This window comes from Cylas formicarius, unplaced genomic scaffold, assembly GCF_029955315.1.
Source record: "Cylas formicarius isolate icCylForm1 unplaced genomic scaffold, icCylForm1.1 PGA_scaffold_4__25_contigs__length_36172078, whole genome shotgun sequence".
Taxonomy (NCBI): domain Eukaryota; kingdom Metazoa; phylum Arthropoda; class Insecta; order Coleoptera; family Brentidae; genus Cylas; species Cylas formicarius.
Genome location: NW_026844334.1, coordinates 10,994,741 through 11,138,919, shown reverse-complemented (window position 1 = coordinate 11,138,919; position 144,179 = coordinate 10,994,741). Strand labels below are relative to the sequence as shown.

The 144,179-nt window shown below is 36.5% G+C and overlaps 2 protein-coding genes across 2 annotated transcripts in view; both read left to right on the top strand.

Annotated features, from left to right (window-relative positions):
• The window catches only part of LOC132701098 (transducin-like enhancer protein 4), a 272,931-nt gene extending 217,968 nt beyond the window's left edge, over positions 1–54,963 (top strand). Inside the window, exons 8-13 of the mRNA XM_060668779.1 lie at positions 35,755–35,856; positions 45,765–46,104; positions 46,159–46,342; positions 46,774–47,023; positions 50,447–51,070; positions 53,752–54,963. Of these exons, the coding sequence (XP_060524762.1) occupies positions 35,755–35,856; positions 45,765–46,104; positions 46,159–46,342; positions 46,774–47,023; positions 50,447–51,070; positions 53,752–53,859 (1,608 nt within the window). The 3' untranslated portion in view covers positions 53,860–54,963. The remainder of the gene's footprint in view (positions 1–35,754; positions 35,857–45,764; positions 46,105–46,158; positions 46,343–46,773; positions 47,024–50,446; positions 51,071–53,751) is intronic.
• Positions 54,964–65,712: 10,749 nt separating this feature from the next.
• Positions 65,713–140,653, top strand: LOC132700662 (RNA-binding protein MEX3B). The gene is made up of 2 exons (XM_060668137.1): positions 65,713–66,430; positions 133,355–140,653. The coding sequence occupies exons 1-2, from the start codon at positions 66,157–66,159 to the stop codon at positions 134,359–134,361; spliced, it is 1,281 nt and encodes a 426-aa protein (XP_060524120.1). The 5' UTR covers positions 65,713–66,156; the 3' UTR covers positions 134,362–140,653.
• Positions 140,654–144,179: the final 3,526 nt, after the last annotated feature.

Genomic DNA, 144,179 nt, shown 5'->3' with positions numbered 1-144,179 from the left:
TATATTGGCGTTCATAATTTAAAGTGTTGTTTTCTTTATATAGATCAGGAAGTCATTCCTATGGGGACTGCAATAGGATGGGTGCAAGTTCGATGAGTTAAAAATATTTGCACGGTTGAGGCTAGAGTGACACCTGAACATAATGTTAGCAAAAAACGAGAGCTTTATTTTCTGATAGACGAAACGTGGCACGATTTATAATATTGTTTTTGTGTTGCTTCCATTATTATTATGTAAAGTACACTAAGGACAAATTTAAACTCTCGTAGATTAAATGCAAACGCACTTTAGATGAGCCAAAAATAAACGTAAATAATATAATTCCCGACCTATAACCTGAGAATAACACTATAATATGTCGCGGTATCGATCCAAAAGCAGCGGTATGACGTCACGATCAGGCCTTCGCGTTTAGTTTCTTTTAAAAGGAATAGCCGGATGTCACAACTTGAATTATTTATTGCAACGTAAATATTAAGTTCCCTGTTCACACAAAGTGAAAGTTTTAAACCAGCCCAACGAATTTTCATAAATCGATTCGCAGCAATCTGACGGTGCAAGTTGAAAGACTTTTTGACTTGAAGTTGTAAACTTGATATAGCGATGTAGGGTCGTACGATTTACATATTCTTGCATTTTTTTACTAATAATTTACCTACAAATTCACCATTTATCGCACATGATAGTACCGAAATTGCATTCACTTAACTTGATTAATTTTACCTACTAAAAAATAATTAAAATAAAGACTTTTATGCTTTAACATTGTTGTTAAGCAGATAGTCTCAGTATAATCAAAATTATTGGTGAGCAAAGGCAGAATCTGTTCGTTGCAAAAATTTTACGTTGTTCCGAAAAATAACCACTGTTTGCGACAAAAAGCTTTGAACTCATCCATGACGTAGTCCTGAAAGATATAGGCGGTTATGTGACCCTGACTCACAATTTTCAATCGGCAACATTGAATTTATTTTACTCCCAGGTTGAGGGTAAGTGATGTTAAGGTGGTTGCAGAATGGGTACCGAAAGCCACCAGTCCTGAATAATGTTCGATTATAAAAACACTCTAACAAGATTCGTTACAAGGCTTCGCCCCGCTTCCACAGTTTCGGTTAGTTATGGGAAAACTCAGTCGTGTATGATACTTTATTACGACTACTGAAGATCGTTCATTCAAATCCATACATCTCCACTTTTTACATACAGAGGGGAACCAGAAAAATTTATCCACTTTTTTTTGCAAACTAGTTGTCGGAGTGGTCTCATTTTTGGTGAAAATGAAGCTTAAAGTCTAACTTAAGATATTAAAAATGATGCCACCGAACTACAGCACGAACTACTCACTGCAAAGTGTTCAGTTGGATTTTTGCACATATTTGTACGATGGATTCTCGAAGTTCATCCATCTTTAACTCTTCTGGACTTTTATGTGTGGGGGAACACTAAAGGACGTCGGACGGAGAATACATCGTACAACACGCATGTGCAAATATCCAACTGAATACGTTGCAGTCAATCGTTCGTGCTGCATCTGTGGATTTGAATGGTGATCATTTCGAACCTCTATCTTTTATTTGGACTTTAAGCTACACTTTCACCAAAAATGAGACAACTCCGTCAATTAGTTTGCAAGTTATGTACTTTTTAATAGTCCCTAAGAGTGCGCTCTCGTTACATAAAAATCATCAAAATCCACCTAAATTTGCATGCAAATAGAGTTTTGGTTTGTTTTGGTTAATCAAAATTTTTTTATGTGTTGCTCAAAATTTATTTATAAGGACATGTCTGGTTTAGAAATAAATGTTTCTGATCTGTCTGTCACGAACTGTGTTTGTATGTCCTCCATTCATGCTGCAATCTTGAATAACGCAGTCTTCAGATGACAACCTCAGTTGCTACATCATAGACATTACGGTGACGGTGTTAGAGTAGTTCACCACCGTGAAACCAAATGTGTCAATATCTTAGACGACTATATTAACCAACAATACGGCTATTGAAATGGAAAATTTTCGACGTCATTAAATCAATACCAAGTGCAGTTGCGTTTAATTATAGAATACTGTCTACGGTGTGCGAACCAGCCAATCTGGTAGGCGCGTATATTTAATTTACGCATATAAAACTGTTTAGCTACGACGAGCGTTGTCGATCGATGCGATAACTCTAAATTATCGATAACCTTTTAGGAGCCGTTAAACCGCGCGGGCACCGAGTCCCGGGAACGCTTTAATATTATGTAATCTATTAAAGCGGAACGTAAAAAGTGTATTAATTTCGGGGCATATAGAGTTTACGACGAAACCTATATATCCGTCGTAAATTTCCACGACCCGACATCAATTTTACTAAGGCCGATAAAACGAAATAAGCAAACGGCAATAACACGGGGCTCTATCACGAGAGACGTCGTAAAAGTTTACGGGTGCCTAAAGTCACGGACGTTATGCAGAATATGACGGTACGGTTGCTATATTTACGCTAATTGGCTGGTCGATTTTGTTTTGTATATTTATATTGTTGCAACATCAACCGTCGGGGTTTATAGCGTCGAGTTTTGTCGAGGATTATGATGGTAACTCCAACGGTAACGTATGAATGACATGAAAAAAAAACTTATCAAGTCATACAGCCTAAGTAGCAAAAATAAAACCTCAATCTGTGGCCAACTTAGTACACATTGCTTTCTCTATGTCTCTCTGGTTCGCTCTAGACTGGAGTATGCATCTGTGGTATATAGATAACATCGGGGCCGTTCAAAAAGTTTTTTTAAGATATTTGGCTTCAAAGGCACATAACAATATCTATAAAGGGTATCACATCAACTATAGTATTATAACTAAGGCTCTGATATGATATACTTTTCAAACCAGAAGATTCCAGAGTGATTTATTTTTTTTCTTTAAGATTTTGAATGGCAAAAAACATTGACAAAAATCTACATATGTATAATTACAACACAGAAAGCGCTAAACATTTTTAAAATTGGTAAAAAAGTCATCAAATGACGTTTAGAGGCAATAGATTAAAGAATTTAGGTCCGTAACGGTTCTTATAATTTCTAGTCTTTGCAATTCTTGAGTAGTTAATCAGCATATCATTTCTGCTTGTGGTGAGATGGTGGCAAACATTAATATGAAGGGGATATTGATCCTGATTGCTTTTAGTATAATTTTAATTTAATAACATGGAACAGTTAATATTTGGAGATCTTTAAACTTTGCTCTTACGTCATCCCTATAATTCAACTGCGTCATCGCAATGATGGTTCGTCTCTGTATCGTATCTGTATCTGTATGTTCCGCATACCTCACCATCGCGCAAATTATGGAATTTATTAACCCCTTACTAGAATGCTAAAAGCGTGCAGCTGGTGCAACTGGCTGAAGCTATTGTTATAATTTGTTCTTGCTTGTTTCTAGGTGTCTTTCTATCTATTTGCATTTAATGAATGTAAAAGTTTTGTAAATTGGTTAAACCGAAAATAAATAAATAAATAAATAAATAGGAATACAACTCGTGTCCTCTACTTTGCAATGCCTATTATTAACGTTTTTTAGGGACTCATGAGATGCCCTGTAAAATAATAACTAGTTTCATTCAAAAAACTATTTTATTTTAAATTTTTCGATAAAATCAACTCTAACGGAGATAGATATAAAAGAATACCCCAGTAGTGAATGATCGGATATGATTAACATATATGTAACATATATTGACATATATTAACATATATACGGAAACGCTTCCTTTCTGAATTTTTTTTTATCATAATTTTCAAATTACTTGTAGACTCCTTTCAAGCAGAAAAACAGATTTTTTAATGCGAAATATGTTTTAAAACATTTACTAGTCACGTCCGCACCTGATTTGGATGTAAGCAAAAAAATGGTGCTGCTTCTTTTTTCTAAAATAAATTTTTAAAATCCCCATTTGATCTGAAACAAATTTGATTTCTTGACTATTCTCCAAACGATACACCATTTTCAAGTAAAAAAGATAAAAAACCATTTGGTGAATGGCGAAATCGCTAAAATTTTGATTAAAATCTTAAGAGTTTTTAGTGCTTTATCCTAATTTTGACCATGATCGAAATATTTTTTTTTTAATTTTTCTTTTACTTGAAAACGACGCAAAGGTTCAAATTTGTTCCAAATTGAATGAGGTTTTTCGAATATAATTTTTATTTTAGGAGAAAGCACCATATTTTTTCTAAAAAAATACTCCATACAAATCTAGCACCGATTTCGGAAGACCCATTAGAAAAACTAAAATATGCTCTCAAAGAGTATTGGATACGATAACGTAGGAGTTCTGACTAAAACCTACCAGTGACACTGTTGCAATTAAGTTTTTTTTTTCCTTATACTTAATAAAGGGACGAGCGACGATAATCCTTCGCCGCGAACGTCTCTAAATCTAATTTTCCCAACGGTGTTCGTTCCGTTCCGGCCGCCGCTCCACCCGTGCTCCTTTCTACCGCTAAATCGCTTAATAAATCCGTGTCTTACGAAGCACAACTTCCGCAGCATATTAAGTTCGGCTCCCAATTTAATTTGATGTAATAACTGCGGCGAGAGAACACCAAAGCTGACACTATCGGAACCGATGGAGCGCCTCGCGTCGAGACTGTAATCTTCTCGAATGGTCTTGACGGTAGCGAAGAGCATCGTAGAGGGAGTAGGGAGGTGGAGGAAGAGGGTTCTTAATCTTGTAGACGAACTTCGGTCTCGGCTACACGTCCCGGTCGCTGTTAGTCATCCCCGTTATAATTTTCCCCTTCTCGGAGACGGATTCCCGTCGCAATTGACTTAAAATATATTTCGCACGTCGATTGTCCGCGTTTCAATTTCCTCCTTATCGAGTGCCGGCTTTGGTGGCGGCGGCGGCGGGCAGGGGATTGCTTAATTTATCGAGTGCCCGGACGATAAATCGACGTCGTTCGGATTCTTCCGCGACGATAATCGGCTGATATAAAAGGTGGGGAGCGGATGACGAAATTGAAAATTTCGATCGATGTTAGGGAGTATCCGTTGCGTTCATAAGAGCCCGGATTGCATCCCATACCGACTTTTTTTCTCAATTGTTCAGAGGAAAGTGCTTGGAGTTGTTTCGGTTGTATTTCAAAACTATTTAAATAAATAAATAAAAATAAATAATGAATGTTTATTTCTTTTAAAAATTGGAATAATTCTACTATATTCGTAATTTTTTAACAGTTCTAAATCTAAAATCAAAAGTAAACAAAATATAAGTCTCTCCTCGTATATCTGTTGGAGCTGAGTGTATTTTCAAATCCATCTCCCGAAAGCATCTTTGGTTATGTTGTTTGACATTTCGCTAGATTTGCATAGTATGTTTAATGAATAATTTTTCAAAGAAACTTCCACAGGCTACTGTAATACTTTTTGCAAAACTCCTGCGTCGATTTTTGTTGAGTTGAACTTGCTATCGTTTCGGCAATCAACCAGTTGGCTTCTTCCGAGCTTGACTGAAACTGGCTAGCATTTTGGTTGGTTAGTTATCGGTTATTGGTGTAACCACGTTTTTACCGGTGGTTAACTAAGAGTTGATGTTTTAGCAAATTTTTAGTATTCCGTGGTCTGATACGTACCAATATTGAATCTAGCCTATCCCAGATGTCATTCCCTTTTCGACTTTGATTTTATCTTTGATCTGACGATAACAGGAGAAGTTCTGTCAAGAAGACGCTGTTGGAAATCTTAAATTTTCCAATGTGGAATTTGCCCATCCGGATTTATTGAGTTTTTCTTGGGCAGTTTTAGTCAGCGATCTATCTGGCTGATTATTATGACAGAACCTCCAAAACCCCAAACAACATCGTGGGTGAGACGTTAAACAATTCTTTATGCTAGTTTTTTTATTTTCTTCTGCCTTGTTCCTCCTTTCGTCCGGGTCGATGTTCCCCGATTTCAACACATGGGTGTTGGCGACTACATGTTACAATCTTGATATCGTTATTTTGAAGTTAATTTTCGAGTCTTTTTATTGAAATATTGCCGCAAAAATCGCATCAGACAAAACAAGAATTGCTAAAAAAAATATTGGTCTACTTTTATTCGATTTGCTAACGCTCTGTATCTGCTTTTTATATATTTTTTTTTGTAAAAATACTTGAAGAATCGCTGACTTAGAGTTATTAGTGTCTTGTACGCCTGAATATGCGTAACGTATATACAAATATCAGTGCCGCCGATTTTTCGTAACATACACTCATCGGAAATGTTTAAATTGAAATCGAAAATGACGGCAAACAATATGGCCTGCGGTTCCTACATCTTTGCAAACTACCGCAGTTTGTTTAATTACCAGTGAAAATATGCTTTTAGAGACTGATTAAATTTAATTAAGCAAGATCCGCAAGTATTTCTAATAACACATGACGATTTATTTTTGTGTTCGTGTTCATCAGCAAATTTTTCTTTAGATTATTTCTTGTTTACTTTAACTGTTGTGTACTATTGTGGCTTATTCTCAGTTTTTTTTCTTTTTCGCAAAGCCCAGATGTTTACCATTATTTTTATTACATTAGTGCGCTCATAACTTTAGTTACAAAAAACTTGGAAGACTAAAGATATCCGACAAACACGAGAAATCTAGCGACCCCGTTATGTTGGTAAGCTATTTAAGCTATTTATTTCCTTTGTTACGCATCTTTTGGGAATATATAATCGAAGATCGATGCAAGCTCGCAGCTGCAAAGGAAACAATAAAATCGGTAGGAATGTAGCCAATTTCACATTTTGATTCGTAAGAGACTTAGGAAACTATTTCATGTAATTGTTAGTTAGCAGTAGTTTCCGATATAGTAGGGTGCACGTTTGTTACGTATCAAAAATAACATACTTTTTGTTCGTAGCACGTCACTATTCCCCGCTTGTTCAAAACTCAACATTTATTTGGCCTCATTACACTCAATATCGTTCCCCATAAGGGATCAAAACGCGGAGGAATCAATATCACAAGTCGTAACACGTAGAGATAATAAACCGCGAAAAAGGCGAGGGTAAAAAGTACTTCTCCCTCCTCTAACCCTCCAGATCATGGTAAAAACCCTCAATATGTCGCCGTTCCCCCGCCCTCGTATCGATCGACCGTTCCACAGCGAAATCGTCGTAAAAATGTTATGAAAGCCGTACGAATATGTTTAGGACTTGGGGATGGGGCGGTTAGTGTCGGATACGCCAAGGGTTAAAAGTGTACAAGGGATGACAGGGTAAACAAACCGCACGGGTATAAACGTAAGGGTGGGACCCGACAATCGGACGATAGATAATTTAAACTTGGGCGATTTAGTTAACGGTCCGATGATTAAAATCCCCCAATTCGGTTACGTCGATATAATATACGAGGATCGATCATCAATGGCTATGAAAAAATAAGAAAGTTAAATTTGGTTACGCTTTTTAATATATACGAGGAGGATCAAACTCAAATTGAACAAATACCAATACGTCGATACCAATATACAAGGAGTGATGACTTTTTTGTAAAAAAAAACACAGAAAATTAACTTACTCGCGGCAGTTGTGAAAGTTTGGGAGAAATTGAAGTGAGTAAAAATGTGATATAAAAGAATGAATGAAACAAATGAAAATTAAAATAGTATTGTAGCATTATTTAACTAAAAAGAAATAGGTCCAACGCTGGATTTTGAACCCTAGTTAATTGATATTTTTTGTTCCAATAGTGAAGTCTTTTTCCGTTACTTCACTTTTTTTACTATATAACTATATAATTTTTTTTACATATAAGCAACGATGTCGATGCAACATGTATTATATTTATAGGATAATAGGTGCTTATTACTATTATTTTTACTTCTGTTAAATGTTTTTTTTCTGTTAATTTTTATATAATTAAAAAAATAAATAAAAATATTTTCACTGTAACACAAAAGCACTTCCTCCATGAAAGACGTAAAATTTTGACTTCGAGTGCATTTTTCGACGTCCCGTGTGTATCACGACGGCGCGACGTAACGAGTCCTTTATTCGTCACCACAACTCGCCGTAGGGGGGCGGCGGGGTGCGGGTAGGGCGAAAACGAAAAGGGCGAACGTGCGGGGTTGTTTAATGTTGTAATCTAGATCCGAAAGGGTACGATTGCACGTGTCTATTGTCGTTTCTGACGTTGCGCGGAAAGGGGGATATTACGGACCGTCAGTTATCTTACGTCGTTATCCACTCCGCAACACTAATTTGTTATCGGTGCAATTTTAGACGGTTCAATGATGGAGGGGAGCTTTTCGAGTTGTTTCCAGGACTTCGTTTATCAATTAAGGGTAAGGGAAGGACAAAGAAGATCGTAATTGTTATCGAGCCGACGGTCACTTGAATACAGGCAATTTTGTTCTGTCCTAAGTTGATACTTCGATTTTTCAAACTATGTTTGACCAAAGTCTTGCTTGCGAAAATATGCGTGCTAGTTTCTCCACTTAATTAGTAATTCGACTTATTTGGCTACTCGCACAATGTGACACAGGTCTACAAAATTAAACTTTTTGACAGATGTTTTATTTTAAAAACAGATTTCATATAATTTTGGTTTTAAATATTTTATGCATTTGTTTGTATCACGTAAGATTTTTTTGCAAATATTACAAGAAAAAAAAAGATATTTCTAAAATGTATCTTTGTATTCAGTAAAAAAGTGAAGTCCTAGTTAATCGGTATGCTCCATTTGCCTTGGTAGCGCCGTTAAATTTCCTTAATGTCCTGGTGAAACCTCTCTCCCTGTTCTTCGCTAACTGCTCCAAGATTTTGAGGAAAATTTGTGAAAACAGAATATACACTTTCAAACTTATATTACAACCTAGACGATGAAAGTGTTGTAACATATTTTGAACAATATTTTTTCAGTTTTCGTCCTTGGAGTTCCCAAGAAACTTACCAATTATTTCTTTAAATGAAACCTAGGCTTTTGTTGACATTAGTCATTGTGTTTTGAAAATCTTTGTCTTTGCACAGGCTGCCCAATAAAAATACCTTCCTTTTGGGTTTTTTTGGAAAAAGTTGTGTGATAACTATGGGAACAAAACTGTTTGCCGTTTCGTGTATCATTTTTGCGAGAGCGGTAGGGTTAAGATTTTGAGAATAATTTCGCTATATGCACTATTTCATTTTTTTCATATTTTCATAAACGCAACGGAGCTGGCAACGCAAACTAGAACGCTAGGTGCTAAAGTGCCTTTAGTCCGATTTTGCGATTTTTTCATCATTTTTGAAAATTTAAGATGAAGATCACTATTCCGTTTGTTTTGAATACTTATTTTGAACTGTGGTGTTAACTATCTTCCATTCCCGGACGGGTTTGCTTAAAAATTGAACTGAGGTGGCTTTTACTCGATGAAAATCCATTTATCAAAATAAATAAGAACTAAAAGTTCAGATTTTCACGAAATTATATATTTTGACATGACAATTGTTTCGACAACACCAACCGTGTCTTTATCAAATGATTCCTACCAATCTTTGTCCTCACCGTTCTACTCTTTTCGTCATATAAAGCTCGAGGAGATGATCTTTGTTTATACGAAAAACTGATCATTGCAATAAATTAATAAATTCTGCAGAGCGTGTTGCGCGCATATATATACATATATAGGCAAACGCGCGCAATCAATGTCGGGCGTATATAATTATTCCGAAACCAATAACCAATAATTAATACTTAACGTTAATGCAATATCGACGTATTTTACCAATTTTCATTTAATATGACTTTGTTAACATTTAATGATTAAACCGGAGGGTTGCCGCAAATAATTTCACCCTAATATACACGCGCGCACGCACACACTCACACACAAACATACACACACACGCGCGCACACGTACGGTAAATAAATGCGCGTAAATAAACTTTCGGATAAATTGAACTAATATTATTTATACCGATGGGAGAACCGAACGAACTGATTTACCCTGATGATTGTAATTTCGAAATTTTGTGTACAAGTACGCCCGCGACGATGTAATTTGCTCGAAATAACATGTTGACGGGTAAACTAACCAAAACAAAAATAATACGTTTTAATTATTTTCTTAAGTATTATTTTTAACATTTTTGAAAAAATGTTGACTACATCTTTGGCCACGTTTTCAAATTATTGATTACAACTGATTTTGTTGACATTATTTTGTTTACATCGACAACTAGCAATTATTTTTCATTGCTTTATATATAATTATTTGAAACACATCCGCAAAAAAAATTCCTGGCGCGTTCGTGGAAAAAATGGTGATATTCAACACAATTTTAAGATAAAGATGTATAATTTTCTTTTATATGTAAAAATTGTCGAAAAATCGGTCGTCACTGGAATTTTTAACTTTTGTAGCTGTTGGTTTTTAGTTAGATTTTTATTTTTAATTAGCATTGTGTTAGTCGCGAAAATCTGGTTTTCTTTTTTTTCTCGCGGAAACGAAACTAAATACGAAAGTACGCAAAGAATCAACAAAGTTGATAAATTCTTTAGAAAATATTAACCAAGATGATGGAAGGAAAGGAAACCTCCACACGGTGTCACTAAACCTAACCAGTGTTATATAGTTATTTCTTCAAGATATTACAAAACAAATTTGTCACATTAGTTTGTTTTGGCACCAAAGGAGTTTATCAACGTGTTAGAGCATATTATTTATTCTTTTCATACGACCATTAGTTTTTAAAATCCACCGAAAATATTAGATTAATGAAGCTGATATCTTAAAGTGACATTCCTATAATCAGTGAATAATTGCGTTATTTTTGGTAAAGAATAGAAAATATAATTACAGAATATTTTCTTTTTAATTTCGAAACAAAATTCACACCCCTTGCCAATAAGGTTATGAAACCCTGTATAAAAACCAATAAAAAACTCATTTAGTAACAAATTTAGATATATTTTAATTCGGTGATGCTTGAAAAGTTTTTTCTAATACAAGCCCTGAATCCTTCTGGTTGTTTAGTCACTCTGTATATATTTATGAATTAAAACAATAAAATAATTGCTTCTCCGCGTAGTTTACCGAAATTATTCAACCACCACGTTGGCCAACCGTCGAAAAATGCGTTCTACGTTATAAATATATTTTCGAGCAATAAATTCATTTATTTGTTTCATATTAACGTGCCTGATGTAATTCCGCTTTTGTTTAATTATAATGCGTCGCGATGTTTTATTGGGGCGATATTTTTATACGCTTTTCGCAGTTAATGGAACTGTTTTGTTTTAACTCGGTCGAAAATGTATGGCCGTTATTTATTTTTAAACGTATATTTTGTTTTTATTTAATTCCGGGCGGGCACATACGCGGACGCGCTACATTTCAATGCTCGGATTATTGTTATTAAATTTCCGAAAGTCTTTTTTTTATATGGTTTATAAATTTTACAATTTTTCGCCGGACTGTATACGGCGAGCTTTTATTTAAACAAGAACAATAACTAGTTGGACTGTTGAAATAAATAAAAAACATAAATTTCCAGGGAAATTGATCTGAACAACATTACAACAGGTAAATTAACATAATCCTCAAAATTAGTCAACTTACTTCTAATAAAAAATATCTTTGAATTCTTTTTTTTTTAATTTTTATAGTTCGAAACTAAACTCATGTTGTAATTACAATGCAGAACAACTGCTTTCGATTTGTTGTTTAAAAATAAACAGGGATTTTAAAAATGATACTTATTCTAGAACAAATCCGTGGAATGTATGCCAATATTAGCAGGTCTGGCGTTTTTCTGAAACGAGCATTAAATTTAAATTTTGATTTCGAGCGTAGTTCTTTATCATCCCATTGTCAGCTAACCAAAGCTAAATAGAACTTTTTGATGCGTTTTTTACCTATATTGAATTACAGTTGAAATTCAATACAAAAACTTGCTGCTACTCATCTACAGTTGCCAAAATGATAATTGATAAATAAAATCTGGACAGAAACGAAAAATTATTAAAGATTTTAGCATTTAGCACCTAGTATTTAAAATGGAAGGCTGTTAGGACATGTTTTCTTCTTAAAATGAACACAAAAATCACCTGAAATATTAAGGAAATTCTCAAACTTCCTTATTTTGAAGAAAAAATGCATTTTTTTGATTTTCTGGTGCATTTTTTTTAAATGAAAAAATTCTATGCCTGTGTGTTTACAGTCTGAGAGAAAACCTAATCCGAACACAACCTAGTTATACTAAACACATTCTATATAATACCACGAAGACGAATACTTGGAAATCACCCAGAGGTAACAGAAAGGACGTCATCATAACAAATCAGATCGCTTATATCCTGATAAATCACAGACACAGAAATACTAGTGTGAAAACATCTCCCGGCGCCTATGTACAATCCGATCACAACCCAGTAATAGGAGACTCTAGAACTAAAATAATAAAGATGCCATGTAAAATACGACATCAAAAAATTCAAAGACAATAACATACGAATCAGGTAACACAAGTCTTTAATGAGAAGTGCACCCAGATAAAGGAAGTTTTTAACAACCTGAATCAGCAACTCCAGGCACTAGACAGAACTATGGAAAATGTAAAAAAAAAACTACTCAAAAACGAAGAAAGAAGAAAACACAAAAACGACATTACCAAATACCAACAACTCAACAGACTAATACAAAGAAAGATCAGTGAAGCGAAACATAAAGATATAGAACGAAAATGTCAAGAAATTGAAGAGCTACAAAGTAAATTTGATGAATTCAATGTACACAAAAAAGTTATAGAAATAACTGGAATGTATAAGGAACAACCGTAAGTAAGCTATTCAACGAAAGCGGAGAATTGATTTGTGACCGAAAAGACATTAAAGAAACATGGGAAAAATATGTAAAAATTCTATTCCACGATAGCATATTAGACTCACCAACGTCCCAAGCAGAAACTGGATCCAAAATACTAACTGATGAAACTAGGGCCGTCATTAAGTCCTTGAATGAAGTAAAAGCTCCAGCGCCAGGCGGAATACAATCAGAATTTTTCATACTTTTTGATGACATATCTGTAGAACTAGAGAGAACATCCCAAGAGAATGGCTTATCTCTGAATTCATAATGATACCAAAAAAACGGGGAGCCAAAACAGGCGGAGACTACAGATTAATCAACTTGATGATTCACTCGCTGAAATTATTTCTTCAGATAATTCACTGAAGAATATACAGGATATGCGAAGAAAGAGTGGCGGAAACGCAGTTTGGCTTTATGAAAGGAGTTGGTACAAGAGACGCTTTGTTTAGTCTGCAAGTGCTGTTCCAGCGATGCCATGATGTGAACTGTGACGTATATGTTTGCTTTATCGATTATGTGAAAGCGTTTGATAAGGTACAATACGAAAGGATGATGCAACTATTGAAAAATACTGGAATGGATAACAAGGATATTAGAATCATAGGAAACTTATACTGAAATCAAAGAGCTATCATAAAGTCTGATACAGATAAGCAAATCAATGACATTACTATACAACGTGGCGTTAGACAAGGATGTATTCTTTCTCCTTTGATCTTCAACTTGTACTCGCAGGAAATATTCGCTACAGCATTGGCTACAGTTAACTTATTAACAACATTCGATATGCAGACGACACTGCTGTATTCGTTGATAGCTTGGATGGCTTGTAAGAGTTAATGAACAAGATAAACGACGCCAGTGACCAATATGGCCTAAGCATGAACATAAGGAAAACTAAGTTCATGATAATAACTTAAAAAATATACAAAACTGTCAACTGTTCATTAGAGAGACATCAGTGGAACGCGTTCCTAAGTTCACTTATCTGGGAACGACAATTAATGGGATCACTCTCAAAGATTAGGTGCAGAATAGAGAAAGTAATGCAAGCCTTTATCAAAATGTCAAAGCTTTTTAAAAGCTACAATCTAGACCTGAACATTAAAATCAGACTCCTAAGGTGCTATGTTTTCTCATTACTCCTCTACGGGATGCAGTCGTGGGCACTGACCGAGGCAACACAAAAAAGGCTGGAAGCATTTGAAATGTGGCTGTATCGAAGAATTCTGAGGATCTCATGAATTGAAATGCACATTCGATACTCCTGCTGTAAATTGGACCGATTAAGGAATTAGGAAGGAAGTACTTCTGATGATTTCCTTTCCTTATCTTTATCCTGGCATATCTCTCCACCATTGCCGGGGTTCTCTTTTTCCATGCGTCGCCGGAAAGTGTTCTGGTCCAATCATACACGTTAATGAGCCTTCGTGGGCTACTTCGTCGGTGCTTGCACTTTTTAAATATTAAATAATTTTGTAAATTTTTTTCTATTGTTTGACGAACGAAATAAATATCATTTATATTTCTCCCCCTTCCCCTCTTCCTCCCTCACACGGTGATCAGCGATCGCCGACAAGTATAATTAGAAGCTCGCATTAAAGAGGGCTCAATAGGGTGGAAGAGACACCGGCAGAGTCGATATTAATTATTCAGTGACCTCAAATTGAAAACTGATTTGCGCGGCGCTGTTGGGGTTGTGTTTATGTGGCGCGGCCCGATCTCTTAATCTCCCTCAATTACCCACGGCGTATTCGGCTTTCCCTTTCGCCCTTGTTTCGCACCCCCATCGGCGGGACCGGGCGTTGGGGGGAAGCGCGTCTCCCGTTCGACCCCATCTCCCCCCGTGGCCCCAATTAAAAGTCGTTCTCTCCGCCGGCTTACAAATATGCTGCAGCCAGATTTAATTTTTAATTTATTCATAGCTTAGGTCGGGTAAGCTTTTTTAATGAGAATATTTTAGCCGAGCGCTTAGCCGGGGCTCCCCCTTTTATTTTATATATATATATTTTTTAATGAAATATCGCGGCGCTACGGGGGCGGATAATTTTTTAAAAGCGCTTGTTTACGGACCTCCTTTTTTTCATCGTTATTTTCGAAGCGGTTGAGTTTGGCGGCGTTTCATTTGCCGAAGTGGCTTTTTGATTAGTTGCATTCGAAGGGTGTCGGCCATTAAAATTGGTGAAATGCTGTCACATAATTTTATCGTATGTGGTACTTAATGAAAATTATTTCAATATTGACCTATTTTGTGAGTCCAGCACAATTACTGATTAGAGTGAAAATTCTTGTATAACAACACTTACGATCCGGTTATGGAAAGTGCTCGTTTAAAGAAGTTTAAAAGGACTTATTGAAATTATAATAATTTTTGAAAATTTTAGCACAACGCTCCATTATTATATTCATATATACTAATACCTTCCCTTTTCAAAATTCTTTCTTATGATTTATTCTAGATCTAGGTTCCAGAATCGTTTCTCTATACAGGGATCTCGGCTCCCATTATACCTACAGCAAAGGTTAAATGGCAAAAGTTTTAGAAGAACCTTAGTGCTTTTCATAACCGAAATCAAATTTAACATCGGTCAATTGGTTTGGGAAATATCGGCGAAAAACCTAAAAGTAGTAAATCGAAAACTGTTAAATTGACAGCTGTTTTGTTATCTCGCAACCAGCCTTAATTTTAATTTTTCTTAGGCTTGGCTTATTGAATTTTTCGATTTTTGGATAGAGCTTAAAATTTTCAGTTCAGTGATATCTCACAAGTGCATAAAAGATTTTATCATAATTTGTAAAGTTGAATCTTAATTATGTTATAAGTAGGTCATGATTTTAAAAATGCATAATCGCATTGAATTTTCACTAGAACATGAACGAAAATGGACGACTCAACAAATCAGATGTTTTGTGTAAATTACCGACTGTGTGAAAAAGTCAAAAAAGAAATTCGCGACAGAAATAATTTACAACTAATGGAATGTAAAATCTAATTACATAATTACACAGATTTGCAAAATGGCGTCCATTTGCATCGAGACCTTAGCAATTGGTGACTGTTTCTAGTGCAAACCCTAGTAATGTTTCTTGAAAAATTCATAGACCTCGTTTTTTGTGTGATTCCACGAGAAAAGTCAGAGGATCTATGAGGCCAAGGTATCGGACGATTTAATTCTTTCGTCAAACTGCTCGCTTAAGAAGTTAAGAAGAGAAAGTGTGCGACTTATTAAAATACAACTTTGAGAAACGTCAAAGTCAGAGCCCTTCTAAGATGGAAAAGAGGTGAAAAATAAATAATGGTCCGCTTATAAGATAACCTTTGATAAAAAAAAATGTGCACTTACACACTGAACTGGAAAAAAATCGTAAAAAATCGAAATTCCATAAGAAAAATGAAAATTAAGGCGGATTGCGAGGAGATAACAAAAGAAGATTGACGCATGTCATGCGCAACATCTTACTCATCTTAAAAACTTGTCTCAATAATGTACCATTTTGACAGCTGTCTATTTACAGTTTTGAATTGACTGGCGACAAACCGAAATTCGCTATTTTCGCCGATATTTCCCAAACAAATTGACCGAACTTAAATCTGAAGTCGATTTTCAGTTTCCTCTAAAACTTTCCCCATTTAACCTTTGCTGTGGATATAATAGAAACGGAGATCCTTGTATAGAGAAGCGAATCTGGGACCCATAGTATAATATACAACAATGCTTGTAATTTTTTCTTTATCCAATGAATTAACAACTTTAGAGACCTATCGGTATATATAGTAGCAGGTAGTTTGTAAATATTACATTTGATAAAGACACGGTGTTGTTGAAACAATTTGTCATGTCAAAATATATAATTTCGTGAAAATCTGAACTTTTAGTTCTTATTTATTTTGATAAATGGATTTTCATCAAGTAAAAGCCACTTCAGTTCAAAGACAAGAAACACTACCGAGATATCCCTCGATGCACCCGTCCTTGTATCTAGTTTTGGCTGTCTAAAGAAATATTTCCAAGTTTATAGCTTCCTAGATACTAAAAATGAGCGAGCAAAGATTTTTCGTCATTAATTCTTAAACTTACCATTATTTAGTCAACACAAACAATTTCTACCAAAATCCGAGTATCAAATATAACGATTCAAAGATAGCATGTCCTTCTTGGTCCTCTTACTTTGAACCTTTCGCTGACAAAGAAGGTACTTGCTCTCATTATCTGCAATGCCACATTCGTTTTTTTACCCATTCAAATTTTCGTATTCATTTTTTCTTTAAAATAACCGGCTCATAAATAAATAATTTTGTCGACACGTAAAGGTATCACGCCGCATTTTGTCTCTTATCTGTCTCGTAAAACATTGGCAAGGGCGAAAAAGAAGATGACGTAAAATACAATGTGTAACTTTCAAAGGAAAATACGTCTTACGCCGGAATAGCGTTTTAAGATCATATTATGTGACAAAACATCGTAAAATGTTCGGCGCGACTCTCCTCGCTGCCGCCACGCTACGAAATATTGGATTACGGCCAAAGAAGCGCTGAACAGACACCCGGGGGAAAACTGCATCGTCTCCCGGGGTGTTCGTGCAATCGACGGCAGGTGGCGGTTAAAAAAAAAAAAAAACAAAAAAAAATAGTTCCTCTTTCTTTATCTGTTTCTCTTGGCGTTGCGAAAAATCCAGCATTTTTGATGTCGTCCAGTTCTTCGCAACAGTGTTTAGGATCTAACTACTACTACTACAAGAAAAACCCAAGAAACGCGTTCTCAGTGATAAATCTGGACCTCCCATCAAATTAAAAAAATCAGTGGAGTACTTTTTACCCGCAGATAGAAAACGACCATTTTGTTGTTACTAAAGGGTTAAGAAGTAGATATTCTACTACTACTACTTTATTGATTTTTATTCTTCTTGCCATGCTATCTTTTCATTGAAGGTTTTCGATCACATCTCTATATGCGGCTCTGTCTACTATAACCCTTGTGTTTCGAAGCCAGAACTTTTTTATATGGTCCGTGGCAAGGAATATTTGCCGTTGTACAGGATGTGTCTTATATGTAAACTGTTTTGAGTGTCCTAATAATGGTTAGAAGCTTTCGTTGGTGTGTTGGTGTGTGGGTGTCAGAACTTCATAATTCAATGTGTTAAGAGTTTCTTTAATATACAACATACAATAATACAACTTTGTTAAAATCGGAAAAGTCATTTAGATACACTTAAATAATAGAGATTCCACTAGAGGAGCTTACCACTTCTTACTAAGTCGGTACATCAATGAGGTTCAGACAAAACGGAATTTTTCAGGCTTTCTAAAATATATATGGGTTGGTTGTGTTGGTTGGTTTTGTGTTAGTTTTGACCCTTCTTTTCTTCTTCAAAAGGCAGGTAAACCACATACTAAAAGGGCACTTAATTTTCTCGTTTCCATTTTAGTAATAGATGATAGTTGATGGGCAACATAACAATCATCCAAATATAAGTCATATTGACCGGTTTGAGTCGTTAAATTAAGAAGTGAAGCGTAGCTCCACCATGGCAAAGGTTGAAAGACTGACTAAGGTCTGGAAAGACTGCCGAATTTCGAGAGCCATCAAAAACCGGATAGTCAACTGTCTGGTACTACCATTATTGACGTATGGCTGCGAATCGTGGACTTAATATTACCAACAGGCTTTCCAGTAAAATCCGACTAAAACAAATAATATATTTTGTACACATAATGAGTCCGCACAATATCGAAAGACTCATAATTCAAGGTAAAGTGGAAGGACGTAGATCACGTGTCCGCTCTTCCACTAGGTAGATAGACCAGATCATGCACGATGTAACCGAAATGACAAAAGACAGAAGCGCATGGAGAAAAATTATGTTATGTTACGCTAATCTTTACACTCCCTGGTGTCTGGACTGAAGAGAGAGATTTCAGTAATATGTTTTTTGCCTGGAGCTCTAGGTTGAGTATTTTTCGAGCTATGGCCGGTACCTGCCCTTAATGAAACAGCCTGTACGATCACATCACGGGCTTCCCTGAAAATTACAAAGAATTTAACTACGAATTCGGGAAAAATATAAGTTAGTTAACGCTCGTAACGACACAACGACCCTGGGATCGATGTGACGAATCCAGCAATAATTTCGCTGAGCACTCGTTCTCGCTCGAATATTTTCCTTGAGCGTAAAAATTCCCGTTAAACGTACATATATATATTTAACAATTATCGTTCGCGTCCCTTTCGGGATAAACTAATTAACGGAACCGTCAAACGAACAAAGCGCCACCGGGTTAAAACGAGCAAAACCCATTAAAACGTTCGCAGTCTTTTTGTTCGTGGGTGGTGGGGGTAGTGCGCTATCCGTCCGAAGGGGCGGGGGGGACGTTAAAAGCGACGACGGCAAAAAATCGACGTCGTAAAATTTCGACATGCGCGCCTGACTATTCCCTACGCGTGATTTATAGGGATGAAACCCGTAGCAACGTTTGTTTTCTTTTTTCAATCGCCCACCGACAAGGATTTTCTTTAAATTACAGGATAAAAAATTCTAATTCATAAACGGTATTATCAATGTAGAGTAATGTAGACCATATTCTCTAGCAACGTGTTTCCAAAGTTCTCGTTGGATTTCATTTTATCCTTAATGAAAATCTTTAACAAAACTTTTCTTCAGTAGGTATCCTATTTTGGAGATGTATATATGTATATATGCGATGTTTTTTTAACTTTTAATTTGACTAATAAATTAATTAAAGCATTTTAGTATTGCATTGTTTGCTAATCGGCCTAAAATAACAATTTTTTGTATTTTAAAACCGCGGAATTTATATAAATTCATGATTAAAACCCAAAGCACTGCTTAAAAATAGTAATTTCAGCAAAAATTAAATTAAAAAACACAATTTTTAAAACGATTTTTGTGCATATTTTCACTGATTTATAAGTAATATGTATTACATTTTTATTACTCTATCTATATTCTATAATGGAATATGTGATACCACTACTTCCCATCTATAGGGGTTTAAGTATAATATTATTTTTTTATTAATTTACAAACGGGTAATTTTTTCCTTGTTTTGTTAACATTTTGTAGCACTAACAACATATTTCTTTAATGAGTAGAACATACAACTTTTAAAAATCGATTCCATTTAACTAATTATTTTCTTCTTATTTAATAAAATCAATCAATATTTTATTGATTGAATTTTGTTGATTACCGACACACTGTAGATATGAAGTTAATCATTGAAAAGAATATATCAGTTACTATTTTTAAAAGCTGTCAAACTGTAGTGCGAACCAGCGGTCTTCAAATGGTTGCTCAAATTTTTTCTCACTTTAGCCCGTATATTATTGACATTTGGTTTCAAATCACTGGAAATCTTGGGTACGGGTGAAATTGTGGATAAATTGATATATAATATTTAAAAAAATAACTATGATCAGAATTTGTCCCAAAATATGGAGTATATCTTTTATTTAGTCCAACTCGTGTGTTCACCTTGTAAAGCATAAAACTTCTGGATAAACACTTTACTTAAGTATAAGTACACAATTTTTACGTATTTAATGTATCTACAATACACGGTCAAATTTCACCGAACAGAAATAAAAGGCGTATGATATAACAAAATATTTAGTATCTAATTTGACGAAAATTCCTCTTGTCAAATTTGTTTTTTCTCTCGAGAGCGATGCAAATCTCCGGAGCCGGTCCTGCGCGTCGTCGCCGCCTCCGCAATAAACACAATGAAAAAGGTTTTAACATAAAACACATCGGTCGTAGGGGAGAGAAGAGAGTGAACGTCGACGGGGGAGGCTTTTACTTAATTTCCTTAATGAGAGTGGCGGCGGCTGCGAAACGAACGTCGTACGCGAATTCTGCCTTAAAGAAGATCCCGTTTGGGGGCCGGGGGTGGGTTTTTATGCGGCGCGCGCTCGGGTCGCCCTCCGAATGAAAATAAAGGGCGATATTAAGCGGGGCCGACATTTCTACAAGGGACGACCCGGAGACGGGATACCTAAATGGATTAGACGGGGGGACAAGGAGAATGAAAAAATATTACGCAACTACCGATGATAAAAAGGTGCCGCTTTAATCTTAACGAAGGCCGTACGAAGGGGTGAACAAAGCGAGGGAAGAGATTTATTTGTTGAAATTCCCTGTCCTAATGGTACCCGGAGGAAAAAAAAATTGGTTATCTATTACATCGGCCTGTGCGCAAGTTACTATAGTCGAAATGACGTACTATTGGATGTTGAATTAGATTTGATTAAAGGTTCATTTGCACGGACAATTATTTTGGACAAACTATTGGTAATGCGCGGTCTTAAAATAATTTCAGTTTACTAACTAAAAACCATTTGGAAAATAGGTATAGGCTGCTACTACACGCCCTAAAATCTAATAATCTGTGCGAACATTGCTTAAGTCAGTCGCAGAAACGGCGTAATACTCGTCGATTATACTGCGTTCGCACGAAATAAATATCTCCCTATAAATATACAAAAGCATAGAAGAGCAAACTATGCGCTATACGTATTACTAATAATTTATATAACTTCTATCATGCATGTCTGATAATTATTTATATTTCCGCGATGTACGGTTTTATTTTATGACTGACTCCCTCTAGGAGCGGTGCTCGGTTTTGTAGAACACAGTCCCAATTTCGGAGTCTCTTGGTACCCAGGCACATAATAATTGTATCTAGACATTTGGTGAAATATTAAAATATAAACAAACTACCGTAATTTTGATAATTAAAAAAATATGTATGTTAAATTATTTTCTAGTATCTATACTAATGTGAAATAGACAATGATCTGTTAGATTAATTTTAATTAATTTTATTTTGTCTTTTTCTGTCAAAAGGTCAAAGTTTAAAAATCGGTCATTTTTAGGACTTGGAAGTCAGCATTCCGAGCTGTGAATTGGAATTCCAATTTCAAGATATAGGTCGGAATTTACTACTGGAAAAATATTTACAAGATTACCCTTCTACGCTTTAATTAATTAATTAATTAATTAATTTTAGATTTAATTAAATGGGTAACCGCAATGTGTCCAGAAAAATAGTTAATAGTGGCCTTACTGGTATGACTCGGAGCTGACGAAAAAAAGTTAATTAAGCTAACCAACCCGTTTTAGATGGTGCAAAAGTATGTCCTCGTTATGCAGTCGGTTTTTTTTTAATTGCGATCGAACGAAAAAAAAAACGACCCCATCTGCATATTTTCATCCCCGAGCCCGAATGAATGAAGCGGCAAAAGCATTCAAACCGGGACGTATAATAACGAAGGACGTTATTGTTTGTAGTGTCATCGTCGTCGTCGTCGGCGGCGGCAGCGGCGACGGCGGCGGCAGCGGTTCAATCTCTCGAGGAAATAAAACCGCCGCAAATCTCCCAAGCCTGGGGGCGTCGAGGTCGGATTGTCGTTTTCTCCCTCCTCCCCGCCACTCTTTCTCTCTCCTTCTGCCGCGCTTCTTTTCCTACTTTTTTTTTTCGATGGCGACCCGTTCGCGTTATCGCGCCACATAAAAGCGGAAACAAGTGCTATTTTATTTACGAAAAAGTTTCTGGGGACCGGTTCGTTTAGTCGTCCTTTGTGGCGTCTAATTTGTCGAGAGATTCTTCCGACGATAAAGTTTTTTTTTTTTTAAGTTTGCGTGGTTATTTTTCAGTGAAAAGTTTTACTGCGACACACAGGGGTTGAAGTTTATGGCCGTAAACATATAAATACAGTTACTTAAAGCCTCTGATGGATTAGTTGATGCGTGGCGAAACTTTTGTTACGAATCTGTAATTTCGTTACCTGTCGATTTCCCCCGGTGGACGGTGGACGTAGAAGTTTGGAAATTCCACTACTGATAATGATTAGGCTAACAATAATGATGCAGATATGTATATATCATAATAGCTATAACTGATTAGAAAAAAGGAAGCATTTCTTCGAATACGGTTTCTCATGTCAAGATCCGAAGGTCTTTTTTAATTTTATTTTTAGAATTGACAGTGTATGAATTTTCAGCATCAAAAAACAATAAGTAAACCATCTCAGTTCTGAGACCCCGTATATAAAAACTCAATCCATAGCTAGATTGCCGTATTTTATATCACGATTACACACTTTGGAATTCTTGAAAAAAAAATGCTCACCATATCTGACTGACTGAAGTTTGAATTAATTTCATTTAATGAATTAAATATTAAAATGCATAGACCTTTCGGTAAAAAATTGTTAATATAAAAAAAAATAATCCTTGTTTTCAACATTATTTGTCAACGAAATGGATATTTTAACTATCACTGTCTAACCTAATGATAAGAAAAGTGGGGAAGGAAACTTCTAATGCGGGAAAAACTCCCTTCGCAATACACGTCCTTCTTTTTTTTCTTGTTATATCTTTTTTTTTCAATAAAACTCGCCCCTTATTCTCGTGTCACGTATATATATAACCGAATCGTCTCGAGTTTCAACAACTTTTATCAGGCCAATAAATAAACACGAAACGGGAATTTCCTCTCCCCCGACGACGCCCCGTAATCGGTTCGCCTAGGGTCGCCCTCTCGAGTTTTCCGAGGGTTATTGTTCTGAATCATCCCTCGTCACTGTCCCGAAATGTTTATAACGTAAATATACCGCGTAATCGACAATATGTTGCTTTTAATGGGGTTCATGCGCACCCCCGTTGATATCTTTGCGGGGCTCAAACTCCCCTTAGTTTCCGATTTTAGATTGCAATTTGTGGTCTAAGTAACGTGGTTGATTCAGTAAATGTGTGTCGGTCCTCGATTTGAAGTTTTAAGAAACCTGCCACGTCAGTACTGGACCATGAAGAAAAAGTGTCAGTTTCAGTTTCAAAGGGCTACGGGCTTAACCACCCGTAATTTACGCTCTTTCCAAAATTGTTTTACGTTGTTATGTTTATGTTGTTCTTTGTTAGGCAAGTATTGGGGTCTATAATCTCGTTTTTTTCTTTCTTCTAAATCATTTTAGATAGACGCATGATAGAAACTGTCCAGCACAATGCTGGTGGGGCTAAAATCTGGGTTCACCACTCCGTCGGAAATTTCGTGCGGCAGCATCTTCGGGGAAATCATAGCCACAGTTTTTGTGAAGGAAAATGAGTTCTAGAGTCGCTCCTTTAACTGTGTTATTCCGTGAATGCAACTCAGATGTAGTATACGAAGTAACGTCATCCTCATAAAAAATTACAGACTTTTCAAATCTTTTAATAATAATAGTAATAGTAATAATAATAATAATAGTTGAATAAACCATTCTTTTATTTTCTTGTAATATTCATTGTATAATTTTGAATCGCTTCAGCTACCACGCCAATAATTTGTGTTACTTAGTAGGAAAAGCATGCCCCACTTATAGTCTTTTCTTGCCTGGTTACCCGCAGTTTTTGCTTTAAGATCGTGTCGAATAATCGTGCTCGAATAGAGGTAAGCTGTGCTTGCGTTTGTAATAATCATTCATAATATTGACAAAAAATAATTGGCTAACATCAAAGATCTTTGCCATTTGATAGTTCTTCTTTAGGATAAATCAGCGGTTTATTATATATAACTTCAAGAATCCACTTTTGGGTAATTTCAATTTTTCTGTAGTAGTTATTAGTCAAACCACCCCACCCCAAGAGACCGTATGTGTGATGCGGCTCAACCAATGCCCTATACAACATTTTTGAGTGTGTAATATCACAAAGTTCCATGACATTCTTAAATATTGTGAAAAGGGATATTAATTTTTTAGTAAGTCTATCAGTGCAGGTACCAAAGTATTTAACATAATCGATAAACTTATTCGGTTTAGTCTCGATTCGAAGTTTTGTGAAATTTGGTAAGATACGCGAATCACAGGAGAATGAGAAGAAAATTAGCTCCTTATAGGAAAAGTAATTGTGCAACAATTTAAAGCCATTTTCCACTTTTTTTTTTTTGAGCACAGTCCATGATGCATCCGTATAGAAAATCTGCAAAACTCAAAATATTCCAATTTAAGTTTACACGAAAACATATCGTTAATGTACAAAACAACGAGAATTGAACCCAATACAATTTCCTGTGGAACTCCATATTAAACCTTTTTTTCACAACTGAAATCGAGATTCACTACTTTCGGTGTGTTTAAACGCCGATAGCCTTAAAACCAAATGTGTTGTCTCAAGAAACTATATTGAAAAATTCCAAAATTCAAGAAATGAATGTAATTCATTAAATTATTCCAACTTTGTTTTATTGTAACCCAAAATTCTCTTTGAAACGTTACGCTGAACGCCATGATCTTATAGAATTTAAAGTAACGCTAGATGTATAATAACAGTTTATTGGATATCTAGCGTATTATTGCTTTACATAGGCGTGCGAATAAAATTATACGCACGCCTATGTACGACCCCCTAAATTGGCGCGCACGGCATGTAATTTCATTTTTTCTATCGGGCACTCCAGGGAAACATTATAACACCAAACCGCAATCAAATCACCCAATTACCGCTGCTAGAATAATAGTCGGGCGCTGCAAAAATTTTAATAAATCCCATTGGACGGCGGCGGCGGCGAGCCTTTCCGATAATATAGATAAAAAGGCCGGAATAATTTGACAAACAAAACGGGGAAACCGCAAATACATCTGTGGCAAGCGTTGGTCGGGGGGGTGCGGGGTGGTCAGACGTTTTCCGATACACCGTTAAACTCCACTTGCCATTTTCCGTCCCTCTACCCCCGCCCTTTTCGCATTGTTTGCTGACGGATCGTGATATAAACGCCGACCGCACCGAATCAAAACCCCTTCATGTGGTTTCGACTAATCCATTTTGCCTTTGCGTAGCTTTATTAATGGCGTTGCCGACGATTGGAGGGATGCCAGATATAGAAATTAACATAATCCCCGGTCCTCCCCCACACACACACACACACAGCTACTTAAGGATTCAAACATGGTCGTGCGTTCGAAATTTCCCCAACTTTGGACTACCCGTTTTCCTATCATCACTAGTAAAGATGAAATGAAAAGACATAGGTTCATAAAAAAAACAATGATTTGATGACAAAAGATAAAAACATTCTCCACAAAAGTGGTGATGCAATGTTACAAATCTCATTAAATTATTAATTATTATAGCGGCTGTAAATGTAGTAAATAAATGACCTTTCATACTATGCCATGCAAGGGTTGATATATTTGTTGTGCAAATTATGGGCATAATGAGCATACATTTTATTTTTTATATAAATGAAATCGACATTTGGGGGGAAATTACTATTTCAAACATTCTTTTGACTAATGTGTTTTTGAGTGGCTGAAATAGGGTATTTACATTTCTAAATAATTTCCAAACAAAAACACATACATCTCATATTAAAATAAGTTTTAAGATTTTTAAAATAAGTTTTCAGTAACTTTTGACCCTAAACCTCATCATGCTCTTCAAATAGTGTGACGGCTTAACTCTATATTCGATTGTGTTCCATCACGGATATTTTATTCGTAGACATTTTATGTAAACACGAAAGTATAATATACTCTTCTAATTCCGGAATTGACTTTCGAGATCGCAAAGTTTACATCACGGTCTTGGCGTTATCTCCTCGTTTCGGACACCGACTGCAGAAGTTTGTGTGGGGTTAGAAACCGAGCTTTCCGCAACCAAAATTGCTTGCATCCTGAATACCTTTATTAAGGGGCCGCACTCGCCCTCTGTTACGGGCGTTCTCTTAATTGACGAAGGAAAACCGTGGTCGTCCAAATTTACGGTCTAAGTAACGGATAACTTTACTGGGCGCGGACAGATAATTCGTTAACGACCCTATTAAGGCTAGTACAAACCAGTCAACAACATCTCAACGGAAAATCCTATTGCCGAGAGGAAAATAAATCAATGCATAAGATAGTAAAATTGCTATGATTATACATAAAAGGTGTTCTAAGAAAAGTGTTGCTATTTTATAGCAGTAAGAGTATAGATGAAATTGTCGCATTGATCCAAGGTTATAGTTTACATGCTCGGCGCTATGGAGAAGAGCTACATGCGTTTATTTCAATCCTAGGAAGATAGAAAAATAAAGTTATTGGCCAAATTCTCTGTTAAATGTCTTTCGTTAAATAAAGAATCAATTGGAAACGTCTCTAATTTTGTTTGATTCACAAAGCACTTAAACCAAATATGTTTATGTTTTTTTACAAAATTTCTGAATTCCTCCTGCGTCGGTTTTTGCTGACTCGAACTTGCTAACGTTTCGCCAATCGTCCTGTTGGCTTCTTCAGGACTTGACTGAAACTGGCTCGCATTTTACTGTGTACCTGCTTATATATTGTTTGAGTGGGGCGGAGTTAAATGAGGGGCATAAACACCGTCTCGAATGACTGATTCCCATATTGGTGCCAAGGTAAAGGCCTGAGTCGCGGTTAAGATTATTAGGTGGTTTATAGATTTCAATTGTTTCTCGGATTTTTCGTCGGTTCAAGAATTGATTACATGCAAGAATTGTATTTTTATAGAATAAAATTTTATGTCCGGTTTCGTGATCGTGTTTGGCAAGTGCTGATGACTTTAATTGTCTTAGTCTTAAGCCTCTTTTATGTTCTTTGAACCTAGCTGATATTTTTCGTCCGATCTTTTCAATGTATTCTTTGCCGCATATGTATGGAATGCTGTAAACTCCGGCCATCCCAAATGGAATTTTGACTATGACGGATCGAAGATGTTGGGAGATTTTTGGACAAGTGATTTTGGCGTTATATTTCTATAAAACTTTTGATATGTGGTCAGTGATGTTTTAAATGTAAGGAAGGACAACAGTGGCAAGTGTTGGATTGTTTTGGGACTCACTGCTATGGGAAGGTTGTGGTCAAGTGTATTTTGTGACAAACAATATATAAACAGATGTAGAGTAAAATGCTAGACGCCAACAGGATGATTGGCGAAACGTTAGCAAGTTCGACTCAGCAAAAACCTACGCGGGAGAAATCCAGAAGTTTTGTAAAAATTATTACAGTAACTTGTGGAAGTTTCTTTGGAAAAATATGTTTATGTTAATTGAATGTGATTTCTACGTGACCAAACAATATGGGACGCTGTTGGCTTGTTCTGCGATTTCGTCAAATAAAAAAAAAACTGATTTCGAAAAGTTCAGTCTGTCTAACGAAAATATAAACGACATAATTGAATCTTACAGGTAACCGTGAACAAATTTCTTTGAGTTTAAGGCAACTCTCCGCCCAACCCTTTGGTGCGGAGAAGATTTTACTTTGTTTAATATATTAACGCTTGGTCCAATGTGTTTTTAAATTCATATTTTGTTGAAGATAATATTTCTTCTAGTGAGTCTTTTCGTAAATTACCTTAAGTGTGATTCCCACCTTACAACTTTATATAACGATAATTTACATCTGGCTTGGTGTACCCTATTCCGGACCAAAAGTGCGGATCAATTTATCCCGGTTAAATTTTAAATTATGTACGAATCCCTTCCTGTCGTCGAAGGAAAAAAGGACGCGCAATAAAGCGTCCCGCGTGTTGCATTGCCACGTATTTATCCCCCTTCCCATTGTTCTCCCTCGGAACCGTCGTCTGGTATGTACATTTTTAATCCATCTAAATCGGAAACGCGCCGCCATAAGGTCTTCGCGTGTGAATTTTCCAAGATAAGGCTGGCATATAAAACACGTCGGTCCCGAATGTGCGGCGAGAAAGAAAAGATATAGCTTCATTCCACGGAAATGCAGCGGACGACAATCGACGCTGGGGGACGCGAATATTTAATAAAGAAAGGCCGGGCAAGAAGCGTCGTCGGCGTGCGAAAGAAACAATATAAAAGGTCTTTCTTCTCTTCTTCCCAAAGAGAAATTAATCTGCAGATTGGTTCGTGTCGACGAAGGTCAACGCACGCCACCCAAGTAGCCACAGCGCCGAGAGACGTTTAATTTTCCGATCCAATGAACATAATTAGACACTGTGAACTTCACGGACCACGGATTTTGAATCAACAATAATATTTGCGTAGATACTCGTAAGCCACTGCTTTACTTTAACCCTACATAGTGCTGATTACAATTATAGAGGTCTTTGTCATTTTTAACCGTCTCCCTTGATTGGCCAGTGCTAATCCCTGTTCGCCTTAAACAACTAAAACTGTATTGGTAACTGTAGATAATGAATAGGCTTCTCTCACTATCTTATCTTGGCGACCAGCTACTTCTTTAGGTACATTGATAATTCGCAGACTTATCTTGCCAGATTGCCATTGCTCAAAGCATTGTCGCATGCCCTCACCAGATTTGACATTCACGCTGCTTCTTCAGCTTCATTGATGTTAAACACATTCATGTAATGTGCTCTGGTGAGATACTTTTTAGCTAAGGAGTGCTTAAAGAGATTTTGTGCGCAGTCTGTGGGACTTGTAGGAACACATGCTGCTGTAACAGTTTCAGTCATTCAACAGCTGCTGTAGATGAAATCCAGAAGTGTACTTACTGGAACTATTTAATTCTGCTTGTTTCGATACTCCTTTTTCGAAATTTAATTCCGCCTTATACCAATCAAAACAGTTGTATACTACACCGATGTCTATTTATTTTATATTCACTTTGCTTCGAAATTCTATGCCTATTTATAGGATATACCTTAATAAAATGTCGTGACGTGAGAAGCAAGTGCAGACGACAGCTTTCATTTTTCAAAATACGTAGTCGGAACGAGTTGAAGCTTTTGTTTGCGCAACAAAAGCGACTGCGCGCTGTCGAACAAATCCGCTGCTCGAACAAATACCTCCAATATAACGTACTCGACTTGATCCTCAAATTCGTGTACGCCGTTCGACATGACGTATTAATTAGAGGATTATAGTTCCGCGATAATTTAAAAACTTGAAGGCTTTAACGTGGATTTGGGACCGAAGCGGGGCCCGCTTGTGCGGCTCTTTATTCCCCCGGAGGATTTCGCAGAGTTAAATCCGAAACGACGATGATGAGGTAGACAGGCAATACACTCGCGACAGCACGACGTCGTGGACATGTGTTAGATGGGTTATATACGGAGTGCTGGAATTTTCAGAAACAACGGTGCTGCTTTGGCAGACATTTGAAGCTGTTTTTTCTATCTATTTATCTACCTCCCAAAATGCCTAAGTATCTCGTTTCACCGCCTCCGAGATCCTGTAGTTTACAAATAAAAAAACGCTATCAGATGTTAAAGACTTTTCAAAAGCGGCTTTACCTTTAACAACATAATTTCAAAGGCTTATAAAATGTTGGGCTTTGAAAACTGTTCAAAAAAGTTATGTTTAACTGACTTTTGACTATGTCCGACATTAAAACCCTTTCTTGGAAGTATCGAAGTGTTAAGTGATTTCTTTTTTACAAACTGAGTTAATGGTAAACCACCCATTGGATACCTAACTTTAACATGCACAGAGGTGGAAATAGTGAATAGAATTTTGAGACCCCCAGAGCCATCTTTTAAATGTAGTAAGTACTAGAAAATTATTTCTATATTTCTACCAAAAGTTTATTTTTCCAATAATGAAAATTGTTTATTTTTTATTTACAACATTTGTGCGCTAGACCAACGATATATGTTTAATTTTGAAAGTGTAAGTTAGTGATTAAAAATGTGATTTGCAAAAACTATTTGTTTGATTATAAAAACATATTGAAAATGTCGGATCCAGTTATGGGAATCGCACCGTAACGGTTTCGCTCCGGAATAATGTAATCGAGAGCTTTCCACGTTATACACGTACAGTTACATGACGGCATCCGTCAGCTACTACTACTACTACTAGGCACGCATATATAGTTGTCAAACCGGCCGTAGCTCGTCGATGCGACACCGGCTTCGACTAAATTATTATCATTGGAGGAGGTGCGCGTACGTGTCAACGGAGAGCGGGAATTTACCTGATGATGTAAATTGCAACGACAGCGCCGTCGAAGTTATTGGGATGGATCGCGCCCCATCGCCGACGTCTGTTGTTAACGACGCGCTCCGAACCCATTACGTATTCACTCGGTTTTAAAACCCAGTGATTTATGAACTCGCGAATCAGATACAGACGTATGTATGTAGGTAAACGATCTTTTCCCGGGTATCTGCTCTCTCGAAAATGAAGAAACCAACTGATAAGATACGTTTTCTTGGTTGCTTTTTGTTGTAGTGTAATCCATGTAGATCCTTTTTATCGGATGGATTTGATTATTGAATTTTCAATGATTTACATACTTCACGCTGTTGCGTTATAAACCAATCCAACATCAATTCCAAACACTCCGAAAATCGCCAATGAAATTTAGGCAAATGTAAAGGAAGCAGGTTATTTGTAAAATTTAGTGGTACAGGGAGGGCATAGATTGCGCACTTCTGGAAATTAAAAAGTGTAGATCCGACATCAAATGTTTAATTTACCTACATAAAACTTTGATACCAGTAAAAAATGCCGGACAAAAGCACTTTCAAACAAAAGAAAGCCATTACCAATTACCAATTCGGCAGAGGAAGCTTTAAATGCCTTTATATAAATTTGTTTTATCTCGTTTTGGAGAGAATAGCAAGTCTTTGTCTCTCTTTTTTGATTTGAGTAAAGCTTTTGATGTGATAGGTATAGAATTAATGCTCAATAAATTCTATAAATACAGGATGCGCGGAATTAGAAATCTTACCTCACTGGAAGAGAACAAAAACCAATTTAAAAAATAATGATATCTCGTTTAGTTTATCCAGTTATCAGTAGAATACCTCAAGGAAGCACACTGGGACCGCTTTTATTCATAATTATCTTTGATAATCTCAAATACTAGTTTACTTTTGACTTAACTTTTTGCAATGAAAATGGAGGACTTGCTTTAAATGACTCGACAGATTTAAATAAGAGTATTCTTGTTAAATTAAATAATAAAATGGTTAAACAATCCAGAGTTGTGAAATATCTGTGAGTCTTTATTAACAAGTGGATGCAGTACTTTAAGAAACCGTTAGTTTATGCATTTTGGTATTGGTATCTAAGAGGGGCACTTAGGCTACCAGATGGACCCGTTGTGTCCTCAGACCGCGCTAGAGGGCGTCCGGAATGCCGCCCCTCTTATAGAAGGCCAGCAACTCTTTTACCGTGTGAGTCCGGATCGATCATGGCCGTTCCGAAGACTCCAAATCTTGCCCATGTCAAAACAGGGCACTTGGTGAGCAGATGATACGGGGTCGGGGTCTCCTTCCCTTCCGTGCACCACCTGCACTCCGTATCGTCTTCAATGCTTAGCAAGCAAAGCCTAAGTCTGCAATGTACTGTATAGGCCCCTGTTAGCGCTCTACACTCCCTTCTGGATAGTCCAAGCAGCTCCCTGGTCTGAGGGAGGGCGGGCCCATTTATCGTAAGCCTCGCCTGCCTCATTCCCGGAGCAACCATCCAGCCCACCACGGCCCGTTCTCCTACCCAGACTACGAGAGCCCCCCGCCTCACGCACAGGGCGATACCCAAGCTGGGCTCTGGTCCCATATGCCTGTGCGAGGAGTCCTCCCTGGCTAAAGGGTCCGCTGCCTCATTGCCCCGGATCCCGGTGTGACCCGGGACGCAGACCAACGTGATATTCCTCACCTCGCCCACTTTGCTCAGTACCCCTTTTCATTTCTTTATGAACAAGGACCGCGTGCGCACTGACTTTAGCGCCATCAGTACAGCCCTACAGTTTATGCGTATGTTCTGTGGTAATTGATATATAAGGTTGATGTTTAGCTTCTGTTATTTGACTATTATGGCTACTTGTCATATGCCATCAGAGCACAAAAGAGAATTCTGAGAATTGTTTTATTTAAGCCATATACATACTCTTGCAAAACATTATTTCCTAAATTAAATCTATTAACGTTCCCGTCTCTATATATTTTAGCTTTGATTATGCAAATAAAAAATAATACATCAGATTACTCTGAGACCAGAAACAGTCAATATGATTTTATGGTCAATTTAAATTTGATGTTGCATAGCCACAGGCTGGCTAATTTAGTAAATAGTCCGATAGTTCTACCAGTTAAACTCTATTATAAACTTCCCTCTGAGATTAACAAAATTACAAAAAAAATGCCTTTAAAAGTGTAATTAAACATAATTTAACCATTATTTTTATGCTTATAGATGAATATCTAGATTGCAACGCCCCTCCGAGCGTATGCCTTAACTAGGTAAATAATTTTAACACATTTTCCTACACCTTGTTAAAAGTCAATGGAAATAAAAAATTTGTCTTGTCTTGACCATAATTTACTCTGAGAGATTTATTCCAAACTGCTTGCTGTTGTCTGCAAAGAATATAAGCTCGGATCATCACGAAGATACAAAATAACATAGTAATTAATCTTAACACACTTATTTTGATAATTTGTATATATTCGGAGTATTTTCTATTAATAATAAAATAATAAAAAAATATTGTTAAAAAAAATTACAAAATGAAATAGAGAAACGCAGAATTAAAAAACTAAATAAAGAAAAATAATAATACCAGAAGAAAAAGTAACACAAGTAAAGGAAACATTGACCAACCTTACACTTAATCCGAAGAAACTTATAAAAATCGACTATAAGTATTATTATTATTTCAAGGTCAAATACAAAAAAAATTACAAAAAAAACTTTTATTGAGGAAAACAATACCTAACGAAAAAATTGATATTTTGATGGGCGAAATCCGTGGTTTGGATTTGCCTTGTGTGGATTTTAAAAGAATTTATAGAAAGGTTTTCGAGTGAAGTATGAAAGACATGTTTGGAATAGAGCGAATTTATTTTTTCTATTAGTAAACGTAATATTATATTTAATCTTTATATTTTTAAGATACCTTAAAAGTCCGTCCCTGATGCTCTGTCCTACAATACCGACTCATTAGATGTTTTATTGCCTTCGGCAGGTTATTCCGATAATTGCTGTCAAAATCCAAAACGATGTACAAATCAGCCTTAGCTGGAGACGTAGAAGGGCACCAGATACCGAGAGTAATAAACAATAGTATAAAATTTTACGATTGCGACAATATTTGATCGCGATAACGTCCCAAGATGACCACAAGATCGTCCTTCGGCCATTTTCCTGATCCCATTTATTTCCTTGTCGTAAAACGAGCTAGCACAAAGTGCTAATTAATTGAAGAGGAAAACGTCAAAACCGCTCACGCCGCTCCCGGACCTAATAACGGGGGCGAGGAATGTGCCGTTAATAATCCAACAAATGGGGCGGCATTCGCCGCGCGATGAAGGCGGCGAAATAGGTCAGGGGGAGAGACCGCGCCGCCACCCACTCTCGGCACTTTTACGGTTTACGAGGGGCCGTATCGTACAGTGTTCCGAGCAATTTCGCCGACACACCGTGGCCCCCCGCCCCGCCGCCCGCGCCGACGACGGCGGAGCTTTTATTTCCTCCGGGGAATTTGTCCAAGTCCGGAAACGGCCGGAAAATAAAACTACCAACGGCGAAAACGAAACACGTATTTTGTCGCCCCCAAACGTCCGAATCTACGACGAGCAAATAATGAAAAAAAAAGTGACTTCGATTGCGACGACGCGAATCGGCATGGGCATATGCCATTTGAAGAAAAAAATTCCACAAAAACCTATGTTGTTCCATCAAACTTTTAACAATAAACACGCGTTTCCACTACGCTCCTGGGATACTGAAATAAACCTGTCCTAGTTTTAGCTCTAAACGCTCTAGCTCCAAAAGTTCCTCTTAACACTGTCTGTAGTTCTAAAAGCTCTCCGTCCAAAAGCTCCTCTAAAAGTATTAGCTATAAAAATCTATTCTAAATGGCCTAGCTCTAAAAAATTCGTCTAAAGTGGACCCCGACGCTGACATCTTAAATTTTAGTTATTTACTTCGTAATCGACCCCAAGCGAATTAAAATTCTTGCAAAGATTTATGCTTACCAAACGATTCGACTTTCATTTTAGGGTTATCGCACTTGCACTCGTTTGATCTCAACCCGGAGTTAAATAAAAACATCTAATTTTTTATTCGACATCGACATAAAAAAAAATCTGTATAAAAGTAATCTGTGCAATCCAAAAACGATGGCATGTATAATCTAATGGTGTACGGTTTCGCGAGACAACTAGGAATTCGCGAATTCAAACATTTTCTTCTTTCCTTTTAAAATCTCCTACATTCTTTCATACATATGTATATACTCTTAACTTGCCAATAACGAAACGAGTTATAAAATACTCTGAGCGTATTTATCGAATATACATGCAGCGTGCGAGACGAGACGCCTTTTTAAAAATTGCGCCTGAAAATCGACCCGGCCCCCCTCACAGGTAGGGGTTGGGGGGCTTTTAGCGGGATCTCCGCGCGACATTCAACTGTCACCTGCGACGCTAGCGAGCGTAAATACCTCCGAAATATATGGCCGCTGCATCGCATACGAAACGCGTCCATCGTCTGACTCTGTAAATTACGTGTTCGACCCAGTATTGCCAATATTCAGTTTTGCATACAAAACGGAGGGAGAGGGGGAGAGAAAGAGAGAAAGAGGGGCACAGGAATCGTGTTCTTGTATCGTTTTTTTTTCTTTCCGTCGTGTGATTTACGTATACCAAGCACCTACCCGGAACGTGTTTATTACGTTATAAACATGAGCTCAGAAGTGGGATTTATCGCGCCCCCCTCTTAATGGTCCGCGTAAAGGCTAAAGTTGGTACGGGTTAATATTTCACTAGCTACGTCATGTGAAATACGACGGCCGTAAACTTAATCCTTTACGGGTACACGCCAATTTGGAAATAGGCGGTTGCGAACCCATATGGGGTTAAGGTTAAATCTAACGTCGAATACGAACGCCACGTTGCCTAGACCAATCATGTTTTATGAATAGGGGAGTCTCTGAGTTATTTCCGGACACAAAACTGTCTAATAAACGTAGACGTGTAATTTATTCCGTCTTTTCCCTTGCAGAGAAGTTCAATTTCGCCGGCGGAACGAGAGAAATACAGACCGAGGACGCCCCAAGAACCCGAATTAAAGAAACCGAAAAAAGAGGAGAAGGATCTAGGTCACGTAAGTATTAAAGTACGTAATTTATAATTATATCTCTCTCTACGTTCGTGTACAGGAGATCTAGTTATAATTTGACATCCCATTGAGCAAATCAAAAGCTTGAAGCTTTGAACGGCCAGTACAAGAAATTAAAACAAAGAATAACAAGTTCAGGTTTTTAAAAAAAAACTTTTAGATCTGAAATTCATATTTTTACATAAAAAAATATGAAAAAGTTCGTGTGTCCCAAAACGCATGGTTTCTAACAAATGGGGTATTAAATAAAACCATGTATTCTGTAATTAATGTGGTTTGGATCAATTTTGGTCCATTGCATTGTCATTGTCAATTGTCTAACTGAGCAACATTGAACTAAACATATTCAGGACACCCAGTAAGCCCTTAATGGTTACAGTTCGCGCATTTTTCTACGAAACTTTAACATTTTGACCTATTAAAGAGATTTGCGAAATATCCATCCATCCAGTTTCCTAACCGATCAACCTAAACTGACTGCTTTGACAGTTTTAAGTATCAATTATTGTGTATCCTTTGCATATGTCTTTGCATTGAATCATTGTCCCAAACAAGGTACTCAAATAAAATTCATGGCGTATTGCAAAAATAAAAATTGCATCTTTTTGATTTTCGGTATTTTAGAATAACCGAACTTAGTTCCATTAAAACTGAAATTAACCGAAAATTTAGAGCAAACATCAGTTTTAATAACAATGACTTTGACGATTTGACGATTCTAAAGCCTGGATGTTCATAACGCTTCCAAAAGACAAAAGTACAATCCTTATTTATATAAATGGTTACTGCTAAAGGAAAGTTGAGGGGTGATGTTTTGAATATTTATTTTTTTTAGCCAAACTTTCAGAAATAAAATTTTATTCCTTCGGTTTTTTTCGTCCTCAAGATACAAATTAAAAAACTTAAAAAAATAATAAAACAGGACGTGCAAAAGTAATTAATAAAAAACGATTTGTTCCTTAAACCTCGACACCCTATCTTAAAAACGAAGCAATTTGGCACATAGGCTTATATGTATATTTTTTTGCTGATAAATGGCTTTAAAATCGTTATACCGGATTCTGAAGTATCTTGTATTTGAGTTACAAAAAAATTCGTCCACGCATTTTGTCTAAAATAGTGTATTAGTAGGATTGAAGGGCCCTTTACGTTGGATTGACTTTAAAATTCGCCATTTAAATATTTTTCATCGGCATTTTCGTTCCGTACAAATTGATCGGTTCGCCGAAAAAAAAAAGTGATCGTAAATCAGGCCTGACCGGGCAAAACAGTTTTTGTTCGGCTCGACCGCAATAATTATACTTTTACGTTCGTCTCGTTTGTTTTTTTCTGCGTTGGCAATGAAATACGGCGGCGAGGCGTAAGCAATTTCATTTCAGGAAACCGGAAAATAAACAACGGAAAATTTAATGGCGTTCCGCGGAGTTTGCGTTTCAGTTAGAGAGAGCGCCGGCTGCCTACGTTTTATGAATAATAAAAAATGACGTTCTCCCGGCTCTTTTTTCTTTTTTTTTCTCGCCCGGGTGAATAGTCGTAAAAACGTTCAGATCATAAGCATGCGACGTGTTGACATCGATTTTGGCTCACGGGTCGTTGGTCCTTTCTGTTTTTTTTTTTTTGCTCGTCACTGGGGTTATTACTCCGTCCAAATTTAATTTTGATATCTCGATGGAAGTGAATGCATTGGAAGTGCTGTATAATGTAACTAAACACATTTTTGTTTCAAAAATATACCCAATCGACTAGAGAATCGTCATTCACAAAATAGAAAAAAAAATCATAGTGCGTAGTTTCGGACATACATTCAATATTTCAAAAAAAAAAGCGGCTTGGGCGAAAATTCTAGCTTCATGATTGTAGTTAATGTGGAACTAAGATTACTGTTGGCAGAAGATCAAAAAAATTTCTTCCATAATTTTTATTTTAAAATCGCAAAAGATACCTCCTGGAACGGCACTGGACTGTGCAATTTTAATCTATTTGAAGCCAAATTTGTCGTTAGCCATTATAAAAGACTTAAAATTTCATCTATCTAGATCACTAATAATGCTACATCAAAAACAAAATTCGTTGTACCTCGTCAATTGGAAAATTCACCCTGTTGCCAAGTGTTAAAATCTGCTTTTTAACAATAAAGCATTACTGAAATCATGTTATAAGATCAATAATATAATAATTGATTTTGAAAATCTACATTCTTTTCGTCACCTAGATACCTTTTGCTTACTTCGGTAGTTTTACACTTTTTATTACTGACTTGCTAGGAACGAAATATCGCGTTGCATTATCAAATATCAACTAACCAAAAATAAGCAGTTTAATCGCTAGTTATACACGATGGACTTGTACGTACAAAACCCACTAACTGACGAAATAGTAAAATCTAATTTAACAAAAAACTATGTTCGGGAAAATAAAGGAAATTGTCAATTAGTAATAGTATATTATGCAACAAGTGCGGTAAACAGCATTTGACTCACGAGTTTGTTTGACACTAGCGGAGCGAGTTTTTAATAAATGAGTGAGTTAAAAAGTTTACCGAACGTGTTGCATACTAGATTTTTGTCATTTTCGCAAAACAACACGAATACATTCACTGACATGCCTGTCAGAATTGACAAACGACAAAATTCAAAGCGTGGGAAATATCTCGGAAAACATTCGATTGCTCCCAAATCCGTGCGGTAAAATCCCGGAAATGTCCGAAGTGGCTCGCATTCGTGGGAAACGAAACTGACATGGTAAAGTGACGCACTCTATATCGGTGGGTAATTAGGAATTTTACAGACGGAAGTAGAAAAATATATTTTTGTTTCACTAAGTGGTAAGAATTTAGCTGTGTAATGTAGACCATACCTAGCTCGCATACTCCAACAAATACAAAACACAGTGGGAGAGAAATCCGCACTAAATGTAGATATAAAATCTAAGCTTCTAGAATGCCCGCGTATAGCGAGAACATTTTATGCGATTATTGAATGAGACTTTGCCGTCCAATAAAACTCCAAGATCAGCAGGTTTACATACTTCCTTGCAGAGGCGTAGAATTTACTTATAAATAGAAGATTAAAAATTTTGTGTGGATGACGATACATACTTTTATTCGGATTTTTTTTGTCATTTTCAAAGGGAATGAAACAATTTAATATATTTCTGGGCTGTTGTTGACATCTCTCGTTCGTGTGCCGATTTTAAAATTCGTCGATTGAATTCGCCGTGACGTGACTTATAATCTCGATGGATTTCAAATCGCGTTAGCGTCTGCTTCTAAAACCAAGATTTCTTTATATTTGTCACGTGAGCACAAGGAAATCGTATCGATCGCCAAGTCGGCAAATGGAACAAACCGAATGCAAAAAGGCAAGAACCAAAGATCGGTACCATATCCTACTCTCTCTTCTGAATCCATCAGATTCGGAGAATCCATCAACCTCTATCGTTTATTATACAGACTGATTCATTAATAATTGGAAATATTTTAACTGGGTACAAAAGATTAAGATTTACCACAGAATCACTCATATAAAATGAGTAATGAAAATTGTTGCTTTTATTTAAATTGTGAGAAAATGGTTCTTATTAGATCCACAATACATTTTTAAATGTTGTTCATTCGTTGGAGGAAATTGTAATAAATAACATTATGCTTTTCGGTTAATTAAAGTTAAATTTAATAAAATAAAATAAAATATTAAAAAGTTTCATTTTCAATTTCACTTGACTTCACACTACTCAAAATATATGTGTCGTTTTATCTTTAACTTGAATTATCTCGAAAGATACTGATTCTATTGATATTTGGAGAGGATCGACGCGCTTCTGGTAGTAACCAAAAGCTTTTGTTTAGCATAATCTAGTAAACTACTAAACTTCCCGCCGAGAATACCCACGGATGCGTCAAATAGTTTCTTTAAAGGTGATTCTGCAGTTAAAATATTTCGAATTATTAATGAATCACGCAAAATATGTGTTGTTAAGATGGAAGTTTAGATTTTATTCAGATTTGATTAAACCCTTCAGAAGTGTGAGCCAAGAATTTTTGTTTCCCTCTTGGTCAGTATCTGTTTGGTTCACGTCTGTTTGCGGATTTCATCCGATTGTTAACCTTTAACGATTGACTGACTGACTGACTACCGCTCCCACAGCAGAGGCTCGTAAAGTAGAACCGTGCCCGTAAAAGTTCGTCCGAAACGTTTTACAATCTTGTAAACTACGGCTTAAACCGAATAGCTTTTTACAACTTACTAACTGGAATTCTGAGCGCGGATTTTACGACCGCGTGAAATCTCGACAGACGCCGAACTGAGTGAATAAATTTCTATAGTCACCCCAAAATTATACCTCTCAGATAGATACTTTATTGCTAATGACACATAAAATAAACCTGGCCAATTTAAGTGCGCATATAAATGTCGACATCATCTGGGATCTTGTGCGTTCAGATCGTTGGTTGACAGTAAGAATGATCGGAGAAGAGTTAACTTTGACTCATTAACTGAACCATTTGAACAATGATTTGGGGATGAGAAAAATCTGTACCAAAAGGCCATCAGGAGATGTCAAATCTTGGTTGTTCAAGTACGACGCAGAATCCAAACGTCTGAGCATAGAGTGGCACATTTCAACCTCTCCAAGGTCCAAAAAAGCAATAATCGTCGGTTGACAGTGAGAATGATCGGGGAAGAGTCGAATTTGACTCACTAACTCAATAATTTGACTAATGATTTGGCGATGAGAAAACACTTCCCCAAAATAGCTCCCAAAATTCTTTCGCAAGATCAAAAGAACATCAGGAAGAAAAGATGATTTGACCTTTTGAATTGCATTGAAAATGACCCCTATTTTCTGATGACAAGTCTTTGGTACTCAAGTACGACCCAGAAACCAAGCGTCAGAGTATAGAGTGGCACACTTCTACCTCTCCAAGGCCAAAAAAAACAACCACGAGGAAATCAAACATCAAATGCATGCTGATTTGTTTCTTTCATCTCCACGAAGCATTTCTTTATCAAAGGCAAACGGTCATTCGCCAGAAAAACTTTCCTCCAGCGCTGTGGAGTTTCAGAAAGAAATTATTTTGAGGGTGACAATTGAATCTATTAGAAAAATAAATAAAAAATCATTACCTAATTTACAAACCCATTTAATATGAACATGGCCATTATTTGTCAATTTGGCAGTTTTTACTTTGGATATGGCAAATTATGGCCCAAATCCCGTTAAATGTTTAAAGACAAACGAACTAAGTGTGAGGAGATCGCTGTTTAGAAAGAAAATCGTTCAAAGTGCAGTTTAGGCAGACAGGCCCCTCCATGGCTACTATGTTATAGTTACTAAATGCTACCACTAATATTTACTATAGTTACTAAATGTTAGCACGACCACTCAGTATTGTTAATCCGAATAGATAATTGGGATTGACTAATCCGCTTTTAATGGTCTCTTATTATTACTGACGCGGCCATCCAATTATGGCGGCGCAAAATTATCAACAAAACGTTCATCGTTTTGCAATAATGACGAAACACCTCTTTCAGATTCGGCAATGCGATCGTCGTCGCTCGTGCGTGGAAATAATTTTATTCCGGAATAATAAAAACCTACAATAATTTAATAACAATTGCTTTTCACGGATAGAAATCGAAGGATTGCGGCTTATTACCGTCACCTGTGACAAATTGGTGGTCGGCGAGCCATTCACGGCGATTTTGCGGCCGCACCGCGATGCCGATACAAAAAGTCCAGCGGCGGTAGCGGTCTTATTAATAACTAACGTGTCTAACGGACCGAAAAAATAAAAGAATACAAAGGAGCAACCGAAAACGGCCATTACGATTCCGGGGCCCCCTCCGGTGGGAATCGGCCGCGATTTTAAACGATCCGGAACAGAGACGTAGCAATTTTCGGTCGGAGTTATTAAGCTTTTTTGTTGGACGAGGTTCTTTTGTTAATAAATCCGGAGATTTCTCGGTCGGTCCTGGTCGATCATTCTTCTTGCTTAACGTTTTTTTTTTTTTTAATACATATTAACGACAGAGCATAATCTTCCTGATCTATACGCAAACATTCACGACATCATTTCAAATTATCACTTGCGAAATGAAATCAATTGATAAACTTAGAGCTCTGTTTCACCTACGAGGGTCGTGTAATAAGTCCTTAGAAAAAAGTAAAAAAAAAAATTCAACAATTTTTTTCTACATAATGCTTTTGTCTAAGCTTACTAAGATTACTTCTTCGTGAGACCACCAAATCATTTGTTCAAGTCTTGAAACAATAAATAGTCACTGGCTGCCAAATCTGGTAAGATCTTTTCATTAATCTGCTATTATCGTTGTTTCCTTTTCCAAGTAATGAATGTATATGATTCTGCGAGCACCCCAAAAGGCCGTGACCACAACCTTACCATCCGAGCTTATTACCGTCTTCGCCCTTTATGGAGCCCGTTCGCATAAAAAACCATTGTTTTGGCCGGTCTTTTATCTCCGGAATGTAGTAATGTATCCATTAAGAAATTGCGACGAAAAAGTGCTAAAACAGCAACACGATTTGCGGTTATTCTCTTTCATATCCATTTTTTTGTGCAAAATTGAAGCCACTGTACCTTGTGGTAAGCATGTGGCGTCAACTATTTCACGTACTTTGATTCGTCGATCACTACTCGTATGTACGACCATGTTTAAACTCATTCACTGATATGTGCCTTGAATTTCGTCCAACTCAGCTTTGATTTTTTTCGGGGCCAAACCAAAATTATTAAAGAATATTAGCGTATTATGCGGTTTATATACTTTTTGAACGCCCTATATAGAGTGTGCCCAATATAAGATGATGTACATAAAATTGAATTGAGGGGATCGAGGTCAGTAAAAGTTTCATACATACCTTTAGATGTTCTTTACTTCTTTACCGCACAAAGAAAAACCAAGAAAATATACAGAATTTTACAATAAAATTAGAATAAGTGCAGGCATCTTCTCAACACTGCTTCACAGAACTGTCTTAACATTTGCAGAATGATACTGTTAACAGCTTCTGTAAGTGATTCTCTTAATTCGCCATAGGAACTACTGTATACTTGATTTTTGAGGTGACCTCATACAAAAAAATCAAGTGGATCTGACTTGTCCCAGGTTGCCTATCCACCTGTTGGGAAATTAATCATTTAAAAAGCTCGTAATAATCTGTGCATTGTGTTGCAGTGCGACGTCTTGATAGAAAAACATTCGTCGCAGAGCCGCTAGTGAACAGTTCATTAGATCTTCTGTTAGATTTGTTTATACAATGTTTAAATATCTCTTTCAATTTTGTGGTTATCCGAAATACGAAACCAAATGTTAAATCCCCACTTCACTTGAAAATACAGTGTTCTTACGGTTAAAGAATCCACAATTAGTAAATCGGAACTCATCGGACAAAAGAACTTAAAAAAAAAAGTATCTTGACAAATTAACAACAATTAAACTAGCTGACTAGTTAGCAATGCTACTATGATCGCCATCTCTTGGATTTTATCAAGTAAAGATCCACGTATCCACAAGTCCGGCGTAATGTTGCACAGATCTGGAACCCTATAAATGGTTCCGATCGTAAAGCGACTGCGAACCTCTACGTAGCTCTGGAACTGCGTGCGTGTTGGGCGAGACTGGGGTAGTGTTTTCTCTCTGAAAGGGGTCACCATCGCCTGGATGGTCCAATGCTACACACTCCCATTTTTTTTGTCCCATCTCCATCAACTTCAGCCCAAACGTATAAAGTACCTTATTTTGTGAGCGATTTTGTACTTCTCGTCTTCAAGTTCCAGATTGTGACTTACTCCCTAGTTTAAGTATCTGATACTTTCTTACAATGTCCTTCATTTATTGTTTTCCGTTATTGTGCTCGAGGTTATAGTTTGCTGTGTAATGTCGTACGGTGCTGCAGGTTGGTACTTGGAGGATCGGGAGTCTACGCCACTGCATTAATATTTCGCATTATTTACATTTCGCCGATGCCGAAACGTGAAGGGAGGGCAGGCAATAAAAAGGTCGTAGTATTCATCTGTGTAATATATCTGACTGCACACGTGTAAAAGGACGAGACGTCGGGCCCGGTACATGCAACTGACTTGGCGATCGGATCGGATAAAGTTATGTACGCGCGCGAGCGAGACCACGTCTGCGACCGCCGCGTATGTACCGTATAGGTACTTCGAAAAAGTAGCCTTTGGAAAACGCTGCCTGATGATAAATAAACGTTTCGTGCTTCATGTGGCGCGCGCGCATAAAAACGTCGCTCGTTCCCCGAATTGACATTCGAATCGGATACTCCGAACTTGGCGGGAATTGTTATGATTATTCATTCGTGGCGGCAGGGGCGGCTGTTGCGTATGTGCTACAGTGCTGCAGTGCTGCAGAACTCCCAAGAAATTAGGAACTTACAATCGCTGAACGTGTGTTTTTCTTTTCGTGTATTTTTTAAATTCGTATTCACTGAGAACTGCGGAGGTAGTCTTTAATAATATTTATATGAAGATATTTTTTAAATATTCATACGAAGAAAACGTTATGCAGAGAAATTTAATAAAGACAATTTACTCAAAAAGTCAGTGGATTTGTGGCGATAAAGTTTGGACGGAAATCCAGAGCTTTCAAGTTTTTTTAAATAAAGACGTGTGAAAATTCTAAAAGCTACATTCATAATTGTAAGGAATTTGAGTTATTAGAAATAACCAATATTCGGGCTGAACAAGATCAAACCAATACAGGCTTGAAGTATGTCAAACAAATAATTGTGGACATTAACATTTCTTCGATTTTCGTTAGTTTTTTGCAAGAATTGCAGAACACCTTCAAACTTTTTTCACAAGCCGCTACTGGAAGGCCGTGTCGGTGGTGGAAAGCACGAATGTCGGACACCATTATTTTTCAATCAGCGATGTCTAACTTTTTTTGGGAAACCGTCACCCCATGTACGTCAGATACTATATTGTTTTCATTAAGAAAATAAAACACTAAAAATAATAAATAAATGAGATTCACAGTGGCAATACCTTGACAACAAATAATATCGAGCAATCTTTAGAAAAATTATCAGTAAGGCTCATGGCTCAATATGTCAAGGAAAGAAACTGGAATATTTGCATTTTACCAGTCACTGACCCAATTTTTTAGAGTCCTCAAATACCGTCATTATTTGAAACGTCCGATTATTTTTGATTTATTTCTTTAAAACTATTTCCCAACGTCAGAACTTCACACTAAATGGCTATTTTACCGATTGTTTTTTCTTATTATATTATGACTTATTTCCAAGTACAACTGCAGTGCGTTGGTCTTTTTCATACTGCCTTCTGATAGCTCTCGACCAGATCCAGATTAATATTTGTTCGCACTCATTTGAATTTTGATAGGTGAACGCTGCAAATCAAATCAAAAGGGTTAGAACGGTTGAGAAACTGTGATAACTTTCACTTAATTTAGCCAGTTCATTATATTACAACACACGACCATTCAATGAAAAGATATATCGAATACTTATAAGACCTAAACTGGAATATGCGCACAGTGTGTGAAATCCAAAGAAGAGTTGCAAGGCTAATCTTATGACACTCAAACAATCGAAAAAGAAGGGCTACTGTACTGAATCAAAAGCGAATCTTAGTAGACACAAAACTTGTAAAGAAGAAGAAACTGCCTCTGTGCCAAATAAAAGTATCTTCAAAAATCGGTTAGATAGTGAAATGGGGCAGTTGTTGAATGAATCATTAAAGGGCTGATTGTAACGAACTTTGAAACGCTAGGTGGCATCCAACATTAAGAAAAGTCAAAAATGAATATCCTTGTTTTATACTGCTTGTAAAAGTAACGTATTTATAACAGTTTTAATTAAAGACGTGTTTCTAAATCTTGCAGCATAGCGACGGCGAGAAGAGCGACCAAGACTTGGTGGTGGACGACGCGTCCGAAGACCCCGTATCGCCACCAAATGGAACGAGTTCGCCTAGAGAGAACGGCATCGACAAACTACCAAAAAAAGAGCACCCCGGACCCCATAGCCCGAGATCGGGTACATCGAGTAACGCGTCCACGCCGTCGACCAAGAAACTCGACGGGGAAAAACCGACGACGCCGATATCCAAGTCCGTTACGCCGACATCGGCTGCGGGATCGTCTTCGGGAAGTGGTGGACTCAAGCCGGTCGTTAAGCCGCCCACTTTGGGCCAGTATCCGCCATATTTGGCAATGGCCAATGGTAAGTTTGCGGACAGGACCGTTGACGAATGTAACATTTTGTTGTCATTTTTAGGTGGTCCGCACGACTTGCAGGCGGCTGCTGCCGCCGCCGGCGCCGGCTACGGAGGCCTTCACAACAATCTCCCGCCAGCCTTGAATAATTATCCTCGTCCGCCCCTTCAGGTGGGCTACGATCCTCACACGCAGATGCGAGCACCCGTCGTGCCCGCCCTTGGTGGCATTCCCGGTGGAAAACCGTAAGTTTCCTCTTTTCTGTTAAAAGGTTAAAAGGTTTTTACGTCATTTCTACATTCGTCACCGGCGTGCGAGACAGTCCCTTTCTATAGTTCTCTATTTTCTGTAGAATCTACACGGATTAGGTACCAAATTTGCGAAAGCAAATTAAACAATAAATTGGTGGTATCCCACAGTAGCCATACGTTTAATAACTCAGGGGTCCGCCGTTTATCATTTTATTTTTTCCCTGGATAATGAAGGCTGCGTAAAATTCCCTTTTTGACACCTAAGCGATATCGGTACTTAGACTTCTTGATTTCTGCAGTCAATGGCGCATCGGTATACAGAAACGCTCGCATCGCAAGGCATCGATTTGATAATAGAAGCAGGACTATTAAAGTTGTAGTGTGGTATCTCAAAGGTCAGATATAACCCGTTAACTCCATTTTAGGGCCTACTCATTCCACGTGAGCGCCGATGGACAAATGCAGCCAGTGCCTTTCCCGCCGGACGCCCTCGTGGGCCCGGGAATCCCTCGTCACGCGAGACAGATAAACACCCTCAGCCACGGGGAGGTTGTTTGCGCGGTGACGATTTCTAATCCGACGAAGTACGTGTACACGGGCGGCAAGGGCTGCGTCAAAGTTTGGGATATAAGCCAGCCGGGATCGAAGTCTCCCGTCTCCCAGCTCGATTGTTTGGTGAGTGGCTAATGGAAACGTTTGGAGAGATTTTAAGTCCGATATTCCTCGCGTTTACGTTAATCGTCTCTTTAGACACATAAAACTATTTCAACGATCTGGTATCATCTGTCTCAGTCTTCATCGTGTTGGCTTTCGACGGACCCTCCCAATTAACTATGTCATTACTTATTGTTATTGTTATAAAAATTTATTCTTACAAGACAGGGGTGGGCTATTTATATCTCCTTCTTTATGATATATTTCTTGACTGTTGACCACTTGTGGCAGTGTCGAATAACCGTTTTTACTGTGCGTTTCGAAAAAGTTATTTTAATATGTATAAAACTTTAATTAGCAGAGGACTTATTCAACAAGAAGCTTTAAAAGAAACCTGTCTACTTACAAAAATGCCAATATCGTCGATATTATTAATGGTGGTGAATTAACGAAAAGAAATAAATGTAGTGATTTTCAAGCTCACCGTGTAGACAATAGTGATCAGGACCTAATAAGAGGGAAAATATATTATCTTTATCAAAGCGAGGTTGTTCCTACCTTGGATAAACTGAAAAAAAAGCTAGAAGAAGATATAAGCCGTACCACTCTTCATAGAGTTGTTTGTCAAATGGGATTTAAGTACCGCAAAATAGGCAAAAGGCAAGTAGTAATGGAATCACACAGGTTACGTACTTGGAGATATAATTAAGAAATTAAAATATATAGATTAAACAGATCCATAGTTTACCTTGATGGAACCTGGTACGATACACATGAAAATGTATTCAAAGGATGAGTTGATTCTACTCAGACGAAAGCACCATCCCATCACTATACACGCTGGGTCGGAAGACGAATTTAAATATTGGATTATCGTCAAGATACAAATGCCGAACTAACAGTGTAATGGTCATCGATAACAACAACAGACGTCCGCTACGCAAAGCACCAGCCTCATCAAGTTGAAAAATTGAAATCCAGGAATATTTGTTAGACAATGATATTTATTTTGAATTTAGTTACAAAAAAGCGCAACGTTTGGAATTAAAAAACATTTTTATTCTACGTCCTCCTCCATATCATTGCATTTGTAGAACCAAGTAAAATCGAAGGTCAAAGTAGAAAGTAATGGGTGTTTTTTTTCGATGTGTAGAACTTTAAGTTGGCATTACTGTTCAAGATGGCGACCGATTTAACAGCTGTCAAGTAATTTATTCTCAGTTTGGTTTGGCAATTCATCAAACGATCATCAAGTAAGGCGTAGATTCGTCGAATGGACCCAAAACGAGATTGCCTTTGTTTCCGATTTTCATAAGCGAATTTTGTTTAGCGATGAAGCGCACTTCTGGTCGAATGGCTACGTCAACAAACAAAACTGCCGCATTTGGATTGAAGCTAATCCTCAAATGTATGTCGAAACACCGTTACATCCAGAAAAACTTACTGTTTGGTCCGTACTTCTTCAAAAACGATGATAGCCAGAACGTTACAGTCCATGGTGATCGGTATAGACCTATGATTCCTGAATTGAATAACCATGATGTCCAGGGGATGTGGTTTCAACAAGACGGCGTAACATGTCAAACAGCTCGTGTCACAATCAATTTATTGAAAAACTCGTTGGGTGACCGCCTAATTTCACGTTTTGGACCTGTGAATTGGGCTCCAAGATCTTGTGATTTAACACCGCTAGATTACTTTCTGTGGGGCTATGTAAAGTCATTGGTCTATGCGGATAAGCCACAAACGCTTGACCATTTGGAAGACAACATTCGCCGTGTTATTGCCGATATACGACCACAAATGTTGGAAAAAGTCATCGAAAATTGGACTTCCAGATTGGACTACATCCGCGCCAGCCGTGGCGGTCATATGCCAGAAATCAAATTTAAAACGTAATGCCACAAGATTATCTTTCGGATAAATAAAATTCATGTCAATCGAATAATCCATCGTTGTTTTATTGCAACTTAAAGTTCTATACATCGAAAAAAAACACCCTATATTACTTCTACTTTATGTCCCAATGTTGCAAATATATAAAAAAATGTAATTAATAACATACCAATTGAGAGCTAGAAAAATTCAGTACAGCACATTCTAAAAATTGAAGATTATTACATTTCTATCCAAAACAATTCCTATTATAGTAAATCTCATTAACGACTATGATAGTGAAACAGAATTAGATTTAGATATTTACAATAAAAATGTAATTATGTATATACATTCCTAGATATGAATTTATTTATTGTATATATTTATTGTCAGTGTTTTTTTTTAGTGTAATTAAATAAGATTATGCCCATCTAGATAAACAAAAAAAATTATTATCAAAACCTTTGTGAGTCCGTCCCTAGTGTTCTGTCCTTTAATACCTACCTTAGCCGAGATTTATTGCCATCGGCGGGTGACTTCCATAATCCTCACGATGACGATTGAGACAGACTATAATACTCTACAATAACTAGCCATGTATTCTTCTTCTTTAAGTCTATTTGTTAAATGTTGACGACCACATCTAATATTTGGAGCACTTGACATTTGTTTTCACCCATTTTCCTTTTTCCTCCAGAATGAAATGTAATATGCTATATCTTTGTGGTAGGTCGTTCTTTTTCTTAATCTTAAACTACAGTCTGTATGTCCACATTTCGAACGCTTCTATTTTATTAATAGTGTTTATCTTCAGCGTCAAAGCCTTGCACCCCATATGTTAGTAGAGATCACACATAAATAACTTTTTATATAACGCATCTGCAGTAACAGGGTTTAGGTCATTTCCATATATTATATATTAATTTATATTAATATATAATACTAATTGTTCACTTGCGCGACTTAGATACACATTTTTTGAAGTTCTTCAACATCGTAGGTTGGATATTGGCGCAGCTCTTTTACGTCCATTCATTGCTCTTCAAAAGTTTCTTCATATCTTGGTTCTGAGTATAAACTGAATAATAGTAGAGACAATACGTCCTTGTCAGACGCCTGCTCTTATTTCAGTACGTTCTGAGATGATGTTTTATTGTGATATTTGGTGCCGATATAAACTCTAAGTATTTTCTAATTTTGTCTTTCTCTATAAATTGTTTATTTTTAACATTTTGAGCCTTCTTTCCATGATCCATAATAAGTAAGTTCAAGTTTTTGTTTTAACGTGGCAAAATCTGGCCCGATTTTGAAAAAGAATATTTTTAGACCTTAAGTTAAAATATTAACATTGACAGCGTTTTATTGCTCGACACGTCATAACGTCGCGTGTTATACCATTCAGACAATATTTATAACTAGATTTTAAGCCAAACTGCCTACGATAATGACGTATGACCGCAAACGAGCCAAGGCTAGCTTTAAATAATTATAATGGAATTTCCACCGGGCTATTTAGAAGATTTTAAACTTAGGTATTTGGTATGCAGGTTATTTTCTCTTTCGCAGCAACGGGACAACTATATTCGATCGGTCAAACTGCTACCAGACGGCAGAACGCTGATAGTGGGTGGAGAAGCCAGCAATCTTTCTATATGGGACTTGGCGAGCCCAACGCCTCGTATAAAGGCGGAGCTAACATCGAGCGCCCCCGCGTGTTACGCCCTAGCCATCAGTCCCGACTCGAAAGTGTGCTTCAGCTGCTGCTCGGACGGTCACATAGCGGTCTGGGACCTCAATAACCAAACGTTAGTTAGACAATTCCAAGGACACACGGACGGTGCTTCGTGCATAGACATATCTGCGGACGGCACCAAGCTATGGACGGGCGGGCTGGACAATACCGTCCGCAGTTGGGATCTGAGAGAAGGCAGGCAGCTACAGCAGCACGACTTCAGCTCGCAAATATTCTCGCTGGGGTACTGTCCGACGGGCGAGTGGTTAGCCGTCGGCATGGAGAACTCCAACGTTGAGGTGCTCCACGCCAACAAACCGGATAAATACCAGCTACACCTGCACGAGAGCTGCGTCCTTAGTTTGCGATTCGCCGCGTGTGGTAAATGGTTCGTCTCTACTGGCAAGGACAATTTATTGAATGCCTGGAGGACACCATACGGTGCCAGCATATTCCAAGTAAGTTGGCCTTGATTCGCCCAATATATATGATATTACCCACTTACGAGGTTATTTAGGCTTCTCAAGAGCTTTACCTTTGTCCAAGATTATATGAGGGTCACTTGAAATGTTTCCGACCTAACCATGGTACAAGACATTTTTTCTCAATTTTTTTTATTTTTCTACATAGTCTCCTTGTAACTTTATACTTTTCTCCCATCTCTCTAACCCGTCCAAATAGTAGCCAGCGTTTTTCTCGGCCAAATAATTGTTCACGAAAATCTTCGTCCACCGAGCGCAGTTTTCAGATAAGGGAACAAAAAGAAGTCGCTTGGGGCTAGATCTGGTGAGTAAGGCGGATGATCAAGCAGGTCAAACCTCAATTCGTGGATTTTCGCCATGGCAACCGGTATGAGGCGGCGGCATGTTGTCTTGATTAAACAGTTTTTTTTTTGCAAATGTAGCGCTTTTTCTGTAATGGTATTTCCTTTTTTTAAGGTAATCGATTAAGATGACTGCAAAAACAATCCAATCCCAAAAAACAATCTTTCCCAGCCGAAAAAAACAGTTTTTTTTTTCGCGGTCCACTGTTTTAGCTGTATTTTTGATTCGAGCGTATAATGGTGTATCGCAAGTGTCATCTAGAGTAATTAATCGGCGCCAAAGCACGGATTTATTGCACCTAAACTGCGTTAAACGTTCATTCGAATACGTTGTTGGTCTTAAGTGAGTAAACGCGGCACCCAATACCTAAATCTTGATTTAAAATGTGACAAACACGTTCTTCCGACATTTTCATAACCTCCGCTATCACATCATCATTAAACATCGTTTAATGAACTATAGCAATCTTATCGTCTGTAGTTTCGGTTTTTGGACGTGCCGAACGTTCATCATCTCCTAAGTTCCTACGACCACCTTTAAATTCAGCTGTGCAAATTTTCACTGTGGTAAATGACGGTGGAGAGTCCCCATACATAGAGTCTAACTCAATTTTAATTTGTGTAGGCGTATTGCCTTTCAAAAACAGACATTTTATAACCACTCTATACTCAATTTTTTTCATTTTCACGAAAACACTCACATCGACTCACTCAAACGACTCTCAATTAAAAAGAACTCGTCCAAAACGGCTGAAACTTTAGTAAGTAACTATTAAGCGGTGCACAACTGCAATCACTAGGCTTTTAGAATCTAGTGCCGCCATCTTCAGGGTAACGTCGGAAACTTATCAAGTGACTCTCGTATGTAATGTAGACCGAACATATTATATAGTATACAATCAGGGTATGTCTTATGTATATTAGTTATGTAAGGCCTAAAATGAACAAAATGTTCTAAAGAAACTGATCAAAATGACAACCCTACTTTATTTTATCTAGTTAGAATTTCAACAGTTGCCAAATTCAAAATACTTAATTCGAGCAAACATTAGATATTAAAACATTTGTCTAAAACAAAATATACATATATCCTTATCGTGGAAAGACTTAATAATATATAATAATATGTAACAAATATTAAACAGAAATAAATGTATATAATTCTTTGTATAATAAACAACGATTATTATAGTGATAAAAAGTGTAACACTAAAATGTCTAAAACAACAAGCAAACTTCCAACAGAATAATAACATTGATAAATATAACTTTCCTCAAGTATCTTTTACCACCTTCACATTAAATTTTCCATAAATATATCCTACCCCCTGTTCTATATTTTACGTCGCACAACATTGTCATTTGTTGCAAACTTTGTAAACTATGCTACATCCGAAACCAAAAAAAACCAAGTCATCAAGGAGAATATTGCCCAGTTGTGTCAAAAATCTGAAAATCTCATTCTTTTAACAATAAATCATAATTTACATGCATATAGCTCTACATATCTATTGCTAGTTTTGACACTTTTTATATGACTATCTTGCGAAGAACTATCTATCCCATCATTTTCAAATATCCACATCTCATCAGTAAAATGAAATTGCCTTATCTTGCTTGTACGATCTTAGAAGTTTATTTTCTTACGAGCAACTTTTGGCAGCTCCTATTTTCGCGTTCTGGCTCATAGTATCAAATTAACAAAGGTAACATGTCCCTTCCACCTGCTATTTAACTCTTGCCACTTTAGTGTCACATTCGCCAGTTTAACTCGTTACTTATATAATATACAGACCTAAAATATGTGGAAAATAACCATAGAACAAAATAGCAAACCAATTAATTGTAATACTTATTCTCATCGACACTGTAATTTCAGGCGTCTGGTAACCAACACGATAAAGTAAAATATTTTAAAAATTGAACTGAGGTGGCTTTTACTTGATGAAAATCCATTTATCAAAATAAATAAGACACGGTGTTGTCGAAACAATTGTCATGTCATAATATATAATTTCGTGAAAATCTGAACTTTTAGTTCTTATTTATTTGGAAAATATTTTAAAATGGTATATACTTGTTCATTTACTTGACAACAATAGACCACACAATAATTTGTTTTGATGATATGCATCGGATTTTGTTTTGGGCGACGTATACATCAGTAGTAAAATTAAATATCAGTCAAATGCACCCTTAAAATGGTTCTTGATGAAAAAAAGCATATATCATATTATATAGGATATATATTGTTTACGCTAACGTAAAGAAGAAATTGAAGAGATCAAGACCAACAGATTTGTTTTTCGGTTTCAGTCTAAAGAATCTTCCAGCGTGCTAAGCTGTGACATTTCCGCTGACGACAAGTACATAGTGACGGGATCCGGAGATAAGAAGGCGACGGTGTACGAAGTCATATACTGAAGAAACTAACTTTGACGTAGATAAAGTTTAAAGAAAATGTGATAACTAAGTGTAATAAAGAAGAATAATTCTTAACGTAACGCACTCTACCAGTTAGTGTGATCTGATTGTGAGATGATGTACTAGAGTTGTTAGAAAAAGTGATCTCCCATGACAATTTTTGCGATACTTGCTTATCGATTTTTTAATTTAACGTTTTTTCTTACTGTAAATATCGGACTTGTAATTTAATTAGGCGAAGACAAAAAACAGATTAATGATGTATATTTTCTTTAGACGAAACGTTTTCTTTCTCGTTCTCAGGCTGAGTAGCGAAGGGCTTTATCTTTTTTATAACTTTTGACCGGAGGTATATGTCATATAATTTAATTAGGCGAAGACAAAAAACAGATTAATGATGTATATTTTCTTTAGACGAAACGTTTTCTTTCTCGTTCTCAGGCTGAGTAGCGAAGGGCTTTATCTTTTTTATAACTTTTGACCGGAGGTATATGTCATAATATGGACGACAACTGTACGCGGCTTCTGATTCCCGACTTCGAGGTTGTACATAATATTGAATACGGAGCGTTATTATTATAGTGCATTGTTTTCTTTTTTGTTATTTAATATTTAGCGGGGTTCAAGAAAGGAAAACAGAATCACTCGTATATTTTCCAAGGACGCGAAGGGTGAAAGGGAACGTTGCCAAAGTATTCAGTGTTGCCTACACACCGAGTTGCTCCAATTTTTGCATGTGCAAACAAAAAAAAAATTGTATCGTACCTTTGTGTAAATTTAATGTGGTTCGGTTTATATGAAGAACGTCTGTAGCATTTAATAATATCGTCTAAATTTATGTTATAGATTTGTAGATATTGGAAAAATTATCGATTGTTTTTATTTTTAATATTTAACGAGAACTGTCATTGTTTATTAGATTTTTAAAAGCACCGAAAAAAGTCACTAGTTTAGCCGAAACAGCTACCGACAGAAATCCAAATCGCAATAGACCAAGACGTGCATATACCTCATCGCAACACTAACAATAGCCCAAAAATGTATTTTTATCAACGGGGAAAATAAATTTCTGTTACTGCAATGGCAGGTCGCTTTTTATTTCAAGCGCCAATGATTGGAGTCAAGCCTGCGGGAATTCCCATTTTTTCAAAAATACACTGATAAGAGAAGTAAAATAGTAAAGTTCTCCCGACAATATACCGTTTTTACGACAATCCCGTATTTAACTTTGGTAAATTTTTAAATTTTTTCTAACGACAGGTCTACCTCGCTAGGGTTTCTCCCACCAATAAGAAAACATCCATTATATTATTATTTACATAAAATTTTGTATTTCTTTAATAGGAAAATATTTTAGAATCATTATGTTAAACCCGTATTAGAAATAAGCTTTCTAATGAGTTTTTAATATAGGAGATCAACCTATCTAATGGGCAAATTCAACTTGAAATAGAAAATTTCTTTCTTTCTTCAGTTCTTGTCGGCTAACATCTTAAATACGGCTCTGGCTTGTGGTACACGAGCTGAAAAGGATTGTCCTTTTCGCTTTTAAACAGGCGGATTTTAAACTTTCTGAAATCAAAACCATGAAAGGTTGTAAAAACGGTATATCGGTTGGTGAACTCTATGTGAATTATATAGGTAGCAGTGGGTCGTCAGTGTCAGTAACTAGTCACCAAATGACGAAAATAACAAATGTCTCGGTCGAATGATTGAAGTGACATTTTTTAAGTCCATTAGTGTCATAAATTTTTGTCGTATAAGTAAATTAAATCTTTTTTACATCTACTTAAGTCAGATTTTGGTCTTTACTGCGGAAAATTTGGTTTTTGGTTAGTTTGGCGCTTTTTTCTTTTTGCATTGGTGGTAATCGAAAGTAGAGAAACTGCCGCTGGAGAATTATAGATAATGAATAAAGATTCTTTTCTACTAAAAACGTTAATACGGACTCTTCTATTTGGTTTTTTCACGAAAATTAATATTTTCCATTTTAACTCCCCTGTATAAACGATTCTTACTAACTTCAAGACAAGTATAGGATGAAGTATCATTTCCCACATATAAATGAATTACCCTATATATTTAAAAATAATTTTAGATTGTTTCTTTTAGTCTCGTCTATATCTTTTTAACATCGATACAATTTACTTTTACGCCCTTTGGACACCCTCTAGATATATTTTTTACGTCATGGTTTTTCAATTGAAAAATTTGATAATAGTTTAAACTCCATATCTGAAATTAATCAAGTCATTTTATAATGAGATTCGGAGGTCAGTTTTGTGTCATTTTAAGACATCATTTTTCTGAGGTCAATTTGACGTATTTTTCGGAGCACTGACGAGTAGCGACCACTTAAGATCCGAAAATGATATCACTTTGACGAGCCTCTGCTACCTGGGTACTCTCCGGATCTAGAAATATTTTCATACTGTATGAAAATACTTTTCCAATTTTGGAATATTGCGGACAACTACAAAAAAAAAAGATGCAAGAATAGAAGAAATATTATTGGTATAAGGAATGAAAGCTATACACCATAACAAAATTAAGAAAATATTATTATTACCAAACAGGAACCACTTTCTTTAGAAAGGAAATATAAAAAATTGTTTGAAAATTTCATGAACTTTTTTAAAATGTAAATGGTTACTAAAATTAAAAATGTCTCACTTTTAATGTGAAAATGGAGAACTTTGACTCGCCTAATCCTTAAGAGTAGCAAATTGCTGAAGCAAATGCTGTGGATTTGAAAAGTCTACAGAGTCCCTCAAAATTTCTTCCCTTTAACCTGTAGGAGGCGTCAAATATTGACATCTAACTGACAAGGAGATAGTTTGACTTTCCGTCACAATCTGCAGCTCTTTTAAAATTTATTATTAATTTAAATTAGTTGAAACTCTTTTAAGTTAGTGGTAAACTTTCATAAAAAACCGTTCTTAATATAAATAGATATTCCGCTGAAACTAAATAAAGCAGGCTAAAATCTAAGCAACCAATATCAACCCATAATTGTTTATTTATGAATACAAATTAGTTTTGTTATATTGCTACAAATGCTTAAAATGATCTGTTGCTGCCATCTCTCAGCGGGTAGTCAAAGTTCTTTTACATTTTTCTATTACGTGCCAAAATATAAGGTATTCTTCCTGTCTTCCATGAAAGGTTTATTTTCCCAATTAGCACAAATCTTTAAATTGATAATAATTTAAATTAGTTAGTTTAATGTCTAAATATAAGTACAGCGTAAACATAAAAAAAGATCTTTTTTTATTCGCAGCTGTCGCACAACGATATTAGATATTAAAATTAAAATTTCCCAAAGACTTAAATTGAAAATTGAAATTTAGTTTTGGTTAGAAAGAAACAAGTAGAGTGAAAACTGAAGTAAGTAGACATTGCTTAGTGGTCACCGGATTTTTAAAGCGGATTTGAGTGGTATATTTTTATGCACAATAACACTAATAAATTTCTGTTGAGACCCTTTTCTCGAATTAGTAACATTAATTAATATTGTGCAGTTAAATTTACATTTATAATGACCATGAACGTTTTTGAACCACAAATAGACGGTTCAAAGAATATAACAACATATAACCTATAATAACTTTAGTTTCACAAAAATTGTGTGAGTATCTTAATTGAAAAATTTAATCAACTCAGCACAACTTGCAAGCAACGGCATGTGTTTGTGGAGGCAGGCAAATTTGAAATTTAATAATAAGGATACTCTCTATTTACGTATTTGTATAATGAAATTTCATGAGTCGCGATACAGATAACCCCCAATTAATATACTAATTGGCGAAAACATCAAAAGTAAACCGTGAAAATGTTTTATAGTACCGAATATCCAGTTAAATTAGATTTAGTTCAATAAACATAAATATTTGACCGATTCGTTGACTGTCACAGGAAAATTAGGCTTCTCCACAAAGACTTTCCGACAACAATCATACGTTTCGCAAGGCAACAAACAAAGGAATAAGTATAAGTATAATGTGGGTACAATTGGGTACCTAACGTTTTAATATAATGATGACCTTTCCGTAAAGGCAATTTAAATAATTTTCTAGAAAAAAAAGGTAGGTACCTACCCATATTTTAACCAGAGCCAATTATTTCCCCAAGTTAGGTAGTAAATTCCGAGAAAGACGCCGCCAGACGATCGAAAATAAGAACAAGGTTAGCATATGCGCGAAAAACATTTTGTATTACACAAAAAAGACCGAAAACGACCCGTCTATGTAAATAATTAAATATTTTAACTTTTAAGAAATTCTTCAATAAATTACCCAATCTACGAAAATACATACCCGCGCGCCTAATACGCAAGGCGAAACAAGTTTGCCTTCGATTTACCGAAGATTCCACAATCCGTGTTTTTTTTTTACAACTTTAATTCTAACGAAATTGTCTATTGGTTTTGCGCAAAGTTTTCAAAAAATATCTATAAAACCGTTTATGAAAACAGGGATTTTTGGTTTAGCAAGGTTATGTTTTGTTGACTGTAAGCATAACTAGGCTTGTTCCTACAATGAATCATGAATCAGTTCCAGATCGATTTACTGAAAATTTTATTGCACATGATATACAATAATTATAAATAATTAATTAACAAAATTTTTAAAAATTTTACGCTACTCTCTACACCTCGCTTGAAATTTTAGTATAAATAGTTAGAATAACATTTTCAATGATTCTTCTATACGTCAAACGGTATTAGGTTAGGTTTATATTACGCTGAAAACCATTGTGTCTGCCTCATTCTGAAGCGTTAAAATTAAATTTTAGTTTTTAAATTTTTACTTAACATGTAGTAATATAAACATAATAGCCACCTCATGAGAATGATAAGATTTAATACATCATTCAACCCCACACGAAACAAATTTTGTCCGACTTGAACATCTATCTATGTACTGAGTAAAATATTTCTTTTCCAGCTGCAAATAATTGGCAATTGGCAATTTTCTCTTATGATATACAGGGTATTCCTTAAGTACCTGTGCAAACTTCACGAGGTATTTTCGAAATTAAGAGGTTAATAAGTAGGTTTAACTTCTAAATTCCAGTGAACTGTCTGTTTTCCCCGTTTCTGCGTTTTTTTTAATTTTTAGATTTAAAGTAAAGTTTCTTCAATGTTTTTGTCAAGAAAATGATTTTTTATAAAACAAAACGAAATCAGTTACTAAAAGAGAAAAAAACTTGTATTTTTTGCTACTTAATCGGAGGAAAATGACAAAAGTCATTGCGGCACATTTTCTTTGCCTTAAAAGTTTCATATTGGAAAATTTTCTGGACCCACATAATATGTGTCTATATACGTTGTACATCGAAATCATCGGCCAAAGTACTTAAGGAACACCTTGCGTTTTAGACTACAAAAACTTTAACCAACCGTTAAGGACGCAAAAACAACCTAGTTACCAGACGAACGCGCGTTTATATTTTCTGCGACCGGCATATTAGGTAAGTACCGAAAAAAAGGCCAATCGAATTTTTGCGGCACATTATTATTCGCCAGAATGTTATGCTAATATACGGGGCCCGTCCTTCGAAAATAGCCCAATACGTTCACCTTGTTTTCGATTATTTGCCTTTGTCGGCGAGCTTTTTGCGCATTTTAATGGTGCCATTTATATGATTTAACACCGATTGAGACGCGATGATCTATCGCGGCGACCCGTCAAACGGCGGGTATTTTGCCAACGTATCGAACTACAAAATGCATTGATTCCCTTGTGACGGCGGACTTATGTCAATATTAATTAAAATCGTCATGTACGACGATAAATCTATTTCGATTTCGCCCGAGATCGTTTTCTTGAATATTAATTCGTTGGTTTCGACGTCATTGAATTTTTTTACTACAATTTTCAGTCTCAAATAATTTCAACAATTGTCATTTGAAATTTGACGATTTTTCCTTCGATTTTTAACGGTTGTTCCCTTATTTGATTTTACATGAATTGTGGATTACAAACATTACTATTGATGTCACTTTAAAGTTATTGTAAAAATACTATATTTCTAGACCTATTTCTTCGACTTTTGAACCAAAAGCAATAATGCATTTTTTATTGCATTTTATTGTTTTATCGATTGTAATTTTAGTTCAACCCCTTGAAATGCAGCAAAACTAAACTAGCGGCTGTAGATTTTTAAGTTGTTTTACAAAAGAAAAAATATGATTGATGAAACATTAAAATATTTAAAAAAATGTATATAAAAGTATACACAATATAGTTCTTTAATCATGTTTTTTCTACTCCTTAATTTAAAATACTCAATTATGCACTCACCAAATCTGCCACTTCCGCGTTTCTCTACTACAGGTTTGACAGCGATCAGATGTTTTCGATAGATTTGAATTATGTACCGACGTTTGTCAGTTCTGACAGTCTCACTGGAAAATGTCGTAGACGTAACACGTCGATAACCGTCTTCTGTCATTCGTTTGACACCAACTGCGCTGTCCTCCACCCGTGCCAACATAAAACTCGTGACCTAATTGTTAGATTTGTTGTATAATGTATTGCTTTGTTGACGTAGGTGCACATTTTCAATTTCATGCCGTTCCAATTGACTTCCTATACACTATACATAAGAAAACGTTAAGTTTAAAAATAACAAATAGGGAAGCTTCCATTTCGTGTGAGAAATCTAAAATGATGTCCCTTCGCGTTCAAGGCTTACCGCGTGATCATTTTACATCTGGCGGAAGTCAAAAATAGCGCAATGGCAATTTTTTATAATCTTTGCATGGACCCAATCTCCGCGCATGTTGGGATATAATTCCGAATATTTCTACTTTCAATGCGCTAATATTGCCCAAAATTCAATTACTGCACAATCTTTCGCCAGAAATTGTTTGGGAGACATTTTGAAAAGCCCTCGCATGGCTGAATCGTCGTCTTTTTCACACTTAATAATTAAGCAAGAGAAATCGACAAAGAAGATAACGGATATTTACTGTGCGGCTTGCAGTTTTCTTTGAACCGCCCGATTTTTTCAACGTCCCGGACTGTTGTTAACGCAGGTAAAAGGATTTTGGAAATTGCATTCTTATACCTGAGCCCCGAATTGCTTCGGGGATACAGTCTTTTGTTGTAGCGTCGATGGCGAAATAAGAGCTTTTTCGGGCCCGTTCTAAAGATGTTATTGACAACGAGGTGGAAGGAATTGTCGTCGAACATCTGCGCCGACCTGAAAACAGGACTGGCTCGGGAAAGAAAGCCAACAAAGCAGCTGTTTTTTTAGAGCAAAACGATCGATTCTGTACATATGAAAATTTTGCAACACAAACTGTAGACCTTGTAATACATATAGTGAAAAAAATTTAACTCCGTATAAAAAACAATTAAACAAATACACTTTCTTACTTAAATTACTTAGAAAGGATAACATTTATGATGGATAACAACTTCAAATGTAGCATTTGCGATTTTATATTTGTTGTATTTGGATCGCAGTACAACTAATATGAATGTATACAGTCCTATGCAATGGTAGTCCCCCAAATTATATATAGTATTCGATTTTCTTACAATTTTGAAAATGAATTTAAAAAGTTAATTCCGAATACCTTGCTATATTTACCAGATGTCTAGTTTACTTAATGTTGTAGTTTTGGTAGTTATTTTGTTACACTTATAACAATAATTGAAGACGGTGTGTGTTTATTAAATTTATTTGAAATAATAGAGCATACACTATTCTTATTTTAATTGACAATGATTAATATATTTGTTATGATCTCGTAGCCACGGTTATACATAAAATTTTAAAAAATATCGACAACAGTTTAAAAGAAAACTTCGTTTCAATTTTTTTCAAATACATATATGGATAATTCCAATATCCGTATCCCGTATTGCATTAGGTTTGCACAATATAATTTTTTATTTTCCGTTTACGAAAATTATGTTTTCGATAAGGTCGATATTTAATAAAAATACAAAAACTCAGTGGGTGATATTTTTCTGCCAAAAAAAACAAACATTTTACGGACTAGATACGACCCTGAAAAAATTTTCCGATCATTAATCAAAAATTTTGCATTGGTAAAGTACTCATTAAAAGAACAGTCACTCATTTTGTATATTTTGCTGGAATCTCCTTTAGCGTTTTGCTGTCAAAGACTTTTTTATTGAGATAATGGGTCGTTCCGGAATTTCCTAACCATTATAAAAATGATCTAATTTTAAAAAGAATACAGCCCTGTGGAAAATTTTGCATAAAATCGCAATAGTTTTGGCGTTCGGAAAAAAGTTAAACGGATCGTCGAAAGTTCCTTCTAGAAACGAACTATCGCTAAGTATGTTAGAGAAAAAAGCGGCTTCCGCCTGCAACGTAAATATTTGAAATATCAAAACGCAAACTTCCGATAATTTTCGGGCTCCCTTTCACCCTCTGGTATATTCGAAACGCGACCCAGGTCCCGGGCCTCCGCTTTTTACACCGGGCTCGCTTCAGTTCCCACGGTCGCTTAATAGGTATACATATAACCGAACTAATGAATCACACCGTATATTAACCCTCACCGACAAAAATAACCTTCCTTGCGATTACAGGAAACGAAATAAAAGCTGAATTCCTCTACGAATTCGAGTTTTCCGATCATCCAACATCGACTTGAATACTAATTTTTGTTATTTTCTATCCTTTAGAAGTTAAATCATAATGGAAGTTCAACTCCCAATTGTTAAATTAACTAATAAAATGAAAATAAAACAACCGAACAAACTCTAAATTTGAGAAACTGTGGTTTCTATCATCCAAAATGGGCCCAGTCTACTATTCAGCCTTTTTTCTTCAAAAATTTGAGCAGTTCTCACTAGTGCTATTCTGTGAACCAGACAATGTGTATCAAAAATCAAACAGCCATTTCCAAATTTTGTCGAATGATTTCATGATCATTTTGTTGAGAGTGGTTGTTATAGAAAATTTTGTTCATTGCCTTATCAGCAATATAGTAATAATGCCTAATAAAATTCTTTGTGTTTGACTTAAAGAAACCTCTCGGTAAAAGGCCGAAAAGGAAACTTCGCTATCAGCGCTATTGATTTGCGGATGCAGAATTTGGAAGCGCAAATTCCGATTCATCGAATTTCCCGACAACAGGAGCCGAGGGAGAATCGTGGTAAGTCGTCTTCGCAATAGATGGCGCATGGGGACTAAGCCGGTATCAAAATAGCACCATTCACATCACGCCGTTAGCTCAGAAATAAACCGGCAATTAGTAGAAACTAAGGTGACAAAGTTCATTTAAATTGGCAGTTTGAAGATTCGAAATAAATAATTAAATTGTATCGACTAGTTGTCATGCAGCAAAGTGCGGCAGGTCATTTTGGTTTGACCGTCGTGACGTCACGTGGATATTTTAAACCCGAACATCCCAACACGGCCTTTGAAAATATCCATCGATTTAACGAGATACATTGTTTGCAGTTAATAATGAAAAGAATTTATGACAATATATTTATTTATTTGTTATGGTATGTAACTACCTATTTTATATGTATATTAGTTTCAGATATCGCAAAACTCTCAAAACCACCCAGGGTCCAAGAGCGCCAATCCAAACCTATAAGCATAGTTTAACGAAATGTTACGCTTAAAATTTAAACTTTTACTGTAATTGGATCGGAAATTATAAAGAGAATTTTAGTTATTTCGTTAGAGGAAATTTGCATCATGCGCAATTTTGCGCAGAATTTGCAAGCCTTCAGTTTTGAACATTTTAGATCGTTGTGGGTGTTTCGGTCAGTGCTATCGGGTAGGTTTAACGTTGAGGACCAAACAACTTGAACATAAAGACCGCTTGGTCACGGAGGGTTTGCATGTTTTCGCGACATTGTCAGTTGTCATACAAAAGGAAACAACGTTAAGAAAGGACTGAATCAGGACTGACAATAAATACTAACCAAGCCTGAGCCTGAGATTTATACTATGCGGAAATTAAATGCTATGGCAATTTTGGTTAAATTGTGTTCCTTTCCTTCTAACCTTCAAGTTTAAGATTAAATGATAAAACGCTAACTAACAAAATTAATCTAAATCTCGGCCTAAACTTAAAAAAAAAGATTATCTCAACAAAAAAAGTTCCTAAGCGTATATTAGTTTCAAAATTCCATACTTAAATTAAATTTAAAACTAACAACATGAAAAAATGTGAAAATTTAAGGCTATGTCTGATTAGGTTGGGTATGGTTAAGGAATCTAAACTTATATCTCCGAAACCTGTCACATTTATATGTTTCTCCAAAATTATATCCAAAGTTTTTTATTTTAAATGGGAGAATAAATTCTGAAACATGAAATTTTGTCAGTCCATCTACATTTGTTGCTGGTTTAACACTAAGCGTTGCTGGGTCCAAATACCAACATACCAACATAAATGGTAAATTAAACCATAATTTGAATAGATTATTATGCTAAATATAAAAGAAAACTAGAAAATTTTCAAATTTAAAAACAAGAACAACGACAAAAACCAAACAAACTCCACACTAACCTCAACCAGCTGACAATCTGCTTAATTGCTTATTGTTTTTTAATAGTGTGAATATCGGCGGGTGAAAAATTACACGTTTTATAATATCGATGGATCTAAATAATATTTTTCTTTCTCTGCTTTTTCCGAAACATAAAATGCATTCACAGGGACGGAAGAAAGTACTGCAGATGCGGATTCGAAACGTAATTTCACACTATCTTGTGCGGATCTGCGAATGTGGATGCTCAAAAATACAATTATGGATCATCAATATGGTTTTCAATCGGAAAGGTCAACAATTCAAATAATTGAATTTAATTGCGTATGCGGACACAATCCTTGGTGCTTTGGAAGCTGTTACTATGTTACCATAAAGCTAATTATCTTCTTTTTGCCGATGACTTAAAGGTCTTCTCGGTTATTGGAACTCGTGAAGATCAGTTTCGTTTTCAGGAGGATTTACAATGTTTGGCTCGATGGTGAAACTTGAATGGTATGGATCCCAATCTCTCAAAATGCTTAAGTATCTCGTTTCACCGTCTCCGTGATCCTATAGTTTACGAATATAACTAGATAGATAAAAACATAAAAGCGGTATCAAATGAAGACCTTGACGTACTCTTCGAAAGCGGCTTTACATGTCTGGCATAATAATGTGTTGGTTCAAAACGCGAATTCCATAAAGCTCTTATATTGTGCTCTGGTTTCTCTGGTGATCTGTCAAAAATTTGGTTTTTGGCACCAATGCGAATAACGTAACGTGAACGCAATACATTCACAGCAAGGGCAGCCCGGCTGGAGAATGGGAACGAGCGTTTGGACTTTTTCACTACTGAGGTTGGGGTTTAGGAATCAGATTCAAGCAAGCATATTGGCATACTGTAATTTAACTTTGCATTTTTCCTAAGTTTTATGTAATAATTACAGTAATAATAATAATATTAATAAAAATAATAATAATAATAAATCTAGACCGTGACCCTACTGTGAGTAGTGGAGATTAGCCTTTAGGCATACGTGGGGCGTTTTTATATTGACCGCGCGACGAAATCGCACAATTATTAAGCATTTCATTGCGGATATTGTTTTATAAACGGCCAAAACTTAAATAAACAATCACTCTGATTAAACGCGACGCCGCAGCGGTGAAAATACAAGAACGCGCGACGCGCATAAATTAGAAAAAAAATCAACCAGGGGGGGAATGGCGGCCGCGCGCGCGGACCACGTGTTTTGCTTTGTTTTCCGTCACGGAAATTCGTTAAAATTCGGCGCGCACGGCGACGGCGACCCGCGCGCCGCCAATGCAAAGGGGCGGTTTTAAATTTCGCGGCGCGACATCGTCAACGCGCATGAGCGAGTCCCCGGCCGGCACTCGCGCGCACATGGCCGCGCTATAACCACGCCGTGGCGCCCCGAAATTCAGTTAGATTCAAGCGGGCTGACGGAGCGTATCTGCTTGACACAATAAAATCGTTTAGGAAAACTTTGAAACAACATTTTTAAGAGATATATTTTTGTATACCGAGTGCGAACCGGAAACGACTTTTACCAATTACAATCGATATCGTCGGCCGTTTTTGAATTCTTCTGTTTGCCGTACATGTTAACGAACCACCGCCGTCGCCGCCGCCGCCGCCGCCGAGGGTTTTAAGTGTTCCCGAGCCCCCCCCAACGTATATGCGCGTTTAACTGCGACAATCAAGTTCGGTTCTTCGGCTTTTCGTGTGCACTCTTGCTAAATAAAATAATACTCTCGTCACTTTCGACCGGTTTTAATCGCGGAATAAAGAGATATGCCTGCGAGTTTGTTCCCGGACATGGACCGGCCTAGCGGGATCGGCGACGAAAGGGCCCTCCAGCTAGCGCTCGAGCTGTCCATGCTGGGGTTCAGCGAGCCGCTGGCGTCGGTCGGGACGGAAACGGACGGCGGCGCCGACCTCGCGTCTTTCGTCAACCCGTTAACGAGCGTCGGTCTCGACGAGGTGCGGTCCAAGAAGTCCCAAAACATGACCGAATGCGTCCCGGTGCCCAGTTCCGAACACGTCGCCGAAATCGTAGGCAGACAAGGTGAGTAAAATTATAAATAATAATCACGATACTATTGAACTGTGTGGCCTGGCTTGTTGTTGATGTCGGTTTAAGCCCGCCGTTATATTTACACGTAGGAAGTGGCTACTTAATATGCGTCATTTAATCGGGAGGTGCAATTCAATTGTGACTAGGTTTTTTAAATTGATTTATATTCGGCGGGAAGGTCGACGGGATGAGGTTTTGACTGGTTAGCGTCGCGTGCAAAAGACCCTTGTTCGCCACTTGTTTTTTTTTTTTAATGTAACGCCTTTTTCAATGACCGGTAAATAAATATAAAGGACTCCATCAATCGCGGATAAAACAGCTTGAAAAAAAAACCGTAGGACCGTAAAAAACGACGAAACCAGAAACTTTTTTATCTCCGGCAATAGAAAAAATGCCGTTTGTTCCGGTAACCGCCGCGCTTTTAATGGTTACTTTGGCAATGTTCCCGTCGACGGGATTTTTAATACATGCACAGATTTTTGGGTACCTATTATTGTATCTTACTTTAACTCACAGTTCGAAGTTCGATAACCCGGCCCCACTTAGGTATTAGAAAAAAAACTCTTATTATTGGTTGTTGTACGTTGATAAAGACACGTTTTCAAATATCAGAAACGGCCTAAATATAATGAACTCTCAAAGCGAATAAATATAATCTAAATAATATATGTACATGTAGGTATTTCCTTAAAATATTTATGTTTTTGTAAGTTTCTGAAGAAAATTGGGAAATTTTCAACAATGCCTCATCAGCTATGTTTCATCGAGTGTTTACATAAACTTTTTGTCTTGAATTATTTTTTTCGTCACTGTATAAAATATATATAAACCGACATAAAGGGTGGTGAGTATGACAGCGCCAATAAGCAATTCTACAAACTCTCCCAATTTTGAGAACTAAACTTTAGTTCCTGTGCCTCGTTAGTGAGCGATATTTTAATGCTTTCATTATTTTCACTATTTTAGTGTTGGTGGTCACTTTATGACGTATTATGTGCTTTGATTTTTGAGTCAATATTCGAAGAATGCTTACTGTTCATTTTTATGTTATATTCTAGATTAAAAGTTATGACACAATTTACTGTTTAGCAAATATGTAATATGCTAACTACGCTTACGTTAGTTACAAACCGAAACAACCAAACTTTTATACTCAACTGTGGTCCATTTTCTACAACAATTTTAATATTTCAGTTGCCTATTTCTGGATGTCTGAAGTTCGCTAATAAAATACAAACAAAAAAAAAGCACTTAACTCACATTTTCAATCGTACTAACCGTGTTTCCAGATGCCGTGTGCGACCCGGTAACGAGTGCAAAAATATTTATTTGTAATTTGGCTATCCAAATTGGAAACGATAACCAAGATAATTGTTCATGGGTGTGTAATTTCGAATACGGATAAGTCTTTATCTCGTTAAGTGGTTGTTCGTGGCTATGAGCGTTAAAAGAGTTTTCCTGACGTTGCCTTCTTGGCCGATTTAAACGATAATTTATTCGGAACATGCTGCTAATACGTTTTTGATAGTTTTTCCAAAAATATAATTAGAAAAATATTTAGGTGAGATTATATCGAATAGAGAGAAGTAGAACACGGTTAATAGGATTAATGTGGTTCGTATCGCGCGTAAACACATATTACACGTAGATATTCTACTATTTGCCTCATCTGAAAAGGATACAGTACGAATTTTGTATTTTAGAATTCAATCTCAACTTATATTTAAGACTCGACCGGACAAGAGAGTAGTCGTATATTCAAACCAAAAATAAATCGACATTGAGACATCATATATTATGATATCAGAAAAAATGAGACGGAAACGAACAAAGAGGTTAATTTATTTTGTTAATTCAGAATCCCACTTTTTTTGTGTATGCATCGTGAGAATGACAAGAAATTTGAGTTTTGAAAAATGTATTTATTTACGCAGCGACTGTGTGTCGATAACATGTACCGGAACTGGGTATATGTGCAACTAGGTAAGCTTTTGTTTAGAATTTCTGCATTGCTAGTCATTCCAAGAACGTCGACTGATGCACACAACTAACGATTTTTCTCACGACTAGGTGCGACATTTTCACGAGCGCAACATTTTCGAGAGACACCACGTTAAAAATATAAATAAAATAAATCTACGGTTGCGATTTGCGTTTCGGCCACAGTACGAGTGACTGGATAAAAATCTTTATCTGAAATACGACCGGTCAATCACCGCTGGGAGTCGATGTACCTACTTGTTCTTGGAAATATTTTTCGAAACGAATTATCCCCAATACCCGTGGCACGAATATAATATCGAGTCTCCCCAGGTTTTGAAACAATGCATCCATGTTTGCCCGCGTCGCAAATATCTAATTAGGCGATCTCGAAGGCGCAACTCTGCATTTGATAATATACAGAAGAGGCGGAAAGTTATTTGGCATTTCAGTATGTATGACAATATTATGAAAACCGGAGAAGCGTGAAAGTGATCCTAAACGATCCGATATTGTTTACACAAAACGTGACTGAGATGACGCGTGCGATTCTTGTATATTGTTGTACGTAAGAAAGTCGCAAGTCGCAATTCAATGATTTATGGATATGGATATATAAATAAATCTACATGAAAGTGACTAAATTCAGAAATGCGTGCTGCACGTTTGAACACTTGCAGTATTCTACTACATAGTTCACAATATTCATATATCTATTGTAGGTAGGATCCAAGGAAACGGTTGTCAAACAATCCACCCCGATTAAGATATTGTTTTTCTAATCATCATCCAGTTTGCATTTGAAGGTCTAATCTGATCATAACTTAAATGTTACCTGTGAAAACTATCATATTTTTTAATCATTATGATCTTATAACATTTTGGCTGGTCTCCGCCAGGGTGTGAAGGCCCCGTTTCTTTATATTTTGGCCCCTATAAAGACAAGCCTACATTGTTGATGGTCCCCTAAGCAATGTTCCAACACCAAAAGAAAAAAAATTATGAATAATATTCTCCGACATACTATATCACCGAATATATCATTCTATATTTATCTCAATCAACCTTTTCCAGTCATTTTAATGTTTATGATTACTTGATTAATTATTTAGTTAATTATGTCTTCGGTTTTTTTTTTCAAAAAAAAACAAGAAACTTCTTTTCCTTATCTTTAGACAATAAACCAAGAACTTGGAAATAAATAATGTTTCCTCTTATTTTCACTTCTCTGGTTAGTATCAAAATCATTTTTTCAGTATGTATGACAATATGAGTTTTATGTGTAAGGGGCTTTTTGATCTGACCATGACGTTAGTTTTGGGTTTTGGATTAGTTTTGGTTGTTTTGAGTTTCTCTTCACATTACGAGTTGGGTTGTGGAATTGACCGGTCAAGTTTTTTTTGTCAATTGGCCGAAATAATTTTAAAAATACCATAAAATTTATATTTACTTATTTATATAGTGCATTACATCGCCGTCGCATCATTCTGGGAACCAAATGTAATCGATATTATTATTGGGAGTCCCTAAATCGCTAGGTATAGTATTCGGATATTCCTCGAAGAGGGTTGTAGGTAAATTTGACATCACAAACGCATAATAATTCATTAAATTATTATCAATATAATCAATTAAGAAGTGGTCAATTGACCAATCCCAACACTAATCATCAAGAAACACAAATGCTTATCATATTTTACTGTTCTATTTTGTGTTCACTATAAGTGAAGCATTTTAAAGATTGCTTTCACTAGAAAAAAAGACGAACTTAAACTTTTCAACAACGGTAAGGAATGAGACTAATATATTTTAGGGACTTTTTGATCTGCATCCTAGAGGACCATGACCTACTTGTTATGCACGGTTTGTTTGGTCGAAATTTGAGAGGGAAAAAAGCTTCTCACACTACCCGGGCCATTTTCCATGTTCATGGAATTATGGCAACGTAATATGTAAACATTAATCTAGACGACGCACCAAATTAAATTTAACATGGTTTGGAGTGACGGGCGATTAACGGCGTATTATTATCTTATCTGTCGGCTAATCCGACATTTTTCGTGCATCCTCCGAGACCGTAAATAAGTCATTGCGATTCTCAACGATATATTTGTTAATTTTTTCGCGGTAAAACCGACGCGACACACATTTCAACTGTAAAAATAGTCGACCTCCTCCTATTTCACTCTAAACGCGCATCGACGCGCTACCTCTTATTCAAACTTTATCGCATAGGCCTCGAAATCGTCCGTAAATCTCCGACAGGCCGTTTGCGCGTATCGGCGGCACAATTTTAATTAACAAAGTTAATAACGGGGCCCCCTCTGAAATGGTAATGGTTCGGAATCTCGAGACTGGCGCGTTACGACGGTTTCCGCCATAACTAGCCCGTAAATAACCCGCTTTAATATAGTTGCACAATTAAAAAAAAAAACGCTAATCAGATATTCCGAATCCCCAAGACGCGGATTATTGTAAAGGTCAGGTTCAGGCTTGTACGCGTTCGGCTCTAAACCTAAATCATTCTATTTTATTGCGTTCGACGTCATAATCTCTGAAACTCATTGGCCGGTTTGATATGGTGTGGCATGGAAGCCGGCAGTGCATTTCTCTCTCGGGTGTTTTCGAATCGACCAAGGGTATACAACCTACGTGCTCGCGTAGAAAGGGTTAGGTTAGTGCACTCGAAGTCGTTAAAGCTGCACCTGTAGAGAAAAAAAAATGTTCTCGCATCCAATTTTGAACAAGTTCAAGATTTTTTGAAATTAATGTTTCTGCACATATATGTAGGTGTTGTCTACTACTACACGGCTGGCTCTCTGTACAAGAGTCGGAAAATTTAGTTATTTCATCATTCTTCTTACGCGAAGAATTAAAATCATTCATAGGGAAAAACGGGGAAAGAATTTTTTTTTTACTTCCTTTCTTCCTGCTACTTGCTGGAGTTAAGTACGATTTCGGAAAGAAAAACTGGAAGGTCGAATTTTTTCCGTTTCTTCAATTCCTTTTTATCATTTTGCATTTATTTTTAATTTAGTAATGGAAAAATAAGGTGTGATGTAGCGGTCATATTGAAAGAAAAGGTTTGTTGAAACATTTTTCAATGCCTGTTTCGGCACAGATGTAATGCTATATTTTTTCAAAGCGGGAGATCGGTAAGGGACCCAGAAAAGAGTTGTTAAGTGCTTGAGCTGATTGGTTTGGCTTGGCTAATTTAATTGCAATATTAAAATTCACTGAAAATAAGAGCTACCACTACACTTTTATAGAATGTCAGCTAAAATTAATTAATTAAGTAATGGGTGTCACTGTAGTTTTTAAGATGGGATAACCGATGGTCTTGTACTATATCTAGTACCTATATGGTCGTGCTAAATTTCAAAATTTAAATAGATGAGAGTTGAATAAAAAAAACGCGACCCAGTGCTTATTAATGCTTGTTTTGTTAAAGTGTTAAGAAAAAGGCGAGCAGTAAAACTGATTCCGTGGGGCACTTTTCCGATGTCTCCCGCACAAAGAGAATCCGTTGACTAGCCCATCGATCCGATGGGTACGCACTTCCTGTCTTCGGGTACCGAACAATAAATCGATATAAACCCGATACGAGCAAACGTTCAATGAACAACGTACGTGATTCTTTTGCCACGGGACTACAATGCGATGCACATCCTGTGCATACGTATATACGGGTGACAAAATACGCCGCGACGGGGACAGCGGTGGGGGCGGATCGAATGTCAATCGATCCACACACACACGCGCGAAATTCGATATTTAACCCCCCGTGTACGCGCCCGTCCCAACCACCCACAACGAAATTTTGCGCTCTCGTGTTTCAGCGACTCGTTTTTTCCTATTTGGTCGTTTGGGGGGGCTTAAAAAACGGGCGACGAATTGGCCATTCAATTCTTGGCGAATCGCTGTAATTCAAGATAGATTTCCGTCGTCGAAGCATATTTGTCCATATGAAATGTTGAATGCCGGTTTTGTAACCGACTTGTGTATATTAAAAGATTAGATAAACGATTACGGTTGACCCTGTTTCGTTCTGTACAGGTAAACATCGCTTATCTATCCGTTATATATGGCAGTTTGCTCAACTTTCCGAAAAAAAAAGGAACATCGCCGCGCCGGCACACACACGACGAAGTCCCTTATAAACTCGTAAACAACGTCGACAGATTACAACAACTGGGGACCAGTTATCACCAGACGTTAAACATAATGCAACTCTCGGGGCACCTACGTTTTATGGGACCTCGCTTTTCACCTGGTTTCTCGCGATATTCAATTCAAATTCCATGCCTTAGATCCAACGATCATCCCCCAATTGCTTTCCACAAACTAGTACAAATTGTCATCATTCAAAGATCAAATGTAGTTGCTTAGTTAAACAAGAGAATTTGAACAGATATGTTTGGTTTGGTGTTTTTCCACTTTTTCTAAACAACAGTAATACAAAAAACGCCAATTTACCCGCTTTCTCGTGATTTTCAATTCAGATACCATTCCAAAACTATTTCATGTTTAAAAAATTTCCTATTTGTCTATTTTTCATTCTTACGAAATAAATAATTAATGTTTGTTTGTTTTAAAAAATTGGAATAATGCTACTTGGTTATCCATGAAAATATTAATTGTGCTGCATTGGATTGAATTCAAACAGGTACAACTATATTCTTAATTTCTTGCCAGTTCTAAATCCAAAATCGGAAGTAGACAAAATAAAAGTCTAGGCATGTGTATTTTTGTAAGACGATCTTATTAATATATTCATTAATTTTCATTTCATTTCATTTTAATGGTTATTTATCGGCAGGCAAAGTAAAACAAAGGGATTAGGTTGGTTATTGGTGTAACCACGCTTCTACCAGTGGTTTATCTGACAATTCTTTACTCTGTATATATTTTTTTACTTTCTTCTGCCTTGTTCCTCCTCTCCTCCGGCTCGCCGTTCCCCGATTTCGACACCTGATTTTTGGCGACTACATGTTGGAGTTGCCCTGTTGGCGTAGCCTTGACTTCCCAAGTCGTTGTATGTAATAGCAAGCCAATAATCAGACAGAAAGGCTTTTAACTAGGACAGCAACAGTAGTTTGAAGTGACTACATTAAAAAAATGGTACTATCGGTTTATGAAATCCCCTGTAAGACAACTTGCAAGTTGGAGTAGAGACATGTTTTGAATTATTTGAAAAAGTAAGTACCTAATTCAGCTTTTTTATTTGTGATAATTACAATAATAAATAATACGATCTAGTCGAGACTAACTTCTATAGTGTTTTCGTTATCGACTTGGTTAAAGGCATTAGATCTCACAAATTAAGAATCTCATGTTCTAACAACTCCTGAGCTAGCACGTAGCAGATCACCATTAAATGCTTGCCACAAATTCCTCTTATAACGCCACACTCAGTACTCATTAATTAATATCAGCACTCAAATATCAAATTTCATATACTTGTTTAGTTAGCTAAACAAACCAATAGTTTGAAAAAACAAAATCTATCATTTTTTATCTTCTAAAATATTTTGTACACACGACTTTTTCATTGAAAATTTTTTAAATGTAGAAAACTGTATTTTGTGTCTTAATTTATCTGTCTCTTTGTCTTAATATATATATAAAATAACTAAACGTCTTAGTCCAAACCTGTCAGTTTATTGACTTATATTACAGTTTTGGGTTTTCCTATGAAATATTCAAACTGTCGTGTTAGTTAAATTCTTCCAGTTATTTCCTATTATTTTAAACTATATTGCCTTTCTTCACTTGGTTATACTGAAAAACACCGGTATTGGATTGATTTGCTGGCCGGAGCGGCTATTTGTTATATTCATTCAGGCTCTCATAAAGTATCGCATTGATTATTTGACGGCAACGCCTTCTTAAGCTCTGCGCCTGCGCAAACGCGGCCTAGATTCATGAAAAGTTTATATCCATCACCGAGGGGGTGCCAGAGAGATGATGCGTGGATATAATTATCCTTTGTACGAAAGCTGGCAGGTTTTATAAAATATGCAGTAGAATTTTGTTGTCGTTATCTGAAAAGATTACAAAAATTGTTCGCCTTTTTTAGTTGATACCGATCAGGTACTTATACGAGATCCATATTATCGATAGTATTTTTTAATAATAAATATTATATAATTTGTTTCCCGTCTAAGACAGTTCGTTTGTATTTATGACAACGTGGTAAATTTTACCCGCATAACGTCGACTTAAACTGACCTTAAAAATACTCTATTTAGATATTTACGAAGACATTTATTTTCTTGAGCGACGTAATTAAAAAAACAATTTCTGGAAACTGTGTCGTTTTATATCAATCGACGTGTTATTTTTAATATAAAATTCTTGATCTGTGCTCCTCTTAACAATGTTATAAATAGTCGTCGCTAAAGAAAACATCCCATTAAAATAAAAATATGAATGACAATAATGCTCACATAAAATCGTTGAAAAAAAAAACAATGACACTGTATGCGTCGAACAGGGTTCAGGGTCGTCATTATAGTACAATTCCTTTTGACTGGCTCGTTTAATTTTGTCTTCACGCCAGTCTCCACCGAACACGCGGCTTGTTTTATTACAGCTGAGTCTATTATAGGAATGTTTGTTCTTGGTATGAATCTTGCGTTTATTTTGTTTCGTTCACTTTTCGTACTGCATTACTTTAGATGGTACCCACAAGATTTGGTTGATTAAAGTTTTGACCTATACCATACGTACGAAAAATTTTCACCGCTGCCTGAGCTATGAATTGTTAAGCCAAAAACTGCCAACAAACCGTTTTCTGTGATTCGTTGGAATTCTGAGGAAATTTCAATAAACCAAGTTTAAGTATGAGGAAGGTGCAGCTGCAATGAAATGAAAAAAAAAAAGCAAATTAGAGATAAATGTATGATGGCAATTTGGATTTTGCCCAATGAAATCGCATCGGGAAGACGTTGCGACCTGTGATGACGTCTTCTCTGAGAGTGTATCGGACAAATCTATTTTGATCGGGTGACATCATTTTAAGCGTCGTGTTCCAACGGCTTCCGTATTTGTCACTTTAAATTTTCGGAAAACGTTTTTCATGTACTTAGTGTCAGAGGACGATGTCATCTTAGATTTTCTTTTTAAGCGGACTAAGACAAACTCGTCATAAGAAAAAGGCTTTTTGTGTTTCTCAGCTTCCTTTCTTATTTAAACAATAATAGTCTTTTTTAATCTGAAATTTACATCGAAATAAATAAAAAGTGTAATAGTGAAATAATAAACAGCCCCATCACAAAGAAGACAGCAAATTAGAAGCTTGTTAATTTTTGTTGTAATATTGTCTTGTACATCGGCGAAATGTGAGAACTGCATCATTTGAAAAAAAACATTGACAGAAAACATTAGAGAAATGAACGAACCAACGAGAGCTACACTTGGTATGCAAAGATATCTTGCATACTATGATATCTTATCTTCTGTGAGACTCAATCATATTACGTACAAAACGGCAGCAGTTATTTTGAATTATTTGTGGGCGATTGCAATCTACGGTTAACCAAGGAAAGTTGGGACATAATAAAAGACACATAGTTTTTTTCCGCACTTTAGTTCAAAATATAAAGTAAAGTACCATTTATTTCACCAATTAGATAATATATTCAACATATCAAATCTAACCTAAGTGGCGTATCAAGAATATCCCATACGTTGCCATTAAATTTTGTTCGACGACCTCAATCAACAAGGTTATGATTAAATGGACCAAATAAATGGGTGCCTTCTTAACCGCCGAATTCCTCGAAATCCAACTAACCAAGACGCGAGCTCTGCGCGCGTTGTTTTTGTTTTCGCTGTCTGGACGTTCTTTCGGAAGGAATCGTTAAAAGGTCGTCCGCTTTCCGTGTGGCCCGGCGACATGTGCGCCCGTCTCATCGGATTTTATTACGATTGACTGGGATATGCCCACACCCGATTTTTACCGAAACGACGTAATTTAATAGCCCCCCCCTCAATCCGCGATGCGATTTGATGGGTCTTTAAGCGTGTTAACCGCTAATAGGGGGACTTTTGTGAAACGCCGAAGAGGGTTATAAAATCCTCGATCGGCTCTCTCGTCCGAATCAGTGTCCAATAATTTTCGCGTCTCAATTTGACCGCGACCGATGACTTGAAAAAACCGAAAGACATGCAAATTTGTTTAAAATCAACAAGAAAGTTTATATAAACAATAGAGCAACAAATGCTTAGTTTTCGTGATATCGAGCCATTAACTTTGAAAATAATTATCTTGTTTCTTTTTACCATTTTCGTAGCTACTTACTGTCTAGCACTTTAGAAAGTCGGTCAATTCAAAAGTTGCAAAAATTTATGATTAACAATTTATTGAAAAAAAAAAGAAGTCTTATTAATCTTGAGACTACTTTTATTTCTTTTGTTCTATATAATTCTGTACAGAATTCTTTACTCGATCAGAATCAGAATCCATGTTTATCCTTTAGTGGCAGAATTTGGTGTGTCCCCATTTTCGGCTTTCAGAAGTATCAATAGAAGAACGCGCAAAGGCAATTAAGGACATGAAAATAAACAAAGCACCCGGAGTTAACGGAATCACTACAGATATGATCCTTGAGGGTAGAAAAAGGTTGATTAGGATCGTAAGAAAACTAGTAAATAGTTGCCTCTACCAAGGAAAAATACCCAGTGCGTGGAGTAACACTAAAGTAATATTATTACACAAGAAGGGCGATGCAAAAAAAAATTAGAAAACTATAGAACAATAAACCTGGTATCACAACTAAATAAGATCCTTACTAATAGGATAACAAAGAAACACCAACCATACGAACAAGCTGGCTTCAGAAGGGGCTATTCAACATCAGACCTCTTATTAACCATGAGAATACTGATAGAAAAATACAACAATTTTCCACTCCATTTGTGATTCCTAGATTATGAAAAAGCATTCGACGCAGATGAACATAGCGGGGGAATTGCAGGATTGACGGTAGATCCATTAAACTAATACAAAGTGCCATGAATCTGTCAGTAGCTACTTAGTATCTCAATCAGAACGAGCACACAGAACCAGTAAATATAGAAAAGAGGTGTTAAACAAGGTGACACTCTGTCATCTAAACTCATCACCTTGGCCATAGAAAATATATTCAAAAAACTGAACCGGTCGAACAAAGGCGTAAAAATCTATGGCAAACGCCTCAATAACCTATGATTCGCCGATGCTATAGGTAATTGCTAATAACGTAAGGGAATTGCAAGGAATGCTAACAGAGTTGCACAACGAGTCCGGCAAGGTTGGTTTGAGGATGAACATTAGAAAAACCAAGGTAATGTACACGAAAGAAAATGTTGCAAAGATAGACAACAAGGACATAGAAAGAGTCACTGAATATATATACCTGGGGCAAAAAATCGTTATTAATAGAGATATCCAAACAGAAGAAATAAAAAGAAGGCGAACACTAGCTTGGGCAGCCTTCGAAAAACTAAGCTATATCCTGAAGAATCAACAAATTCAACTACATCTAAGAACTATAACTTTTGTCGCACGCATCTTGCCAATACTTACATACGCAGCACAACCATGGACCATCACAAAGAGTCAATAAGAGTCACGCAACATGCAAGGGAAAGGGCAATACTGGTAATATCGCTTAATATATGGATAAGGCAAAGGGTAACCGATGTAGTGCACAAAGCCCAAAGATTGAAATGGAAATACGTAGGAGATGTTGCCAGAGGAGAAACTAACAAATGGCAAAAATCAGTCCTGGTTTGGAGGAATTTCGAAGACACGGGGAAGACCACCAATGAGATGGGGGGATGACTTAAAACTAATCACCGGTCGAAAAATGTATGCAAACAGTCTATAGCAAAAGAAAATGGAAAAAGAAACTGGGAGTGATTCGAAAGTGGACTTAGAAAATGCTAAAAAAGAAGAAAGAAGAAACGGACATATTTTCAGTGACACATGCATGAATGAATATGAACGAACTGGAAATCATTGAAATACCTAACATTTTGATATAGCCAGGACAAAAAGGACCAGTGATATTCAACGAAAATAAAGAAATGTATCTAAAAAGACAAAAAATAATTTCATTGGTTAAGCTATGTTAACTACCAATGTAAAATTTATTCACGGACTTACCTACCGTGGGTAGGGGCAAATCAAGCGTGAAATCGGGTGCACTAGTTCTGTGTATTTTTAAAATTTTGTTAGTTTTGATGTTAATTAAACCTTTCAATGATAAAGAAATTAAACTAAAGTTTCAATATGTGGTCAAATATCTCTAAATTTCTAAGTAAATGTTAAAAAAATAAACCTGCGCCCTATTGAGCAAATTACTCAATTAAAGTTGAAGAATAGAAAAACAAAACGCAACAAAATTTTGAGAAGTAATTTGATGCCCGCTTTAAAATTTTACGAAATTTATAAAGTTTATATGTATTAATTTCACTAAGCACAAAAATTATTTTTAAAAATCGGTGGACTCCGCAAAATCATTGAGAAATCCGTGAAATTCATGAAAACTGCGAGTCTTCTGTTTGTGTGAAATCGGACGTGCTAATTTCGGATGGTGATCTGTAATTTCGGTTACTATAATGTGTAATTTTAAATTTACTAAACAAATAAAACCGGAAAAAATTATTCTCAAAAATATTGTTTTTTAATTAACCGACCCGTAGTTTTTACCGCCGAGCACTCTTATCTCACAGACACCACTGTATACATGAGCATTTCTGAGCGCAGGGTTGGTCGTTTAATTTCGGGGTACCCCGCATAAATCGTTTTTTTTTTAACCGAACAAACATTATTCGTCCCAAAATCGTTTTTTGCTCGGTTGCACGGCATCGTCGACCGCCAAATCTGATTTTTGATAGGCCATTTAAGAAAATAAAAAAATCGGCCCCGCATACCGGCGCGACTTTGTCGATGGCCCGTCATTATCATCTACCTGCCCGTCCGACCAAAAAAGGACAAACAGTCGGTCGGCTATGCGGTTCTATTGTTTTAAATCAAAGAAATCAACCGGCAGTACGTCGTCCTGTAGTGAATAAACCGGCGGCCTTGAAAATCTCTCCTATTCGTCGGGCGCGAGGTCAAGGAGATTGTTACGCTAAGTTCACTCTTTGAAAGTCTAGAAGCGGCGCAAACGGCTCAGCCCCGTAATAATATGATTTTAAATTCACGGGTCCCAGGCACCTACAGTAGTACTATCACCTGCTCAAACGTCACGGCGTTTCGTCAGTGCCGTATCGTTTTTTTTAGCGGTATCGTATTAAAATAGCAGATAGTGGAGAAAATATGCACCAAAATTCGAAAAAAGTGCTTAAGGTGGGGGAATTTTCCACAAACTGCATATCAAATGGTCAAACCAGAAAAATCAGGGGATTTGAAAGTGTATCTGAACCTTAACCCTTTTAGTACCAAACACTTTTTAGCAACACATGCTAAAAATGCCAGTAAAAAAGTGCTTGATAGATAATTTATATTCACAAGAATAGGCAAAGAAACTTGGAAAAAAAGTATAACAGACCATTTCCTTTAAAAATTGGCAATGATCTACCTATACTAAAACAGTATTGTTGATGTCCTGGCGACGCTAGAGTCTCATTGTTAACTAAATGGAATTTTTAAAAGTAACCGAAATCTGTTCCTCCAAAATATGGTAGAAGACGTGCATTTTTATTCCAGTAAGAAGAAATAGTAGGCCTTCGTGTGATACCCATTACCAAGATTACTGCCACAAATGCCACATCTTTGTTATTGTGCAAGGCGTCCAATATTTCCATTTTGTTATTCAAAAACTGTGTAAAAACTCAATTGAAATACTCCAGTGGGGCTGCGTCACCTGGAGGAGCGTGATTGGGTCCACATCCTCCAAGAAATGCATGCTGAGTTTGTTTCGTAAATGGGGCATTTGATGGTAGTTCCACAAATTGCGTATTTGATTGAGTTGTATTTTCGAAGTCACTATCGCTACTGTCACTAATAACACGCAATCTCCGATTGACAGAAACCACAATATCACTTCCGCTATCTCTCTCATAATCACCAAAGCCTCAAAAAATAATAATTTTTATATAAAAAAAGTGCGCAAGAGCAGCTCGACGTCTCTCCTTGGCAGTAAAAGTTATGCAAGAGAGTAAAAAATTATTATCTAAACTTTTGGATCATTGGTGTCATTTTTATTTCGCCGGTTTCATCCAACTTTGTTTAGTGGCTATTACTTTTATGTTGTAAATGTGTTAAAGTAGCTTAGTTAGTTTTTTTTGTTATTTTTGTAAAAACTAGTGACGCAAAAAAGGTAAATAATAATCAAAAACAAAACATTACAATCGATACTTTTTTTGTGCGTTGGATACAGAAAGATCCAAAAATATTTTGTGACAGGCACTCTAAATATTTGTATATATAGGAAAACCAAAACAGTTTTGTAAGCTAAATATTCTAAGCAGATGCTAACTAACCAAAAAAATTCAAATTTTATAATATTCCAAATATTTCTATATTTTTCTAATTTTCAGATAATTCTAAGAATGATGGAAATGTTTTATAAATTTTATTTAAGCTTCCATTTATATAAAGCTTCGATCTGGGGGCGTTTTATATTATACAATATGTAAAGTTTTAGACAAATCACATAAACAATACAATACAATACTTTTAGATCGCGCAAAAACAAAAATTCTAAATAGAATCTAAAAAATTGAAAACAATCATAGAAAGTTCAGAATAATTCATTCTGGAAATTTTCATAATATTAAAAAGAAAATGACTAAAATTCGGACTAATTGATGATGGACAGTAGAAGAAGAATGTATTGGATATCTCAAGGGAGCGTGAGTGCAGCCAGTAGTGTGTTACATATAAATGTTTCCGTCAACCTTTTCTGCCATTTTCAGTGATAACTTTATGGTTTAATATATCGCTCAGCAGGAGATTCTATTATTTAATTTGCTATTTATCTCAGTCCCCTGGCTGGACGCCATACGAGGTGACGCGTCATTTAAACGTCGTTTGCTGCGGTTTATTTTTATTTAATTGATAAACTACCGGTACTTACCTATCTAACACACGGTAGAATCGTCGTAAGTAAATAGACCAAAAATAAAAATAAAAAAAATGGTTCCAACTTACTCCGCATAACATACTATCTCGTTTCAATTTCAGCGATATTAATAAAAACTCTACAATGTAATCCCATAACATTGAACCCGACAGGAGTAGCATTTGCTTACAATGTGTGAGGGAAAATGTGTGAAAAGCGGGTCCATGTGTGTTGTCAAATCTCCAAAATTGCGACGAAAATAAAATATCAAAAGAACGTTCCTATAAAATTCAATTCAATTCAATTCAATGTCTATGGTACAATCAGAAACAATAAAATATGAATGGGAATGTGAGACGTGGCAACATGCTTGTGCCACGTCATTTTTAGCCACGCCATCTTTAATTCTGGAACGCAGATTAAATTTAAAGGTTTTATACATAAAAAAATATTTTCTATGTATCGAAAGCGACTAATTGAATTAAATTAATCCCTTAACATACACAGAGATTTAGTATTTCATATCAATCTGGTAACACATTGTCGTGTAAAATAGTGGTGGCGAAACACAGTTTTCGTAACTTTACACTGCTGCGGTACCGAGTACATTTACCCGCACCCGTTTTAAGATTCCGATCCATTAAGTAAACAATTGTTTTATTTTTTTCAGGTAAGGCGAACAAATTCCCGTCCGCAGTAGCGCGCACGTAAGTACCAGTCGGCACCAAACGATTTTCCCGACCGTTTTTCTCCGCCATATCAAACGTGAATATAATATACAGTCGGTCAAAAAAGTCTCCGTACACGTAGTATTTTTTTCGGTTTTCTTTTAGTTTCTTCTTTCATTTACAAGGCAGTTTTAGAAGCCAGAAACTATGTGAAATATGTTAAATATGATAAATTGACAAGTTTCTTAAAGCCAATAATGGCATTCAATCTTTTTGGAAGACTTAAAACAAGCTTTATGTTTTCCCACCCTTTTCTTATCCTATTTTTGAGGTCTTCTTTACTCGTAACTTGATGTTTTTTCACTCGTCGCTTTAATTCTTCCCACAGGTTAACATCCAGAGATTGCGGTGGTGTATGAAGTTGTTCGCGGAAATTATGCACCATTCAGTGACGTACAAGCGTAGCAGTGTGTTTAGGATAAATAACGCCCCTCAAGGTTAAGTTTTTCAACACTTTGGTTTAAATTATTCTTTAGGATGTTCATGATTCCGTCATTAAAAGCTAAATTGCCTGTTCCATTAGCAGACATGCACCCCCCACAATAAAACATTACCTCCACTATGCTTCACCGTAGGACAGACATTTTCAATTTTCAGAGCTGTGTAAAGATTAATTCTTGTTTCGTTACTAACGATAACGTTTTCCCAATACTCTCTGGTTTTTTTGCAAATTTCAATCGTTTTTTTCGATTTTTTTCCGAAATTCATGGTTTCCTTGTTGCAACGCGGCCGTTATAAACTGCTCGATGCAAGCAGTTTCTAATCGTTTGAGAACTTTTCCCTGATTTTCTCTGCAAGTTTCGGAGCGCTACCTGCAGTTCTGAAGAGTGATTTATTAAAGTGTATAGTTGATTTAAATAGTTTCTTGTTTCTAAAACTGACTTATTTTTTATCGTTCAAATAAAGTGTATCAAATGATTTTTCTTTCATTCTTATTGCTTTTAATGAGATTGCCGATATTTACTTGAAATATGCTTGTCATTAAATGTAAGTGAAAGAAGAAAGTAAAAGAAAACTGAAAAAATGCTATGTGTACGGAGAATTTTTTGACCGACTGTACAAATAACAGACTCACCTTTGATGCGAATCGGTTTCCAGGTTGTACGGACTGATCGATCCCACCCGACGCCTTGAGGAAACACCGCACTAAATAATTTCGCGAGTTTCCATAATTCCCACGTTTTCGATATCGCGCGATTAATGTTTAAAAAACTATCGATTTCACTGCCGCCATGCACTTCTCGCCAACTTTAGACGCCATCCGGATAATCGGGACGGCCGTGAAAATATGACAGCCGGTTATTTGACGCAATGCGGAGTTGTGCCCGTTTTGGTTAGTTTTAAACGAGGCGTCTAGTGTTCCGTTGCTTCTCATTTATTTGCGTATTCGATTCGTTAATGGATGCAGTTTTAGTATTCGTATAATCGTTTGGCCTTGGCGGAAAACGTTCCGAAAAGTTGCTAAAACGTTGCGAACAATAAACACGCACCTATGCAGATTGGGCAATCGGATCGCCTGACGCGAATAATATTCAGATTATTGTCAGGGTATTGCGAGTTCGTTGTGTAAACCCGATCGCGGGTCGACAACGTTTTTGTTTGATTAAAATCCGAGCGAAACGCAGGCCGGGTGGGCGTCGGTAAAGAAAAAACAATAAGTGGAACAATATAATAACGGTGACGCAAACCGGCGATCAAACGACAATAAATCCGGCGTGTCGCGCGCCGCTTCTTTTTCGAAAAATGCGAATTTTACGAGCGAGGGAAAGCTGCTCGTTCGATTCGTTATTATCTAATAATATGTGGGATATTTGTTGTCTCTTTATTTGGTTTTTGGGCGCGTGCGACATTTGCGCCAACGGCGGCGGTTGCGTTTGCATATTACGCGGTGTCGCAATTTATTCTGACGACTTTTCGAAATAATCGGGAGTCATTTTAGTTTCTGAGCTAAACAATGTTTTTATGGCTTTGGAGAAACAAGTTACACGTAATCCGAATTACGGTTAAAAAAAAACGCGAAAATAAGAAGAAGCAGAAGACGTGATAAAAAAAAGTATTTAGGGAAGCAAAAGTTGGTGGTCACTGGACACCATTTATTGTAAAATAAAGTCAGGGAAGATTTCATAAGACGTTTTCCAAAAGTTTATTATGATATCCTCGGAACTATAGGAAGAACAATTCAATTAAAAAAATATTTAACATATTTTTCTTAAATGGCACTTCTTTTTTTCAACGTTTAGGAGACCACAAAATCAAGGATATGTGTACATAAAAAGGTAACGCACAAGGATAAATTGTGTCTTAAAACTTTTCCCGTTCAAGCTACGTGTTAAAATATTACTTCTTATATGCCCTGGAACTAGGGAATGGTGACACACTATTGATTTTGTTGTAATGGGAACATTTAAAAAAATATATAAAAAACGCTATTAAAAAAGGAAGTTACGTTTTGTTTTTAAGGGATATTTTTGGGGGATCGTATCTTCTATTGTTTTGGAAAGAACTTTGCTAATCCTTCAAAATATTTTTTTATAAAATTTTCATCTTTAAAAATAAAAAAATTATATAATATATAAGTTTACATTAACATAATTTATAACAAATTTTATGTACATTTCTTGCAGTTTCTTGTCTTGCTCCATTTCTAAAAGAATGCCACCACCAATGCTTAGGGTTGTGGAATTGACCGGTCAATTTTTTTTGTTTCACCAGTTATTTGACCGAAATAATTTTAAATTTATATTGTGCGTTACGTCGCCGTTTCGTCGTTCTGAAAACCAAGTGGAGTCGATATTATTATTGGGAATCGCCGAATCGCTCAAATACTCCTTGAAGAGAGTTATGTAAATTGGATATTACAAACGCCATGATAATTTGTTATAAAATACATGCTATTATTAAATAATGATATATAACACTCTACAATTGCAAGATGTTATTCAAAACATTTTTTGACTAGTCAATTAAGAAGTCAATTGATGGTCAATTAGCCAGCCCCAACACCACCAATGCTTCATTTTATTACAATAAAAGAACATAAAGTAGAATTATATTTTGTCCTCCTCTCGTATACAAAAAACGATTTAAAACAGGTACAATTAATAATTTCTGAACCAAAAAAAAAGATTTTTTTCCCAAAACTTGGTAAAATCGTCACAACGCATCAGTGACGTACTATATCCGATCGTAAATTTTCAAAAAGCCTGGCGACGTTCCATCCTTTCATATCACATTTTGAAAAAAAGCAGTGGCGCACTACGTTTTAGTTGTGATTATTTTTTTGTACAATCGACTTTTAAAATTCTGGATTTTAATAGTATACCCTGTATATCTAGCGTTGTGTAGCCCGTGCATTTGTTCCCAGATATGTTACGCGGCTTATTAGACAGGCGTATTGAATTAATACGGGGCGATAAGATTGTAAGTACAGAATGTTACATTTAATCTGCCACAAAATCGTTACCGTCGGGCGCAGTTCGGCATTACAATATAGTAAGAGTTATTACGGTGTATGCGAGTTAAATTGAACAACGTTTCGCCTCCCACTTCGTTAAGTAAATAACCCGCTTTCGCTTATTAATTATCTCACGGGTGAAAAGCCATTGTGTAAGGGCGATTTTTGTCGCTTTTCGAAAATTCATTGTTGCCGATTGATTTATTGAAATCGATTCTGCCCCCGGTGGGTAATAATAATTATAAATAATTATAAGGAGTAAAATGACCTTCGCACTGCAGGCCATGGGACACACAGATGTTGCTACACACCGCTTTCATATTTCGAACTATCCTGGGAGTTTGATTATGTTATCATACCTTTTCGTCTCTGATTTTGGTTTAGTTAGAATACCAAAACGGTCGCTTTTTTTTGAGGAATCCATTACATTACCTATAGTTGTTACTACTTCCCACAATAAACAGTGAACAAGATTTTTTCCATGTTATTTAAAGGCAATCATCAAACTTTTTTTCTGTCACCTTGTTATTCGCAAACACGACTCTGTATTAATGCAATTAAAACAAAACCGTTCTGAATAGAAGCATAAAATTAAAAACAAAATTAAAACGATACTGGTTGCTGCTATGGACGTCGAACAATAATATGACTCATTTTTTAATTCAGTCGTAACACGTATCAATTTAATATGTTTGTAATGGTAACAATGAATTATATAGACCTGTAGTTTAGTATTTAGTCTTAGATTTTTTATATAATTGTGGAAAAAATGAATGGCCGATTGTAATTAAAATTACGGCTTTCTATCAAACGACGAATAATGTACCTACCACATTAGTTTTTTATAATTAGTAATGAACCTTAACTGTGTTAATCTGCGATTAACCATATGGTTATTGTTATCATTGGAGACGCGTGTTATTAATACGTACTTTTTCAGCGATCCATATTTGCCGCAAGGACCTCCGAACGTGCATTTTTCTCCCGAAACCCAGAAATAACGACCAAACCGGGAAAACAAATGAATCACTCGTCGATGATGACTTTTAAAAACGTAAAATAGGTCAAACCATTTATAGAATGTGGGTCGTTCTAAGCATTATTCTCCAAGTGGCTGGTCCGCATTTGATTTGATACCCGATACACCCTGCTTATTCTAAAAGTTCGATCCCCGTGGTAACCTTCAGGGACAGGTCGGACAAAAAAAAGGTTATCGCGACGTTTTTCGACCCAATTTGTTGTTTCTTTTTTTTTTTTTTCATTTAGTTTGCACTGAAATCTTCGGCTTCTATGTCGACGTTTCGTCCCCTTATTGGGCCATCCTCAGGGTACTAAAAGTAGTGCAGAACTTTTCGAAAAAAAAATTGTTATTAAACTGCTGTTTGTGAAGTTTTAAAGAAGCAAAATATTGGTTGCCATATCGTAGCGGATAATGTAAAAATAAATCTAATATTTTCAGAGAGTATCTAAATTTATAAATATTTTATAAATAATAAAGGTCCGAAACGTCGGCATAGAATCTGAATAGAGTTCCAACAAGCTCCAATCTTAAAAAAAAAACCTTCATCGGAAGTATCGAAACGTTGCTCAGGTATTCGGTTGCCTGTAGATTGAAAAACGCGATCTCGAGCAAACGTCATTTTCGCGATATAGTAATTGCCATTTTTACGACGTCATCAACGTCGATTTGTATGATAATTCCACACCTTTTACGTTTCTTGAAGACCTTTTTTATTTCAGCGCCCGAGACCGTCGACTCATTAACTGAGCAGTCGGGTTTATTTTCCTGTTAATTTTAGCCTTTGGTTTCGGCGACGCAATCGTTCCATTCTAAAGTTAAGCTGCACTTACTACGACTTAACGACTTTAGTTTAGTTAGTTTCTTCCAACATTAGTGGTTGTGGTTGTTTTCGAATATTCTCGTGCAAGCAGGTATATAATGAGATATATCATATAATAAACTTAAATCAGTATATTTGCATAAACATATGTTAAAAAAAGATGCAAAAATTAAAAAATTACGATTTTCTTACAACCTCCCATGTCGCTTATTATCAAATAGTTTACTGACCAGCTATGACATGAGAAATAGCGATAAAGAGAGCCTTTGTCTTCTTATAAATTATTTTTTTAATGCTGTCCTTGATTTTATCCTTTTATTTTATATTAATGATATATGAACTAACCAAACTAAACTTTCATTTGTGATTTTCGTGTGTTTCTGGCCCGCAAAACTTGTATAAAGGGTCTACTGCCTTCGTTTTGCATTTCCGTAGTTTTTTATTTATTATTATTATTTATTTTATGAAATACCCATTTTTCATTAATTTAAGAAGAATAAGAAGTTGTTAAAAGTTTACTGCGCGAGATTAGAGAAAGCTGCGTATGTAAGTTAATAGTGAATCCCTATGTGGAAGGTATTATTCTTCAATATTGCTTTGTTTTAAGTTTTTTTTCTTTTTCATTTGTGATTTGTAATATTAACTGTTGCAACTTTGACAGGTGCAAAAAACCAATAAAGCCTTCAGGGTCGATGTGGCTAAATTAATTTTATAGCAAAAAATTGACGCAGAAACTTGGGAAAACATTTCCAAAACTCGTCTCTGTGAATGAATGACTCATACAATTCTCAAGTAAATTACTTTATCGCTATTATCAATCTCGATTAACGGGAATAACTACATAAAAGTTTATTAATAATGGCAACGAATTTACGTACTTGCAAGCTAGGCGTTTAAAAAAGCAATTCGACGAATAATATTAGTCGTGGTGACACTCGATGGCGATGGTGTTCGCCGGTGTAGCAACTAGCGTGCGCCTGGTCATTGCCTGAGACAATCTAGCGTTCACAGGAAGGAGCGATAAGTATGGGAACGAACCATGAAGCCGTCAGAAGAGCGCCTTACCTTTCGACGATCAAAATATGGTTGACCAGCCGGATCGTTTTGTATCGCAGATTCTTTGTTTGCGTATCGATCAGTATCGAGCATATGGCGTAACAATAACGACCCTGTCCGTTCAACGTGCGTAGCTAGAAACCAATTCGACTATATGAAAACGGGTTTATGGTCGTAAACCTGTTGCCCCTTTATGTAACAAAAATTATTCGTCTTATCTCATTCACCTTTTGGTCAAAATTTGACGACCTTTATCGTCTCGGTTCGTTTTTGCGGTTATCTTAATGCACTTCGTTTTAAAAAGCTTGCTTCTACGCAAATGCCATTAATTTACTTACTCCAGGTTCTGAATCATTATTTCCAAATCTCCATCGAAACAAACGTCGAGCGCCTGGGTCTTAAAATAATAAAACATTCCAGCAACGTAATGAACGTGCCTAAAAGGTGATTAACAGATTGGTTGAAGTCGTTCAAAGCCTAAGTTGTCGCTATTCTTTGCTAATTCGTTTTTTTTTTCGTTAGAATCAGCTAAAATGCACTAGCTGTTATATCCAACTCCAAAACCGACCGAGAGGCTATGAGCTTCCGTAGGTTGAGTCAGCAATAGTCCGGGAATATTTCTAAAAAAAATGGATGCACCTGGAAATGCACAGAAACAAAAATTTTCGGAATAGGAATACTGGTCATTTCTAAAATGAAGAAGAGAGCTTTTTGGTTCCATAGATCTAGTTTATGCATACAGAGGTGCAAAATGATATGGATCCCATTATGTTCATAGTTTCGTAGGTTCTAAAATCGATTAAAGTTAATTTCGACTATACGGCGTGGAATATTGTGGCGATTTCAACGTCGAGGCTGAACGTGACCAGACTGGAAACGATTTCAAGTCGAACCGTGGAGAATATCAGACGTCGCCGTTGCCTTCGTATATATTTTATGAGTTTGTTAAGTAATCGCCCGGAGGAATTCACCTTCGATTGTAAATTGGCGTTACGATTTTATTATAGTGTCCTCGGCGGGTCAGCGGTTTCACCGAAACGCCATATTAACGAAGTGTACATAAATCGCGTGGCCGGAGCAAAGCAAACAGTTTTCTTGATTGGTTACCTATATTGTCCGTAGTGTCGGGGTGGTCATTTTATTTACAAAATCGATGAAAATATTAGGTGTCGGGTTTTCAGCGCCTTGGAAAAGTGGTGGTAGTCCTAAAACATCATTGAATGTGATGGTACCAATATTCACAGTAAAAGGGACTTTTTTTAGAAACGTGTATTTTGTATTAATTTTGTTAGTATTTGTTATTGTTGTGGCCTTCGATGAGTTAATACTTTTTTTATTATAAAAGGAAGACTATTTTACTTACTAAATTAGTGAAACTTGATTTAGAATTTCTAAGGGTAGGTGCAAAATATGGAAGCTTTTGATCTAATGCACACTTTGCTGATCGCTTGTACCGAAAATGTCAGCCTCTTGTCTCTCAAAATGCGGAGAGTTAGTAAATTTTAATTTTTCATTTTGCTGAGAGCCTTTTATATGCACTATTCTACACCGGATTGAGGAAGAAAGAAGACGAAAACATCCCATGGAGCTAACGAGCCGAACCAAGTAGACTCAATCTTTTTGTAATCTTAAGTAATGGTTCAACTGTAGTAACTCATTATTATTATTATTATTAATAATAATATATTATTCGGCAAAGCCGGTAAAACTGCACTTCAGTAAGTGCATATACACTATATGCAAAAGTCACATGTTGACACTGCGTTCAGGGCTATTCAGGGTAGATGCAGTCACAATATCGTCTGATTAACAGTTTCACTCATTTACAAAACGGTTTGTTATATATTTTTGGCGTGAAATTCTGTGACAGAGTTCAGTTTCTTCTAAGGTGGTTAGGCGAAAACAATTTAATTGATCTTCATATGGGAGGTTCCTTAAAGATGGTGAGATTTTTGTTGCTCGCCTCTGAACCCTTTGGAAGTAAGAAAAGATTCTTGACATTTTCTTGAAGGTCATGTTGTCACCTTTGTAACCTGGCTCCGCCATTTTTGAGATCTCAGATATTAGCACACCTCTGTCTGTGTATTTACTTATTGATCTTAAATCATAGCCATTTATAGCATAGTGAAATTGAGGATTGTTATAACCTATATGTAGCGTTGTACATTCGGTGAATTGAGGCAATTTTTGAACTACTTTTTTTTCGAATGTCCATTAATATTGTCCGAAGAACTACTTTGTTTTTTGTAAGCACTAGCCATCTCGATGCGTGTGGCGCAAGACACCGCGACCTGTTTTCTGGCATCAGCGCAACGGCGTCCTAATCGCGTATTTAGTAACGTAATTAGGGTCAGCGAAACTTAAACTTCCTAAAAATGTTTTGGGCCGGTGACGCGGCATGTTTCGCCTTTGTCGGATTTTAAATAGGAACGCGGCTTCGGCTTATGACCTGCGAATTTACATTGTTTTCGAAGGTCTTTGGTATCACTCAGGGTCGATTGAGAGTTCAGCGTTCCGCGGGTACGTAATATCCGCGAAAATTTAAATCGTCGTCGTAGCAGTTCCGCGAGATTTCTTGCTTGTTGTTTTTTTTTCGGTAGGTACATGTTAACGTCGTTTTTGACCTTGGTCGACATTTTTCGCGGAATTCATGTTTTGTTCGCCCAGAATGAGTACGATTGGTCATTCTCCTACAAATTTTTCAAATTGCGGATAGAAATTATTACAAACTTTGGACTTGTCCCACCCTTTTTGGACGTACGGACGTACACAAATAGAAACCGTATAAAGGTTGCTTCATTTTTATATTAGAACCCTTTCGAGATTTTTTTTCAAATTTCTTTGTTTTTTTCAAATTTGAAAATTTGATTTTTTTTTTATAAAAAACGCCCTTTTATTAAAGTTTACAGAGGTTAACAAAGATATTTGTTTGAATGACCAATACGTGATGATAAGTCGTACAGGATGTCCCAAAAATGTATATTTCAGAGAAAGTAACAGTAACAACTTATTTTCACATTACGACATTACCGTTAAGAAGTTAAGAATAGTTACCCAGATGGGAATGCTAGGGATCGGTTAATTGGAAAAAACACCATTTAGTTTCCCAGAACTTCTGTAAAACACTCAAAGTGAATAACTCCTTTTACCAATATACAGCTTGTCTTGTTTATAGTGAAAATTGTAATTTGTGATGTCCATCCATAGTCGTTTGAAGATTTGGTGACCTAAAGCACTTCCAATTTATGAAATTTTCCCTACATATTTTTTTTGCGAAAGCACAAATTTGTCATTTATTTGTGTTGTCTCAAGCCGAATAAAAATAGGGTGACAGAAGCATCAGACATTTCCAACCAATAAGTCGGAAATTTCGTTAAAGGAAATTACAGGAAAACAAACAGACAAAGTGATTGTTTCCTTTGCCCTAATTTAGGAATCTGCGGTTTTTCTGCAAAAATATCAGCAAAATTACGAATCAACTCGAAGACGTTATCTATGCATGCTTCTCCCCAAACTTGACATTTATTATTCATCAATCATTTAACTTTTCTACCGTCGCTTTAACTATAGTCCAGTCGCTAAACGAGATCCCAGATTGTGGTACTGCTGACTGAACGGTAACTGTTGAGCAACAGTATTTCGCTAGTAATAATAATTCTGCAATTATCGCAATCAAAATGCCGAAAAATATATCGATAATTCTTGGGGTTTTCGCAACACCTGCGCAATCAGCGCGTTTGGATTTTACTCGGGTCATCAAACTGCGTGTCCAAAACAATAATACAATCAAATTTGTTGTTTTATATTGTTTCGTATATTATAATCGAATTTTATGGGACAACGAGTCACTCAGTTTCCAAGAGAAATGTCGTTTCAATACATTGTATCTGATTCGGTGACATGAATCTACGCCAATCTTGAGATGAAATACGTTGTGCACAATAATTGATCCGGTTTTCTTCTGGCATTTTAGTACTAACCATTAGATCCGACCTGGTGGAAGAAAACAGTACAAATATAAATTTTATATCATGATTGGTGGTCTAGAAAATTCTTGACAGTCAATTTTATTTGTAAGATTAATTTCTTAATTAGTGAAGTTATTATCCAAGAAAGACCAGACTAGTGATGTACTGTAGTAGGATTAGTAGTAGCTGAGTTAAGTCAATGCGTTTCTGTGTTTTGGTGCCAATCCGTGCGTGTGGGTTTAGAATGTGATTGTTGGATGACTTCATCACCATTAGGGTTGATTGCGGTCCTTTTACGGTCCGCAGACTGACAGTAACGCTTGAAATATATCACATCTGGATCGCGGCACATTAGTAAAAGTACAAATCATTCATATGGAATTTGCTCTATCCGCTCCGGTCCCCAAGCGTTGGTAAAAACGACACAAATAGAGAAGCGCGAATAGCGATAATTATTGAGGTCGAGAGAAACAGTCCGCCCGAACATCGAGGAGAACAAAAAAATGGACGAGATTGCATCAATTCCATAGCGTTTGGGGGGAGCATTTGCAATTCAAATGTGACGTTCTACGCATTTCTGCCGATTAAAAATAGTCGGGGCTGCAAGCGGGGCATCGGCGGACACGCAAAGAAAAAAGAACAGTAGAAAATTTTAGGTTTCTTCGAGACGTGGTTGCCCGCGAGCGATCCTTCGGTATCTTTGGCGGCGAACTCTTCGTTTTTAGGTCTATTAAGGTCTGTTTTTGTTTCAGTTCTCTCGATTTAAACGTTCGAAACTCGGTTTCTACCTGGGATTGGCGCCTGTCGGCCTCTGCGACAGTTCGATTTTTGGGACGCCCAAAAAATGTGTGTGCCTCGCAAGCGCATCTGCTTTCTTCGTAGGGCTTGACTGGCGTTTGTAAATATTTGGCGGTTCAATTTTGCCTTTACTCATAACTTGATCTTGCGCGCCGCAGCTGCATAACACCGCCCTCCGTTTTTGGCATTAGTTTGATTTTTATATATTTTTATTTTTTGTGTTAAGAATCAGGTGCCCCCGTAGTTTCTTATATTTTTCTTCCTCACGTGGTCGGCGAGTTAGTTTTCCGTTATAGTTGACTACATTGGATCAGAATTTGTAATAGAAAAAACGAGTTATCCATTAGATCTCTTACTTTAATACTAATGGAAAAGTACTTAATCCAAAACGCAGGATCATGTAAAGCAGTTTTAACTGGCCTTTGCTTTTGAACACGTTTGTTGCCTTGTCTCAGCTCCTGTCTTTAATGCCACCAATGTGATGTTATCTTTTAATTCAAGAAAGAGGTACTGCATCTCGTCAAGAGTTCAGGGTTCCTCTAAAGGAGGGAACGAAGATGTGTGAGGATAATATATCCGAAGGTCTGAGTGCAGCTCTATCAAGGGCACCGATCATAGTGTATGAACTGTTTTTCCTGCGAAGAAAGTTTGTTTAACTCTCTTTTGTTGTGCTATCTTGGGTAATACAATTATACTAGCTTCGAGGCTATATTGGGGAACGCTGCGTTAAGTGTATTTTTATTCTTACCTTTGCGATTGAGATGTGGGTGTATCGCAGAATGTTAAGGATACCATGGACTGATCACGTGTTAAATTTGGAAGGTCTACGTCGAGTGAACAAGGAACGCGAGCTTCTTGATACAATAAAGAAAAGAAAAACAGAAAAACAACTCATAATGGAAGGTAAGATCGAGGGAAAACGCGACGTCGACAATGCTCGCTGCTGAAGAACATCAGGGACTGGACTGGTTTGGACTCACACAAATTATTAAGGAGAGCACAAGAAAGTCTCTGCTTCTAATTAGTAAACGAAGTGGAAAGGGAAATATCACAAAGTATTCCATTGCTGAAGATCCAAGTAATATTTGTAGCAGTAGTTTTAATGATGTAAGCTCGATTTAGGCCCCGTTATTAGCTATCGATGCACGGTAATTACTTTCCTATTTCTGCATAAATAAATCACTGTTTAAACATTAATTTTCAACGAGACCTTCGCGTTGGATCCCGAAAACGATTCTTGTGTCGCAATTCGATTTTCAAACGATATTAGGAAACGCGCCGGGCGGCAAACATATCATTATTTCTTTGTTTTTATCGAGGTTTTTCGTGTCCAGTTTCGTCATTTATTTTAATACCTATCATTTGGCACTTCTGTTGTCTGCGCTTTATTAATCAAGGTTAAATTAATTTTCATTAAACGTTTTTATGGGTTGGAGTGTGTTAACGACCGTATCCGCTGAAAAAAAAAGTTTCGTCCGAACAAAGACCCCAATTTAATGACGCGATCGCGCCTTTATGACACGGTTAGCTTATCAAGTCGTAATGGTGACCCTTTTAAATTTCCGTCTAAATATCTGTTTAATCAAAGGGATCTGCGTCGTTCTGGAAAGTACCCAAGCATTCCAAAGTGCTATTATACTATCGGGATGCATTGTTGGATATACCGGGTATACTTGCTTTATGAAAGCGGCTAATTTGGCAAACAAAAAGGGCGTTAAAATAATTACCGCTTAAAAGGGTCGGTCGTGTTATACCTGTCGTTTACCTGTTATTGCTTCAGGCACTCTATGCCATCGTCTTTTACTTTAAAGCGTACCTTCTTGATTAGCTATCGCCCAACGTTAAATACAAAGTGTGAACGAATTTATAGAAATTTTAACTCGTGTTAACAACTGTTCATACCTACCAATCGAATAGACCAAATGACACGTTTTTGCTAATAATTGCTTTCGTATAGTTTTTATCTTCTCTCGAGTTCAAAGTCCAACTTGAAATACGATTTTCCTGGATACCAACCGCGGCAAATTGCTGGGCAAGAGGACGATAGAACGTCTACAAGCATTCTTTTGAACTATGGTGACGATATAAAAAGTAAAAGCTCGAAAAGTCAGATATTTTTATTGTTCAAAGTCTGCACTTAAAAATATAAATGAAACCCTAAAAATCTGAAAACACTCAACACACTTTCAACGGTGTAATTACAATTCGATAGAAAAAATATTGCAAGTAGCTTTATCCAGATATGAAAAAAAAATAGGTTTCCAAAGTTTAACAACAATTAAGAGAAACAAAAGAGACAGAGACATATTTCTATAACCAAAGACAAGAAGTACTTTATCAGGTATGAGGACGGAATCAACACTGTTGTCATAACAGTGACTTATTTCTTGGTTTGGGTTTTGTTTTGTTTGGTTTAAACTGTTGTGCGGTCTAAGTTGGATTTAGATTCAGCTATATGGTCAGCTATGTCCAACCACCGTTAATCAATCTGTTGAGTGCTTCCAAAGGCATTCATATTTGTTCCAATCGCAATCGTTTCTCTCATGTCTCCAACTTATTTTGTGTCTTTCATCTCTGTTGCGCGGTACGTCTGGTTGACTTCTTCAGCGTTAGTTTTTGTTTTGGTTTTGTTAATATTAGTTTTGGCGTTCTTTTTTATACTTTTTGTATTTGAATCATCATAAGATCTAGTTTTGTAAGAATACTTAACTGTCTCTTTATTGTTAGTAATAAATTTATATAATCAAAAATAATTACTTTATACGTATTTATACTTTATATTTTATACTTGTTTAGACATTACATAGATTTGTATTTCTTGTCTATGTTGTGGTGCTCCGAGACTACGTACGTAAATTTAGAGGGCGTATTATATTTCAAAATTTTATAAAAAAAGTTGTTATGTGCAAACTCATTCGATGCAACATATATTTGCCCATCATTTAATTAGGTAAGGCGAAATACGAGTACCTCTTGCAGTTAAACAGTTGTATTGCGACTTAAGGATATCTAAGCATGGTGAATTGAAATCAAGATAAAACAAAACCATTACGAAATAACTTACGAGTATTCATCTCGTGAAAGGAAGTACCCATACTTGTAATTTCAATGTTTTAAAAGCAAATGGCCAAAAAGTCAAACGAGACATTCGCGACATTGCCAGCTCGATGAGAAAATATTAATAGAAAACCTCTAGGCAAAATGTCCGGGTCATGGACAAATATCTTGGGCAGTCGAATAACATTATACAACGACATTACACAGACAAGCCGTATAGATAAGGTAGAGATAGCGTTGATAATAGTCAACATTCGTAGAGAACATGTTACTTGAAGACGAAATAGAACAGATATTAAGGACCGCTTTAAACAAAAAACTAATTTTGGTTTATGTTTTGTTTTTCCAAAAAAAAAGGAATTTGAGTGATCGTTAATCCCAACAAAATAAAATTATTACCTTTATCAATTGAACGCACAAAAAAATTAACAGAAAAATTGCTGCCAGAATTCCGAATTTCAAATAGTAGTTCATTTAAGTAAGTAATAATAAACGCTGTTCGTTTGCTTAATTTTTTTATCAAAATGGACTTAAAATACTGTTTTTTACTTGCGGCCGGTTGTCGTGTTCTAATTTTGATAAAATAAAATGTTTTTTCCAAATTTTTGTCAATACTTTTTAAGCACATTTGAAATGGTGAAATCGCCCCAAGAAGGTTTATTAAAAGGCTGTATTCCTTTTTTCCCCAATGGTCCAGATCTAGAGTTTAGATCCAGCCCAGGTCCAAGAAAAAAAAGTTGTGGCAGGCACTTTAAATATTTTGATGTAGAAAATATTATTTTTTAACAGAAAAGTGGAAATTTTGTACGAATGTCTGATACAACGGGGAAAAGCCGTGAAATTTTGAAATACAATCTAAGCAAGGACCCCGTTTTCGCCTAAGTTGAGTTAACAAAAAAGGGGCCTCGTAAAACCAATTCAGCGCGATCGTTCGGCGAGCGTTTATCGCTGTCGGGCAACAACAACAACAACAATAATAATAACAATCCTCGGCCGCGACAACGCGAATGGAAGATCCACCGTTCGCACGCGGGAGAAAGGAAACGTCACGTAGGTCGTAGCTAGACCGCCGCCGCCGTAGCGGACCGTGACCTAGGCCACTGTTCAATGACTACTATGATTCTCCCACGTCCTGCTCGATGGTGTTCGCGAGTGTGTGTGTATATGTGTGCGTTTAGCAAAGAAATAGTGAAAATAAAACGACGCCACGGAGTGTAATAACCTATTCAATTTCTGATCGGGCCCGGCCGCTTCCACTGAACGCGATTAATTCGAAACGTTTTACCTCGTCTCGACAGCATCATGGCGTTTTCCGCCTGTTTGTCGGAAGTGTTCGGCGGTTTCCCGATTTTTCGAAAGCATTTTGGTTCGTTCGCCCCAGATTAGATCATAATTTGACGTTAAAGTTAGGGACGGTATAGCTTGGAAGTATATGTTTACTGTAACGGAAAAGATTTTAGGAGTTAGAATGACAATTTTCAATGTCATGGGGCCTGGCAATTTTGAATGTATCATGCAATTTCGTCTACATATAAAAAGACAACCCCATTGGACTTCTCTAATTCTGTGCTGTGAATCTGCATATGTAGTCTGTGACCACTAATCCCCCAAAGGCCGGTCCCAAGGGCACTTTCTCAAAAGCATGGCGACCTGTGGTTTTTCTACATTATTAATAAATAGTGTTTGGCAATAATGATAATAAAAAAGTCATACTAACGCTATTATCACAAAGACGGGGCTTGATGGACTATGGAATCAGAAAGGACCAAAAAGATTCAATTTATATAGAATTTATCTTTATTGGACAGCTGAAAAATCAATCGAGGTATACCGAAATATATGTTTACTGTAACATAAAATTATTTAGAAATTTCAACTGTAGGGTTTGACAATTTTCCTTATACTCAGAACTTTCAGATGTCATCAACTTACACGAGAATGGAGTTGCAGAATGTTTGTAAACAAAACTAACCAAGGATGGCAGATATCTTTTTTTTAATATCAGCTCATACCATATATATCACCTCTGGCAATTTCAATGTCTCCCAAAATTTCGTCAACACACAAAAAGAATCGACTTCTGATTCTATGCTTTATCTTTTCTGTCTTTCTCACCAGAAAAGGCGATTAAGGTGTGATCACTCATGTCTCAAGGGGACTTCTCAGAAACATTGCCTGACGATCTGTGGTTTTTCTACTTTATTAATAAACAATAATGAAAATTAAAAAAAAAAACACACAGAAACAAGATTGTCACAAAGATTAGTCTATGAAACTAAAAAGGACAAAAAATTTATCGTTACTTTACAGTTAAGTAATCAAACTGGATGAAACGCAGTGTTAAGTTTTGGATTCCATATAAATTGACATAAAATTTAAATCACAGGCAAGCGTCGCTTGAGAATTGGTATCGATGCCGGGTCAGAAGTTGCCGCTCTACTTCGTTGCTGACGGTCGTAGACGTTTTTCAATGAGTCACCTTGTGATACATTTCGTGGGTCATCCTGTACACGAAAAAGTCACGGCTAGCGAGTTTCGGAAACTAAAATTCAGCGATAAACAAAGGCGTCCCAATTTATTTACAATTGATTTTTTGGGTAGTTGAATTTCGAATGAAATAAGGGCTATTTGAAAAATTCACAACAAATTGGATTTTTAACTTTAAAATCGTGTTGAGGATCGTATTGGTGGAGGATTTGAAAAAACCGAATTTGCAAACTTTGTGAACAGAGACCAAATCTACAGAGCTCTTAGCTTTCCAAAATTATCTTTAAATTGTAGGGGCACTTTTATTCGAATAACTTTTTAAATTTCTGCAGTAGGGGTAGATTCCGAAAAAGTCGCACATAAAATGGAATAATTTTGAATATTTGGAATGGAATTTGGAGACAGAAACTTTCAAAACAAAGGATGGACCGACCTGCACCAAATAAGGTTTTGTTTCCTTGCACACCAAGGAAACATAAAACCATAGAGCAGAGGGAAATGTCATAAATTTCCCGTCACAAAAACCATTGTTAATAACGCATCGAGCAACAAATGGACATAGATAATTTAATTTTAACAAATCAGGTTCTAAAAATGGATTAAAAGATACAAACCGACGATAGACATTAGAGCAGCGGCAGTGTCAAAAGTCAAGAAGGGAATTAACAAATATCATTTGAAAACTGTGTCAACAGAGGTATAACTAAGATTGCAATGTCTATGAAGCGGCAGTTTCCATAATGAAGAGAGAGAGCTCTTAGCTTTCCAAAATACTTTTGAAGTTTCAGAAGCAGTTTTAATCTAATAATTAAAAAAGTCAATCCTTCACTAACATTTCTGTAACTGAGTCGGAGCGAAAGCTGAACCAGCAGAGATTTGAATTTGATAGATTTCTTTCCGACTTTTACAGTTACGTGTAGATTCCAGAGGAATAACAATCATCAGTAGGAAAATAGAATATTGATTGATAAAATGAAAGAAGTTTTGGAAACGGAAACCTCAAAAACGACGGCTGTGTAAGCCCCATATTATCTCGCACACCAAGGAAACACTATGGAACATGTCTCAAAATTGACACCCCGTCGAAGGTCACAAAAACCATTGTTAATCACGCAACGTACGCGAGCGAGTGCGTCCCTGGCCGGGCCGAAGTCTTCGTCACACTTCCTGCGCTCTCATGCTCCGGCGAGACCTTGAGACGAACCTAGTTCAACATCCGCCGCAGCGGTGTCACGCCGCTGCTCATGCCGAAGGAGTCGACCATCAGGTTTTCACTCATTTCACTTTCATTCAATCTCGCCTCCGACGATATTATTATTTAGCGGTAATTATAGGAAACATTATTATATCTCCGCCCCGAAATTCGCCGGGCCTTGCGTTGATTCGCAAAATAAAAGGATCTTTTAAATTGGACGCGTAAAGGCACGACGACGGCCCCAACTCCGACTATCAACATAGAATGAGACCGAACAGGAAAGCACACACATGCACACAATGTCGTGCGCATCTCTTCGATAACATGGCGGTGATTTAACGGCTCGTGGAAGCGGAACGTTTAAATAGTAATGCGAAACTATTATTATTACTATTGGGGAAATGTTTGCGTATTCCCACACCCTCGAAAGCTGCGGATTGATGAAGATGTTGAATTCTAGCTAAGTTTCCCAACCGCCAAGACCAAATTTAAATAAAATCTGGTAAATGTCCCCGATATTATTATTTTTGGGTAACAAAAAACCAAATAGGTTAGTGCTGAGATCTTGGTCATGTTGTGCCACCAGCGTGGCCTTCTGTTATGGGCTTTCCACCCTTACGAACATAGTCAATAGTCCGAGCAAATTTTGGATTTTTTCCTCTGTAGTTAGTTCTTCATTTGTTTTTGTAAATACTGCTCCTATCGAATTCAGTGTTCTAAAGCTTCTGTGTCTCTTCAGTTTCCTCTTATTATGAAGGCACCATTTTTTTATCGCTTTATCAATTGATATTGGACAGTCGTCTTACATACTTGCATATATTAATGATTTCTTATTTAAGTGATTTTTTTCTAAAAACTTGCTCTAACATCAAAACAGTTTGCATAGCTAAACTGCAGCGATTCTTATTTTTTGATGGCCTTTCACCTTTTTAATGCCCTTATGCTTATTAGTATCATTTGAAGTTTACAAACTCGTCAAAATAAGGAAATTTTATTTGCATCTAAATCCATGCTTGTGACTGCTTCTTTGCGCCTTTGAATACTCTCAAACATCATTTCGTCGTCTTAATGATTAATGGCCCCTCGTGTTTTGCTTTAACAAATGTAAAAAATGAAGAGCGGATGCAAAATGAGAACATTTTATTTTTCAAGCAAATCTATGCTTGCAACTGCGGTATAGCGCCTTTTACCACACATACCAATGTTATGCTTCAATTTATGTGAAAAATTAATAGCGGGTCAGTATTATCCAGTGCATTATTTGAAATTTGCCAAATGATTGCCGTTTTGGACTTTCCACAACTTATACCAATTTGCCAGAATGTCACGACGTTGATAGCTTTCAGAAATATTATTTCATCGTCTGATTTAAGCCACTTAGAGTACAAATAAAATCCCCCCTTAGTATTATGCAGTGCACTTCAGTCTAGACGATTGTTCGAAATAAAATAATGGGGTCGGAATACCTGCGGGTCCCCCGGAGGAAAAAAAATCGCGCGGGAACGGCAACGGCAAGTGGCCGTCGACGACGACGAAGACGACCGCGGCGTGAGATTTTTCGGGGTCAGAAAATGGCGCAGATGCGCCCCGGCAGCTGGCCGGAAAGTGCCATGTGGATGTTGCCCGTACAAAGAAGAGCGGGTCTGGTCGGCAGCTGCCGCCGATGGCAGGCACCCTCTCTCGCCTGCCTGCCTCGTCGGGTTTGTGGTGGCCTCGATTCGCCACAGAGGAACCCGTATATCGACCGAGACCGTCTTTGGCCCGCGGCCCAAAAAAAAAATTCTCTCGGTGCCTTTTTCGTTGGAAAAGAAAAAACGACGAAAATTGGGGAGCAACGACTTTTTTGTTTGTGCTGTCGACGACTTTTCGGGGTTCATTCATTAAGTTTACGCGATGTCTTGTGGGAATTAAAGTCCGTTTTGTTTTGTGTGTATAGTACAGTGACACAAAATTCCAAGTTTTCTGTCACAAATTTTAACAGTTTTTTGTTTATGAAAAAATACATTTGAATTAAGCCTTATTTAAATTGTGAACATCTATATTCTTGTCGCATAAAAGTTGACATTTATTTTATTTATTTATTTATTTTTATTTTTTTAAAGAACCCTGAAAGTCAGCGCTAGTACAGCTCCATTTTTTGGCAGAAAATACTTTTTTTTATATTTTTAAGCGAATTTTAATTGATACCATTATTAACTCAATAGGAATTACAAGATAAGTATAATAACATGGTGAATATCAACAATATCCAGTCTAATAGTTAGTTCCCCTCGCTTTTTTGCAGGAGATTTTAGGACTTTATTATTCTTAGCTGCTGTAAGTATTGTATGATATTCTGAGCTTCAACAACAAAAGTCACATAAACAATTTTATTCTCCAGGTAAGCAACATGATATGATATCATGTTTTAAAACGGGCGTATATTCGTTAATATCCAGTATTAATCTCACTATCTAATTTACACAGTTTAAAAAGAGACAACATCAGCCTACCTAATATAAATGATTATAATGTCAATATTTTTGTTTTAGTGGAATACGACATTACTAGTCATCGTGTTGGTTAGTTTGGAGTGCACTGGTATATGCTTACGCATATCCTTTTTGTCACGGGAAATTGCTTCACGCGGCCTGCCGAAATTCGTACCACACGTGGGCCGCATGGAACACAAATTAAACAAATACATGAAAAAAAGTAAACCGCTTTAATCGGGACGGCATTAACAGATTTATACGGTATTCGAGGTGTTTTCGACGCCCTAGCGAAAACATGCCTGAAATTTGGGCAATATCAGTAGTTTACTATACATTTGAAATTCGAGAAGGGAACGAAAACTCGTAACACACTTTGCTTGCAAAGGCGAATGTTGAAACACCCTGTACGCTAGGAGATGTAAACAAATGTTAAAAATCAAAATTTTTTCGTAATAAATGCACTTCTTCTCTACATAATTTCTCCTTTCTCTACATATTTACATATTTCATTCCAAAGTAAGACTTGTAGATTTCGATAAAACTCCACTGAAAATCCCGTAAAATATATCAACGTTAAACCTTACTTTTTTGGGTTGAGCAGTAACTCGTATATAAGTCTATCCCTAATATAAGGCTTTTGGGAACCCTGTATTCCTAAATATCGTCGCGCATATACAACAACCTCGATAAAAAAATACCGTTATCCATTATACGCTGTTAAATTATTAAAAATATTTTCCATGATTTCCTTCGGGCGTCTGTCTAGCCTCACACGTTATTACATATGTCCGTGTCGTTATACCGACGATAAGCCGCATCGATTTTCGTTTTTCCGGAGCATATGCATGCATAAGCGATATAACTACAGGAAACCCGAAGGAAACCTTTCGTGTATAAGGAAAACTTAAAAGAAAATCACGCGAGCCGTAAACAGGAAATCGAGCGGGATTTTTTTTTAATTTCACAATAAGCCGGGGTTTTGACCTCCCCTTTCCGACCATGCACTTCCTGAGCTTTCATTTTTAAGCTCTGTTACAATTTTTATTGTTTTTCGTAAATTTAATTTTTTGGTTACATTGGTCGGTCAAAATTGCAGTTACAATAATTATTTCCAATTACATATTGTTGTTAACCAATCACAACTAATTATCCAAAGTTCATTATTTAATGATTTATGTATAAGCAAAATAAAAACCATGAAGCAAGTAAATGAATGAAATTGTTTTTTTTGTATTGACTGCATTTGACACAATCGGAACACGAAAACAACAAACAAAAACTTTTAACTATATGGAAAAGTCATTATTATTATTGTAGGTTTGTTTATCATTAGTCTAAGGTGATGGGGAAGTAAATACAGTGGCCAATTAAACAAAATTATATTTTCTCTTATTTACACTGCACCTCGTACAACAATTTCGTCGACACTTGGTATATGGACAATAATAATTAGTCTACGACCCGTCTTGAGAACCTTTGAAGATCAAAAATTCGGAAGTTATTAGATGAAACGGATAAGCTACGAGAAGGAAATTCTGAGGAGCAGTAACTAATGATCTACGACAATAATATTTGAGGCATCGTTTTTGGATAATTGTTGCTCAACGGCTATGTTATTACAAGATATTTCAAGATTAATCTTGGCCTAGTCCAGATTGACGTGGTTTCCATATCATCCAATACAGCCACGTACCACGTGAACGTAGGCGTTTAAAAAATGTGGTACCTAATAGTATCCCTAATAACATAATTACAGGCACAAATCTTTCGCGAAAGAAGCACATGATGAGTACACTTTACTCTCAATTTCAGTTAAGAATAATTTTTATTTTTTAAAGATATAAATTTGGAAAAAAAATATGTGCAGTTTTTAGCTGATGACATTGAGGAAGAAGAAGATTGAAAAGTCGCTTCATAAAATAGCACAATAATCTTTTTAGATTTTTGTTAAATTTGTTAAATCCAGCAGACATGTGTTTGTGTTCTGTGAAAAATGAATGAATTTCTTGAAATGACGTTATTGCTTACAAAATATAATTTTTAAGTTCAGAAATACATTACGCTTTAGTAATTGATAAAGTCACCAGAAATTGAAAGAGAGGAAAATATATCTGAGACATCATTAATTGTTTGATCACAAGAGGATAATTTTTATCGGCTGGATTTTTGGACAATTTTAAAAATAAAAAGCGTTCCAAGAAGATAATTTTAACGGTATTTATGAAGCAATGAACACAATAATTACACGTATTAAAAACAAGCTACCAGTTAATGCTACATATACTCATGCTCATACTGACATTCATTTCTCCAACAAATTTATACAAGAAAGCATTAATTAGTTAAATTAAAAACTGATATAAATTCTGTGTATACAGTATCTACAAGGTATAGTAATGAAATTGGAATATTTTTTAGATGATATGCACTATATTCTCAGATCATAAAACTTTACTAAAAAACAACAAAACAACTGCAATATCAGACGAAACAATTTGGTTTGGTTGCTGTTAGAAAGATTGTTTACGACTTTTCTGAGATGGTTTGACACAAAATTCTTCGTTTACAGGTTAGCCAACCGGCAGTAAGTAGATTTATTATAGCGATTGTTTATTCTGGTGTTGTCCGCTTTTTTCTAAATTTCTTTTGTCTAGCCATTTCAATATTAAAGAGTAAAATAAAAAGAAGACGCACAAAAAATAATATTATTAAGCCACGGTCATAACAGTGTAGAAACAGAATCGGGCTGATTGAATGAATAACTACCGTTTGTTGTGGTTGCTCCATCTAGCTTCGGTATTTATCGTGGAGCTCGGGATTAACAGAGAGTGAATAGAAAACAACGCAACGTTGTCGAGCATATACAACATTGCCGTGCAGTCGGAAACCGAAGTACCCATCAATCGCGTGGGTACTATGCGTAGTTCGTAAAATATGCACGTTGTCGGACGAGTTTCTTTTACACGACGTTAATGCGACAAAGTTAATAACGTGGCCGTTTCTTTGTTTCAGGTGGGTATTGAGTTTCAACCGCGCTCGGCTCGAGATGTTCGGATGACGTAAGTTAAGATTAAAGCGCCAAAGTGTTTCTATTTAACGGCGATTTTGTTCGGCTCTTATCAAACGACCAAATAAATCCAGATGCGGTTCCCCGAACGGCAGTTTGGGAAAGTGCCGTGTTTGAGTTGACTCATGTTTTGTAAATACGACGATGCAATACGGGAAGTTATTTTTTATCAATTAGAATTTGAAAATTACAGTTAACGTTAATGTTCTGAGGACGTCATCCGCTGAGCGGTGAAAGATACTCAAACTGAGGGTTTCCTAAGTAGCGTTGCCGTGGGAGATATCAGTCTTGTTCCTGAGATTCATTAATCGTTGGTATCAAATCCCTCTAATGGAAGGGTGAAGTCAGTCCCTTGCCACCAGGAAAATACGAAGGGGAGAATGGGGTGTATTAATTTCTCTACTATAAGTTAAAGTACAATAGGAAAATCTCTTGTGTGATTCTTTTTTAAAGCTAAATTAAGCTTGGTGCTAAGGTGCTTGGCTTGGCAGCAGCTGGTCCATTAATAAAGGACGCCGGCCATATCTCAGGAACCACTAGTCCTACAACTTAGAAAAAACATATTTATATGTAAACCGGCCGAGATAAAAAGCTGGAAATGATTTTCAAGTTCATAAAATGGCCGCTAAGGGGCGTAACCTCCACTGTAAAATAGAAAAAAACGGGTTTTCTCAAAAATATTCCAAATTAACCTATATCAAAATTAGTTTTAACGTAAGATACTCCAGATAAGGAAACTTTTTTGTTTAAACTATTTTTTTTCTATCTCGTCATATCATGGGTGGGGGAAGGGGCAAATATTGATTTCGACGAATTAGTTTAAAGTGTATTTATAGGAGCTTCGACTAGCACATCAATATCAAGATATTAATTCTTTTACGAGTCGATAGGAGGCGCTTCATGTCGAAAACAGCTATTTTTATAATTTTCTCGAAAATTTTAAATATAATATTTTTAGATAGAATAAAAGGCCGCAAAAACACAGAAAATAGAGGACACGGCATGACAATGTCTCTTTTCCCCTTAGTAATAGACAGACGTGGGACGTGGAATTTGTCCATGATAATCGCCAATAATCCATGATAGTTAAAAATGAATCGTCAATATAATTAATTAATATATTATATGCACTGTCAATATTGGAGAAAAGGATAAAATAACTAAAAGTAGTCTTAGCCGTTGGCATGGTAACGGCACGATTATTATGGAACCCTGTCCAGACATCAATTTCTTGAGGTATTTTCGGGACAATTCTTTCTAACCTAATTTCCTCTCAATTATATTTTATATATAAAATAAAATAAATGTAGTATCGAACCTTTACTATAAATTATCATCCCGTCGTAATATGTCATAGCTGTTTTTGACATAAAGCGCCTCCTACCGAGTCGTAAAAGAATTAATATTGCCAGTCGAAGTTCCTATAAATATTCTTTAAAACTAATCTAAGTTCGTCGAAATCGGATTAGCAAAAAAAAAGTTATTTAACTTTTTCTTAACCAATGTTTGGCCCTTCCCCCGCCCTTGCTTTGACGAGATAGAAAAAAATAGTTCAAACAATAAACTTTCTTTGTCTAGAGTAGATTACTATATAACTAATTTTGATATAGGTTAATTTGAAATATTTTTGAGAAAATCCGTTTTATCTATTTAGTGGCCATTTTATGAACTTGAAAATAATTTCCACCTTTTTCACTTGGCGGATTTACCTATAAATATAGTTTTTTAAGTTGTTGTTGTTGTAAGTCGTGTTGTCACTTGTGTCATCCCCACTCCAGCCATTAAATCATTTTCGCTTTTTGCGTTTATAGGCTTAAATGCTGACTAACAAATAATTCAATAATTATCATCAATTTGAAGCGATTTTCGACCGAGTGCTTGAAGTTCAAACAAATGCCTTTCAAAAGGAAAAGCAAAAGTGCGGTTTGACTTTAATTTTTTTCTTTAGTGCAAACACTCATTAATCCCTTAGGCTCAAATAAATCAAAACCCATGTGTCGTATTAGGGATTTTATTTATGATGATATTCTTTGGATCGTCTACAATCTTTTTCTTTTTTGACTGATAGTCGGTGGCGAAGTGACTTAAAATACTTGCGAAATTGTCTTTTTAATTAGCATTTTGGTTTAGTTTTTGGTTATCCTAATTCCTTAGTCACGGTTTTTATTTTTTGACCATGACCGTTCATGGGACTCAAGGGGTTTACTTTGTGAAACCATTATTTATATTGTATAGTTAATTAAGGTCAACATTACCTGCTCGTTTAAGGAAATAAACATTTGTTTTGCTAATTAAAAATAGAATTTCTACAAAAACGAATCCGATGTCATTGTAAAACAAAGGTTTAACATGATAAGATAAAATCAGTTTTACTTGTGAAAATTACTTTTTTGCAAAACACTGGCAATTTATGGTCAAAAAGTTGCGATTATGTAGAATCGATGAAATCAAATATAATGACTCATAATCATTTAATTTTTTTCTGCCATTTCTCTCTCGTGCTTACAGACGACAAATATCATCTCGCTCCGACCGACTTTGGGCGCATCTTTTTTCGGGACACTTTCAAACTCGTCTAAAATGTTACAATCTCCCCGCCATGGGAATATTCTGTAACAAGTTCGTCAACCTTCGTCACTTACTTTTAAACCTACGGAAATTCCTAGACGTCAAACAAACATAATCAAAAAGGTATAACGTATAAGAAAAAACGAGCTCGTCGACTCCATTATAACTCCTCGGAATTAATTTTAATGTCATACCGACCGTTCTAGATGATAGATATAGCGTTCCTCGTCTATTATCCGAGTTTACCATTGTAACTATTGTAAAGCTCGTAAAGATCCGTACGTAAACCATTGGGAAAACGTTTGTTTACATAATACGGCTGGATGTCGATGACTCCGAAATCCCCGAGTTCTATTGTTGTTAAAAGCTATTCGACGGATAGCGTAAAGATTTAAAATCTTTTTTCTTATTCGAGTAGTGCTCTCCGGTCTTTCTGTTTTTTAATACATATAAATAAATTTAAACGAGTGGTTTCCGTTTTGGAGATAAACGAGGACCGGAGTTTAACGAAGTTAAACGAAGATGCGGACCGTATTGAACGCAATTTCAAACGGGTCTTGATAATAACGCAATTAATAGCGACTTATGTGAACTCATTTAAACATTTTTTGCTAATTAGAAGTGAAACATGTTCACCTTCATGTCCGTAAATAATATAGACTTTTGTGCTACCCTTTAAACTAAGTTTAAACTATTAATATTTTGAGTAGCAAAGCATCTTCTCTCTCAATTATTTTGGGTCCTTTGTTTCATAGCGGTTAAATACCACCTTTTTTATTAATAGTTCCATTCACCGGTCAAAGAATACTACTTGTTTCGATTGAATATGTCGAATGCAGATCTCGTTGAAGCTGTTCGGTATTTTATCAGAAATAACCCATATAATAGTAATAATAATAACAATAATAAAAATTAACAAAAACAAATCACTTTAGAAAAAGGTTCAGTGACGTATCACTGACCTGTTCTTAGGTGGAGGAGTTATAATATGGTTTATCTAATAAACTACAGAACATTTCAACAAGATAGTCTATTCCACAACTCTCATATAAATCGGTTAGTTAGTCATTACAATAGCGAACTTGGATAGCTTCAAAGAAATTAATAGAACTGTTAGATTCGATGTTTAGGGTCTCAATTCGAATGATTTTAAAGAATGGGTTTTTTATAATTCCCACATTTGCCTTAAAACGATCATATAGAGAAAAGTTAATAGTATCTTCATTGCACTAGGTTCGTAGAAAAAAATTTCTATTACTGCATATTTGGAAGCACTTCTTTGATAATGATGATATTTGCTGAGCTGTAGTTTGAATTACCAAATTAGCCTTCCACTTGCTGCCGACCCCAATTATAGTTTACATTTCTAATTACTAAGGACATCTAAATAGACTTGCTAATAAATAGAGCTTGTTAATAAATGGGGAAAAAAAGAAAAAAGAAACCAAAAAATTTGATTTTCAAAATGCTGGGCTGAGGTTAGGCTTACATAGAAAAGTTATGAAACACCTTTATAGAATTTATTTGTTGGGTTAAAAATGACCAAAAAAAAAACTACATTTGAACCGATGAAACTTCAGACTCGTCCAAAAATAAGCGTCAAGGTTCTTGCTGCAGTATGTGCATTTAAATTTTTAACTGTTTTCTAAATAGCCAAACAGATGTTTACAGCATCTCTAAACGCTCTTAATATGTTTTAGGACGTAATACAAAGAACGAAAATGAAACCTGAACATTCCGAAAAGAAGCGCGAAAATCCATCCATAATTTGTAGAGGATTTTGTCACACAAAATGCATTAATCTAAAAATTTTAGATATTAATATGTCATAAGCCAAAACATGAAGCTGATATGGCGTGAAACCATGCCATACCAGGCCATAAAAGACACTACTTTGCTCCTGACAGTGCACCTGATATTTCGTGAATCAACCTACTTCAGGCAAAGACGTTAAAGAAGTTTCTTTTTACTAAAACTGTACTAAACACTTAAACAGTGATTTTCGATGTTTGCTTTGTTCCTCCTTTTTCCACTCATTTTTCACTTTACTATCTAGATCGCCTGGATAACCCAGGGAGTTCAAATTTTAGAAATTAATGAGCACCTCGATATCCGGATGCAATTTACACACCGCATGTTCTAACTGAAATTTACAAAAAAAAAGCAGCATAAACAACGATATAGGTGTTCGAGGAATAAAGCGGCAAGTGCCGGAAGCCAGACGCATCATTAAATTAAAATGTTGGTGATGCACGTATCCATTCTTTTCTTCGGTTATCATTACAAGGCGCTGATTTATACACGAAACGGTTTGCGTTGTGCGATGCGAACTTTTTAACGCACATCTGGCCGTTTCGCCGTTTAATTATGTTTTTGCGCCCCGTTTTTCCGCAATCGTCGATCTCGTAAATTCATCATTTCGGCAAATAATCGCGGCCGTGTGTGTTACCACCGTGAAATCCGAACTTCGAGAGAACTGTCATTATGGAATCTTCATTAGCCGTTAAATACGATCCAATTCGAGGAACTCGGTTCATGTGCCCCGGCCTCACGGCTCAGTCCTCAGGATGACTGTGTGGGTATGGAATGCACGCATGACCCGATCCAGCGAATATCGACGTCCTTTTTTTGTCCAAAATCCTGAGAGATTAGTCTTTGGTTCTACAAGTTGTTTGATTTTTCTAAATTTTTAGCAAACGAAATCCGGTACAGCTCTTTGGCGTATTTGTAGTATTTGTTATCTCTGCTTTTGTGTTGTGTTCACGACATTCATATAAAATGTGTAAAAATAATGTATATTTTTTATTTAGATTTTGATAATTTGATATTTTGATTTTGAACGTTTGTGGTACAAAACTTCAAGATAATGGGCTTAACATTCCAATTTCGAATAATAATAATAATAATAATAATAATTAATTATTTTGACGAGTTTGAAGATTTTTGCAAGGTTATCGATGCTGCAGAAAAGTACCTTTTTTGCATGTAAATAAAGAGGATCAATAGCATGTTTGGAAGAAATCAATTATAGAATATGGATTCCAAAAAAAGAAAATAATGACGCTGAACGCAAATAACAAAGCTGAGGTCATAACAATATAATATCTCACTGAGAGTTTATAGAATTTCTGTTCCTTATAAGGCTTTTTTAAGGCACATATATTCGTCTTTAGTAATTACTAGAGATAGAGTTAGAGTTAAAAACGTAAATAATTGTAAAAGCTGAGCCAATGAGTGTTTGGATTTATATTCCGATGATATAATGTATTGATCATCATAGATTAGGTTTCAGTGATTGCAAACGATAATAGTCTAAATTCTGATTATAAGGGTGAAAATAAATGCATTTCGGACGTTGGCTATCATCATCGCTATTTTAACTTTGGAAGCTGCGGCTTTAAATGAGTCAGATGACGTGAGATTAAACCATTTTTTCAGATTTCTGAGCCAAGATATTCTTCTCATTCCAACAGATGTTCCTAATTTTTTTCCCTTCATTATGAGTTACAGGATCTCTTATTTTGGACCTCTCACATGATGTGGCCGAGATATTGCGCCTTTCTCTTTTTCTTCCCTTTCTTCTCCTAGAGCATTAATTTCGATATATGTATTTGTGCTACATAGAGCTCTAAACTGTGGACGAATATTCCAGAACACTACGAATACCAGTCCAGAAAACAAGTATCTATGTCAAATAGAAATATTACAACGGGCAAAGGACCCCAAGTATAAGTAAACCTTGATACACTTTACAAAATGAAGTATACTAACGTAATGTAAACTCAGCTTCATATTTTTTCGACCTTTTCCATCCTCCCTCGCATGGTGTTTACGGTACAAATTGGTTTCGGTTTTATTAACTTGCCATGTTTTACGTGGATAGATTATTTCTAATCTACATAATCGAATCCACGAACTGTGACATCACGACCAAGCCGAGTGTCTTGTCGTGTCTTCCAATCGAGGGAACGATTAATAGTAGCACTTCTACAACACCGATATTAATCCCCTCCTTTTCGGACATTGACCTCGTTCAGCTTTGCCCCCCTAACGAAATTGCTTGCCTAACCCTAATGTATCCAGCTACAGCTATTAATTAATGCTAGAAGTGGGCAGTTTCGAAGCGACCACAGAGGCCCAGCTTTCGGCGTTTCTGATTGGTTATCAAATTGAACTTTGAGGTATTCGATATTGCATTTCGAAATGTGAATTGATCTCCGACTTAGTAGCTGACGAACCGTTCCGTTGAATCGAGCTTTCTATCCGGCAAACCGAGCGACACTAATAAAAGAATCGTATCCATAGAAACTGCTGCAATGCCGAGCGCGCGGTAGGGGTTGCAGACGATCACGTGACGCGGCGTTGCAGCCGAGGCTGTGTGGCGGCGACGGCGGCATCGTCAGCCGCCTCCCACACCCCCGTGTCCCGTGACCGCGAAAAGATCTCGCGTCACGGGGTGATGCCAGATCTGTTACCCTGTTTTCCGATAAGTTCTTTTAAAGGTTTCAAATCCCAGTTGACCTCCCAGGCGTCTATCGATTTTGTAAGAATTTACAAGCTTTTTCAAATAAGCATAACATTTTTAATTTTCAAGATGATTTTGTCTGAATTACATCCAAATGAAATAATAATTGTGCACTTTTCAATGTTAGATTTTAATGTCATCCAAATTTCCTTCTTCCTTATGATCGCACATTCCTCTTGAATGTTTGTGCATTCAATATGCAGAAGTTTAGGTTAGTTTCTTAGCCATCGCCCTTTCCAGACCAGATAACGAGATGACATGAGTTAATGATGTCTCACTCTCAATACGCGACGACGATGAAGCCTTCTTCTTCTTCAGTGCCTTCAATATTACTGAAAGTTGGCAACAATGGCAGCAAACTCTTCTCTATTTCTTGCCGTCCTCAATAGGGTGTATATGTCTAAGTTTTCAAGCCATGAACATTTTCGTCTTCCGGGAAGCTCGGCTGACACTATTTTCCGGAATTTTGCAGTGTTATTGCTTCATTCAAAGTTGTCTTGAAAATAAAAATATGCTCTTATGTGAAAATCGTGCGTTTCCACTGTTTCACCTTGCACTATGTTTATGTACAATAAGCTATATACAACAGTTTTTGCGAATTTATCGGTGACTGATGTAAACACCCAGACCACTTTACGGCCAGTTCAAGGACAATTCAGAAACAAAACTGCTTGGATATTTTGTTTAAACGGACAGTGAAAATGAATATGGCGATGAATGCAAATGGAAAATATCATTTTTACAAGAATTTGTCAGAGACTGGGGTGGCCATTTAAATCTGAAAAAATATGGGACTACGGGCCCAGATATTTCAGTGATATTTTTAGTACGTAATTTTTAACTCTAACAGTGACGGAGATATATTTAAAGGAGAAAATGGTACGCCAATGGTTCTTTCGCAAAAGAATGTTTTTTTGTTATCCTAGTTTTCTGCTATAAATCTCACCCTGCGGCTGCCTAGTGCGGAAAAGCCTAGCTTTCCCGCATGTCTACTCGGACCTTCAGAATTGGCTTTTCCTCTTTAATGGCAGCCAAAGACCGTAGGCTAACGACCCCCGCGGCACCCCGATAATTTTTCCATCTCCTTCCATACTTTAGTTAAATACGGCTCTCATTCACTTAACGCGATCGATTTTGATTACTTTTTCAAGCCGGAACTTGTTCATCAATCATGCAACGGTCAGGCGAAATTTCACCCCCTCTGTCTATGTTTCGTGTTCAATTAGACTGACTCACCCTCAGGGCATGCGTTTTTTTTTTAATTCACATATTTAACTACAAATATTTGTAGCGTCAAAATATCACAGATATTTGCGATGCGATTTTTTTTAACATTTTTTACATTATTTAAGGGAAATAGAGCATGGTTTCGGTTTTTATGTTTATATTTTATATTGGGTCGGAGAAACATAATACTTGGAGCTTTGTTTGACAAGCATCCAGGATATGCTGGGATCAAGGTAGAGCTCATGTTCTATTAAACTCTGCTGACACAACAATTTAAACACAACACAAACATAAATAATGTTTCCTTTCGAATTATTTTTATTCGAGGCCGGACTAATTCAGGTTGACACACAAATGCCATTTCTGGTAATTTAGGTTTTATTATGAAAATAGCTTGAAATATGTTAATTATTATATATCTATAATTTTTTGATAACTATTATTATGAAGTATTTTAAGTAAATCAGCTTAAAATATTTCTAGGTGTTAGACGCAAATTATTTTTGTAAAATATGTTCTTAAATCATAATCATAATAGTGTTAATAACAATTAAAAGAATGTGCTTGTCTACGAAAAAAATCAACTTTAATTAGGTAACAATTATCTAAACTAACTAAAAAATAAAAAAAGTATTGCTTTAAGTAAAAAAATGAAGCACCTTTTAATATGACAACTGGCAGCTTTTAAAAATTAATGCCAAGTTAAGAAAATTAAAAAAATTACTTTTAATTGTTTGTTACTTCTCTGAAATTATTTTAAATAATTTGATATCAAATGTTAAGTCCCTTACCTTGCTCTGTAAATTACAAAATTCAAATTTATAAGCGTGCAATAAGAAAAGAGAACTACGTGCTTCACAAACACCTTATCGCCAATAATTATTTACTAATATTTCAAGTGGTTTTAGGGGCAAGATATTTTGAAGAATATTATTCCTTGCAATGTTTTTTTCAATATTACAGCATAAAATTTTTGATTTATGAATTTGTAAAAAAATAAAATGATCTTTGTGTGATAGAGCAGAGCCAGTGTCTAGAGACTATACTTTATTTTGTAGACATTCAAATCTTATCTGTTGAGTATCGTCACATCATCTTAAATGATTTCAGCGACTAATAGAATTGGTTTTTTGGATACGGTCACGTGTCGCAAATCCGGCAACCCGGCACGTGGTACATTGAACGCGCCGCGACGCTGAGTCGCCCCGGGGTCGTCGTCAGTTCACGTTCAATAAGAGTCATTGCCATCTCTGGACTACATTCCGGGTTCGCGTTTGGATTCGTCGGCGACGTGGGGCGGGGGAGGCGGTTTAGGGGTAAAGCCGGCAACGTCGCTGCGACGGCAGCGTCTGGTTTCGAGGACGAAAACGCCGCACCCTCACGAGCGTCACCGCCATCGGATCGAACCGGGGGTCGCTGCCGTTTTGGGGAACGTTGCTTTATAAAACAAATAACTCTGGAAGTTATCGGCGGGGGTTTGTTTGATGTATGAGTCGGCCGGCAGGGAGGAGTTGGGAGAACCGATCGCGACGTTGCCGATCTACGACGGTTTTCTGATAAATTCGACGTTGCTACCTTTATCAAAATGTACCCCGTTTAATGTTAACCGTTCGGGGGGACATAGTTACACATTAGAAGGTTCAGCAAAAAAGAGAGCACAATAAAAACAGATTTGGAAGTAGAGTTCTCTAACGATATACCATTTTTAGACCCTTTTATCGTTTTTACTTCGGAATGACTTTAAGACCCGCCTGTGTACCACGAGCCAGAGCCGTATTTAAGATGTTTGCCGACAAGAACTGTGCGGTGAGAACTGTTGTATTTTAAGAGTAGGGAAATTTTCTTTCAATAAATTGTTATATTAATTCATATTATTGTGCTTTTTATAAATGTTTCTAAAACAGTTCCTACTTGAGGTAGCTCTATTTCAAGTTGAATTTTCCCATTAGATAGGTTGATCTATATTAAAAACACATTAGAAAGCTTAAACTTATTTTTAATTTAAGGGGTTAGCATCATAAATACTTTTCAAGGAAAGCAATACAAAATGTTATGTAGTTATGTAGTTTGCTATTGGTTAATTTGCGGGGGTTGGTAAAATCGGAGTATGCTGTCACTTTTATGAAACAGTATTTTCTTAGAGTTATTTCTATGCCGTCTCGTGTTTGTAATTATTATGTACCAACTTACTGTAAATCAATTATTTTTCAAGACTCAATGTACCTTTTTTTTTGGGATACCATATACATTTTATTACAATTTATCCAATCCACTTTATTAAATCCGTTAGCTTTCAGCGTTTGTAAGCACTAAGTACCAAAGCTAAATACCGAATAGTCGTAAGAACGGTATATCGTTTGGAGAACTCTACATGCACACTTCTCCGCAGATGTTTGTCGATTGCTTTTCTTTCAAGCTAGAGCTTTTTGGGAATGCCTAACGAAACAGGTCAATTCACTATTACGATCCCTGCCTAGATGCCGCAATATTGTTAATACATGCAAAACAATTAATATTTATTTGTATTTATGCAGTATATTAAATATCTTTTGTACCAATTTTTGGCAGCCAAAGAGCTAATTTGGCTTTAACTAGATTCAAGTTTTCCAGTGCCGTCCCAGGAGTTCCTAACGAATATTATTGTTGTTAATTACGTTGAATAAGCTATTAAAAGTACCACATTCATATTTATTTATTATATATGTTTTATTTCTACTTCAGCACCAATTATAATTTAATAACAATGAAATATTCGAAAAAATGATTTAAAATAAAAACTAGAACACATCTGAAAATAATTTTTGTTTTTTAAGAGACATACGGCGTTTTTAATAATTAATGCAATAAAGGACTTTTTATTTCTGTCAAAAACAAGACAAGCTGCTGAAAGAATCAGTGGCATACGTTTTTGTTAATAATAACTCATAGTCATAGTGAAGAGCAGTGCCAAATTTATAAATATAAATTTATACTTGAACATAGATTTAAGTTTCATATTTCGGCGCAAACCGTAGACATATATGTACTACATTTAGTGCTGCCAATCGAGAAAAAGAAACAAAGTTTCGCGTTTTTATATGAAAGCCACAAATTCATCACAATTATTTTTTCTTTGGACTCGCACGTCTGATCAAACACCCACCCAAAAATTATTCACCTCGCATCCCCCGACACACACAAACACGCACCGGAGCTTACAAAAACGCAATATCTAACGGATCGTGCGGAATCCATTAAGAAAACTCCCGAGAAACAAAACTCCCCGCCTCGTAGCGTTATCCGATTTCATTTCACTTTCAGAACGCTTTCGCAGATGTAAAAACTTTTTTTTCTATATCAAAGTTTACCACGTTTTTGCGCCCCCAACGAAATGGGTTTCGAATCCACCTGAACGGAATCGGACGGAAACAAATTCCGGCCCATAAATTCTGCGGCAAAGCGGTAGCATTTGGCACGTAAACCCGTGTAAGCCGACTATACGCCCGGGGGTGGCGCGAAGCCGCCGCCTCCGATACGAAACGCGGCGGTATGGTAATACAATTAGGTACTACTGAAATTTGGCGCAGTTTTTCGAGCTAAGCGATAAACATGATCAAAATTTCAAGGGGAATTTCATCAACGTTTCTGGAAAAATCCCCAGATGATGAATTCGTGTAGCTTATACGCCCAGGGCGGTAATTTTGAAAACATTTTTGGTTTAGACTTCAAAGCATTTTTATAATATTTATTAAAAGCATTGGTTTAAACGCCCTACAATTTGTGGATCCACTTCGTTCAGATTTTGTCTCTAACTCAACAGTTAAAACATAATTTGTATATGATATATGTCATGATATTATATTTTTTGACAACATTAACGTATTAATATGGTTGTGTTAATTAACCACCGTGGAATAACAGATAAACCGCAACTATAATTGCTCTAAATACATATTGTTTTGAGAAATCTTTCTGGAAGTTGAACCCATTGCATTTTTCGAATATATTTTGCAATTATTATAATAACAGGAACATTGCAAATATTGCAAAAACCTCAAAAATGCCAAAACCGAGCTAACCAGGAAAATATCTTCGAAAATAAAATGTGAGCAGGTATGTCGGCAAGACGCCAGTGGCTTAAATTATAATTTACGGGCGTCGGCAAGCGCCCTGTATTATAGAATTAGAACATTAGTAAATATCTGGAAAAATATGCAAACAAAAATTTACCTGATAAATAGACTGTTGTTAGTGGCTTTCGTTCATTTATTTATAGGGAATGAAACTGTTATTCCTTGTCGTTAAATTGTGAAATCCATAGTTTGTTGATATCTTTAAATTAAAGTAAAATGTTTAATTAAGTTAACATGTAACGCGGAACTCTTTTTGATTCTAAGCCCACCTCTTATTGGCGTAGTTCATTTTTTAAATTCTTAAATGGCCTCTCTAACCGAACCTACATTCATCATCACGTCGGAGCCTGAAGTTCCAATCTGCAACCGTCCAAACGCCTATCGAACCCTTCTAGCAGTCGGTTATAAGCGCGACCGTTAACAAAAGCGGATTAAATATTTAAGGGGGGCTGGGGAGAGCCGATCTCGCGTTTCTGACACGTCAGGTGTATGGCAGTGCGGCGCGTGTCTCGAAAAAAAGACCCCATTATATTATTCCAACGTTTTTATGCAAATTTCTTCAACCACCCCGAGGTCCGCAGCGGCAAAACTCGTTTGTTCCAGTTACGAAAGGGGGCGCTGAATATAGGAGGGCGCGAGGCATGTAGTCCAAGGTTGGGTCGCGATCGATCTCGGCTGTTCGTTGTGTTTTTATACAATCTTAAAACCTATCTATTCCAACAGTGAGGTTATAGAATCGGGCGACTCATACAAATTTTCTCCAGTCCTTTATAAATTAACAAATCCTTCTGCTTCCCGTTGTATATATTTTTTAAATGTTGAAAACTGCATTGGCGTATCCTAATCGGTTCCAAATTTTTGTATCCTACCAACGGTCTCGCGACGACGCACGCCACTGAACCGTTAAATCGGTCCGTCAAACGCAACGACTTTTCCCCGCTGTTTCATCTCCCCATTCGGCAATATAACTTTGGCCATTAACGTTGGTAGCTCAATAAAAAGCCCGCGTTCAACCCTCAACCCCTGATTAAACGTCACTCAAATTTTTAATATTTTTTTGTGCTAATAATGTAATAAGGGTAGGCGAGGGCCCGCGGCCTTCATCCGAACTATATTCTCCGAGGACGTTTTGATCCTGCTGCGGGGTCGTACAAGAAAAGTTGATTATTTGATGGACACGGGCCCGGTGCGAATCTTAATGCATTTTTTATTCGGGTTTCCCGGGTAGAATGATTGCCTAGTGTAATGAAAATGGGATTTTTGATTATCACGCTGCATCTACAAACTTTACTTCACACACGTTAAAAATGCGCTTTTTTCGGAAAAAAAGCTTCAAAGGTTGAAAGAAAATTTTAATAATGACAATATCGATTACATTTCACAAAAATACAAAATGCTCTGCATGACTTATAAATAAATAAATTTGATTTTGTTTGCCGAGGGCATGCAACCCCAAATGAAAAGTAGTTTTACTTTATTATTTTTGAGTGGTTGAGTGGACCCAACTTTTCAAAGTTCTACCGAAAAATAAAAATTTTACAAAAATATTGTTGCCATTAATGCGGCTAATCATTTTTTACTATTTAAGGAGGGTGATTTTTGGTCAGCCCTTAGCTAGAAAATAAATATTAGGAGAACACAAATAGTTTCTTGAGAATGTCAAAAAAATTTTTGATAAAATACTGAGTCGTGTGAAAGTTCAAATAAACTCACTTACTTTCGAGATATATTACGGTAACTATAAGAATTCGGGACACAGGGCACTATGTCTTTAATCCTATCAAGAATTTATATCGCTATATATGCCACTTTGAAGGACGAATTTCCACAAGTAACCTAACAAAATTTGCTTTATGACGCTAATAAGTTCGTGAATTTGTTTGACTTTAATACTAGATATCAATGTGGTGCATCACACTCGTCAAACATGTTCGTTAACCAACGACATGAATTCAACCAAGAGGATATTGTCTCTGTAAAACTAGTATAAGTAGAGAAAAAGAAATAACTTAAATAATATAAATAATAAAATAAATTTAATAATATAATAATAATAGTAATAGTATTTAAAAAAAAAGTTTAAATAATCCAAATTTTAAGAGTCGTGAATACTGATTTGGTTTGTTATTGCAATTAATTTATACTTATATAATAATTTTTCCAATCCATTCGAAAGGGAATCACAGGCAATCAACTTTGAGAATAGGAAACGACTTAAACCGGGATCCTGCTCTGGATAAAAGTCCCGCCAGTGTTGCCCGTTTCGGCGACGATCGATCATTTTATTTGCCGCAGAACGGAAGAAAAATGGTCTATTTATTACCCCCCCAGCCAGATACGCTTTATATATATATACATCGTTCTGGTAGCACAAAAAGCGTCTTCGATTTTTTTGGAAAACGGCGAAAAACGAACGATGAGACGCGTCAAACAGTAATTCCGCATCTATTAAGCGTCGTTATTAATTAAACGCCACCTTGAACCGTTGAAACGGATAAAAGCGGAGGAAATGCAAGTTCTATAAATAAATCGCCCATTCTGGTATATTAACCCACCGTGCACGATGCCCATCGCGAGAAGGTTTTTCGAACCGATCTCCAGGAATTTATTACGATTTTTCAACGCGAACAAACCAGTTCTCTCTTGTAGTTATACACGCTCCAGATCTGTTTGTTAAGTCTCGTTTGGGCCGACATATTCAAACCATTTTTATTTGAGGCCGAAATGCTTTGGATACTTTGCGCACTCTCGCTACGCCCTGACGTATTGCTTTGGTATCATGGTGTGTAAGAAACCAATCCTTGATTTCCGCTCATGCGCGAAGTTTTATGCTAGTTGTCAAACACACCTTACAAAAGTGTTTTAACCTTTCCATGGACAAAAACTGACGTCTTGCAGTATACGGAAAAAACCTATGAGAAAACCACATCAGTCAAATTTCCTACGTTCTTCTAGTGCTTCTATTTTGTAATAATTGAGATTTCGGTTAGAGTTAAAACTTTTCTTATTAAATAAGTGACATTAATCATTAAAGTGCGTTTCTAAATTATACGGGGTAAGAAAACACAACGACCAAATTTAAAGATCGTCTATAAACGTACATAGAAAATTTGCCCACAAATAGATTGATAATATTTCAGGTAATCAATGTAGATAAATATTCCTATTGGAGTATTAAAAATTTTAGCATGTGCTGTTAATCTTAGTGACAACAGTAAGACCGATATAGCGAGTATATCATCGAGATTCAATTCTAATGAAACAAAACTCTAATAATTCTCGCTTATCAGTAAAAATGATAACACTAGTTTTACGGTACAAGAAAATGTTGAGTTATTGCAGAATGCCTAGAATGACCGACTATATTTGTATCATAGCAGAAAGTCAAGTCAAGTGTAACTTCCCAAAAAAAAAGTTCAGGAAGGTTAGCAAAATATTTGATTTCTATTTTAGACAGAATGTGAGGATGTGAATTTTGCCTGCAAAAATCATAACCGCAAAGTTACTTGAGGACGATGTCGTGTGTTTTGACGAAGAAAATCCTTGAAATGTATAAACCAGCATAATATTTTTTCTATGAATGAGAATTGAGACCCCCATTAAGGTTGTGTGGCAACAACAAATTGCTAGTGCAGGGAAAACTGATCCATCTGGTTCCATCTGGAAAAATAAAAAGATTAATAATTTTGGCATGCATTGTACATTTTACTTTTACAAGCATTGCGAATGTAGTGGTTTTTACTTTCCCTTAATGATAATTTACTGAAATTTTCATTAGCAAGCAGCACATATAAGGATTATCGCAACTCACCGTAGATGCAATGACATTTTTAATCATTTGCGTCGAACGGAAACAAGTAAAGGCTTATTTTAACCATTTCGATGATAAAATACCCATTTAGGTATTCAAATTTTGTTTTGGCTTTAATCAGCAAGTCAAGGTTTCGCGTCCTGTATGTGACACATCGGTAATGTTGTTTCCTAAACGGCTCACGTCTAGCGTCTCCGGTTCCTTACCTACATCAAGTTAATGTATTTCTCTCTTTTAAAATATTAAATAGGCATACGACCAGCTAGCTCTTTGATATTCCATCCTGTTGGCGAAACATATTTTATAACCGAATATCCGCGATAAAAATTGTTTTGAACGTCCAAAACGTCAATGTTTGAGATGCCCGTTCCAAAGGACGCAAAATATAGAACCATTTGGAAATCCGAAAAAGTGTGTCTAAAAAGAATTTTTAAATCACGTACCCACCCAACGAATTTGGCAATTTGGGTCACTGTAGTCTGCGCCACTGGCCTTCCTTAAAGCTTATTCCGACGCGTTACAAAATGTTTCGCACGTGAGGCAATATGGTTACTCTTGACATCCTTTGTTGACATATTATCGATTGTTTGGGTTATGTCACATCGATCGGTGTGTGGCCAATGCTGAACCGGAGAAAAATCAAGCAAAACTTTCGTTATGTTGTCAGGATTTGCGTGCTTTAGTGTCGGGCGACTTGGAACTCCTAGAGGATCTAAAGTACGAGAATCTAATAGTAAATGATTTTGCCCAAATTTAACCACATTTTGGCTGCTGTAGAGAATCACGCAATGATTTTACATTGTACATTAAAAGTCAAGCTAAAAGTTTTCATCTTGTGGCAGCTCATTTACCGGAAGCTCATCATTGGAATGGCAGAGAGTAAATAGTTTATAATCAATGGACAGTCCTAAAATACTCCTTGAGGAACGAAGATAAGTATCTCTTTGCTCAAGTATCGGGCCATGGAAGCGAATTTTATTTAAATAGATCCCGGAAGATATATATAGGCGCAAACGATGTCAAGCCAGAGGTAGACAACCTCTTGTGCAAGTTTGCCTCAAAACTGGCACTACGATCACGCATCGTGACAGATTTTGGGCATGCGGAATCCCGTGCCGTGCCAATTTAATTAACTTTTACCTACTAATGCGGTTAGGATGAATCGTCATGAATCTCGTCACCAAATAATACGCCGATTGACAATAAAGCTTAAAGGTACGCGTGATTTTTACGTGACATTTAGCCCGACTTGGAGAGAAATGTCTAGTTTCTCTTTTTGCTTTGGAAAAATCCGAAATGCTAGGTGTGAGTTTGCGTAAGTCCGACGATCAGTATGATTAATCGACAGCTTAAAGATGTGTCACTTGTTTTATGTTTCTTGGTGCGTCGCATTTCCCGATCCTCGTTTTTAGAAAATTGTATATATATATATATATATATATATATATATATATATATATATATATATATATATATATATATATATATATATATATATATATATATATATATATATATATATATATATATATATATATATATATATATATATATATATATATATATATATATATATATATATATATATATATATAATATCTAATAATAGCAAACAAGTCAATTATTTTCCTAGGATCAAAGCTTCTGCTCATAAAACTGACAAACAAAAGAAATCCTGCTGGAGTCAATTAATATCTTCAAAATTTATGAGTTCTCTCTGCGCTATGATATCGGACAATTCTTGTGGATCGAAGCTCCCAAGTACTCGAATTTATTTTTCGACTAGGATTATCTCAAATGTATCGTCGGTCTTTGATAGCAGATATCCTTTTGAAAAACTATTACAGCAATTTGAAAATATAAATAGAATATAATACAACTTTAGTTCAGTCCTCAATAGTATTGTCGTCTTCAGCGCTCTTCACAGTATGCCGACGCTTTCAGAAGCAACAATTCTTTTCTCAACTACCAGATAAAACGAAATTTCCTCGTCTTGAAATGGAAAAATCGTTTGTCGTGGTAAAAAGTCGGACCCCTGTGCGCGGCACCCCTGTCGTTACGTCCCTGGTGTCGGGCAAAAGTCAATCCCTCGCACAAAGAGTTCATCGGACTCGGCGCTGGAAGAAGACAATTTAAATTAAAATTGCGATTAAGCGTATATTTTCGCGACGTTACAAGACACCGAAGGCATTCGCGCGTGGGCCGGACAACATCAGAAATCACACATTATTGCACTTAATTTGACATAAGAAAGGATCATTGCCGAGAGAAACTGCGTATTCTTCATTCGGTGGTGTCGCTCGGGTTGTATACCTGGCCCGGTTAAAGTGTCATCCATTTTTTTACCGTTAGTTTTGGTTTTGTTCTTTCGCGCGGTTGACGCCCTGTATACGCTGAGAGAAGCTTTTCGTTACGACAACCAGAAAATTGCAGCAAGAAGTTGTAAAGCGCCAAGAACCAGTTTCAAAGTTTTCTTTTCTGCAATAGCAGAGTGATGCTAAGAGAACCTGATCTCCCATCTTAAAAAATATTAATGTACTACAAGAAACGGAAATAAGAATTAATATTGCAATTAAGGTTGACTTAGTTTTACTTACATTTATAAGAAATTACTGAAGTCTATAATAAATAAACGCCCAATAAAGTAGGCGCAAATGGCAGATAACGTCGTATATTTTAACTACTGCAGTTAACACAACATTACGCAAAATTTTTGATGGCGGCTGCGCATTAGATCCCAATTTGCAGCGGAAATGAATCCGAGAGAGATCTGTTTTTCCCTTTTTATATAATATTTGTATAACTAATAATAATTTTATACCTAATCACAAGAATTTAAACATCGTGTCGCTAGGCAACCGTCCCAACAACATTAAGGTTATGCAAATGACGTGATTGTGCAAGTACTGGACTGAACAGCTGACCGCCAAAGGGGTGTAGACTTTCTTTGTACGTGGTGTTTAGTTATGTGTTGATTTACTAATTATATTCCAAATAGAAAATTAGATGAAGTACACAAATAAAATGTGTAGTTTTTATTTTATTTATTTAGCAGTCGCAGTTTTCACTGCTCAGAATTTTTACTAATATGTATCTCAGTGTACAAAACGAAACCGAGTGGGATATAGAAAATATATTCGTCCGCTGCCAATGACACGCCGAAGAATGCCATCGGTACTCACCGTTCTTAATATAGTCTACGGCCTCCACGGAGAAGATTCTCGCAGCGGGAGATAAATCTCGCACGCAGCTTTTGTGCATTCACATTTTTTTTCCTCGGTTTATTAAAAATTGAATTATTAACGACGGCTCGCGGTTAGTGAAAATGTTTAGTTTGTTTTCTGCGTTTACGGTTTTACTTTGGCGGTAATTCCTTGCAGTTTTTATTCTTCCTTTACTTTTAAGATTTGTTTTGTTTTTTAATAAATTTTTGTTTAATATTTTAACTGCGTTTTATAGTATTACAATACCCGAATAGCTGGATTAAAATGTGGGTCAACTCCGATGGCATTTGATAATTTGTGGTATTTCCTAGCATGTTTTGAAAAATTAATGAAGATGTTCGGGATTCGATTTTTGAGAAAAGTTGAACTGTGAATCGCATCTTAATACGCAAATCGAAAGCTTGCATTTTGGAAAAACTTCCAATTCCAATTTTAGTATTTTTCAGAGTGCGCCAGTTGTAATATATGTGTGAAATTATTATTTGTTTAATATCTCAGTAATTAAAAAACTAAAAAAAGACATTGCCTATGATAAATCATTTTATTGGAAAGGAATAAAAACATATAAAAGTTTTTATTCCAGTTCAATAACCATTTCCTTCTATATTTTTTTTATCGCTTTAAGGACATTTTTTCCAAAAATTCACTATGATTGTCAAAAGTTTTATATTATTTGTTTTATGAGTTTAGCATTAACTCTAACTTTAAAGACGTATGCGCGAATAAATGTTTCCTTTGCATCAAAAATTATTATTTTCTTGTCTTAGTAAATTTGTCTCCTCTGTATATTTTTTCTAGTACAAACGGAGTAAATGTATATAGTAAAGAATGGTATTTTCTTCACACCTAATTCCTAGGTTAATATGAAATTCTTTTTTTCTTCGTCTAAAAAGATCCACTATAATATTCTACCCTATTTTCCATTCGCTGTAACCATTCTTGAACATTGTCCTCCGACAATGTTCGATTAATTTTGCATAGTTTGTCTGCCATTCCTCACTCTTTGCTTTGCTCAGGTAGATGTAGAAGATCTTCCCATCCTTCGTCTTTTTCTTGTGAGTCACAAGAAAAGACGACTATTTTTAAAAAAATATTTTGTCTAAGTTAATTTTGCTATTTATACTGGTGGACAGCGTTCGCGATGGCAGAAATTCTCTAAAAAGAAAATAAATATTCACAGAAATCACTTATGTTGCCCCAAAAATAACAATGTCCCTACATCTCAAAAAATTATGGTTTCACTAGTTAAATGAACGTATATCAAAACGAACTGGTGGGTGTATGTGTGTATTACTTTATACTTTTCTTTTAGATTATATCATATCTTGCTTGGTGAGTTTTGTGCCACGCTTTTTCCAATTTTTAATTTATGGCTTTGTTTTCAAGTTTAAAAATATCTTATCTTGTCGTTTGGGTCATATCGAAAATTGTTCCTTACATATTTTTAGGTTTGGACGTTTTGACAGTCTTGGGTTGCACGAATTTTCTTATTTATTGTTTCTTATATTTCAGTGTTTTCATTTCGGCTATAATTTAAAACAAAATTCCTATTAATTTGTGGGAGAAAAATAGTCCACTCCTCGGTGTACCATTTGCGTTGTTTTAAACAATAATTTTCAACTTCAATCGGCCGGCTAATTTGTTTTTTAAACTTTTCTTATACGATCGGGAACCGACAGAGATTCAGAAATCGAATCGCGCACGTATCGCTTCCTACCGCGTAGTGTCTTGCCAAAAATCGTCGGGGTCACAGTCATATTCGAGAGGATATACCGTGGAAAATTCTTTCAAAAATGCACCCGTTTAGAAATGTCACCGTGCTGGCCGGCATCCAGCCAGCTTCATTGCGTTCGTGTTTCACTTATTTCGTTAGCGCGGCCCGTCTAGCGTTGATCGTCTAGAAATATCTCTAGGGTAAATGCCATCTCTTGTAATAATAGCATCGATCAGTGGCGAACCGACGAAATCTCATTTCGCGGTTGATTTTTTCTTCTCTATCTGAACGACGATCTTTTTATCATGATGTGAAGTAACGTGGAGAACCCGGAGAAGTCAGGGAACGTATATAATGCCCATTTAGGGGATCATCAATCCCGACAATTTGTAAAGAGAATCACAGAGAACAGAGATATTATATCCAAGTTTCGTAACTAAACATTCGGTTTTGGAGAAATTGTAAAATTAGATTTAAAACATATATAATAATAAATTTAAGTTTTCCAGGATTCATGAATTAAAACCAACCTGGAAAGCATAAAAACGTCAGGGGTCTGTTTACAAACTTTTTGGATTCCTCCTGGTTTTTGGTTTAGTTTTATGTCGCAAAATTCCTTAAAAAATAGTGACACCACAAATGTCATTTTTCGCTAAATATTCCCTCTTCATCGTCAAATATATAGATATTATTTCACCAGAGTCCGGTAAACCTTAGAGAAAAATATGCACTCCATATATTTTGTTTTATCCATCCTAAAATTATTAAGTTTTCTTTGGATGTATCCAAAAAATGGGATCGACGCACGCCGCTGTGCTGACGGCGGTGACTTTATGTTATCAAGAATTGGTGCTTAACGACGTTGAAGATGCCGTGAAATGTTCCGCGTTTAATTTTGGACGTGTCAGCTATGCAGGTAGTTAGGCAACCAGATAAAAACAAATACTTGGGAGACCGTTTCATAACTGAAAAATGCGAGCGAGTAGGAGGCCCTCTGTCGCCCGTGTCAACACGAAGCACCCAGTTGGTGGACGTAAATAAACAAATGCCTAATTCCCGGTGCTACCACAAAGCCAGTTGTTGTACCCTTAAACGGATTCTCAAGAACATAACTTGAAAATGTAGCCACGTTTGATTTTCCATTTTGGTTTCACAGTTGCTGAAAATTTAACTTTTCGTTTATTATTTGAAATTTTTACAGTGTAGTTTTTTATAAATGAAATCAGCAGTTTATAATTCTCTACGAGTTCACATTCCATTGCGATTTCCAGGTTAGGTCTATAGCTTGATTAAAACAAGGAAACATATTTCTTATCTCAGCAGCAGAAAATTGATGTAAATGTAATATTAGAACATTACAATAATCGTCTAATAGGGAACTTGAACAAAATATTAATTTGAAAAATATTGCTTATGTTGCTTAATATTTTTTATATTAGTTCACAAGCAAAAATAATTTCGTAGTTGTATGTAACAATTATTAAAAAGTGTACAATTTAAATCCTCTTTGAAACGCGCTGTTATTGGCTGTGACCCGTAGTGACGTCAAATCGCTCGTTAAACTACGCGCCAGCCGGACGGTGATATAGGCAGGCCACTATAGAACCACAACACGTTAGTTTTGGTTATTTTAATTTTAATTTTAGTCTTGATTCTGTTATCTTTGTTTTGTATGAAAAAGGAAGTTTTGAAAATGACCGAAGCTAATTTTTTAAAAGGCCAATCTGATAATTTACCTTTGGAGAATACGTTTATGGTGACGTTTTACATACAAAACACCGAAAGTTTTTTTTTTTGCTGAGGTTCGCGGTGTTAAAGCTAAAAGGTTCATAGAAAATTTAGCCACTAGTTTTATACCCGTATAATATTGTAATCAGCGTAAAGTTTTCTAGTTTTTAAAATTCAAATGGTATATCAAATAAAATGTAAATTATTCAACAAAAAAAAACATTTTTTTTAAAGTAACTTAATAATTAATAATTAAGATAACTTAAAAGTGTTCTTTATTTTATATAGATCAGGAAGCCCATTCTTATGGAGACCGCAATAGGATAGGTGCAAGTTCGAAGGGTTAGAAATGTTTGCGCGGTTAAGGCTAAATTGACACCTGAACATAATGTTAACCAAAAACGACGGCTTTTATTTTAGTTCTTCTGGCGTTTTACGGGTTGTACTCAAACGCGATAGCACCATTTGTAATATTGTTTTCGTGTTGCTATAACATGTACCGTATCGATCGAAAAGCAGCGGTATGACGTCAAGCGCCCTTAGTGTCGTTTGAAAGGAATTGGTACATTGGTACAACTTGAATTGTTTATTGCAACTTAAATATATATTTTTTAAATTTGGGTTTTTTTTAATTATAATAAAATATTACCCTTACCCAATAATAGGGAGTTATATTTTATTGGTCGCTAGAGAGACGCTGACTTAGATTTTAGGGGTTTTATCATTTTCGACGTAAGATTTTGTATCGCAGCTAATTTTCAGTTCTGTTCATTGACGCAGGAGCGAATTTGGGGTTTTGGTTAGTTAGGGTTTGTGATTACCTTTATATTTTAAAATTAGGTATAGATGTGCAATCCTTGCGCTTCCGAAAAACAAAAACCAGTTAGGTCGACCTGTGCCGCCACCGTACTTGAAAAGCCCGCCACTAAATCATACGGTCGCGGGTGAAAAAAATTAAAACTGGTCTTTGCGACTGGGCCCCACAAAGGAACGATGTCTTAGAACGGAGGGTGGGGGCGCTGACGTATTCCCGGTTCTTTGTTCGGCCGTGGCCTGCCGCTGTGATTAAACGGTGCGCCACGATCTTTGTGAGCAACGCGCACGTCCATCCGATCAGTACATACAGGGTGTTGTTGAAATGGCGTCATATGGTTTAAGGATCGAATCTCAGGGGTTGAGGGATATAAAATTGAGCTTTTGTTAATTGATTCAGAACCTGCATATTGACCCGACTCCCTATGAATTAGTTGATTCCCGGAATTATATTCTAGTAGTCAAAAATTTGTTCTGTTGGTAGGCAACCACACTGTCCAAACTAGGAAATTTTCTGTGGAACTGCGGAACGACGAGTTAAATTACTAGTTAATACTAATTTTACACTAACAATTTCTTCATGAAGTTGGCCCACTAACAAATTTGACGGTGCAATGTACCACATTTACCACTGGCTCAGTCAAGCTCTGAAGAAGCCAAGAGGATGATTGGCAAAACGTCAGCAATTTCGACGCAGCAAAAACCGACGCAGGAGGCATCCAGAAGCTTTGTAAAAAGTATCACAGTAGCCTGTGGAAGTTGCTTTGAAAAACTACGAGTACTGTTAAATGACATTTGAAAATCATCAATTGCTTCATGAATCCATTGTCATTTTAAAACCAGTATAACGGAGATAAGGACCAGTCTCGACTTCGTGGCGAGGTCGAGATTCTCTCGTTACGCTGTGTGATGTCATTTGAATAACACCCTGTATATGTATGTCCGCGTCTCACGCCTCATATCGGAATCGTTTGTTTGTTTCGTCCGCGGCCAACTTGACTCGGAACGACATAAACATTCACCCGGGCAAGGTCGTAAAAGAGCTCTCTCCCCGATAAGTCGCCAGTAGTATTTTAATTAAAAATCCCGACAGCATCCGCGAAGGTTGTCCTCGCGCTGGATGCAGAATGCCGGCGTCGTCGCGTTTTCGCACGGCCAAGAGTCTGGGAGATCGCGCGCCGCCACAAGGTGAATGCGACTGACCTGCCGCGGCAGGTTGAAGGGCGTTGTTATTGCTTTGTCTGCCCGACCCGGTCCGTTCATCTCTCAGACTTGGTGCCGATTTACCCGATCATATTAATTATGTACCGAACGAGATCGGGTCGGATTTTATCTTTTCGTGCCGCAGCCGCCGCCGCCGCCACCGCCGAGGCATAAAAAATATGCGGCACAAAAGTTGTAGTACACACGGCAATCGTGAATTGGTTCAAGTACACCGCCGGCCGGTGCCTTGGATGAGCGTCTCGAAGCGTTTGGGTCCGATTTGGAGAAACTTCAGTCAAAGCTCTTGCCTGAACCAATAATAATTTAGACATTTTTGCGAATACAACAGTTGTATGGCATGCACTTACACTACTAGCTGTCCGTTCGGCGCTAAGATGATTTGGTTCTGCGAAATATTTTGGGAACTAAGATGGATAAGAGTGGACGAACAACAAAGGAAATAAAGGGTCCATAAGGTTTCCACATTAAAATAATAAAAAAAACTCGGAAGAATATAAAAATATACACACATTTTTATTTGCCATTTTAGATTAGTGTATTACAATTTAGTGTGAAAGATGATGTCATTCAAATGACCCCCGCGACTCATGTGCCATGACGTAATTCGTTTATTGAAATTTCCTATCGCTTTTTGGCACAATTCAGGTTCTATGCCGGCTATTACGCGTCTAATCTCCTGTTTCAGCTCTGGAATAGTGTTTGGTTTATTTCTATACACTCTGCTTTTTAGATATCCCAAAAAAAAATCTAGGGGAGTAAGATCACATGATCGCGGTGGCCAATTGATATCGCCGTTACGTGAGATAATCCGACCAGGAAACTTGCCCCGCAGCAATTGCATCGTTTCTCTGGATGTGTGACAAGTGACTCCATCCTGTTGGAACCACAAATCTTCAATGTCCATACCTTCCAACTGCTCCCAGAAAAAATCAGATTTCATGTTTCGATAGCGAACACCATTAACCGTAACAGCGTTCTCCGCATTATCCTCGGAAAAAAAAGTGTCAATTATTCCTCCGCACCAAAATGCGCAAGAAAACAGCCACTTTTTGAAAATCACGTGGCTAAACGGAATACTCCGAGCCATGTCAGCCTACAATCAGGGAAGATCGAAAGGAATAGAAACTGGGAACTGGAAGGCGTAGGACGCTTAGAACTGGACATGAAATATTTTGGACAATGGAAGTTACAGTAGTACCTGATCGTCTGATCGTACTACTCAGTCTTTATCGGCACGAAGTCAACAAATACTCTGAGCCAGATTCGCCATTCGCTTCCTCTTTTCAACTTTATTTCAAGTTAAAAAATTGCAATCCAGAAATGTATGTTCGAAAATGATATGAATGACCTGTTCAAGGAGTCCTTACTATGATATTTTTAACGGCCATTTACCTATATTAATATGTGTATGTAACCAACAATATATTATTACTAACTAAACTTTCATCGCTGCTGGTACAATTTGGTCATATATTTTAGGCGATATTTTTTTTTCATTTTTTATTATCAAGCACCTAATTTTCACTAATAGCAACGTTGCAAATGATCTCCAATGTTTACAAAGAAATTTATTGGAATTGCAGATACCCGAATTCCAGTTACTGCTGGAAAATCGAATCGGATTATTTCACAATGTCAGTTGAAAATAGAAATTAATTTCATTAATGGTTCTTGACAATTTGGTGAATACCTCGGATATTTTGTTGTAACTGAAGGAACACATTAGTGAGAAGCTACTTAGATTAAAGCCAACGAATTAAAATGTATCCTTCGTATTACAGTTCAATGTTTGTTCGGACATTATTTTGCCCGTACTTGTGGACTACCTTTCTGCCTTGCAGATTTAAATAAAATACCATTAACCTATTTTGCAAAACCTTAATATTTTTCAGTAATATTAATGTAATTTTTGCGTTTCCCGAAAAAAAATGTATTCCCGCAGAATCCCTCAATAGCGACCACCCTTGGGGAATCAGATATTGGTTGTTTGAGAGGGTTCGTCGCTTAAAAGGAAAACACAGAAATTAAAGGAAACGCTGGTATTTTACAATATTTATTCATTCATAATATTGGCAGCCTTACAAAACCAATTATGAACAGTCCTTCGGTTTTAGAAAAATGTCTTGTTTAATCATAATTACTACCGTCTCGGTGCAAATTTTTAACCTCTGTTTTGTAACGTCAAGCTAACTCCAATCTTAATCACATTAAACTTTTCTACTAATTTCATAGTCCTCACTTTGATTCAGAGAAAGACGTTTTCTTTTTGTGGTCATACTCAATATATTCAGGGGCTCGGATATTCGGTATTCCCGAACATTTTATTGCTTTTTATGAAGGGTGGTGTTTACATTGTCGTCCACTAGGAAATTCCCATAATGGGTTTTTTATCTGGCAATGCAGATTTTTTATTGAAATAAGTTTAATAAACAACCGAAACAGTTATATATATATATATATATATATATATATATATATATATATATATATATATATATATATATATATATATATATATATATATATATATATATATATATATATATATATATATATATATATATATATATATATATATATATATATATATATATATATATATATATATATATATATATATATATATATATATATATATATATATACCTTGTCTTAGGAGGAAGCAAGTCTCCCTTATAATAAGCTTTAGGCTTTCGGACGAGACGCCCTGTATATATTTACATATGCCGCTAACCCGCAATTACGCAAACAAGTTTCCGCTTCGCTAACGAACGTGTTTTGACGGATCGTTTGTTCTTTGTTGCAGGTTGCAAAATCAAAGCCCTTCGCGCGAAAACCAACACGTACATCAAGACGCCCGTGCGCGGGGAAGAACCCGTCTTCGTCGTCACCGGACGTAAAGAGGACGTCGCCAAGGCGAAGCGCGAGATCTTGTCCGCTGCCGAGCACTTCTCGCAAATCAGGGCTTCCCGCAAGAACAACCTGGCCGGCCTGGGTTCGGGCGCGAGCACACCCCCGGGTCCTCCGGCCAACATCCCCGGCCACGTGACCATCCAAGTGAGGGTGCCGTATCGCGTGGTAGGTCTGGTCGTCGGTCCCAAAGGTGCCACCATCAAGCGTATCCAGCACCAGACTCATACGTACATCGTGACGCCCAGCCGCGATAAGGAGCCGGTATTCGAAGTGACCGGCTTACCGGAGAGCGTAGAGTCGGCCAGAAGAGAGATCGAAGCACATATCGCGATGCGTACCGGAAACGGCACCTCCATCAACGGTTTGCCGAGTCTTGGTGGTCTAGATGAGACCGACCTGATCGCGTCCCTCTGCAAATCCGGTCTGAGCTCGATTTTGAACTACATGGAACCGTCCGCTGACGCGTTCCCTACGATGACTTCGTCGACGGGAAGCAGCGGTGCCTTTTCCAGCTCCGGCTCGTGTTCCAGTAGTTCGTCGAGCACCGGTCGCGATTTGGGCACCATCTGGAGCGCAAACGATCGCGACGAAGGGTTAGGTGACTCGCCGAGTTTCGATTCGTCGACCGCCCTGTCGAGTATCTGGTCGTATCCGACCGTGTCGGTACCGTCGAGGCCGTCGCCGGCGAATAGCACCAGTCCGGCGGATTCGCTGCTGTCATCGAGCACCAAGTGCCTGGTGTGCACGGACTCGAAGGTCACCCACGCGCTGGTGCCTTGCGGCCACAATTTCTTCTGCGTGGATTGTGCCAACAGGATCTGCGAAGGCAGCGACGCCCAGTGTCCTGTGTGTTCCCTGCCCGCCATCCAGGCCATTCGCATATTCTCGCCAAACCCTTAAGTTGTTGTTATCGACAGATCTCGCTCGAATCTCCCGACGTTTCCACCACATTCCCTGGGCGAGCGCCCCGTGTTCAGCTACGGTACCGCTTCTTCCCTTTCGCCGACGTAACTATATATTTATATATATATAATACAACGAATGCTGACTATGTTCGACTCTTTTATTATTATTATAATTATTATTGTTGGGTAGATTTTTTTTGCTGTTGAGTTGTTCCCGGAAGTCGAAGGCAAAGGGAATGGGCTGGCCCGTCAGCGTAGTCATCGTATGCCAGTTTTTTTTTTCATATTTCCTTATTGTATTACCGTTTTTATGTAGTGTTAGAGATCAATTCGGTTTTATTTCGGTATTGTGTTGTCGTGTTATTGCCTCAAATCGATTGCTTTCGTAGTAAATACCCCCTTATATAAAAGACATGAATTCGCGACTAGTAACGTAAATTTATATGATATCGATATATAAGTATTTCGTTATTTTTTTAAATATATTTTTTTAATTTTTCGCCATGTGAACTTATCACATTATTGAAGTCTGAAACAGCAATTCTCAAAATATTATTTAAGTAATAAAATATTTAAAAAGTTATAAATAATAGAGAGCGTAAATATAGCGAAAAAAAATGAAAAAATTAAAGGATATAATATATTGATAATATGGGAGTGAGAATTTTTTAGCGTTGATAGGCGAGAGAAAGTTTCCTTTGTGTCCGTTTCCGGTGCATTTCGAGAATAATTGAAAAGGATGCGCGCGCCGCTGCCCGGGGGGCCATTCGGCTGTGATCCCCGCGTTAAACTGCCAATCGCCGAAGACGCGCGCCCGCGCCCTGCCCCCCTCGCACCACCCTAATAACAAAATACATATCCCTTATTGTTAGTTGATCACTCATTGTTGCTATTGTTCTGTTACGTGTGATACATATATATTTCTATAATTATTATTCTTATCGCGTACGATATGAGTTATATAAATAAATAAATTAATTATTTAAACCGTGCGCGCAGGGTAGCGGGTTCGATTCTTTCGGTGCCGTTTGATGATTTTCCCCTTCAAAAACAGTTAAAAAACGTTTTTCTTTATCTTCGAAAATCTCGTTTTGTTTCGCCCCTTCGTCCCGCGTAATTCTTTCGTTTCCCGGTTCCCCAAAATCGCAACACAATAAAAACGTCAAGGCCCCCCCGCGGTGACGCGCGCCCGCGCGGCTTTCCCCCCGCGAAACCGCCCCCGGTCCTTCAGTATTCACGCCGCGGTCGCATTTTTTCTCTCAGCGCTGCGCGCGCAACCCCCCCGCATCGCCCCACCTCACCGTAGACAATTCGCCCGACCGAGCGGCGCAGAACGATTATTATGCGCTTATATTATTACTTATTAATATATGTATTATTATCTATTATATATATTTAAATATTAAGAAGCTATATTTTGTTTTTATTTATTTTTTTATTGTAGAATTGGGAAATTATCGTTATTAGATAAATTATATATATTTTATTATTACCTATATTAATATTATCCTTGCTTGCTGGGTCTGCGCCATCGGTCGCGCATGCGCGGGCACGCCCCTCCCCCCGCTTCCTCTTAGATTGTTTATACGTACATTGTATATAAGTTGTTGTTTTATTAGCTATTAAAAACCATATTATACTTATTATTATTTTATTTTTTTACATATTTTTGTGGAGATATTTAAAACTATGGATGTTAGTACAAGTTCATGTTCACAGTGTGTACCGAGTGACTGTTTTCAAATATGTAGTTTAATTATTAGATTTTTTTTGATTAGTTAACGGGGGCGTTTTCGGGGACACGGCTACCGAATCGAACCAGGAAAACTTGCCACCAAACTTCTTATCCCACAAGCTTACCACAACCCGTCAATTAAAAATGGAAATAACACGCAGACTTATATTCTCGCGCACGCGCAATGCGCATTACACCAGCCATAGTCGCGCACTGGAAACGCCCCGTATATTTATATTGATATTTTTACTTATATTAACTATTTTCGAAGTGATTTTTTTTATTGATTTTTTTACTATAGATGTATAAGCGTGTTTTCTATTTAGAAATTTATGAATTTAGAACGATTTTTTTTACGTAGCGACTGACCTTACGCTTAGGAACGAAATTTTTTTTGCTTACCCGGCCGCCGTCTACCGGGGGGTCGATCGCACTCCCCGCGCGGTCAGCCTCGGCAAATAATTTTAAGACACTGAATTTTTATAAGTTTAATTGCTACCAAATAAAATAAATTTCGTGATTTATATATTTTTGGTTTTGTTTTTGTTTTTCTTTTCCGCGTTCCTTGATTTTCGATTCAGTTTCGTTACGTTACGCGCGGGACCTGACATTACCCACGCGGGGTTCTACTATACAGGGTGTCCCGAATGGGACAATACGATTTTAGCGCATCCCTGTCCTAAAGCATCCGAGTTTTGCGATTCTAACAAATTTTAACGTCATTATTTTCACAACCAAAAAAGAGTTTATCTATTTATGTAAAAAATCGTTTTTTGGAGTCTCCAAGCGCAAAAGTTGGCGATGGTTCTAGTTGAGGTTATGTCAGATCGCGCTAGATGGCGTTCGTTTTGATTTTGGCGCATGAGAATTTTTACGTAGCCGTTGTTTTCGGTGGTTTGATGTTGTCCGTTCATCATCATTAATAAAATGCATGTTAGTGAGTACTGTAGAGTCTAGACCGTAGCTCTCGATGCACAATTTTTGTAAAAGAGAAAAACTAGAAAAAAAAGTGAAGTAATAAATCGCGTTTTATATTTTAATAACATATATGAAACTATTTTAGTATGCGTGAATTTAGATGTAGCGACTTTAAATGACATTTTGCATTTCGAGGAATAAAAATTAATAATAAATAATATAATGCTCAATACGGTTGGGAGGAGGGTAAGCGTATTTCGGGACGAAGAATGACGCCGGTCTCTTTAGGTAAAGAAAAATAACAGTTGGATTGGTTTATATGTGAAATTTGTATATTTATATTATGTAGGGTGTAGGTAAAGTGCAATGTTAGGAAAAAAGCTTTCAACCCGGGCGTCGTTCTCTTGGGCATGACTTTTGCAGGTGCTGTAGCAACCGATAGTTTTATTAAAAAAGTCTTCCCGCCCGAAACACCTTTTATCTTTTATAATATATATATAATCTCATTTTAAATAATATATTACGTAAGGGTACATGTTCTTGGTACGCAGGAGTGAGCCGATTTTCAAGCACTCGCGCATTTCCGCTACGATACAGCCCACGAAACAATAAAATGGCCGCCGTTTCAAAATCCGGTGACAGAATACGTAACTTTCTCAGCGACCCCTTTGGTAAATGTCACTGGTTCTCGATGGGCGGGTCATACATATATAGCATGTCCAAAGTATGAATAAAAATGGCAAAAATTTTATCATGGGTCGCTGCTAGAGCCTTTTAACTTGGAGAAAGCTACGTTGGACTTGCTATGCTTTCGAGTAGCGCGTTTTTGTTTTGGCCGGACTTTTTTGACACTTAGCTAGATGAATTATCGTAATCGACATCACTCTTTCTATCGCCGATATGTTTCCTCGTAGGCAGCTTAACGCATCGGCTATACAAAACGACTGCGCCGCAGCAACACACACCACCAAATTCCCAAATCACACTGTATATTAGTATATTCATATACAGGCCTAACTACAATATTTAAGTAATAATATCTATATTTCATATTTAATATATTATACACATAAAAAGGAGTAATTTTTCAGATAGAATAAGAAATATTATAGATGTTTTTTTTAGAAAAGAAAAGCTGTATTTATACCGATAAGTTTTCGTACTTTTTGTAGCCTCCTGTAAAAGACGTCAAGCTTAGGGTCGCAGGTTCATCACCCCTACGCGATTTCATAGGGTTGTCGAGCATATTTGTATACGCCTACTGTTACTCTGACACCACTACTACGCATTCGTCTGCCGAATTAATTCTCATGAAAATAAGGACAATCCGCAATTTTATAGGGCTTGATAAAAATGTATATTTTGGACCCCTTGTGGACACCATCGTTTAGAACGCAGGTACTTTTTCATCTGACCTGATGGAAGATGTGATTAATACTAAGCCGTATTCAGCATAACCTACATTAGAAAAGTTGAGCTTGAAAAGTAATGTATTGTTATAATTTCAATTTTTTGCTTTTAACAAAAAAGAATGCCGTGAATCCTCTTGGTTAGTTTCGAGCTCTTTGTTACTCTGAAGGGGATACGCTTTGGTTTTGACCTTGACCTTGGCAATTTTCATGAGAAATAAATGCCGTACATATAGGGTCGTTCTTTTGATAGATACTAACAACAATGCAGCCCCATGATATCAAAATTTTGTCTTCTAATTGTAACTTAAAGCAATAACGTAACGAAATAACTAGTGACGTAAAAGGTTTATCTATTTATCTACATTTTAAAGCTAATTACTATATTTATATAAGGGTAGAGTAGAGCATATTTTACTGACGTAGAGAAACAACTTACGACCCTAGCAGTCACCCGCTCAGCATTTATATTTAAATACTATGAAAATTATTAAACTATAATATACTAAAATATATTTAGCAGCAAGAAAATGTTAAAAAGAGTATTTCTATATTATTGATGTGTGCGAGATTGGATGTAATCTATATTAATGTTGGGTTTTGCCGTTAAGGAGATGTATTTAATAGAAGAAGAATTGCGGTCTTTGTAACTGTCTGTCTTGCTTCCACCTACCAACCGATTTGGCGTACCGTACTGCAAAAATTGAAATACCGTAAAAAAAACGATATTGACGAACACGTTATTCAAGAAAGCTTCCCCTGCTAAAGAATATAATTATTTTTACTAAACGGAAAACATAGCACAATAATGTCACCATATCAAAGCTTTACTGTGATTCGTAAGACTGACTTAATGTTGTTTTTGGACTAGAAAATTAAGTCTGTACATCTAAACATGAATTTAAGAATTTTTTCTGTGTCGTGCAGGGTATTATTCGCCCGATACGTTTTTTTTGTTTTTAAACGGAAACGTGGGAGCACCGACAGTTATGAAGCAAACCGACAGAACTACCTAAGCGTATCGTGTGAGTGTTTTTCCAATTAAAAAAAAAATAATAGAAAATATTTAGATACGTTTCTATCACAACTTATTAAGTATACTATTGAACTATATTAACTGCTGTAAGAATTTTGTATTTGGTATTCGACAGGAACTCCATTTTGCTTTCGCCACACCTGAGCTCGTTGAGGTGAAATGTGTTCCGTGAAGACGGTAACATGTCACCTCAACAACGCATAGTACTTGCACATGATCACAACAATATATTGGGGAACATACAAAAAATATTTAAAAATTAAACATCGATTAAAAGTGGATTCTAAAATGTAATGAAAGAAAAACATATTTATATATATCGCAAATCTGGTGCCAAAGACAAAAGTTACTAAACTATACGTTACACACTCGTGAATTTATTTATTTAAAAAGCAATAATATAACCGAACAACATCAATATCCGCGTTAAGGTTTCCTATATACAATGTTCAAGGTTAAGAGTATTTTATAAGGAAGACAAATATTTTGGTGACCAATGATATAACTCTTTTTCATCCTCTTCGAGATCGTACACCACTGTTCGCTTCTTTCCTTTGGCTTGTATTCGGATTTTGTTACGATGTCAAAAACAAAAGAAAATTAACAGGCACACGCAATTTTGCGGAGCGCTTTCCAATTTTGACGCCACCGACACCGACATAACCTAAAAGTCTTTACGTGGGCCGCTCCGTCGCGTCGCGCGTGTATCGGCGACAGTTTAGAGGTTAGAAGTTCGTTTGTTTTTGGCGTTATACTTATCTCTAACCGCTGCGTGTTTTCATTTTCCTATATTAGGCTAGCGATCTACTTTTTGTGCAATATAATATGTGTACTCCGTATATTGTCATTTGCATGCTTGACGCCGTTTAATTGGAATTTTCATGGTAGTGTCTATTTTATCCCGATTTGGGCGGGACTCGCTGTCAAGTATTTCGACGTGGTTCATTATAGTCGACATCAGAACCAAACATCTAGGTTCGAAGCGGATAGTTGACGCCGAATCCCGTCCGAATTATTTAGTGTCCAAAATCTATTCTATCTACGTTGAGTGTCCGATGTGGAACATAAACCGATTTCTGTTTTTTCGTTTCGATTGGTTTGTCATTGAAACTTCAAAAAATCATATATTTTCCCAAAAACGGTGTTTGGTTTGTTAGTGCGTCATGATAATCTATTGAGAAAAAGAAATTTTTAAAAATATATAAAAATAAAATTTGCGCGGGTTCACCTTCGGGTCCGATCATTTTCTCCGTAAAACATCCCCCACCCGAGAACCTTCCCCCCGAGTGAACCCCGACGGCCTTCAGTATTTATTAAAGGAATTTTGCTTAAAGTATACTAAAAAAAAATAGATATTTTTGCAGACGATATTTTTTAATTATTATGAAAATTAAAATTTATTTTTTTTATGGATTTTCGAAGTTCCACTGAACGTGTTCTCGATGTCAAATATTTATAATTATCGTAGGTAAACGATCCGTGAGTTTTTCGAACGGCGCGCGATTCGATTGTTTCCCCGATGGGGGTGCAATTCTTTCGCGCGGTCGCGTATTTATATCGATTGTTAATGTGAGGATGTCTAAGAAAAGTGAGTGTATGTCCCAATTATTATAACCTTATCCCCCGTATATTATATATTTTAAAAATTATTGCTAAAACATATACGTAGCAGATATACATACCAAGATATGTGTAATATGCGGTTTCAGTATTTTGTACGAGTACACGTTTTTCGGAAATAAAATAAAAAATATATTAACTAATGATATAACTTTCTACATAACTATTAAAATACATATAATGAATGTTGCTATACCATTATTACGATACTTAATTTATTTTATCATACACCAGTAAATGATATATACATAGGTATATTATTATATATAGCGAAAATTATAATTATGATAATAAATAATATTTGTATTCAAATTTTGGTATTTTATTACATCATACTTGTTTTACCGGTGTCCCTGTTTTAAGCATCGGAAGGTTCTCCCTTTGGGGAATCATCGGAACAAGGTTATAGCTTCCAATACTTATTTGTGACTTACTAATATTTTTCTTTACTGCAAAATTGGCCATAATTTGCAAAATTATAAACGGCAAAAATATTTTTCTTCTCCCGTCTGTAAAATATTTACCACGTCAGTTTCGTTTCCCACGGATCCGAGCCACTTCGGACATTTCCGGGACTTTACCGCACGAGTTTGGGAACAATCGGATGTTTTCGGAGATATTTCCCACGCTTTGGTAAACGTTTTAAGTCACACGTTTATTAAACATTCGCTCCGCTCATGTCAAATAAACTTGTAAGTCAAATGCCGTTTACCGCACTTGTTGCATAATTTACTATTTTTAGATACCCATATAGCCAGTACGGTAAAAATTGACGCGACTTGGGCGACTATGATATTTTCGTAGACAAGTTCCAACCACTAACCTCCATTTTCTTTCTAACCAACGATTTCCACACACTTAAAGAGATCTGCGAGTAAGGTGAGAAAATACTGCCCCAAAAATATATCGTATATCAAACGATATACGATAGTGGCAAAAGATCCGTTAAATAACTTTTGATAGTAATTTGTAACTAAATTTGTTTAACATAAATTGTTAATTGAAATTATTTCGTATAGGACAAATTTATAGATATTCCTCTTATGTGAAAACGTTTTTTTGGAGAAAAAATTTGCGGTTAAATGCGATTTACAGTTATCGGGCATTATAAACGAAATGTCTATAATTTTGAGTAATGTCATAGAGCAATAATATACAGGATGTTTCAAAAAAAATGTTTCATAACTGATGGGAAAATTTCTCACGTAAAAATATAGCATATTATACAATAAGTGCAATAAACGGCATTTGGACTCATGAGTTTATTTGACACGAGCGGAGCGCAGCGGGTGACTTAAAAAGTTTACCCAACGTGTTGCATACTATACTTTTCCTACGACCGTTACTCTCTGGGTAAATTTTTGAAAAACAAAAAGAATACATTCACTGACATGAGCGTCAGAATTGACAAATGTCAAAAATCAAGCCGTGCGGTAAAATCTCCAAAAACATTCGATTACCCCCAAACCCGCCTGGTAATATCCCAGAAATGTCCGAAGGGGCTCGGATCAGTGGGACAAGCAACTCACGTGGTAAAGTGACGCTTTTCGCACTCTATAGTATTTTACAGAAGGCAGTACAAAAATACTATTTTTTATAACTTTTACAACATAACATAACAAGCTAATTGAGGTCCACGTAAATTTTAGTGTAAATTTTTGCTATTTACAATTTTCCAATATAACAGTGTAGAAATTACCGCTAAAATACCCTGACAAATTAAATTATGCTATAAGATAAATTTATTATTTTGAGAGCTAAAATGTCAGTTTGCGTTCCGTGGACCATTTTTCATTTTCGGTTAAAAGATAGAACAAGATAAAAAGTAGAAAATAGTTGTAGTAATTCTTTTGGTTTTCTAAATTCGAAATAAAATACCCTAAAATAGATCAAGCGTGTCACTTTAAGAAGTCAGCTTCTTTATCGACGGTACAGAGCCAATTCGGACATTTGCGATACTTTAGTCGCGGATTCGGGACCTTTCGGATATTTTCGGTAGATTTTAGCCAAGCTTGGAATTCACAATTCACATGTTTTATAGAAAACAATAGTATTGAACACGTTGATAGATTTATTCAGTCCCTCGTTTGTTAAGCACTGTGACTAAAATGCGTTTGGCGAAATTGGTTGGTTTTGATGCAAAATATCATATTATTATATCTCCCGCCAGGTGTTCGTAAATCCGAATTTTAATTGCAAAGTGCAACTAAATTTACCCCATTTAAAACATATTTTGAATAGGTCAATGTTGAGACATCTTACAACTGACAACTGACAAGCAGTTTCTCTAATCCAAAGTTTCCAATTTCATAAATAAACAAATTTTTATTTTAATTTTCCAAATTTCAATGTCTTGTTCTTTGAGTACGAAGATTAAATATCCAAAATTCAGAATTTTTATTTATGCATATAATTGAAAACTTCCTCCTAGTGGAGAAACATTTTGGGCAAATGGTGGGGGCGATGGTGAGCCGGAAGGTGGATTAACCTCCGAATTGAAAGTGCTTTGGGTACGACTCTGTCTAAACTAGTTTTCGAAGCGCTAAACAATCGAGCTCTGCAGCCTCAACTTTTCGAATCGTTTTAATGATCCAAATGCACCGCTTTGTTTAATCTCCAAAAATCAACCGCTTATATAACTTTTAGTTCGACGCGTCGCGCGAGGGCGGAAAGTTCCTGCAAAGTAAACAGAAAACTCGAGGGAGCATCATTCACTAGACGGGAGAGTCGTCCCACAATAATTCAAAAAAATTATTCACTTAATAAAGGCCGACGAAAAAAAAGTGCCTGAATTAATAATAATCTCTTTCCATCCCTCAAACTATATTCCCGACCGCACGCCTGTTCTCTTCAGGACGTCGCCATTTAAAGCGGATTTACAGGAGCAAGATAAATTATGGCGGATTTCGGTGAAAGCGTACGGGGCACGTGCTGCAGAAAGGCCTCTCTGAAGGGTCTGCGGGATTTCACAACGGCCACCTACCCTTCAAAGAGGAGCACGATAAAAAGCGAATTAATCTACGACCGACCGTGCTGACGTGAATAAAAATGAGCGATTTTAAGCAGTTACTCTCCATTCTGTTGTGTCATGAGTG

What these genes read in the sequence shown, in the direction of transcription:
- LOC132700662 (XM_060668137.1), top strand. Translation starts at nt 66,157, where the DNA reads ATGCCTGCGAGTTTGTTCCCGGACATGGACCGGCCTAGCGGGATCGGC. An exon ending in CGAAATCGTAGGCAGACAAG is followed by an intron (nt 66,431 to 133,354) that starts GTGAGTAAAATT and finishes TCTTTGTTGCAG; the next exon opens with GTTGCAAAATCAAAGCCCTT.